The 134,130-nt window shown below is 60.4% G+C and overlaps 28 protein-coding genes across 28 annotated transcripts; 14 read left to right on the top strand and 14 right to left on the bottom strand.

Moving 5' to 3' along the window:
- Positions 1 to 747: 747 nt before the first annotated feature.
- PLICBS_005775 (serine palmitoyltransferase component) lies at positions 748 to 2,787 on the bottom strand (the record flags this gene model as incomplete). The annotated part of the gene is made up of 1 exon (XM_018319483.2): positions 748 to 2,787. The coding sequence occupies one exon, from the start codon at positions 2,785 to 2,787 to the stop codon at positions 748 to 750; it is 2,040 nt and encodes a 679-aa protein (XP_018181957.2).
- Positions 2,788 to 6,789: 4,002 nt separating this feature from the next.
- On the top strand, positions 6,790 to 9,012 carry PLICBS_005774 (uncharacterized protein; the record flags this gene model as incomplete). The annotated part of the gene is made up of 3 exons (XM_018319481.2): positions 6,790 to 7,011; positions 7,109 to 8,841; positions 8,901 to 9,012. 3 exons carry the CDS (start codon positions 6,790 to 6,792, stop codon positions 9,010 to 9,012), a joined length of 2,067 nt encoding a protein of 688 aa, XP_018181955.2.
- Positions 9,013 to 14,199: 5,187 nt separating this feature from the next.
- PLICBS_005773 (guanine nucleotide-binding protein subunit beta 1) lies at positions 14,200 to 15,620 on the top strand (the record flags this gene model as incomplete). Its single annotated transcript, XM_065600800.1, has 5 exons — positions 14,200 to 14,329; positions 14,414 to 15,132; positions 15,194 to 15,283; positions 15,356 to 15,475; positions 15,600 to 15,620. 5 exons carry the CDS (start codon positions 14,200 to 14,202, stop codon positions 15,618 to 15,620), a joined length of 1,080 nt encoding a protein of 359 aa, XP_065456872.1.
- Positions 15,621 to 18,803: 3,183 nt separating this feature from the next.
- Positions 18,804 to 19,733, top strand: PLICBS_005772 (uncharacterized protein; the record flags this gene model as incomplete). The annotated part of the gene is made up of 1 exon (XM_065600799.1): positions 18,804 to 19,733. The coding sequence occupies one exon, from the start codon at positions 18,804 to 18,806 to the stop codon at positions 19,731 to 19,733; it is 930 nt and encodes a 309-aa protein (XP_065456871.1).
- A 2,577-nt stretch (positions 19,734 to 22,310) lies between these two features.
- On the top strand, positions 22,311 to 24,185 carry PLICBS_005771 (uncharacterized protein; the record flags this gene model as incomplete). The annotated part of the gene is made up of 1 exon (XM_018319475.2): positions 22,311 to 24,185. The coding sequence occupies one exon, from the start codon at positions 22,311 to 22,313 to the stop codon at positions 24,183 to 24,185; it is 1,875 nt and encodes a 624-aa protein (XP_018181949.2).
- Positions 24,186 to 25,710: 1,525 nt separating this feature from the next.
- Positions 25,711 to 26,753, top strand: PLICBS_005770 (uncharacterized protein; the record flags this gene model as incomplete). Its single annotated transcript, XM_018319474.1, has 4 exons — positions 25,711 to 25,818; positions 25,994 to 26,414; positions 26,474 to 26,602; positions 26,662 to 26,753. The coding sequence occupies 4 exons, from the start codon at positions 25,711 to 25,713 to the stop codon at positions 26,751 to 26,753; spliced, it is 750 nt and encodes a 249-aa protein (XP_018181948.1).
- Positions 26,754 to 28,989: 2,236 nt separating this feature from the next.
- On the top strand, positions 28,990 to 30,088 carry PLICBS_005769 (uncharacterized protein; the record flags this gene model as incomplete). Its single annotated transcript, XM_018319473.1, has 5 exons — positions 28,990 to 29,096; positions 29,162 to 29,310; positions 29,419 to 29,811; positions 29,915 to 30,000; positions 30,065 to 30,088. The coding sequence occupies 5 exons, from the start codon at positions 28,990 to 28,992 to the stop codon at positions 30,086 to 30,088; spliced, it is 759 nt and encodes a 252-aa protein (XP_018181947.1).
- A 5,386-nt stretch (positions 30,089 to 35,474) lies between these two features.
- PLICBS_005768 (uncharacterized protein) lies at positions 35,475 to 38,742 on the top strand (the record flags this gene model as incomplete). The annotated part of the gene is made up of 4 exons (XM_018319472.2): positions 35,475 to 36,106; positions 36,158 to 36,466; positions 36,528 to 38,275; positions 38,336 to 38,742. 4 exons carry the CDS (start codon positions 35,475 to 35,477, stop codon positions 38,740 to 38,742), a joined length of 3,096 nt encoding a protein of 1,031 aa, XP_018181946.1.
- Positions 38,743 to 40,335: 1,593 nt separating this feature from the next.
- PLICBS_005767 (uncharacterized protein) lies at positions 40,336 to 44,483 on the bottom strand (the record flags this gene model as incomplete). Its single annotated transcript, XM_018319471.2, has 4 exons — positions 40,336 to 40,382; positions 40,439 to 44,014; positions 44,122 to 44,309; positions 44,410 to 44,483. 4 exons carry the CDS (start codon positions 44,481 to 44,483, stop codon positions 40,336 to 40,338), a joined length of 3,885 nt encoding a protein of 1,294 aa, XP_018181945.2.
- Positions 44,484 to 47,383: 2,900 nt separating this feature from the next.
- PLICBS_005766 (protein phosphatase 2C 1) lies at positions 47,384 to 49,216 on the bottom strand (the record flags this gene model as incomplete). The annotated part of the gene is made up of 2 exons (XM_018319470.2): positions 47,384 to 47,845; positions 47,897 to 49,216. The coding sequence occupies 2 exons, from the start codon at positions 49,214 to 49,216 to the stop codon at positions 47,384 to 47,386; spliced, it is 1,782 nt and encodes a 593-aa protein (XP_018181944.2).
- Positions 49,217 to 52,095: 2,879 nt separating this feature from the next.
- On the bottom strand, positions 52,096 to 52,988 carry PLICBS_005765 (ESCRT-III subunit protein did4; the record flags this gene model as incomplete). The annotated part of the gene is made up of 4 exons (XM_018319468.2): positions 52,096 to 52,236; positions 52,298 to 52,555; positions 52,639 to 52,914; positions 52,983 to 52,988. The coding sequence occupies 4 exons, from the start codon at positions 52,986 to 52,988 to the stop codon at positions 52,096 to 52,098; spliced, it is 681 nt and encodes a 226-aa protein (XP_018181942.2).
- A 683-nt stretch (positions 52,989 to 53,671) lies between these two features.
- On the top strand, positions 53,672 to 56,442 carry PLICBS_005764 (mitofusin; the record flags this gene model as incomplete). Its single annotated transcript, XM_018319467.2, has 2 exons — positions 53,672 to 56,036; positions 56,096 to 56,442. The coding sequence occupies 2 exons, from the start codon at positions 53,672 to 53,674 to the stop codon at positions 56,440 to 56,442; spliced, it is 2,712 nt and encodes a 903-aa protein (XP_018181941.2).
- A 402-nt stretch (positions 56,443 to 56,844) lies between these two features.
- On the bottom strand, positions 56,845 to 58,283 carry PLICBS_005763 (uncharacterized protein; the record flags this gene model as incomplete). The annotated part of the gene is made up of 4 exons (XM_018319466.2): positions 56,845 to 57,015; positions 57,178 to 57,892; positions 57,989 to 58,105; positions 58,210 to 58,283. The coding sequence occupies 4 exons, from the start codon at positions 58,281 to 58,283 to the stop codon at positions 56,845 to 56,847; spliced, it is 1,077 nt and encodes a 358-aa protein (XP_018181940.2).
- A 614-nt stretch (positions 58,284 to 58,897) lies between these two features.
- PLICBS_005762 (mitochondrial import receptor protein) lies at positions 58,898 to 59,446 on the bottom strand (the record flags this gene model as incomplete). The annotated part of the gene is made up of 2 exons (XM_065600798.1): positions 58,898 to 59,271; positions 59,359 to 59,446. The coding sequence occupies 2 exons, from the start codon at positions 59,444 to 59,446 to the stop codon at positions 58,898 to 58,900; spliced, it is 462 nt and encodes a 153-aa protein (XP_065456870.1).
- Positions 59,447 to 67,405: 7,959 nt separating this feature from the next.
- Positions 67,406 to 70,741, top strand: PLICBS_005761 (NAD-dependent glutamate dehydrogenase; the record flags this gene model as incomplete). The annotated part of the gene is made up of 3 exons (XM_018319464.2): positions 67,406 to 67,607; positions 67,676 to 70,592; positions 70,651 to 70,741. The coding sequence occupies 3 exons, from the start codon at positions 67,406 to 67,408 to the stop codon at positions 70,739 to 70,741; spliced, it is 3,210 nt and encodes a 1,069-aa protein (XP_018181938.1).
- A 2,795-nt stretch (positions 70,742 to 73,536) lies between these two features.
- Positions 73,537 to 77,090, top strand: PLICBS_005760 (uncharacterized protein; the record flags this gene model as incomplete). Its single annotated transcript, XM_018319462.2, has 6 exons — positions 73,537 to 73,564; positions 73,857 to 74,267; positions 74,934 to 75,086; positions 75,147 to 75,220; positions 75,274 to 76,971; positions 77,028 to 77,090. The coding sequence occupies 6 exons, from the start codon at positions 73,537 to 73,539 to the stop codon at positions 77,088 to 77,090; spliced, it is 2,427 nt and encodes an 808-aa protein (XP_018181936.1).
- Positions 77,091 to 78,380: 1,290 nt separating this feature from the next.
- Positions 78,381 to 79,362, bottom strand: PLICBS_005759 (60S ribosomal protein eL32; the record flags this gene model as incomplete). Its single annotated transcript, XM_018319460.1, has 4 exons — positions 78,381 to 78,489; positions 78,563 to 78,684; positions 78,867 to 78,991; positions 79,323 to 79,362. 4 exons carry the CDS (start codon positions 79,360 to 79,362, stop codon positions 78,381 to 78,383), a joined length of 396 nt encoding a protein of 131 aa, XP_018181934.1.
- A 498-nt stretch (positions 79,363 to 79,860) lies between these two features.
- PLICBS_005758 (40S ribosomal protein uS9) lies at positions 79,861 to 80,729 on the top strand (the record flags this gene model as incomplete). Its single annotated transcript, XM_018319459.1, has 3 exons — positions 79,861 to 79,929; positions 80,085 to 80,156; positions 80,439 to 80,729. 3 exons carry the CDS (start codon positions 79,861 to 79,863, stop codon positions 80,727 to 80,729), a joined length of 432 nt encoding a protein of 143 aa, XP_018181933.1.
- A 1,029-nt stretch (positions 80,730 to 81,758) lies between these two features.
- Positions 81,759 to 83,270, bottom strand: PLICBS_005757 (uncharacterized protein; the record flags this gene model as incomplete). Its single annotated transcript, XM_018319458.2, has 1 exon — positions 81,759 to 83,270. The coding sequence occupies one exon, from the start codon at positions 83,268 to 83,270 to the stop codon at positions 81,759 to 81,761; it is 1,512 nt and encodes a 503-aa protein (XP_018181932.2).
- A 6,342-nt stretch (positions 83,271 to 89,612) lies between these two features.
- On the bottom strand, positions 89,613 to 91,196 carry PLICBS_005756 (C2H2 finger domain transcription factor con7; the record flags this gene model as incomplete). The annotated part of the gene is made up of 5 exons (XM_065600797.1): positions 89,613 to 89,641; positions 89,707 to 90,039; positions 90,239 to 90,419; positions 90,609 to 90,838; positions 90,914 to 91,196. 5 exons carry the CDS (start codon positions 91,194 to 91,196, stop codon positions 89,613 to 89,615), a joined length of 1,056 nt encoding a protein of 351 aa, XP_065456869.1.
- Positions 91,197 to 105,876: 14,680 nt separating this feature from the next.
- PLICBS_005755 (ATP-dependent RNA helicase dbp2) lies at positions 105,877 to 108,367 on the bottom strand (the record flags this gene model as incomplete). Its single annotated transcript, XM_018319453.2, has 7 exons — positions 105,877 to 105,917; positions 105,981 to 106,124; positions 106,181 to 106,309; positions 106,771 to 106,878; positions 106,940 to 107,908; positions 107,960 to 108,096; positions 108,252 to 108,367. The coding sequence occupies 7 exons, from the start codon at positions 108,365 to 108,367 to the stop codon at positions 105,877 to 105,879; spliced, it is 1,644 nt and encodes a 547-aa protein (XP_018181927.1).
- A 989-nt stretch (positions 108,368 to 109,356) lies between these two features.
- Positions 109,357 to 111,203, bottom strand: PLICBS_005754 (NADH:ubiquinone oxidoreductase; the record flags this gene model as incomplete). The annotated part of the gene is made up of 3 exons (XM_018319452.1): positions 109,357 to 109,430; positions 109,494 to 110,798; positions 110,852 to 111,203. 3 exons carry the CDS (start codon positions 111,201 to 111,203, stop codon positions 109,357 to 109,359), a joined length of 1,731 nt encoding a protein of 576 aa, XP_018181926.1.
- Positions 111,204 to 115,189: 3,986 nt separating this feature from the next.
- PLICBS_005753 (uncharacterized protein) lies at positions 115,190 to 116,148 on the top strand (the record flags this gene model as incomplete). Its single annotated transcript, XM_018319450.1, has 2 exons — positions 115,190 to 115,268; positions 115,319 to 116,148. The coding sequence occupies 2 exons, from the start codon at positions 115,190 to 115,192 to the stop codon at positions 116,146 to 116,148; spliced, it is 909 nt and encodes a 302-aa protein (XP_018181924.1).
- A 239-nt stretch (positions 116,149 to 116,387) lies between these two features.
- On the bottom strand, positions 116,388 to 118,822 carry PLICBS_005752 (uncharacterized protein; the record flags this gene model as incomplete). The annotated part of the gene is made up of 11 exons (XM_065600796.1): positions 116,388 to 116,426; positions 116,481 to 116,560; positions 116,672 to 116,887; positions 116,995 to 117,103; positions 117,206 to 117,271; positions 117,340 to 117,490; positions 117,550 to 117,709; positions 117,779 to 118,175; positions 118,250 to 118,332; positions 118,403 to 118,584; positions 118,770 to 118,822. 11 exons carry the CDS (start codon positions 118,820 to 118,822, stop codon positions 116,388 to 116,390), a joined length of 1,536 nt encoding a protein of 511 aa, XP_065456868.1.
- A 678-nt stretch (positions 118,823 to 119,500) lies between these two features.
- On the bottom strand, positions 119,501 to 123,772 carry PLICBS_005751 (uncharacterized protein; the record flags this gene model as incomplete). Its single annotated transcript, XM_018319448.2, has 3 exons — positions 119,501 to 121,219; positions 121,278 to 122,778; positions 122,826 to 123,772. The coding sequence occupies 3 exons, from the start codon at positions 123,770 to 123,772 to the stop codon at positions 119,501 to 119,503; spliced, it is 4,167 nt and encodes a 1,388-aa protein (XP_018181922.2).
- Positions 123,773 to 126,290: 2,518 nt separating this feature from the next.
- On the top strand, positions 126,291 to 127,336 carry PLICBS_005750 (uncharacterized protein; the record flags this gene model as incomplete). The annotated part of the gene is made up of 3 exons (XM_018319447.2): positions 126,291 to 127,074; positions 127,137 to 127,239; positions 127,300 to 127,336. 3 exons carry the CDS (start codon positions 126,291 to 126,293, stop codon positions 127,334 to 127,336), a joined length of 924 nt encoding a protein of 307 aa, XP_018181921.2.
- Positions 127,337 to 127,737: 401 nt separating this feature from the next.
- PLICBS_005749 (mitochondrial 54S ribosomal protein uL13m) lies at positions 127,738 to 128,345 on the bottom strand (the record flags this gene model as incomplete). The annotated part of the gene is made up of 2 exons (XM_018319446.1): positions 127,738 to 128,256; positions 128,325 to 128,345. The coding sequence occupies 2 exons, from the start codon at positions 128,343 to 128,345 to the stop codon at positions 127,738 to 127,740; spliced, it is 540 nt and encodes a 179-aa protein (XP_018181920.1).
- A 518-nt stretch (positions 128,346 to 128,863) lies between these two features.
- On the top strand, positions 128,864 to 129,917 carry PLICBS_005748 (copper chaperone; the record flags this gene model as incomplete). The annotated part of the gene is made up of 4 exons (XM_018319445.2): positions 128,864 to 128,887; positions 129,024 to 129,153; positions 129,216 to 129,293; positions 129,397 to 129,917. 4 exons carry the CDS (start codon positions 128,864 to 128,866, stop codon positions 129,915 to 129,917), a joined length of 753 nt encoding a protein of 250 aa, XP_018181919.2.
- Positions 129,918 to 134,130: the final 4,213 nt, after the last annotated feature.

Genomic DNA, 134,130 nt, shown 5'->3' with positions numbered 1-134,130 from the left:
ACAGCTCAACGTCGGCGTTTGTCACGTCTCAGCATCGTCCGTCGTCGGCGACCTCCAGGGGAGGCAGCCAGCTTTGGCGCCGTCTCACTCCGTCCAAGGGGAGGGTCGGAACACCGAGCGTTGCTTATCTACACATCACCCCGGCCCTGCCCTCGCGCCGTCAATCGTCATGCGCAGGAACCGCCATATGCAGGCCCCGAGTTAGTCGTCGTCGACTTCACTGTGCTGGTCCAGGCAGTTTATGTCCTTAGGTCGATGAGGTGTATGTTACACTGCTTCGTGCGATGCTATGCCTATGTACCGCCGACCAGCCCACTCTCATCATCGTCACTGCCGCGCCGGGCTTCGAGGCTCGAGTTTCCAATCATTACCGCCACATGTTCCGGCACAAGCAGTCGTCTTCGCATAGAGCTTCGCATAGAGCCAAGGCCCTGGCCCGCCCCTCATCGCATGGGGCTCCCGCCCAGTATTACCCGCCAGGTACCCAAATGCAAATAAAGCCTGTATGTGGAAAAAGTGCTTCGGGCATGGCCCGATTGGCGCTGTCTGCCGGCCGCGACAAACAGTTTCAAGAATGAGACTAGAAGAAGAAGAGGAAGATGATGATGCTGATCAATGCTCGTGGCCCTTGCGACAAGGGCCAACAGTCTATTCAGATGCGCCCCAAACACCCAGCCCATTACCCGTTTCATGCGTTACCGTCGTCGAAACGATGCCCCCAACTTGACGTCACTATTGGCTAGACCATTACCGCAGCGGAAGCTTGGCGTCCTGGACGCCTCGTTGGATGATGTCCTCGAGGCGCCATCGAGGCGGCTGGATGGGCACCCCGTTCGCGGCCCTCCACTCGCGCTCGTGCTTGGCATCGACGCCGGCGGGAAGCGGCTCCAGGCCTCCGGCCACGCCCGTGGAGAACTTGAGCTGCAGCAGGTCCGCCACCTCGTCGCACGCCGCCAGCAGCCTGTCCAGGTCGTCCTTGTTGTGCGCAGCCGAGATGCAGAAGCGGGCGCGAGAGCTGATGAGGGGCGTGGCCGGGTAGCCGACGACGACGACGGAGATCTTGCGCTTCAGCATCTCGTGGCTGAAGGCCGGCATCTTTCCGGGGTTGTAGAGCATGACCGGGATGATCGGTGAGTCGTCATGGCCGTACACGATGTACCCGAGGCGCTTGAGACCGAGGCGGAGGTAGCGGGAGTTGAAGGCGATGCGCTGCAGGCGCTCCTCGCCTTGGCCCGGGCAAAGCTCGCCCGTGATCAGCTTGAGCGAGGCCAAAATCTGCATGAGCACGCTCGGAGTAGGTGATTCGCCGTACTGCGTGCTCGCGTTCGTGACCCTGAGCTTGTCGATGATGTGCTTGTCCGCGGCAATGTAGCCGCCGTTGGCGCCGAAAGACTTGGTCAGTGTTCCCATGAGAATGTCCACCTCGGCAGGGTCAATGCCAAAGTAGTCGCAGACGCCTCGGCCACGCGGGCCCAGTGCGCCGATGGAGTGGGCCTCGTCGACGAACAGGTAGAACTTGTATTTTTGCTTGAGCGCCAGGATGCCGGGCAGGTCGCACATGCTGCCCTCCATCGAGTACAGACCCTCCACGACGACCAGGATCTTCTTCCAGGGTCGGTGCGTGCGCGGCTGACCCTGGGAGATGGCCTCACGGAGCACCTTTTCGAGGTCGCACATGTCATTGTGCTTGAAGGACTGGATGACGGCATTGGAGAGACGCGCGCCGATACGGATGGAGGCGTGGTTGAGCTCGTCAGAGATGATGAGGCAGCCCTTGGAGACCAGCGCCGGGAAGGAGCTGGCGTTGGTGACGTAGCCCATGGAAAAGACCATGGCGTCCGGCTTGCCGACGAAGCTGGCAACCTCGCGCTCGACCTCGAGGGCGAGATCCGTCGTGCCGGCGTCTGTGCGCGGGCTGCAGAAGCTGACGCCGTATCGCTTGACGCACTCCTCGACGGCATCTGCGCAGGGTCCCTCAGACTGCGCGAAGCCGAGGTAGTTGTACGAGCTCATGTTGAGCGTCTCGGTGTAGGTGCCAGTGTACTGGTAGTTGCGGTTGAAGTCGTCCGACTTGCGGTCCATCAGGGTGATGAAGCGGCCAGGAACGCCGATGGTGGTGCGAGCGAAGCAGTCGTCGAGCCTCATCTTCAACCTACGGGTGTAGAAGCTGTCAAAGTCGTCGTTAAGCGGCGCGTATCCATTCTGGACCTTGAGAGGATTGTACAGCTTCTTGTCGCCGAATCGCTTGCCGAAGAAGTCGCGGATGTGGCCGAGCAGAATGAGAAGCAGGTAGCTGACGTAGGTTGTGAGGAGGAAATAATACGGGGGCTCGTCCTCGATGGGGGCCGCAAGAGGTTCGCCGTGAGACTTGCTAACATATAGGTGACTCGGATGGATGAGGGGGCCGAACTGGGCGTCGACGCGCCTGCGGTGGTCCATCTCCTCGGCCGACTGGGGCTTGAAGAGCGTCGTGGTGGGCGGCTCGACGTTGTGGTCGCCGGCGACGGCCGTGGACAGAGAGATGGTGGGCAGGGAGACGGACGGCGGGGTGATGGTGGGCGCGGCGGCACCATTGAGTCCCTGCTGCTGCAGTTGCTGCTGCTGCTGCTGTTGCTGCATGGCGAGCAGCGCCTGCTGGGCGGCCGTGTGCTCCTTGGACTTGGGGCTGGAGGAAAAGAGCTGGGCGAGGCGGTTGCCCTTGGAGGCGGAGGGGCGTCTCTCTCCCGTCTTTTCGGACTGGGGCATGGCGGAAGAGGTCGAGAAGGGGTTTGCCAGTTTGCGGGGCATGTCTCCGGGGCGGTCAATCGCAGGAGCAGCTGGCAACAGGCGCGCGGCGAGGTAACGGTCCGAATCGGGACCTGGGTGGTAACGTCGACAAACTATTCGATGCAGCGGGCGGCCTGCAGGGAGTGTGCTGCACGTTGGGAGTGGTCAGCGCTTGGGGTTCGGACGCAAAGAGATGGTGGAACGGCGCGTCTGCCAGGGCAAGCCGTCGACGCGATGGCAGTGCATGACGGCCGCGTGGCCTGACGCATAATGCGTGCGTGCTGCGGCAACGACGAGGGCGAGGCAGGCCCGTCCTGGCCGGGATGACGGTGGCGATGGTTGCGCAGAGCGACGACCGTCCATCCAGCCGGTGCAGGAGCCGGGCTCTGTGCCTCCCCAGCATCCGGTCACGTCGGACAGCGACAGAAGACCGTCAAACCCCAGAGGGCCGCCGCGGCGAGAAGGCGCGCATGCTGGCCGCAATGAGGTCCTCGCCGCCTTGCTCGGCGTGAGGCAGGAAAGCGCCCCTCGATCCAGATGCGCGCCACGCACAGAAAGCTCAATTGCAGCGGCCACTGACGAGGCGGATCTGGCGGAACAGACGGGAGAGGGAGACGCGGGGCATGAAATTAGAACTTACCAGTAGCCCACGGAGTCGACACGGCGGTACCGTCGGGAGTGAGTGCAAAGGCGACGACGGTGTGAGGGCACGTGTGGTGTGCCTGTCACCGGTTCGAGATGGACGCGGGGGTTGAGGCGATTCCCTTTCGTGCGTCGTCCTTGTCGTCGTCAACGTCGGTCGTCAGTCGAACAGTCGTCGATAAGGCTGGCTGCTCGGAAAGCTCGCGGTGCTTTCGGGTCGGGGAAGACGGCCGAGCGAGACGGTCTCTCTCCGCACGGCAGCTGCGCTGGCTGCACTGCACGGCACGGCACGGGAGCGCGGCACAGGACACGACACGACACGCACAACGCAGCGAACGCGCCGCCCGATGAAGATTTGCAGCGGCCAAAAAGCAACGGCAAAAACGTCGAGCAACGGTTGCAGGCGCGGAGACGGGACGAGCGTGCTGGTCCTCGTTACTCGTACGGGGGGGAGGGACGTCGATGCACAGGGCAGAAGGGGGGGAGAAAAAAGCAGGAGTGAGTTTGCCGGGTGAGCGGGAACTGGCGAGATGACGGGCTCCAATCCAGGGGCTGGCGTGTGTCTGCTGCCACAGGCCGGCGGCGCGATCCATCGATCACGGATTGGGTGGATTGGATGGGACGGAACGGCACACCTGGGATTGAACCTTGCAGCCAGCGGCCAGCAAGCAGCAGCCGCCGGGGGGGGGGGAGCCGTCTACAGCAGTACCGGCGGCGGCGGCAGCGGCGGACGACAAGCACCTGACAGCACCAGCGGCGGGCAGCGCCTGTGAAGATTGGAAGCCTCCACTGCGAAACGGGCGCTGGATTGGACTCGTACGGGACGCGCAGCTCCACCCGCCATTGCAGGTGGAGCGTCCGGAGCTGCCGCCCGCCGTCCGCCGTAGGGCAGTCGAGTCGGGCGACGTGACGTGACCTATGGACGAGGTAAACTCCGGCCGCCTTACCGCCTCCTGAGTCGCCGCGAACAGGCGAGGACGGGCGTCCGGCCTACAGCAGACGGGTTTCTGGCAGTCTTGCGCCGAATTGACTTTGGTGAACCCAAAGGCAAGGCATGCAACGCACTAGGTGTGGATGGATCGAAGCAAGATTTCACTTTTACAGTGGAGTGGCCGCCTATGGCAGGCGCTCCAGGCCACTGAAGCGCAGCGGCTGGCCAGGGCATGACGGTTGTGGCCTAGAGGTACGGTGCCGGGACGCTGACTGAGGCGCGAGACGGAAGGCCCAAGGCCCCCTACGGCCCCCGAAAGCACCTTCAGTTAAGGTCAGGACGGAAGCCCAGCTCTGCCCGGGCCCCACAGGCAATCTTGCAGTGGCTGCCGCGGCCTTGGCACCAGCAGTGGGGCGCCTTGCGATGGATCACGGTCCATGTCCACGGGTCATGGACGGCCTCCTGTCTTGCCTGTCTCCCATTCCCCAGCAGGGTGGGGCCTACCGACGGCAACCTTTTTTTATGAAATTTTGATTGACTGAATTTTTCTGCCCCCCGGTTTCTTGCCCGTTGCCTGAGGGCGTGTGTCTCGCCTCCAAACTCTCCGGATACTCCGGAGCGCACGCCCAACGGGGGATTCCAACGTCCCATCGGTGATTTTCGGACAGTAGCAGTGCTGTGCCGAATCGTGCTTGTCAAGTCGTCTGGTGACATCAGATGCATGCACATGGGCACGCGCGCACCCGTCCGGCTCGGCAAATGTGCTTGTACATGAACGGCGCGACGTGATCGGATGGTATGGTTCGCGCGATGCCCTCGTTCACGTCGCCTGCAGTGAGGTCGCGCGAGTGAGTGAGTGAAATGCAGCGACTGAGTAAGCGGCCCTACCTCAGGTTCTCGGCTGGGAGGGCCCGAGACAGTCGCGTGAGAAGGGGCCAGGCTGCGGCCCCCAGTGGGTTCCCAAAAACTCCCCAAGCCGCACATCCCCCTTGCAGTAGCCGCGACGAACGGACGGACAAGCGTGGACGTGGAGGTGACAGGCAACGGCGCGGGCTCATCCAGGGTTCCGACCCCCACGGGATTCGTTCCATTGCTCGCGCAGCCGGCAGCAGCCAACTGCAGTATCGAACATGCTCTTGTTCTCCATCATACAAACTACTCCTATATGCAGACTTTATTTAGGGTGTCCTTTGTTCGCGCAAGGCATGCACAGTCACTGTCCGATGCTCCGAAAACCTAAGTTAGTATATGACGGGAGCCAACGTCGTGCTGCTGCTCTCCAGCTGCGGACGCGGCCCATGCTCACGGTCGAGCAAGAGCTAAACTTGGTCGTGGCAATCCAGTGCAGCGAAGTATGGATTCTATAGCCCGTCCAACTACAAGTCCCATTGACGTGCTATACTGCACCTCACCTGGTGTCTGCCGAGGATATGTTGTGTTGCCCGTGACTGACTGTGCCATTGGAGGACAACTCGCTTGTGAAGCTACACGTGTATGCGTCACCACACCCGCAACTTGATCCCGTCCACATTACCCAAAGTCCGGACAGAGTACGTACGAAGGTAGTACAGCGTACGCCATGTTGTCCTCGTGGATCAGCTTTCGCGTCAACGCTTCCGAATCCAATGCCCCCCTTCGTCAACGCCCACCGAGCTTCCGGCCGAGCGTCTCAGCCGCACCTGCGGGGAGCTGGCGGACTTGACTGATGAGCTCCTTTGGCTGTTTGACATGACATGACAGAACGGTCCTCCGTCCCATGCTGGTCTCGGCCTTGAACAGCCGCCGTCCCAAGCCACACAAGAAGCTGTCCAAGGCCGAAAAAGGGGCCATTAGCTTGCCTGTCCCCTCGTTCAGCCCATCAGCCACACCATCGCACACACGCACACCCCGCCGGATCACCGTCCCACCGCGTCTGTTGTCCTCGGGCGGCGGAGGGACGAGAGAGGGTCCAGGTCTCGCGCGCGGCGGGCGGTGGTTGAGCCTCCGCGCTTCGCCCCGGGTTGCGCCGGGCCGCAGCGGAAGGCACGACAGGCACCACCACCCATGAGCTCCTCCAACGCACCACCGCAATCCCGAGCAGCTGCCCCAACAATTCTGCTTCGCCCGGCAGTTGGCCAGCTTTTTTCGTTGGCATATGTGCAACGACACTAGACACCCTCCTTTTCCCACCGCTCTTTTCATTGTTTTCCTTGCCTTGCTTGCAACCCTGTCCATCTGTCTCCCTCCACTGTCGTTGGCTTCCGCAATTCCTGTCACCGATTCCGCGCGCGGCCGAACCCCCGGCCAGACCCGCTCGCTCGGCCTTCCCGCGGCTCTCATCGAATTCTGCCCCTCCCCCGCCATTCCTCAGCCCGCCCACGTTGCGATATCCAACGCCAACGACGCGCGGAGAGAAATTGGAGAGTTTGCACGCGCGTGTCTAAAGCGAAGCAAGCGACAAGCCAGCAGCAATGGGCGAGCTCATCAACGGCCACGGCAGCGAGGAGCTGTGGCGGCACCCCGACCAGGCCTCGACGCCCATGTGGGACTTTATCCAGCGCGTCAACAAGAAGCACGGCCTGCAGCTCCACGGCTACCCGGGCCTGTACAAGTGGTCCGTCGACAACGTCTCTTCCTTCTGGGAGGAGGTCTGGGACTTTGTCGGCGTCGTAGCCTCCGTCAAGGCCGAAAAGGTGCGTTCGCCGCGTCTCAATGCCAACCTGGCCTTCTCTCTCCCCGACTTGACCGTCTGTCAGCGAGGCTCTCACTCTCGACTTACACGTCTGCCAGGCCCTCCCCGACGATGCGCCCATGTTCCCCCGCCCCGACTTCTTCTCCTCGGCCCGCCTCAACTTCGCCGAGAACCTGCTCTTCCCACCCACGACGCCGCCCATCGACCCGTCCTCGCCCGCCGTCATCACCACCACCGAGCTGCCCGGCGACCTACGGTCCACGTCTTGGGCTGAGCTCCGCGAGGCCGTCCGCTGCTGCGCCAATGCCCTCCGTGCCGCCGGCCTCGGTCCCAACGACGTCGTTGCCGGCTACGTCTCCAACCATGTCGAGGCTCTCGTTGCCATGCTCGGCGCGGCCTCCGTCGGCGCCATCTGGACCGGCATCAGTCCCGACAATGGCGTCTCCGCCGTCCTCGACCGCCTCAGCCAGATTGCCCCCAAGGTGCTCTTCGCCGACAACGGCACCGTGTACAATGGCAAGGGGTGGTCCAGCACCTCCAAGACTGCCGAGGTCGTGGCCGAGCTGAGCAAGTCCGGGCTGCAGACTGTCGTTGTCATCAACAACATCAAGGGCGAGCTGGGGCTCTCCGACCTCGAGGCGCATGGCGTCAAGGCTGTCGACTATGACTCGTTCCTTGGCGGTGCCCCGTCCGGCGATCTCGTGTTCGAGCAGCTCCCTCCCTCGCACCCGCTGTACATCCTCTACTCCAGCGGCACGACGGGCCTCCCAAAGGCCATCGTCCATACCGCCCTCGGCACTCTAATCCAGCATAAGAAGGAGCACCTGCTCCACTGCTCGCTGTCGTCGTCGTCCCGCATGCTCTACTACACCACCACCTCGTGGATGATGTGGCATTGGAGCATTGGCGCCTTGGCCGCCGGCGCCACTCTGATCGTCTACTCAGGGTCTCCGTTCCGGCCAAACTCCCATCTGTCGCTTCCGCGCGTCCTTTCCGACCTCAAGGTCACTCACTTCGGCACGTCGGCTGCTTACCTGACGGCCCTCGAGGCCAACAACGTTCGCCCGGTCCGCGAGGCCGACATCGACCTGTCGCATCTCCAGGCCATATACTCGACTGCTTCGCCCTTGCCTCCGTCCACCTTCCGCTTCGTCTACGAAGCCTTCCCCAAGAGCGTGAACTTGGCCTCCATCACGGGCGGCACGGATATCATCTCGCTCTTCGGCACCCCCTGCCCGCTGCTGCCGGTTCGCACCGGAGAGATCCAGTGTGCCGGCCTCGGTATGGACATTCGCGTGGTCGATTCGGTCACCGGCGAGCAGGTCCCAGCGGACGAGCCTGGTGACTTGGTCTGCGTCAAGCCGTTTCCCTGCCAACCTCTCACCTTCTTCGGCGCCAATGGCGATGCCAAGTATAGGGCGGCATACTTTGAGCGGTTCGAGGATGTCTGCGGAGTCAAGGGTCCCGTGTGGCATCACGGCGATTTTGTCAAGATCCCGGATCCGGGCACCGGTAGCCTGGTCATGTTGGGCCGATCCGATGGCGTCCTGAAGCCCGCAGGTGTGCGTTTCGGGTCTGCAGAGATATACAACATCCTCACGAGGTTCTTCGCGTCAGATGTCGAAGACGCCGTTTGCGTGGGCCGCCGCAGGGCGACCGACAACGACGAGACGGTCTGTCTCTTTGTCGTGATGGCTCCAGGCAAGACTTTCAGCGAAGAGCTCAAGGCCAGCATCAAGGCCAAGATACGGGGCGAACTGAGTCCGAGACACGTGCCGGGCGTCGTCGAAGAGTGTGGCGGGGGCATCCCCAAGACGGGCAACGGCAAAAAGTAGGTCGTGACATCTGCGAGAGTGAATGCGCCGTGGTTTGCTGACAGAATGTCTGCAGGATCGAAGTCGCCGTCAAGCAGATTCTTTCCGGAATGAACGTCAAGACCAACGCCAGCGTTGCGAATCCCGAGGCTTTGGAGTGGTTCAAGGCGTGGGCTGCTAGCCACTAATGCGATCGTCTCTGGGACTGAAATGTTGAGCAGCAAGAGAACAAGACAAGACCTGCCTCGGAGCAAGGGTGCCTGCAAGATGGGAGAGCCCGAGCTCCTCTGGGTGCATAGATGCCGAAACGCTTATGACGACATGCCTTCAGCGTGCGGGAGAATAGGACGTAAAAATAGACTTGAATAATGGCCGCCCTGCCTTGCTTGCCAACGAAAGCACGCAATGATCCAGGGGTATGTTGGCCGCTTCCTTCCTGGCTTGGTACGGACACAAATCTCATAAGCTTGTGATGAGCATTCATGGCCAAGGGTTTCTTTCCTGGTCCCGACAAACAGATGTTAGGCGGCCAACAGAAACGCCGACTCTACGCCTTGTTGGCATTGCCTGGCCAGTCTCGGGCGTGTAAGTCCTGTCCATACCCGTGGTACTCCGTAGTCCGCACGAAGTATTTCACAGAGGATAGCTGCGTCCGAAAGCAAGCCGGTGGCTTGAGGCACTGAATGGTCATACATCTCGTTTAGGCAGGACGTGTCGTACAGCGAGCGGCTAAAGGGCGACGAACTCGCATTTCTGCATGCGGTATCACAGATACTAGTTTCACCACGTCCGTACCGCAGCCGGTATATGTAGTTTGCTCACCGTATTGTTCCCGAATGCACGAAACCTGGCGCTCCGCATGAGCGGATGTATATGTACTACAACGTAGCATGTTGCGCATGGCTCCATCTGTTGGGCGACGAGGTGGCCCGGGCCGAGTCACGGTTCCCCGATTCGTCACCAAGCCGCCACGGCGCGCTACCAGGTCCGAAGGATGGATGTTTCATCTCAAATGACCCGCGGCGGCCGTTTCTTCTGCGAAAACATACCTCCGAACCATGCAAGGACTCAGCGATCCGTGAACCAGAGGGCAGCGTGGGGCCAGATATCGGGCTTGTATGAGAGGCCTGGGATGTCGGATTCTCAAGGGCTTCACCGCCACAGGTCATGGGTCAAGCGGTGATGGTTCGACGGACACCCAGGCCAGCGATTGTCCGACGCGGCTGTTGACCACCGATCATGTCATCGAATGCCACCACGGCGACGCCCCAGGCGACACCGAGCAGCGGCTCCATGACGGGGAGGTCGCATTCGACAGTGCATAAGTGCGTTCTGGCCTGGCCCTTGCCATGATCCTTGGGTCGATCCGTCCCTGATCGCAAATGAGTACCCATTTCGCACGGTAGCGAAGTGGTCTGCAGGCGACAGGGTTGCCAGCTCTCGTTGCAACGCGTCCGAAATTGGCTTGCGGGCTCGTGCATGCCCCCAAGCACAAGGACCCGAGTAAGAGCAGGCAACCAATAACACAATCTCCGAGGGTCACTGGATGTTAGCCAAGGCGCTGGCTAGTGGCCCAGAGCCGGGCATCATTTTGTGACCTGGCGCGGTTGACGTCGCCGTACAAGTTCGGCGCTGACTTGGCCTGCCCCCTCCTCATTAATCCCAGGACAGGGGTTTCGTCTCTGTTCGAGCCTTCGAGTCCGCCCAGGCACATGCAGGCTAGGGGGCGCCTGACCTGGAGCAGTCCGTGGCGCGCCGTGTGGGCCTTTGACGGCGGACAATATTCTCTCACGGAGGCGTGTGAGAGAGGCAGGAAATTCGCACTCTAGGGACGACGGAGGTTCCGCGACGAGTTCGTAAAAGAGGCTCTGTCTCGCGACCGATCTCCCTTTTCCGAAAATGACAAGTCGTACTCGGGCATTGCTGTGTGGCGCAACCGAAGCTTTGTAGGCATCCGGATGCTTGGTGCATCATCATCATCACCACCCCCAGGAGCACCACCAACGCGGTGACCAAAGGGGCCCGTTTCCCGCCCAGTGAGGGACCGGACCTTGGCCCGGACAGGCCGGGGGTGTGTTGGACAGGCACACCGACCTGGCAGGGCTGTCAAACCACGGTGCTGACCTGTCAGCGACGTCAACGTCCTGCGCATGATGCCGTCGGGGCCTAATTCGGCGCGTCCGGCACGGGCGGGGGGGCGAATGGTTATTAGCAGCTCCCTGACCGGGTGACGCCCGGCCGGGGTGCAGCGCCTACTGCGTGTATTCGTGCAAGTATTGCTAGAAGCGACCTTGCATTGTCCATTTCACCAGAGTCGTTGACGCGAGATCCGGGGAGCGAAGTCCGAGACGGGGCGCGACTTGCATCAGTGTCTCGACAGGGAGTGGTGAAGTCATCGAAGAAGTCGAGACTCGTGCAGATCGGAATTGGCCAGGGCTCTCCGACAGACGAGGGCAGGGCCTCGAAGAGCCAGACACTCACTCAGGACCTGGGCGTGGCGGCGATGGTGGATGCGGGCCAGGGGCATGACTGGGTGTGTGGGTGGGAAAGTGGAAATTTCAACGCAAGACGATTTTCTTCGACACCACTACGTCTGGCCTCACTGGACCTCACTGGCGGACGTGTCGGTCAGCGGGCAGTGAGCGAAGCTTGTCCCCCGCAGCTGCACCTGGGTCAGCCCCCTGCCAGCGGCGACAAGGTGCTTTGCACATTGCTCAGCTTCATGTTCCGGGCGCCAGGTCGTAGTATGTTTCGCTTCAAGACCTCGGGCGGGAGAGGCTTGCATTTGCGAGATGCAGGTCCGCCATTCGTGTGTCGCGTCAGCCAGCCGTGGCTCGTACTGTGCTGAGGCTATTTCGTACGGAGTACATGCAGTGGCCAAGGTCCGCGAGAAAGCCGCCTGAGAGACGACTGCCCTGAGGTAGGTACTGGCCGGGCACCTACCCAGGCAGGTTGTTAGACGCCGCAGGGCATGCTGTGCTACGGGTGTCCCTTTTTAGGTACAAGACGGGAGGTCAGCTCGAGGGCTGCCGCACGGCGCAGCAAACCGCGACGCCCGAGGCAAGGTACCTTATGCCCCCAGTGCCTTCATGCTCATGGAACGCGAACCATCGTCGTAGATGTGACCTCGTATGCGCCGCAGTCTGCCACGTCTAATAATGGGCGGTCAAGCATCGCATTGCCCGGGACTCTGAACGTGATGCCGCATGATTTAAGTTGGCTGGCCAGCTTAAGGTGCTTTCGAGCTCTGACGGCGTAAAGCCTGGCCAAGGCGTTGACGACGCCGCCGCCGGCCGCTGCTGCACACACGGACGGCTCTTGTTGCGCCTCGGCGCGGCGGCGGGATCGCTCCCAGCTGCAGCATCGCCGTTCCCACGGCTGGATTTCGTGCATCTGCGCGGCGCGCACGGGGTCGAGCGCAGCGCCACAGACTTGGAGATGGGACGGAGCCTTGCTCGCAGGCTGCCCCAGCGCGCGCTGGAGGTGTCCTGGATCGCCTCCTCAGTGGCCCCCGCGCGCTGGAGGTGGCGCCCGGACGGTCCTGTCGACCTCCGTCCGCCCTCCATCATCCTGCCCCATTTCGACAATGCCTCCGTCCGACCCGTGGAGCGTGGAGGGGACGGGAGGGTCCCTGCCCGCTTGACCCCAGCATCTCATACACCAAGTGGTGTACTTGGTACATGGATCCCAGCAGCTGGAGGGGCTGGGCAACCACCTCACCAAGCTCACTTTCCACGGCCTCCACCTCGGGCTCTGGCGGTGGAGCGGCTGGCGTTCCCAGCAGGGCCAGCTCCGGGTGCGACTGATGCAGCGTCAAATTACCAACGGAGCGCGCTGCTGGTCTTGGGACGCGGCCGGCGCCCACTTTTTAGATGCGGCAGCTCGCCGGCGACGCAAGAAAGAAATAGGTACGGATATGCTGCGCAGGCTTTGACGGGCCAGGTGGTTGTGGTACTTGTACTCGCACAGTCTGTAGCTCTGTTGAGCTGGCCTCCATGCCTCAGGTCAGCATCTTCTCGCCCACCCGCCGCCCCCAAGCTTGGCGTGGCGGCCAGCCGACCGTCTCGTAATTGTACTGTACGAGCAGGATGGCGTCGCGCCTGACAGATGAGAAAGGGGACGACAAAGAAAACACCTGTCCCGAGGCTCTGGTAACGCCCCCTCCAGGCGCGATGATAAATGATGGCGCCTCAGGTACCCCGTCGCTCGTATTTAGCTGTCGAGAGGAAAGGTACCTTACTTGGCCGCAACTGTACCTTAGTCTGCACCCCAACGCCGCGAGGCCGGCCGGGCTCCTAACCAGGCGACGGTCCATTTGCAACGTCCAGCTCCTGCAATTGCGCCCCGTTGGGCCCCCCGGCTGCTTCCAAATGTTGCTTCGTCACCCGGCCTCAAGCCCGTCCGTCGACTCCGTCCGTCCACCCAATGGGGCCGTCGCCCGATCGAGACAAACATGTATCCAGGAATAAATGCCACGCAGACGCATCTCGAGCGCCCGCGGCGAGAGATTCACCCGCGACAGCAGAGCGCTCTGCGGAGTGGCCGTGCTAAGGCATGTATGTCTTGGGCCCAGCCCGGCGTGCTCGTCGAGGTGGGCGGGTAATAAATAGCCTCGCCGGCCGTCGTCCAATCCGCGGCGAGGCACAGGAGCTAAGGTAGGTACGCACCCGAGGGGAGCTCGCTCGGCAGGTGGGCAGGTACCTGGCACCTGACTTTGATTGCCTGGGGGAGCTGACTGAGGTGAGCCAAGTAAGTACCTTACCCCGGGGGCCCCGTACCTCTCAGGGCCATTCGCAGCGCACAGCGAGGTGGGCTTGGGACCCGGGAGTGTGCAGGTGAGGTGGGTGTGGGCGCCAGAGTGGGAGCTACCAAAAAGCTGCCAAGGTACCGAGCTACCTACCTGAGGTGGCCGTCGTGCCCGCCCGCCCGTCCGCCCGCCCCTGGAAGGAGCTCGACTCGACTCTGGCCCGCCCGCATTCCCTACCAGAGGTACGAGTACCTGAGGTGCGCAGCGCGCCATCCCTCTGCCCTCCGCCGGCGGTCTCCCCCCCCCCTAAACCGGCCAACAATCAACCGCCTGCACCCGACACCACGCCAAACTGGGCCAAACCACCCTCACACACCACCGCACCACCGCAACCACTCATTTCTCCTCCTCTCCTTCTCCCGCCCTCTCTCCGTCTCTCCACCCCCAACCCGTCCGTCAATTCCCTCGCCCGACGACGAGCATCGCTCACCCTCGCGGCTCAGCTTCCTCCTTCTCTCGCCGCCGACCACTTCGACTTGTCCTCCTCGGCCCCCGCTCGTCTCGAGTCGTCCCGTGTGTCGTCGCGCCCGTTTTGCCGTCCGTCCCCTGGTGCCACGCAACGGTCACGATGAATTCCCAGGGCGCCAACGATGTGTCCCCCGAGGCCATGCAGGCGCGGATCCAGCAGGCGCGTCGCGAGGCCGAGACGCTCAAGGACCGCATCAAGCGCAAGAAGGATGAGCTGTCCGACACCACCCGTACGTGCTCAATTGATTTCGTGACTGTTTACGCCTCGCTTCGCCGCTGGCTGTGCTGACGCCGTTGTTTGCCCCCAATTGCAGTTCGCGCCGTCGCTCAACAGGCGCATGAGCCTATTCCTAAGAACCAGCTCATGAAGGCCAAGCGAACACTTAAGGGCCACCTGGCCAAGATCTACGCCATGCACTGGTCCACCGATCGAAGACACCTCGTCTCCGCCTCCCAGGACGGCAAGCTCATCATTTGGGATGCATACACCACCAACAAGGTCCACGCCATTCCCCTGCGGTCCTCATGGGTCATGACCTGCGCCTACGCGCCGAGCGGGAATTTTGTCGCCTGCGGCGGCCTGGACAACATTTGCTCCATCTACAACCTGAACCAGCAGCGCGACGGCCCCACGCGTGTAGCCAGAGAGCTGTCCGGCCACGCCGGATATCTCTCGTGCTGTCGCTTCATCAACGACCGTGCGATCCTGACCTCCTCGGGCGACATGACGTGCATGAAGTGGGACATTGAGACGGGCCAGAAGGTTACCGAGTTTGCCGACCACCTGGGCGATGTCATGTCCATCAGCCTGAACCCGACGAATCAGAACACATTTATTTCCGGAGCTTGCGACGCGTTCGCCAAGCTCTGGGACATCCGCGCTGGCAAGGCTGTTCAGACCTTTGCCGGACACGAGTCCGACATCAACGCCATCCAGTTCTTCCCGGATGGCCACTCGTTCGTCACGGGATCCGACGATGCCACCTGCCGACTCTTCGACATTCGGGCTGACCGCGAGCTGAATGTTTACGGCGTAAGTTCAATTCCGCTCAAGCCCTGTGGATGATGCCACTGACGGGAAACGCCTGCTCTAGTCCGAATCTATTCTCTGCGGCATCACGTCTGTCGCCACCTCCGTGTCTGGCCGCCTTCTCTTCGCTGGCTACGATGACTTCGAGTGCAAGGTACGAAGCGGCTCTTTCTTGACGCCCCGCGCGTTTCCTCTAGCTCGGCAGCGGTAACTGACTGAGAAACAGGTGTGGGACGTTACGAGGGGAGAAAAGGTCGGATCGCTTGTCGGCCACGAGAACCGTGTCAGCTGCTTGGGCGTTAGCAACGACGGTATTAGCTTGTGCACAGGCTCGTGGGATTCTCTGGTACGGCCCCCTAGATCCGAACCCCCTTTCTTTCTGTGGCGCAGCTCCACGGCGTGCTGTCATGACGCACCCGCCATTTCCTTGCCTTGAATGCCGTGCTCGTCGCTAACCGGCACTTGTGCAGCTTAAAATTTGGGCGTACTGAGCAAACCTCGTCCGCGATATCGAATGGAGGCATGTCTGGATAAATCGACTCCAGCAGCACCGCGACCCAATGACAAACCCGCAATCTGCAATCGAACGACGACTAGTCCAGTCGTCAATCTCCGATGACGCCGCACGCATCATGCGAGTGCCGGCGTTCGCAGGACGAAGTGACGACACGCACCTCCTCACATACATTACCCCCGTGGTTCTTTTTTTTATCTTGTTGAAAACTCCGACGACGAAGCCTCGAGCGACACAACCCAGATGCGAGGCCAGTTGCCAGCAGCGGTGAGCCTGAGGGGGAAACTGACTGACACGATACCTTTTTCCTTGCTTTGGTCTTGTTTTTTGTTTTCCTCTTTTTTTCTCCGCCTTTCCCACGAGCCGAAGGACTCTGCACTATAGTTCCTCCTTCACTGAGACGCCGCTGGTCGTTGGTAAGGGGCGGTTGTATTACTTGACGGTTCTTCATGTCCATCGATGGCCTGCCTGTGTGCGCTGGTGGCCCTTGGGCGTCTGGGGTCGACGTGTCGCGCCAGGCACGGCCATGTGGATCAGAGGGACCTTATATACGCCATGCAGGATCACGAGCAAGAAGATCGAAGTTGGCGTGGACGCGTGGATGTTATGGCGGTGGGAAGCGGAACGAGTCAAGCGTGGTCTGAGAGGATGAGAGGAGCGTCGGAGTCTATACCATGAACAGCCAGACCTTGAAATAATACACTACGATGACCCAAACATGGTGGGGGTCGGGATTCAACCACGGGCGCTCTGCGCCTGCGCCAAGGGGACCCTGATGCCTCGCAGGACGCAGTGCGTGTTCCAGGCGTGACGTTGGCGTTCATGTATGTCGCGGGTAGCGAGGGCGATCCATGGTTGGTTGGCGTCGGAGGATGACCCTGCTTTACGCCGAGTCACGTCCCGGGCCATATTGACCGAAGAAGGGGTACGGTTCAAGCACGTGAAGTCCGAGTCAAGGCGCCATCCTCGCCTGAGGCCCCTGGTCAAGGCATGACACGGGGAGATTTACCTGCCAAGGCCCATGACGTCGTCGCAAAGAGAACACCTCAGATTACCACAACCACCAATGATGCCACAACGCGGCCGATTGGACGGCAAGCTCTTGTGATATTTGTGCCCCGTGCATGTTCAATCCTTGGCCGGGGAGAATAGACGGTGGACAGCAATTTAGTCCTGACGCGGAACGCGTCCCGCTCACTCAAAAGCCATGGACGTGAACCATGCGCCGGCTCAAGGGCGTTCCCCGGCTAAGTGCGCGACGGAGTGAGTGCCAAGCGAAGCACTGACCTCGGCGGCATGCGAGCGAGGCGGCCATATATAGAAACAAGGGAGGGACAAAGCTTCCGAGCATGACGGGCTCGTCGTTTGCTCATTTCAGACAAAAGAAACACAAAACAAAAGTCCTGGGTGAAAAGGACGCCCTTTTGACCCGCCAGGTGCAGAAGAGCGAACCACAGTGTATAGTGTAGTCGGCGTGGCCGAAGGGAGGGATGGCTTCGAGTCCGCCAACCACGGCACTTCCATATTACATACGGACAGAGAAGAGAAAAGAGGGCCTGCAGCATGCACGTCGGGCTTGGCTGACAGGTGGTAGCGGTGATGATGATGGACGACTGCCGGCGCGTGGATGAAACGCGCTAAGGGATGAAACTGCCGCCGGCTGCCATCCATCCCGCGCCGTGGCAGCAGTTGGGAGAGGCTCAACTCAACAAGAGGCGGTCGCGCGAGCGTTGGCAACGGGGCCGCCGGCGTGTTGTTGGTTGTGTGTGCCTACAGCAAGTAATACCGTGCCATCGTGGCTCGTGTCCCCAAAGGGATGGACGGATGCCGGTCGGGGTGTGGACGGCCGTGACTCGGAGCCAATGTTTTCGGGAGTCACGAGGCGCGCGATCAATGCAGCCCGCCCTGGGATCCCGGGCTTATTGTGTATAACACAAGCTGAAAAGCACGTAGGGCAGGAATGCTACCTTGGTGAAATGACTTGAGCAAAGGGCTTGCTTGGTGTTGTGACGATCCAGGGAGATGCTCCTCCTGGCGCAACGACAACCGCCGCCTAAGCTATGTATGTACAAACAACGTATTGACAAGGATGAACGGCAAGGGAAGAGAAAGGGCCCCAGGCAGAGCACGCACCCGCATAGACGCGAATTAAGGTCCTTCACGAGTTCCACTTGTGCGGCCTGCCAGGCGGGACTGACCCAAAACGAAACGACGCATGTCCAGAGGGGCGATCAATGCGCAGCGCACTTCCCGTGTCAGACCCTATTTTGGCCGCCCATTGTCGTTTGCTCGTTCAGTAGGTCGGTCGGTTGGTGACGCACAGCACGGCCAGCCAGCCGGTCATGGGATGGGAGGCCGACGGCGCTGTTCCATACGGCTTTGCAGCATATGGCGATGCCCACCCGTGTTGCCTGACGAGGGAGGTGGTCGCATCGAAGAAACAGGGCTGGCTTCCAATTCCACTTCTAGGGCCAGGGGGCCGTTGGGAGGATTGGAGAAAAATGTCCTGCGAATTGCCCTGGTTAATGCTCCGCACTAGGGCGGGCGGCGCCACGAGGCGACGACGGGGAGCCCCTGGCCCGGCTGCTGCCCCTCCATCCATCCACCTATCCAAGGCTGTCCCTCCCTCTCGCACTCTGCGCCTGCTGATCTTCGCCCGTCGCGAGACCACACGCACACACACACACACACAACCACACCAAGCAAACAAATCCAGACCACCGGCACTACACTACCACCCCCTGCAGGGCCACACGAGCAACGAGGTGCCGTCTTCACGTCTCGCCGCACTCTCGAGCCCGCGCCACCACCGTCGTCGACCACTCATCCACCACTCATCTGCTGAAACGGGCTCTGTTGCGTTGCATCCATCCGCCCCCCTTTCCTTCTGCTTTCGCTCGACTCTCGCACGCGCCCGACAAAGCCACGCCTCTTTCATGCGCCCGCTCCTCGTGAACACGTCCCGGCCGCCTCCCTACTACCCCCTGCTCCACTCCTTCGAGAAGAGCCGTCCGCCGCGCGAGCCCATTGTTGCGACCGACCAACCAAGCCCGCGACACCGCCGTCCCCGACGCTGAGACCCCCCTCCTCGTCCCTCCCCGCGTGTCGCTACTTAAAGCCTGCCCCGGTCCGCCGTCGCCGGCCCCAGTCCCCCCCGGTCATGGCTTCCGCTGCTCAAGAAGAGTTCGACGATCTGGTCGCCAAGAACACTGCCCGCGAGACCCTCCATCCCGAGGACCGTGACGACCGAGACCGCGACTACGACGACGAGGACGAAGAGACGGCGTACCGCAACTCCAAGATCGACGCCGCCATGCGCGTACCAACCGCCGCCCCGGAGCTCAAGCTCCCTCCCGCTTCCTTTGATAACGGCCGCGCCACGGGTGTCAAGGGCGTCATCGCCGACGCCCGCTCCTTCCAGACGGCCCGCCGGTCAAAGTGGGTGGACCGCGCAAAGTCGGCCCGCAGGAGCATCTTTGGCCTCGCCGGCGTGACCAGCAGCAACAACAACGTCGGCAGCGGAGGCTCCTCCAGAAGCGAGAGCGAGACGGACGAGGACGCCCGGAGCGCCGACAACTCGGACGAGGAGACGTTTCTGCAGGAATGGCGCGAGACACGGAGGCGGGAGCTCGAGAGCGAGTCCGGCCGCGAGGTGCGCAACAGGAGGACGAGCCCGAGCGTGAGGCTGTATGGCCGGTTAGACGAGGTCGATGCCCTGGGATACCTGGATGCTATCGAAAAGGTCCGGCGAGAGACCAAGGTCGTCGTCTTCGTTTACGACAACGAGGTATGTGCCCGATATCAGTCGTCTCCAACCGACCATGCTGACAAGCGGCGACAGTGCGACGTATCGGCCACCATCGAGTCGGCCATGCTCCCCCTCGTCAAGGAGAACCCAGAAGTCCACTTCGTCAAGGTCCACTACGACGACATCGAGTTCGACCCGGCCGCGGTGCCGTCGCTCCTGGCGTACCGTAATCAAGGCGACTTGTTTGCCAACCTGACGGGGATCATCGAGATGATGCCCGACGACGACTCGTTCGACAGCGGCTCGCTCAAGCACATCCTCCAGGCACACGCCGTTTTGTGATTGCCGCTCCTCCTCAAACGTCTGATTATAACGATACCCCCTTATTCTGCCCACGCTTTTTTGTGGCTCGGCCGGCTCTCGTCGCGGGTACGGCTCGCCGGCGCTTTTTCCTATAGAGTTGCAACCATGACGCTTTTATTGTTCGACATTGACGATTTGGAACTGACGGAGCTGATGATGGGACCGGGCGGGGGGGGGGAGTGCGCGAGGGAAAACCGGGCACGCGGGACTGCTTTTCTAGAACATGATGCATGGATGGAGCGGCGGGACGGCTTTTCTGTTTCTTTTCTTCTTTGGTCCTTGGTGTGTGTACAATGATAATGGGCCTCCGGGACGGGGCGCCGTCGGCTTCTTGTTTCTTTTGCGCCATCTACGGCATCGGACCTGCGGGCGTAGTGTACCAACAGATTTAGGTTGTTAGCCCATGTGTACAAGATTACGCCTTTCACGTCTGACGGCTATGGGGATTTATGAGTAATTACAGGCAAAATGCAAGGTCACCTTGTCTTGGCCGCGAACGGAGGCCATCGATGATGCGGAGGGGGCCCTGACGACCAGGCGCTTAGTAGGATTTGGCGTTCGTCGGCCCAGACCCTCGGCGAGACGTGCGCTGAAGGCAAGAAATCTCCCTTTAAAGTAGAAACGAACGTTGTGCCTTGGCACTGTGTTTTGCTGCGCAGCAAGCACGGGATAGCGACTTCAAAGAAACTCAACCCTCTGCGAGCTTCAACGCGGTCATCAAGCCGAGATGGTCCGTGCGGCGGCCCCCGCCATTCAATACGGAAGTGGTCATTGATTCCCTTTTGGCGGAACGCGAGCCACGATGGGCGTTCGTGGTGGGGGGATTGTTCCCGCCCGCAGACAAGCGCACCCACCTCTGTCCACTGGCCCTACTTTTAACCGCAGCGGCAGTGGGCAGCTGTGCGGGCTGGCAGCAGCAACAGAAGTGGGGACCTTGGCTGGGCGGCGCACCCCCTCCAAGACGGGCACTGGGGGGGGCATCGTCACGCTACTGGACCCTTGGGGCCGAAGCACGTCGCCTCATGACCTCGCACCCCGGGGCGCCGGGCGGTGGTGGTGGTGGTGGTGGTGGTGGTGGCATCAAGGCCGGGCGGGCCCTTGCCCGTCCTCCGAGGCGTGCCATGCCATGCCATGCCACATGGACGAGAACACGTAGACATGTCGTGCCTGCCTGGGTACGCTTGCGGCGGGCGCCAGTTGAGTCAGGACGCTTCGCGAAGCAGCCCAAGTAGCAGGGACCAAGGAGCAGATAGAGGGAGAGGGAGCGAGGGGCTTGATAAGCCGAGGTGACGCGGACGGGCTTGTAAGCACGCAAGTGGCGCGCTGTCGTGCACTTTGGGATGTCATGCTTCGTCCATTTGCATGCTTTAGTCCACGCACGACTTGGTACTACTAATTCGTAGCGAGTATGGAACGTCCTGTTGTTACAGGCCAGTCACTCGCTCATTCACAACCCATCATTCACCCCGCCATCTACCTAAGCAGAGGCACTCGGTGTACCTGCCCGCACCGCGCCGCAGTGAAAGAACAGGCTCGGATTTCGCCTCGCCATTCACTGCCTGCCTGCCTGCCTGCCTCGTGGTGCCTGGCCGCCCTCCTTGACCTCGCACCTCGCAGAAACGGGAAAGCCAGCCAGGCAGGTATCAGGTACACACACGCTCACACACACACACTCGCAGCCGTACGTTCTACCTATCCCCCCTCCCCGTCTTCTAGAACTGGCTGCACTTGTTCGTTCCCTTCCTCCTCTTCCTGCCCGTGACTGCCTCGTCTCACCTTGCTTTCCTTTCTTCCCTTTTCTTTCCCTTCCTTTCCCTCCTCTCCAAACCCAGATTCCCGCCCGTCTGCACGCGACCCGCCCCGCGCAGCGAGCGAGCAAGCCCGCCAGCCAGCCAGCCAGCCGAGCATCATACCCAACATACGCAGTCAGTCCGTCATCTCCGAATAGCTGCCCTGCCCGCCGCCTCCCCCGCCGCTCGGGCTTCAGCACGTTTCTCGACTTATCTGCCAAAGAAACGAAGCGCGGGCCGTCACCCGATCTACCCCGCCCCCTCCCTCCTCCCTGCCTTTGCCTGCCTGGCTTGCCTGCCTCACCCGTTTGGCCCAACGAGTCAGCCTCAGGCGTGCATCTCAACCGTGACCAGGCATCGGCGAGCCGCACCATCGACCCGGGACGTGCATGATATCGGGCTGGCATTCGTTCACCACGCCTTGACGCCTTTTCTGCATGGTGGTCAGTCCCTCCGGCCCCTCTGCTTCTTCCGTCTTTCGTGTTCGTCTCGCGTCGTCGTAACCTGTTCGTTTTTGATGTTCCCTCTGCGTTCCAGCTCCCGCGTTTCACCTTCGTCCTGAACCGACACCCCGCTCACGTCGTCATCCGCGCCCCTCGACCCCGCCGTCACCTTCCTGCCCCATCTACTTCGTATCTGTGTCCGTGCATCTGCCTGCCTTATCCAGACGCCGCTGCACCCTCGCCTTCGAGCTGCTTCATGGCAGTTTGACGGGCCTCTCTTTCGTCTGAGACGCTCGCCCTTCTCAGCCCGCTAACGCCTCGTTATGGAAGAGCAGTCCTCCAATACTGCCTCAACGCCGCTGCCCGCCAACGCACAGCCAGCTAGCCAGCCAGCTTCTGGGCTCTCCGCCTCCGAGCCGACCCTCCGATTTCCCCGGCCGCAAGGGAACAGGCGTCTGGCCAAGTGGATTTCCACGAGCGACCCAGACATCATGCGCCTCACTACGACGGCCGAGGAGTCCGGCCTGGCCGAGTCTACCTACGAGCTCATCTCCGGCACTGACAACGAGTCCCAAGATGGCAACTTCACCGAGTCCATGGACGAGTCTGTCGGCTCTCTCGACTTCCATCGCCCCGACGACGTCCACAGCCTTGCCGGCACAGAGTACACGCACGACGGTGAATCGGTCCTCGACGACGGAGACGCCCAGCTGTCCCAACCATCCTCTGACCGAGACAACGAGACGCAAGGATATGTTGGACAGATGGCTGCTGGCGACGACGGGTCGATGCCCGAGACGGATGATATGCAAGAAACGGACAGCTCCGAGTCCGACGAGGAAGCTCGCTCACGCTGCTCTCTCGAATATACCCAACAGAGTCTCGGGACCCCGTCCATTCTGACCCCAGAGGCAAGTCGGCTAGTCGATCCTGCAGAGCTCCGATCTCGGCCGCGGGAGATCAATATTGAGCAGAACGATGTCGAGGAGAAACCAAACAAAGAATTCGCCGGTTTGCTGGAGATGGCGGTCCACGCCAAAGACTACGTACTGGAGACTGTGGCTACCGCCCTTCCTGGCCTCCTTTTCGCAGCAGCCTTTGCCCTTCTCATCCCGATTCTCTACACTCCGCCCGTGGAGCAACCTCAACCAGAAGTCGTTATCATGACTTCCACTATCACCGCTACTACAACATCATATGTCACAACCAAAGCGCCACTCAATGCTCAGCCGACTGCGCTGGCAAAGAACGGCATGGGACTCATGCCCCTGGGTGAAGGCCTTCCCGAAGATAGCCTCTTTGGCCCAAAGAGGCCTCTGGTTTCTTTGACGCCCCAGCCCCACAGCAACATCCTTCTGCATGTCGCGAAGGAGGTAAAGCAAACCTGGCTGTCCAAGGGCTGCCTGGTTGCTACCGCTTCGAGAGAGGAGAACGATCTCATCAACGTGGTCCTGCTCCCAGTCGACGAAGGCATTCTCGTTAAATTTCCAAAGAAGGAAGCACATGGCGTGGTCAAGCTCTCACTGAAGGCTACATGCCGGCCCAAGATGCAAAAGGTGGTTAAGGTCCACTTTGGCAAGGGGATCCTGGAAGAAGCTCTCGAGATGACCAAGAATCTCGCCCATGATCTCTCCGGGCTCGTGCCCGTTGCCGCCCAAGAGGCGGAACGGTGCATTGAGGGCGCAAAACGATCTCTGGAGGCCGTATCTGACGCCATTGGAAACAACGTCATTTTCGTCTCGGACAACGTCTTTAGTCGACTTGGCCAGGCATTTGACACGGCCAAGCAGTCATTCGGGTCGGTCAAGACGGACGTCGTAACTCGCGTCAAGGGTGCCGCCGAGGAGGTCGCCCGAAACTTGGACACTGCCTCGCAGCAGGCCAAGGAGCAACTGCACAAGGTGCAAGGTGTACAGAACCAACTCCAGCTTGGGCTTCTCGACGCCCAAATCTCTGCAAAGACGTGGTGGCTGAAGGCCACAGGGCGGAAGGAAGCGCATGAGGAGTACAAGCGCAAGGCAAAGGACTTTGTCGCAATGAAGCACGCGGCAGCAAAGCAGCCCCGCCGGGCCAGGCGAGCTGAGGCCAAGGCTGAAGCGGCTCGAAGGTCGTGGTCGAGGCCTATGCGGCAAGGCGACTGCCAACGAGGAGCTCGACGCGGCAGGAGTAGCACGCACCAGTGCAAGGTGGTGGTCTAAGCAATACAGGTGGTTGTTTGTCGTTTTCTTCTTTGGACGCATGGGGTTCGGATTGGCAGCTTGTACGGTATGGAACACGGCTTGGGCTGGAGTTTTGAGGACGTCTGGGTTATGTCCGGCCTCCTCGCAGGCCTTCTTTACTTTACGAGAGCTGGGCGTAGCCACGATATGGACAACGTAACAAGGCCACAGCGGTTTTTAGTCTACTATTTGCGCCCGTTGCCGACTTTGTGATAACCCCAGTTGCGGGCGTCCACGGTGACAGCCGTGCCGTGAGGTAGTGTGAGCCGCCATGGCATGACGTCGAGATATAAAGCCGAAGCGGTGAGACGCATGCTAGCTCGGGCCTAGGCCGACGAGAGTCTAGGGTAGAGTTGATCAAGAAGCGCCCTGAGGAAGCAAGGAGTGTGTGCAGAGCACGTCTGCCGGTAGAGTATGATGTGAGCTTTCCGCATGTTTTCAGGCTTGGCCGCGTGTATGCTTTGGATGGCGGGGTTGGGTTGAGCTTGGAGACCCCCCGTGTTCATCTGCACGATGTCGAAACCGGTGGGCATTTCACGTGCGGACAGGTGATGCTGTGGGCAGTTGAGGTGCTCAGCAGTGTATTTCAGTTCAGGTACCGACCGGTACTTTTTGCCCTGCAGCTCAGGTAAGGTAATGTCAGGCCGCCCCACCCGGGCCCCATGTACCCGCGCTGCACGACACCACGGGCGAGTGACCTCTGGGTCTGTGGTGCTTGGCCCCCGGTTTTCATCTCCAGCAGCCAGCTCCTCCCAGTCAGTTAGTAGCAGGCAAGGCAGGATTGATGCGCTCTTGCCAGCCCTGGAGGCTCCCGAGGGCGCCCAGCCAAGGTACCTGGGAGTACCTGGGTACTGGACCCCAGCGCCGTGCCCGCTCCCCGCCGGCGGCGTGGGCTGGGCTGGGCCAGGGGAGGCAGGGAGGGGCAGCACGCACACGCACAAGCCCAGCAAGCTCTTTCCGCCACGGGCGGCCGGCATCTGCCTTAGAGGGACGGGGAGGGGAGGAGGGGAGGTGAGGTGAGCGACCCCCAGACTGTGTGCGTGCCCTGAATGGCGAACCGTCTTTTGCTGCGACTCATACAACCTGGACATCAACAACCCCTCCCGCCCCAACGTCGCCCAAGCAGCAAAAAAAAAAGTATCTCCCATCTTTTCCCTTCCACACCGCCCACGGACAAAGGCGAAAAGCACATAGAGTACCGGTGAGTCCTGCTACCCAACTGCCCCGTTCAGCGGCGCGATGCCGTGCCCCCCCTTTGCGCGCGCTCCCTGCTTTCCGCCCCCTCGCTGTCTGTTTTTTCTCCTTTGCGGTGGGGCTGCCTCGCGACCTGGGCTTCGCCCCTCCCCGCCGGGACCGCCGCGCTGGAGGGGTAAAGCAGACAGCTGCTGCCTTTGTGTGGGCGGTAGAATTTTGAGGGCTGCGATGACTGACCTGACGTCTTGATTCTCTCGTACTTGCAGGTCTATCCAGAAAGCGAAAACCCCCACGCACAGAGTCCGACACCATGTCTTCCACCGAGAACACCGATCCCAAGGTCGAGGAGCCCAAGGTCGAGGACCCGAAGGTCGAAGAGCCCAAGGTTGAGGAGGCCAAGCCGGCCGAGAAGACTGAGGTATGGAAACAGTCCACTCCCCCGATGGCGCAGCGCCGAGCGCCCGCACGAGATCCCACGCCGCTGCGGTTGCGGTCGCGAGAGCGAAAGAGCGCTACGTGCCGGCGTGCGAGCGAGCGGAGCGCCGAAGGAGGAAGCCATCCGCTGACCTATACCCCTTTGCGACGCAAAATAGGCTTCCACCGATGAGTCCAAGCCCGTGACCTCGTCCGCCGTCTTCTCGATGTTCGGCGGCGGTGCCAAGAAGGAGAAGAAGGAAGAGGAGGAGCGAGGCGACGTGTCTGGCAGCGCCAAGGCGCAGCGCGAGGCGGCTGTTGCGGCCAAGGGCGAGGACGGCGAGGAGGCTCCCGAGAGCGAGGACGTGCACTTCGAGCCCGTCATCAAGCTGACCGAGAAGGTCGAGACCAAGACCAACGAGGAGCTGGAGGAGCAGGAGTTCAAGATGCGCGCCAAGCTGTTCAAGTTCGTCAAGGAGAGCAGCGAGTGGAAGGAGCGTGGAACCGGTGACGTCCGCCTCCTCAAGCACAAGGAGAACGGCAAGACGAGACTGGTCATGCGCCGCGACAAGACCCTCAAGGTCTGCGCCAACCACTACAGTAAGTTTCCGCGCGTTGATGTGCTCGCGGGAGGCGTGCCCCGCTGACGCGAGACGCAGTCGTCCCCGAGATGAAGCTGTCCCCCAACGTCGGCTCCGACCGAAGCTGGGTTTGGAACGCCGCCGCCGATGTGAGCGAGGGCGAGCCCGAGGCCGTCACCCTAGCCATCCGATTCGCCAACTCTGAGAGTAAGTCGCGGGTAACTGTTACGCTCAAGTCGAGATTCAAGCTGACAGGATGATTACAGACGCCAACCTTTTCAAGGACGCGTTCCTCAAGGCCCAGAAGGAGAACGAGGCCATCTTCAAGAAGGCGACCGAGGAGGCCGCTGCCGCTTAAGCAGCCAGTCGCGTCGACCGCCCAGCGGATTTCGTCTTGGAGTCGCCACCGCTCCCTGCCGCGGACCTGAGGCGCCCTTCCCACCCCCCATATAGTCACATCAGCGCCAGCATCGTCACCAGCGATGATTGCAATCCCCCCAGAACCACAGAGAATCCCACCACAGGCAGCACTGAAACGAACCCGGACGGATCGAGGATCAGAAGGGGAAAAGGATCAGAGAATGTGAGCAGGATAGAGCACCAAGTGGTGCGTGTCAGGCAGGAGGTTTGACGGACGGAGGACAGCATTGAGAGCATCAGGTCACAACACCCCCCGTAATCACAAGCAAAATAAAAATGCATTAGAGAAGGCGTCATGCGTCGTAGATGGTGTCTAAGCGTGCTGTAGGGGGGCGAGCAGGGCGGGATCGGGCGTGCCTGGGCGGACGTCCGTCGTCGAGTCTGCGAATGCCCGAGTGTAAAATGTATTCTGGGGAATGTGGTCGCGCGGTGCATCGACCACGTATTGCTTGCTACGTAGGCTCTGTGCGTTGTGCCCTTTGCCCAGTAGCGGCAGGGAGGCTTGGTTTGGGGGGAGCCACATTCGCAGTGTACTTCGTCATGTGTTGAGGAATTTGAGGCGACATGACATGCTGCCCTGAAGCTTGGGGGCTCCGTGGATGCCGGCGTCGATGATAGCCCTACCTTGAGGCGTCACCGAGGGAGTTTTGTCGTCGTAATTGTACTATTCAGCGCCGAGCATAGAGTTGACAGCCGAGGCTGAGGCGGGAGCGCGTCAAAGTGCGAGTGCCTGGACAACCTAAGGACCCAACTTTCCATACGCCTGGAGGTACGAGTCCTGTGGGCGGAGCCGCTGGAAGGGGCCACGGACCTGAGGCGGGAGCCGCGACTGCGAGTGGACGCTAACACGGCGGGCCTTTCAGCCTCCAAACGTCCCGTCTGCGTCTACCTGGGCAGGGCAGGGCAGTCAAGTCAGTCTTCCCTCACAACCTGAACCTGCTGTTGCTGGGACCCGACCCGACCTCCAAACCCGCCGCACCGAAACCCATCCCCGACCCTCCGCGGCCCGCGTCGCATCAACCATCCCATCGCTCCAACGACCGCCTTTCGCTCGAGACGCACCGCACAAACCCGGCGCTCGCACGCACGCAGGCACGCCACTGCCTCCCTCCCTCCGCGAACCCCAACTCGAAGCGTGCTCTCCCCGTTTTGCTTCCTCGGGACGCGGACGAAAATCGGCGCTTGCTCCTGCTCTCGCTCCTGCTCCTCCTCCTCCGCCTCCGCCGCTCCGTTTTCCCCTGCGTTATCCCTTGACTGGATCGCAGCGTGTTAGGATTTTTCCCTTCACACCGACGCCCGCCGAACAAACCGACCGTCCACGCTTCTCGCCGAGACTCGATTCCCCCGAGAAAAGAGACCTGCCTTGCTTCTCCCCCACAGGGCTGGCCGAATCTATTATTACTTCTTTTATTTTACCCTTTCTTCCCTTTACCGCCCGCCGCCGCCGCCCTTCTTTGTTTGGCCGAGTACTAGCAGCGCGGAGGCGAATTAATAGTCACGACCGGGGCTAAAAGCTGCTGCTTGTTTGAAAGACGCCAGGGCCGAGGTTTCGTCGTCGGAATTCGTCAAGAGAAGGAGGATATTATAAGAGCGAAGAAAGAGAAGAAGGAGGCTGCAATCATGTTGGTCGAGGTACGTCTGGAATTGCGCACACGCAGAGAACACAGAACATCCACGAACATACATGCACACACGCACGCACGATGGGCGACCGCGGCGCGCAGCTGTCGACCGACTGTCCCGCGCGGCGGCTGGCTGGTAGGCTGTTCGTCCGGCTGCTCGGGGAATGGCGGGAAGCAGTCGGCTGGGAAGAACAAACTGTGCTGCCGCTGCCGGCTGGCGGACAGGCGGGCGGTATCGGGGCTGGCGGCTGCGCGCGGTGCTCGTACGGCGGGCGCTGCACAGGCTGTGAACAGCTGGAGCTCTGCACGATTGATTGTCGGGCAGCCCCTCGTCACCGCGGCGTGGGACGCTGAGCTCGTCTGCGTCCGTTGCCGTGTTCATTCACAGGTCGCGCAGCTGCGCCTGGTTTCCCCTCCGCCCTCTCTCCCATTCTGCATGGTTTCTCGGCCTTGAGCTCTCGCCATTTCTCCCCTTCACCGCAACGTTTCACACCGCTGCCAGTAGCAAGCGCATCCTTCTTCATTTGCCTGTTCGCTCGTCGTCTGCCCGTCATGGCGCCCGTGACGAGGGCCAGAAGGAGGATCATTCTGCGCGTTTCCGGCGATTCTGACCTAGATGTGCAGAGGAAGGTCAAGGTCGTCACCGACCAGAGCGTCATGTAAGCATACCCTACTCTCTTCGCCCATGCACCGCAAGGGCTGCTGGCTAACGACGAATGAACAGCGACAAGCCCTCGCCCGTGGCCGAGTTTCCCATGAGAGAATGGAGCATAAAGCTGCATTTGCTGGACGAGGACGGCAACGAACGGCCGGCGGATGTCTTCACGAAGGTCGTCTACAACCTGCATCCTACGTTCGAAAACCCTACTCAGAGTCAGTCTTTCCCCCTCTTGTCCCCGACGACCCGCAGCCATCCAGTGTTTCGGTAGCCTGGGGTTAGGCGGTTGGACTCCAAACGCCGTTTGCTGACGCGATGCACAGCCTTCACCAAGCCCCCCTTCATCTGCTCCAACGAGGGCTGGGGAGAGTTTGAAATCTCCATCGACTGCTACACGACTGAGAAGACGAAGCTCGCGCCTATCATTCACGACCTCAACTTCCAGCAGGAGCACTACGAGGCGGTGCACACCGTCACCTTCAAGAACCCTTCGCAGGCGCTGCAGGAGCGGCTGCGCGAGACGGGCCCCCTGCCCAACGACGAGGACCGCCCCAAGAAGAAGGGCCTGGCCACCAAGAAGGGCGCGCAAAAATACGACTGCGAGAAGATTGCCGAGGCCCTGCAGAAGCTCGACGACGAGGAGGACCTGCTGCGCGTGATCCAGCTCATCAACGAGAACAAGAGCGCGGAGACGTACATCAAGAGCGATGTCGAGGGTGAGTCTTTTTATCGTGTCCCCCTCCCGTCTTTTGCCTGCCCCCCCTCCCCTCGACCGTGTGCCAATGTAGGTTTTTTGCGTTGATTCATGGCGGCTAATAGTGGACAATCTCGTTGAAGCCGGCGAATTCTCGATCGACCTTTACACGATGCCCGACGTCCTCTGTACGAAACTCTGGGAGCACCTTGTAAGTGAATCGAGACCTTGAGGGGTAAGACCAAGACGTACGGATGCTGACGGCCTTGGGACAGTCCAAGAAGAACCTGATTAGCTAGGCCGCTGAATCAGCCCTTCGACGTTGGGAGTCTGCCAACTGAGCTGCGTAGCCGAACTTGGGCGACCAGACGGACCGGACCTCGTGTGGATGACAGACATGGACACGCGTGAAACAGCAGCGCTGTCAAAAGGATCGATCGTTCGGCGTTGGCGCGAGCCTCGACGAGTTTGAGAATGGGGGGTTCCGCATAGTACAGTGAGGACTTGGGGCCTGGAAGGGTGAAATGGGCAAGGAAGGGGTCAAGGGGCGAAAAGAGGCGCGAAAGGTGGTGTTGCTGCTCCTTTCTACGGTCTTTGGAGCCCGGGAGAGGAATGCCTTGTTGTCTTTTTTAATCATTGAGTTTTCACCTTTTTTGTGACCTTGCTAGGTACCGGAAACGCGGAATGGATGACCATGGGAAGGTCCCTGTGCTTTGTTTGTTTACCTGCCTGCCGCTGTGGGTGAGTCTTGTCGTGCTGTGTGTTCGTTCCTGGGCGTGTGTGTGGGTTGAACTGGATGACCGCTTTGTTGCTCCTGAGTCTTCAGAGGAGTGAAGCGGCGTCTGTCTGATCGCGAAGGGGGCTCAACGTGGCATATACGCTGCGAAACGGAATGCACCCGAGGCTATAGCTACCTGGGGATTCCCCTCTTATCGTACCGAGCTCATTTGAGCAAGACAGTGAGGACCATGGCCTGGCCTCGTGGGCTCGACGTGATAGGTACCCCTTGCGATGCGGACCAGAAGTAAGGCTGTAGTTGAATGCTTGTGTTCCCATTGTGCGGAGTTTATTCGACAAAAACAATGGGCGGCGGCCCGACCTCGTCGCTCTTGGGTTCTTGTGTGCTGAGATCGTGAATCTCCGGTCGCGGTGGGGGCTCGATGTGATATGTACGTCAACGAGACAGACCACGTACGAGCAACAGTGTAGCTGTAGAAGCAGCTGGACGGCCCGGCTCCACGGAGAAGGGGTTCATTAGCACACATTCTGGACACGGCGAGGACTCGGTTGTGAGAGAAATGCACCTCATTATGCAGAGTTCGTTCCGAGGACAGGGGGAGGACGGGCGGCACGCCGGCCGTGTGGCGTCGTGCCGTCCCGGAATATGTGCATGCTAGACGTGCTAGATACGTTGGAGGAAGGTTGATGGGATGATGATGGTCGGGATATGCGGGGGATGGACCATGCAGCAGGAAGCGGGGTCTCGGAGGACCAGGCACGGGATGGACGGGAGCTCAGGGGGTAGATCGACGCGTGAAGGGGATTCTGAGGGTCCTTGATTGTGCGAGGCTGCATGGGTTGTGAGAGCTTGTACGGGCGTTTTATGTGCGCTGGCAGAGGCTGATAGTCTGGCATGAACATGCATGTCCAGAGTCTTGCGCTGCGAAGACGGCATGTTCGGTAAGGATGCTTCACCATGTGCTATGATATTGTCTGCAGTGCTACTATATTCGTCGGCGGGCTGTTGTTGTTGTTGTTGTTGGCATTGATGAGCAGTCGTGAATCCATATTGATGAGTTCATAAATACAGAATGATGACTGGCAACGGATGGACGATCTGCGGCGACTCCTGCCACTTGTGAGACCGTGTATTATTAACAGCACTCGTGTGTTATCAAAGATCGCCATGGCCGTGGTTGAGCGTGGCTTACACTGCGTGTCGTCCGGCTCGCATACGCGCCGCCTCGAGGCACCTGATGAAGTCGATATGCGCGGGTGGCTTATACAATCAATCACCTACAAAGACGAAGTAGCCCTGCGCAGAGCTGTTAGAGCAGCAAGTACCGCAGCTCGCACACAGAACGGCACAGTATCGCACTGTACGGTACTTTGGCGCAGTCTTGGAGGAGAGCACGACACCACCAGCAGCCTTGCAGGCGGGGCCTCGCAATGCCGCCGCCGGCGCTATGGGGTAATGGAAACAAGGCTTGCGCACAGAAGCCTCCGGCGAGCTTCCATGGCTGATCAGAGGGGGGGCGCTCTAGAATGAGAGGCGGGACCCCGGGACGCCCCTCCCCCTTGGATGGCGCTATGGGGTAATGGGAATGGCGAGTGGCCATCACGCGGGTCGACAGGCTTGTTTGTTGTCTTGTCTTTGCTTGTCGAAGAGCTGTGGGATGATGACCGTGTCCCTGTCGTGTTTCAACGGACTTCTTTTACCTACCATAGGATAATGCATTCAATGCAGATGTGTGCATTGGACGATACAGGTAAAGCAAGGTAGACGAGCAAGGTTGTCCGCCGCCTCAGGTAGAAAAGAGAAGGTTGTACAACGCCCGTCGCGTACGGCAATCGTTCGCCTTGGCTTCCTATCTCGACCGACTGACGTCCAGGCAAGGTTGGCGTACCCGGTAGGCTACGAGGATACGCGAGGGCCACGCATCAGCACGGGGCGATATCTGTCATAAAAAAAATGCTGGGGCACAGCACCTGGCCTGCCGCCCCCCTGCTCGCCCGGATAACGGACGCGCATCATCACCCAGTGGCATGGCGGCAAGGGGCCTGCCGACGACTCGATTGGCGGGCTGCACACCAACGCTGTCCCTTTGTGCAGCGATATGTGCGTTACTCGTCGCTCGTCTCTTTCTTCCCTTGTGTTCGATGACGATAAGCGATGCGAGGCCAATGGAAGGTTGGGAAGCAGTCCACTTCGTTTGTGCCCGCTGGTGCGAATCCATTGGTGGCAGAGAGGGGGAGAGCAGGTATGGGGGGGATGTGCATCGTGGGCATCATGATCCGCGCCGTGGCGACCAACACGCGCATCTCGAACCAAGAGAGGCCACGTCAATGGGCACACGCCTCCCGCGGCTGGTGAGTGGGAGCCCGGATAGCTGGTCAGTTTCTCGCTCACGCTTCGCGGGCAAGGAAGAGCGGGTGTAATAGGACGGAGAGGGAAATTTCGAAGCGAACACATGACACTTTTCGGGGCGGATGATGGTATCGTGGGATGCTTCGTAGCGCGAGGTTGGGACGAGTCTAGGGGAAACGAAGGCGGCAGCCATTGCCCCGTACTTCGTACTTTTTTCTACGAGTACGTGCCTGGACCCTGCCGTTTCTGCGTCGTGCTCGCTCAGCGCTCGCCGCTCACCTTGGCCTGCCGTTCTGGACATGGGCTGGCGGTGCTGGCGCGTCGAGGCGCGGCCAGGGTTCGCCGATGGGCCTAGGCTGGATGGGTAAGGTATGAAATATTTCGGGCTACGAGGGGCGGGCGGACTGGACGGTTTGTCTTCGTTTGCTGCTCGCTCAGTCGGCCTCTCGCGTTCTTTATTATGCGTGCGTGTGAGTGTGAGCGTCTGTGCGATCCTGTGTCCCTCTCCTTCTTTGCAGGCGCCACTTGCAGCACGAGGGCCTGCAGGTGCGTGCATCGCATCGCAGGCCAGCAGCAGCAGCAGCCCGTGTGGTCCGTGAGGTGTGTGTGTGTGTGTGTCCCGTCTGTGCTCGCCGCGCGTGTGTCTGCTGCGGGTGGAAGCTAAGGCAAGCCCCGGCTGTGCTGTGCCGTTTCGACGCTCCGCAACGACTGCTACACCACCAGTGAGCAGGTACGTAGTTGGGCGGTGCATCATCTCGAAGCAGAAGTTGCAGCGAGCCGCGCTGCCCTCTGGCCGATCCATTGCGGCCTTCACGGGGTCGGACGTGACGCCGTGGGAGGCCCTGGAGCTGCAGCAGAGCAGCAGGTTTCGTCGTGTCCGGTGCTGCGACGTTGGTGGTTCGCGCAGATGGCCATGTATCTCGTACAAATCCCGTGCCGGTACGAGAGCCGTTGCACAGCATTTCGTCACGGCCCCGCGTCCAACCTGGCATGGAAGTTTTTGGTGCTGGAGTGCTGCTGGTACGCCGCTGGTACCTGCAATCCTCCTCCCCCCGGCCCAGCCGCCAATTCCAGCAGGGTCGAGGTGCCAACGTGACCTGCAAGACCCAGCATGACCCCGGCCCAGGCCAAGGTCCCCAGCTTGCCAACAGCGACGATTGGTCAGAGAAGCGTTGTGATTGGCTCACGGCAAGGCCATTGCCCCCTGCCATTGGCCCGTGTGTGGGGAAGGGCGGATCCCGGCAGGCCCTGGAGGAGCCTTTTGGGCCCTCTGGCCTCTGGGCGGCCCCCCCCCCTGCTGTGGGTTCCCAAACGGCATCGTTCGCTGGCAGGAGTCGCTGGGAGGGGTGCCAATTGCTGGTGCGAGGTCCAGTGCCAGTTGCTTGTCCAGAGAGGTGCCCAGAGAGGAGTGCGCGCTGCCCCCAGCCCAGTCAGCGGCGGCCATGACATGCAGTGGACTGACTGTGCGACCCCTCCACTCCCCTCCCCTCCCCTCCGCTCCTCCTCTGGAAGGCGGCGGCGGCGGGGCACACAGGGCCACACAGGCCACCCACAGGCCACCCACAGGCGCACACTCCCCCCCAAACGGGCGCCCGCAAGCAAGGGACCGCTCGCCTGGCAGCTGCGAACTGTGGTTCGCAACGTGCGGACTTTTGCGGCGGCGTGGCGGGGACGACGACGACGGTTGCAGGCCTGAAGAAACGCGCAACGGCATGGTATGAATGTAGGTACCTTGCCGTGCCCCGAGACGAAGGGTGTGCCACGCACGCCGCCACTGTTGCTGCCCTCTGTCGCTCTCTCGCCCATCACTCACTCTCTCGTGCGTCGTACGCCACCCTGACCGTTTTTGACGACACCTCGCTGAGCCGGGCCACGCTCTCCGGCGGGCGCAAGCAAGGTACCGACCTTCGCACCCCAACCAAAGAGTCTACAGTGCAGCACGGTGCTACGGTACTTTCGTTAGCACACCTACACCTCTGACGCGCGCTGCGCCTGGAAGCGAGCAAACGCTGGCGAAAAAAAAGGCCCAAGGGTAAAAAAAATTGTTTACCTCCCGAGTACCCGGTACGCACGCAGTTCAGGTACCCCCAGCGTCGCCCGGCCGGTCGTCATCGTGGCCAAAGGTCCCCCCCCCCCCCCCAAGCCCGTCCGCGTCCAGACACGATAGGTTTCGGGTGTGCTTTCCCTATCAAACAAACAGACTTTGGAGCGGCTTCCTTCTCCTCCTCCCTCTCCTCCTCTCCTCTTCCACACTCTCACCCCCTCCACTGCGAATCCAGGGTCCTCGGGACAAGGTTCAGCTTTTGCGAGCCCCCTTCCTCTTGCAGCAGCAGCAACCGTCGTCGTAGGTCGCCGGCGTACCCTTCTTATATCCTTCTCGTCTGCGTCCGCGCCGGCCGCCGGCCGTGTTAGTCGCCCTCCCTCTGGTTGCCGCTGCGAACCGCTGCGCGACGCCCGCCTGGACCCCGCTCAACAACCCCCCCGATCGCTTCACTTCGGCTCTCGCCCTCGTCGTCCTCGCCAACCCGCCGCAAGCCGAATTGCCATTGCCATCGCCGTCGCGAACTCGACCTCGCGGCGGTCTGGCACTGCCCGCCATGGCCCAATCTCAGTACGGCACCGCGCAGTCCAGCCCGAGCATCTCGGCAGCCACGCCCGCCGCCCGCCCGCGCTCCAACGAGCAATCCCAGCCGCCGCGCTCGCAGTCGCAGCAGCGCGATGCAGACGCCGACGCCCAGCAAAACGCCCAGCACAAGCGCGTCTACCAGGCCTGCATCCCCTGCCGCCGCCGAAAGGTCCGCTGCGACCTGGGCAGCGTCGACAACCCCCACGACCCGCCCTGCGTCCGCTGCCGCCGCGAGAGCAAGGAGTGCTACTTCTCGGCCACCCGCCGCAAGCGCAAGACGGACGACGGCGAGGGCAGCGACGCCGACGAGTACGTCATCCGCAATGGCCGCAAGAGGCTGCACGCCGCCGCCTCCCCGCCGCCTCGCCTCGACCGCCGCTTCTACAGCGACGTGCCCTTGACCCCCGGCGGCTCCCATGGCCGGAGCCAACCCCTGCGGCGGCCCGACGGCTCCCGCGTGAGGGACAGGAGGAATGGCGAGTTTGATGGCGAAGGCGACGCAAACCAGCAGCTCGAGAACCTCGAAGCCCAGACGGTGATGCGTCGCGAGATGTATGGGCCCCATGACGCCCTCGACCTCCTCTACAAGGCAGCAACGGACAGGTTTGTTGTCGAATCGTCCAGCAGGCCCTCAGACAACGCTGACGTGACCAGCCCGGCCGCTAACCACAGGAGAGAGGGGAGCACCGCCTCGGGCACCACGGTGCCCGCGCCCCAGCCCACGCCGAAAGAGCCTACTGGCCGGGAAGCTCCGCGGCCGACCTCCATGTCCGTCAAGCTGGAGCATCAACAGCAGCTGCACCAGCAGCAGGCTGTCCAGCAGCCCATCGACCCCGATCTGGCCCAGCAGCCCGGCATACGGAGCAACCCTGGCTACCTCAGCGCCCTGAGGGCCTGGAGCCGCTTCCGTTTCGTCCGCGCCGGCTGGTTCACGTCGCAAGAAGCCATTGAGTATATCGACTAGTAAGTCGCGTCTCCTGTTCCTGAGTCGGTCTCGCGGCGGTTGTGCTGATCCTGCTGCCAGCTACTACAAGTATCTCTCGCCGATGACGCCCATATCACCCCCGACTTTTAGCGACCCGTCCTCGCATATAACGTTGTTGACGGAAGAGCCCATTCTCACCGTGACGCTGCTCACCATTGCCTCGCGGTATCGCCAGATGCCGGGCACCGGCGGGCACTGTCGATCGCACGCCATCCCCGATCAGCTATGGAACTACCTGAGAGGCATGATTGAGCGTTGCCTCTGGGGCCAAGAAGCCTTTGGCGGTGGCTTCTGCGGCTCTGGTGGCTCTTCAGCGCTCATCATGGAAGAGACGGACACGAGCAGCACCGCCCCTTGGCGCGGCATGCGCAAGGGGAGCCTGAGGACCCTCGGCACCATCGAATCCCTCTTGATCCTCACTGAGTGGCACCCGCGGGCGTTGCACTTCCCTCCCCAGGAGGCCACCGACGAGCTGATGCTCCCCGACTACGACGCGACACCTATGGTGGGTGTCGATCCCACGAGAAACGTCGGTGCCGGGTTCGGCGGAAAGCGAATCGAGAGCTGGCTCGAGCCTGCGTGGAGGAGCGACCGGATGTGCTGGATGCTCCTCAGCACGGCAATGGGGCTGGCGTACGAGCTTGGCGTCTTCGACGACATCGACGAAATGCTCAAGGACGATGCCATCACTCGACCCGAGTTCCAGGACGAAGGCTACCGGACGAGAGCGAACCGTATCAAGCGGTTGCTCCTCATCTACACGTCTCAGCTGGCCGGCCGTCTCGGCTGGACTAGCATGACCCCTGAGCATCTGCGCAAGGCCGATCCCGCCGTGGCGAGGAGGCGCACAATGTCGAGCGACGGTGCCACGCCCAGCTCCTCGTCCTTGGCGAACGGCTTCAACTACGTTCCAGACCTTGAGCTCGATGACCAAATCATTCACTGCTGGGCAGGCATCAGCAACGCCATGCATCTTGGAAACGAGAAGCTGTTCCGCTCGCGGCAACATACCACGGAAATCATACAGACCGGCAAGTACGTCGAGTTGCTGCGAGAGTTTGCTCCCATGCTTCGAGACTGGTACCGCGAGTTTGAACTTTTCCGTCTGCCTCAATTCATCAGGCACATTCTGACCATTGAGTACGAATACGTGCGCATCTACGTCAACTCCCTGTCGCTGCAGGCGGTCGTCGAGCGATGCACCAACAATGCCGGCAACACGGCCGCAGCTAATGGCGACGGACAGGCGACGAATCAGCAGCTGTCGCCGCAAACCATGATAAACTACGGCAAGCTCCCGCTCGGACAGCTGGGCGGCTTCACCGTGCATGATCAAGAGTACGTTCGCGAGGTGGTGGACGGATGCAGGAACTTGCTTCGGACGGTCGTCGAGGGTCTGCTCCCTGGCGGATACCTCAAGCACGCCCCGGTGCGCACATACTTCCGCATCATCAGCGGCGCCATGTTTCTTCTCAAGACGTTTGCGCTGGGTGCCCCGCGCTCCGACGTGAAGCTGAGCATCGATCTCATGGACGCAACGGTGGAGGCCCTCCGCAACTGTGTTGTGGACGACGTCCACCTTGGCATCCGCTTCGCGGACCTCCTTGAGACGCTCACGAGCAGGCTGAGGAACCGCTTCATTCAGGCCCCCACCATGCAGCAATCCTCGGGCAGGGGCCAGAGCCCCCAGCCCGAAGGCGCTGGTGCCGCAGGACCGAACGGGGATAGCACCGCCAACTGGGTTGGCGGGCATGCCCAACGGCTGCGGGAGGGCCTCAATGGGCAGTGTGAGTTCCCTGGAGGCGGTGACCTGTTGAAGCGAGCGTGTACTAACAACCTAACCCCAGACCGCGCTGGGTCTCCCACTGCCGAGGGGAACAACATCTCGGCCACACCGTTTGACCTGTCAGCGGGCAACTTCCCCTACCCGGGCACCACCTCGATTGGTCCGTCGACGCCGGCGGCTCATGTCGACAGCCATCATCCGCCAGGCGGCGGCATGGACATGCATATGTTTGAGGAATGGAACAACGCGGGCAACGAGATGTGGTACCTACCGCCGGGCCCGGCCTTCTTCCAGAACATGGAGAACAGCTCCGTCGCCATGACGGCCGAGGGAGTCAACGTCGGCGGGCTGGACCTGCTCGAGTACATGGCCATGGACCCCGTGCAGTTCTCGGGCATCGGAGAAGGCCCCGGGTCTGCGAATGGCGCCAACAGCGGCAACAACAACGGCGGCAGCAGCGCCGCCTAATGAGGAGCGCCAGGATGAAATGCCGACGGTATGGAAATCGGCAGGTAATGAGTTACGAGCCTGAAGAAGAATGCGCAAGCGACGTTTGGGCCGACCGGCAAGCGAGCCTCGCCTTTCTGCCATTGATGCGGAGATCGAGAACAGTAACCCCCAGAATCGTGTCCCGCCTCTCCCCGCCCAGTCTTTTTGGTTGGGCGGGAGTGGCCTCATCACCAGGGGGGAGGAACCACATTTTTGCATAATTGGAGTCTTAAAGCACTGGCGAATTTGGAAATCAAAAAAAGGGAGGGATTCTTTCTGGGCTTCTTTTTTCCCATTTCTTGTGTTTAATATGTTGCTGGCGTGGGTCTGAGAAGGGGGTGAAGAGAGTGGTGGACCTGAGAAGGCAGATCGGTGGCTCGAAACTCGGGCACCGGCACCGTTGCCGCAGCTTTGGGTGGCCCCCAAGCGCGCGACGTTATTATTTGTCTACGTCTTTTGTCGACGAGCAGCGTTCCAGGGCAGTGTGTATGTATGATGGCGAGCGAGGGAGCGAGTGAGAGAACTCGAGCAAGTTATCCTATAGGAGAAAGTCGACCAGCGCTGCTGGTTGGTTTCGACGTGGTAGACTACACGGTAGCTCTCAATGGCAGTAGTTGAATATTCCACCACGGGCTGCAGTCTCAAGAATGCACGTGTGACCATACAAACAGACAAGTCACCTCACCGGGTAGGGGGCAACGTCATGATCCAAAGCCACGCTCCTCGATTCATTGCCGCTATGATGCGTCTCGCTACGAAGTATTGTATGTACATGGCATATGCGACCTCGGAAGGGGGCCGTTGATCCAAGGCACTTCCTGACTGACTGGCTGGCCTGACTGACCGATTCTTGGTCGCTCGCTCACCCCACGCCTCTACCGTTCATCCTCACGCACGGCCGACCCAGCTGTCGCGCCTCCGAATCCCCCCGAAGAAGTAGAGGAACAAGAAGAACAAGAAGGGGACTAATGGACATGGGGAAAAGACAAAAAGGGGCAAGGACCTCATTTTGTGACAAAGAAAACCTCGGGGTGAGAGAGAGTGCGACCCGACGAGACTCTTTTCAGAGCAAGATTCATGGTGAAGAAAAGGTAGAAAGAGTCTGATGAAAAAAAGACAGAGTCGACAAGCACAAGGCCACGCAAAAAGAACAGAAAAAGAGGCCCGGCCAGACGACCGCATGGTATCATTCCACTTATGACTTGCCCCGTTGAGGGAGGCGATGCAGCCGTGAGCAGTGCAACGACAACATGGTGACAAAATCACATCTTGTAAAGGAAGAACAAAACAAAAAAAGCAACAAGATTTGAGCGCTAGACCTGGTAATGACAAGAGCGAAGTGTGCCGAGGCATGGCCACGGCAACATGCGAAAGGTTGAGGACATGTCGTGATAGGAAGAGGAACGGCCGATGCTCGTGGCGAGGTGGCAGAAGAAAGGGCCCAAACTGGCGAGAATTCGGCCGAACATGATTTTTTAATTTTCATGGTCGAGTAGGAGGAGGTCGCATAGGCTTGGTCGAACCCAGACCAATCCTTAGGATGTAAATGAGGAGTACGGCGCTTGCAAACGTCTACAGGCCGTATGTCCCGCTACGCGTGGCATGGGCCTCTTGGAGGACTGCAATCAAGTTAGTTAAACCCACAGCATCACATTTTGGTGAGATCCGCACGTACTGTTCAAGACATTCAGCTGCCCGGCCCTGTCCTCACACGCAAGCTGGATGCTGGCTCCCTCGATGAAGTCGAGCACCACACTGTTCGGCAGTTCCTGAACCTCAACGTCCGGTGTATACGGCGTCCGGAACTCGGAAAGGTGGTATCGCTTCGTGCCCTGTGCCTGGCGGCCGCTCTGGGCGGGCAGAGCGCTGAGGATGATGAAGCCCTGGGAGTCAAGGCACATGTTGCGGCGCTTCCACAGCAGGTTGTCGGGGAACTGCACGTTGACGTCGCCCATGTAGGACACGACTGAGGGAGACCCTGTCGTGGCTGGCCTCTGGGTCGCCGCTTCGGCAGCCCGGTCTTCTGCAACTGAGGGCGAGAGTACGGTGGGCGAGTTCTTGCCGCGGGAGCCGGAGAGGTTGGACAGACGACGCATGAAGCGTCCTGCTCTAGACATTTTCTTGTCCCCATTAGCCGACTTGGCGTCGTCACCAAAGCTCCCCTCGGTTGGTGACGTGTGGCCATCGCGGTCCCCGCCAACCGATGAGCGGCGGCTGCTTATAGACAGCCGAGGTGAGAAGGAGCTGCTCTGATTGATAGAAGGGGGCCGAGTCGGCGAGCGTGACGGGTTGGAGCTGGTTGGCGCACCGTACCCATCGCCTTGATTTGACGTCACAGACCTGCGACGCTCCTTGATGAAGTCTTTGACAATGCCCAAGGACGACTGACGAGGCTTGTCGGTCTTGATGGGTTCTTGATTCACAGATCGCTCACCCAGCGGCGCTTCTGTGCCAGGCTGCGCTGGCCCGCGCACGGCTTTGTGATGGTCAACCAGCAAGGGTGACTGCTTCAGATCCAAATGCCCGTACTCGGAGGGGTCCTTTGAGGGATCAAATCCAAAGCCGGCCTTGTCGTTTGGATCCCGGATGATCCTGGCTGTGACAGACACGTATTCTGAGCGTCCTCTGTGTATGCTCGCGGGTGAGCCCCGGCTAGGAGCGTTGGCTGTAGTAGTGGTCGGGGACTCGAACACGGACAGGCGGCTGGTGACGGAGCCGGATCGTTCTTGCCGTACGTGCATGCCTTCAGGAGACGACTCGTTTGATCTCGAAAGCGGCTCGGCGGTTGACCGCAACGAGTTCGCCCGGTCCATAACAGACGGCGACCTGGACGGCTCCCGCTTCTTGACCGCAAAGAACGTCGAAGACGGCCGCTCGCGCGAATTGACAACTGGCGGTGCATCGCCTGACGACGCAGAAAGCTTCTCCAGCGCCTTGATGCGTTGCGATATGCTGGAGCCAAGGTTGGACTTCTTCAGCAGATTACCGCCCTGCTGCGATGATTGTTGGTTGACATGTTGCAAGTAGGCCGCTCCTGTGCTTACAGATCGCGTCGAAGGCTGGTTGAAGCCCGTCGGAACAGTCAACTTGCCACGGACCGGGTTTGATGCGGTCCGGATCATGTGAGCAGTCGGCGCACCCGTCGGCGCAACCCTCTTGACGGGGCTGGGAGGGAACGTAGCCGACACGGGCGTCTTGGCTACGGACATGTGTTTCGCTTCTTGCACCGTAGCACTCTGCAGTTCGTTCATCAACTCGTCGTCGTCTGAGAGATTTGCCTCCGACGACGGCTTGCTCGGAGTATGAGGTGAATCGGTGTCGATAGGCTCGATAAAAGCCCTCCGCTTGTTGCTTCTCACAGGGATGGGGATAGTATCGGCGTCGCTCTCGTCTTGTTCGTCGACCTCTCTGACTTTCGCTTGAGCTGCTGTGATGACAGGGCTCTCCTTCAGCGATAGTCGTGGGCGCTCGGAGACGACAGTAGGCTGTTCCGCGAGTTTGTCGACACAAGGCAGGTCCTGACTCGAGGCCTTGCTCTCCAGAGTCGTCGAGTGCGCAGAGGGGGCCGTCTCATTATCACTTGTTGATGTGGCGGGCTCCGCGGTAGCGTCCCTGTGAGGAATGTTGCTTGTCTCGGTATCCACGTTGGTCGACAACGGCTCTTGTGGGGATTTTGGTGACGATGGAATGCCGGCCGAGAGCTTGGAATCTGACAGAGCAACCGACGAGAGGTTCTCGCCAACTTCAAGCTTCTGTTCAGGCGCATCCTGTTCATTTCCACCGGGCGACACGCCGCCCAAAATAGGGTCCACAGCTTCGGCGGCCCGTTCCGACGGCAAAGGTTGCGAGTTCTTCGACTCAGCAGCTTCAGATGGGGCTTCAGAGGATATCGCTTCGGTAACAACTGGTCCTCTCTCGTCAACTTCCGACGCGGTGGCGCTATTCTTGACAGCTTCCTCGGCTGACACGACCTGGTTCTCGGACTGCGCTTCTTGCCAGTCATCGTCCTCTGAGATAGCATCTTCCCCGTTCCGCTCCTCGTCCGGCGCCGCCTCTTCATCCTTGGCCCGAACTGTCTCATCGGTAGACTCAGAGATCGACGAAGCCTTGGTTGACTGCGCAGCTTCCGAGGAGGCCACTATTGGGCTGGCCGGTCTCGAGTCGGATTGTGTCAAGTCTGAAGTTTGATCAGTAAGCACCGAAGAGGAAAGCGTATCCATCGCCGACGCAGTATTGCCCGCCTTTACTTCATCCTCGACTCGTTGCTCGGTCTCTGATTGTTGACCTGCCTCAGGCACTTGGTCCACGACAGTGTCGGCCGCAGCATCTGTGCTCTCTTCGGCTGTGGCCTCACTGATGCTTTCTGCTGCGGGAGGCTGCATGCTCATCTGCTTCTTCTGTTCCCTCAGCTTCATAGCCTTCATAAGCCTTGCCTTCTCAGGCGTGATGGTTGGCTTCTTCGGCGCAGTCGGCGGCGACATCGAGACTGGTTCAGGGACAACGCCCAAGCTGGTGGATGGCCTCGCGGACGCAGGATCCTGGGCCTGCAAAATCCCCTCGGCAGCAGGTGCTTCAGATGGACGAAGGTTCAAGCTGACGGCGTCATCCGCAGGCGCAGCAATGGTGATTCCGTCTCTGCTGCCCTTGCCTCGCCGACTTCCCTTGCCAAACAGCTTGAAGCCCGCTGGGATGGCTGAAACAGGGCGAAAGTTCCCAGCGGTCTGTGGTCGGCCACCGCTTTCGAGAGAAGGGCGAGGACCAAGCTTGACCTTGGGCTTGGTGTAAGGGTATGACGAGTAAGTAGAATAGTTGTCCGGACGGATCGACTCCGCGTCGCTCGATTTACCTGGCGATGTGGGGGGCTCGTCAACTCCCACGAAAGTTGGCAATTCGGACGTTGAAGCGACAGAGAACTTCCTATGTTCGGGGGATTCAGCCAGCTGGGAGTTGAGCGTGACCGGCTCGACTGCCTGACTGTCGCCGGCTGGCAGCTGCGGACGGTCCCCATCCCTATCCTGCATGGACTGGCGCTTGACGGCACGCTGCTCCTCCTCCTCCTCTTCCGCAATCTCCACCAAACGTCTTCTGCGAAGGGAACTGGTGGATGAGGATGTCGAGCATGAGGCAGCGTGCAGGGAGCAGGCTGCGGAGAGTTTGGTATCCTTCAGCTCAGCGGCTGTTGAGATTTCAAATGCGGTATCGTACGGCGAGAAACGCTCACAGACGGCAGTGAAGTGGACGGCCACACGAGCTGCAAAGAGTAAGAAAACTGGTTAGCAACTTAAGAGCCCAGGAAGCGCAGGCAATGCGCATTCTCCGTCTCATCCAGACACGGATAGGTATATATGAATAACGCACCTTGAATGATTCGAGAGCAGTCTTCCGGCAAATATTTGATGATGACGTTCCTCCTTCGATATCTCAGGAAGCCATAAAGAGGGCTTGTCTCGTCGTATTCGTCGATGGCATTGCGCACTTCTACAATGCCTCCGTTGCCGCGTTTCAGGAGCTCGACCTCGTCACGGGAAGTATACTGGAGGAGGAACCTGTCAGGCGAAGCGCACGAGCGCGCGCCGAGTCAGCCAGGCGTTCAGTTGTAAGGGGAAGCAGATGTTTCTGCAGCGCAGTGGGGGTTGCATTCCATACCATCCTCCCGGCTCGGATGCAGCCGTCTCGTGCGCTTCCACGACCTTGGCCTCGTCCAACCCATTGAGAGACATTGTGCCGAGTATCGCCGTCCGGGAGGCACGATACGCCTGCCGTTATTGATGATGCCGCCACAGGACAGCGAAGAGGCCGTTGGTCGCGAGCCTCGTGGAGAAGCGCGCGGCGGTATTCGACGTCGAACACGGCGATCCTGGACACGTAGTCTCAGGGACACAGTTCGCCAGCTCGGCGTGGTGGGCGATGGGCGTTGGTCGGGTACATGGGCAACGGCCCGACACAAAGAGGCTGGTGGTGGTGGTCCAGACGTCCTTGACGGCGACGTCAGGGTCGAGTTCGTGGGGAGGATACGGTGCCCGCCGAGGCGGTTTGTCGCGATTGTCGCTGGCTGGGGGGGAGGGGACCAAGACACTGCCCAAAAAGCAACGACTGCAGGACCCGAAGGGGGCAAATGTGTTAGCTTTGCCCGTCTTGGCGGGTGTGTTGCAACCCACGCTGGGCTCTAGCACCGGCAAGGGGGAACGAATTGACCGGCGCGGTGGGTTGAATGGATGGGTTTTGGGTTGCACGTACCGCGTCACACAGGCAGGTGGTAACTTGGTACGACCACGAGGCTTCACCTCGAGAGCTCGGTTGCAGCCGGCGGTGTCCGATAAAGTGGTGCCGCCGAAGTTCAGGGGAGAAGGAAACGGGGAAGGGGGGCAACAGAAAAGGATCGAGGCTCACGCCAGGGGAGCCCGAGAAAACGAGTGGAAGCTGGCCGCGGGTGTGCCTGGGCTGGGCTGGGCCCTTTGATGCTGCACCGCGAATCGCAGACGGGCGCACGCAAACCAGCAAGGGCAGAAGGGCAAGGCGTGGTGCGAGCACAAAGTAATAAGGAGAAAGACGGCGACGACGAAGACGAGGACGACGATGGAGCCGAAAAAGGATGGATGAATTTGGTGCCCGCTGCGAGCGAGCGCGCCCACGCCCACGCACAACGCCAGGGGGGGCCCGGGCTCCTATCACGGTGGGCAATATAGGGGCCTGAGCACCCGCACCTGCGGCTCCCACCAGTTGCAGGCCGCACCGACATGAACGACCCCGGACCCCTGGCAAGATCCATGGATGGACGGATTGGATGCTGTCGGCGCGCCGGCCAGGGGTCCCGTCCGTCCCCCAATTGTAGGTTCCGATATTCCTGGGCCTGGCCTCCAGCAGCCGCAGTAGCAGCAGCAGCAGCAGCTGTAGCTTGCCCCTCCCCGCCCCGAGGTCGTCCAGCACCTAGGCGGGGATTGGACGCAGCGAGGAGCAAACCTGGACGAGCCCGCGAGTCCGGGCGCCCTAAACCCACAAAGGCCCCTGTGAAAGGCGCTACCCAGGGGCCGCGCCCAGGCACCTGGGAACGCCTGGCGCCACAAACGCGAACCTCCATGGAAGCGCCCGCCATCGCCCGTCCACCCCAACGGCGTCGTCGCGCCTTTGTGGCCGTCGTCTTCATTGTCTGTCTCATGGTGCCAGCGCTCGGTACACATCGCGTCACAGAACTCCATCACTCACTTACTCAAACACACCCATACGCCATCGACAATTCAGCTTCCTCTGCCCCCCTTTCAGCTTTTCGGAGGGACGGGTTCGTGAGATAATTTCCCTTGAACATTTCCTTTGCATTTACGTCGCAATGCGCGCCGCGCAACCGCCCATAAATTGCGACCGGCCGTCGCCAACCTGCGCCGAGTCGGCGAGACCGGGGCACGCTCCGCGCGGCGTCAGGCTCCCATTGTCGTCGCCTCGCCCAAAAGCGGGCCGAAACAGATCCTGGAGCTTTCGCGTCCGGGCCGAGCTTCAAGTCGCCAAGCACACACCTTTTCTTGTTCTTCTTCTCCGTAGACGCGAACGGGAACTGTCGCACATACCTACAGTACTACTTATCTACAAGTTTACGTACGTGCGTACGTACGTACGTGTCTGTACAGTACGTATGCGCCGGCGTCCACTGCCGCCTGCGCGGGGCGCCTGTCTTTTTTTTTAGGTTTGCCCCTCGACGCCCGGCTTCATCACCGGGCGGCGTTGTGTAATTATCTAGCATGTCACTGCCCGTGGTCCCCGGATGCCGTGAATGTCGCCAGCTACGCACTATGGAGTATCTTCCCATGTACATAATACACGACTGAGATCCATGGGGTATCGGCCCCCATCAAACCTTCAGACGAGGCAGCACGTGCGTCACCGTCGCACAAGGCTGGATGACAGGTCCTGGACGGCCCCAACCCCAACTCCCCCTCCACTCGGCCTCTTGAAACTCGAAACTTGACTCGGACGCCGACGTCACCCATCTCCATCAATGGGAGCTGTGGCCACCCCGCGAGGAGGTCAAAGCGGCATCCCGACTCGAGAGGGCTTCGTACTTGGTCTGCCGAGTGCCAGGTGGTTTGTATGCCCTCATGCCGGCTCATGGTTGTATGGAGTACGGCCTCGGTATCGATCACAACATCCATCACAGTGCAATGCTGCTGGCCCAGAGACACACGGACACTAGCCGCCTTTGTGGGTTTCTTAGCTGCCTCGCCCTTTCTCATGAAGAGCACAACTACATATACACATACACGTGCCTGGTCGCCGGCTCCACCGTGGCAGAAGCCACTACGGCCAACCTCATCTTTCTGCCCGACCCCATTCGCTACGATGATAGCTCGACGACTCACTATCCGATACTCACATGGCCCAGACATCCCGCGGCGTCTACTTTTAGTCGCACAGCCTGCTCGTGGCGCATGGCACCTGTCACTTCGGTCCTCGATTGCTCTAGAATGCTTCACCGGAGCCTCGTCACCAAAAAGTAGCCGAGTCCGGCCGTTTCGCAGCAAAAGCAAGCGTCCTGGGAAGAAAGAGAATCAACGTCATGTTCAGCTCTGCTGTCGTTTCAATCCGCTAATGCGCCCGCACGAGACGGGGCCGCAACATGGACCCCTATTCGCTAGGAATCCGTCGCCTGTTTGTCGACGGGCTCGTTGCCCAGGCCGGGAGTCACTTCTGGGCTATCTTCCTCGCCAATCGAAGAAGGCTCCTCCTCGAGTGTCCCGTCCAGCGCCGTCGGGATAAAGTCGGCTTCCTCGGAGCCAACCGCGTCATACCCGCGACCGCTGTTGCTGGCGGAGACTCCGAGCGGCGGGGTGCTTCCGTCGGCAATCTTTTGCTTCGTGTCCATGACAATCTTGTCTGCTTCGCTGACCTTGGACGCCGCAGCCGACTCGCCCGTTTCCTTGGAGCTCTGGCTCTGGGCCGCAGCTTCCTTATCAAAGCGAACAATCATACATGAGAGGTTGTCAGTGCTGAAGCGGCTAAGCGCGTGGTCGACCAGCAGTTTTGAGGCCGCGTTAGGATCCTGTACATTTCGGACCAGGTCGACTGCTTCCTGATCGCTACAAACGTCCCAGAGCTAGAGGCAGTCAGCGCATGGCCAGCACGGGAGCAAAGGGCCGGGACTTACGCCATCGCACGCGATGATGATGAACTCGTCGAGATCGGGTTGGATGACCGTCTCCGTGGTGTAGGGGTGGCCGGTGACGAGATCCTTCATATAGGCGTCGCCAAGGGCTCGCGTTACAGCCAGGACACCGTTGACTCGATTGTTGAGAATCAAACCGCCAGCGTTTGCAATTCTCCTGCCCTCGTTCTCGTCGCTTCCCTTGTGGTCGTAAGAGAGTCGGAGGGCACGACCGCCACGACACAGTATGATGCGGGCGTCGCCGACGTTGGCCGTGTACAGGACGCGTTGCCGGCTTGCCGAGCCCTTTAACCTTGCCTGGGCAGCATCCGCGGAAGGCTTCGTGTCGACCTCCGTGACGGTGGTGGTGACCTCCTTTTCCTTTTCCGACAGTGCCTGTTCGTTAGCCTTGGCCGCCTTGGCCGCCGCCTTAGCTGCGGCAGCGGCAGCAGCCGGAGCGATCGGGACAGAGCCGGTGACCGATCGGTCGCTTGGCACGCGGTCCTCCCAGCGCAAGACGGCGATAGCTGCCGTGCAGCCGCTATTTTTCAGGGGGAGCTTCTCAAGCTGTGCATCGACGGCTGTGAATGTCTGGTCCAAGAGTTCCGGGATCGCAACATTCGGGTTCTTGCGTATCATTTCCTCGAGGATGATGTGCAGTTTCTTCCCGCACCAGTCAGCAGCGAAGGTTCCGGCATGTCCGTCGAAGATGGCAAAATAGCCGTTGTCTGACTGCACAATTTCTCGCTCGGCTGTCTCGGTGGCGTCCTTTTCCGACTTGGCTCCCTTGTCGCCAGGCTCCGTCGAGGGGTCAGGAGTATCGAGAAAGTTGTAGAGAAAGGCATGCGTGTCCTCCATGGTGCGCCGGCATTTCTTGTTTCTGTCCTCCCAAACACCGACGCGGAACGTGGATTTCGGGCCCGGAACCGACTCGCCTGCAGAGTTATTGTGCTGACCTTGGGGAACAGCCAGAGCGGGATCCTGCTTGCCAAGCTTTTGTAGCGGCGTCTGGGCGCTGAGGTCCGAGTTACCACGGCCACCCTGACCGAAACTCAAGGAGTTCTTGGCCGAGGCGAGTAGACTGCTGGCTTTGCTTCCAACGCCACTACTCCTGCGCTTCTTGTCTGTGTTGGCGCCATTGTCGTTCCGGCCGGGCGGGCTTCCATTGCCGCTACGCTTCTCTCCGCTAGCAGCCTGGTCCGTCGTCTTGATGGGGGTTGCGGCGCTGGAGCCGGGGCTCGAGTCCGGGGAGGGCGACTTGCCCTCACCCTTGGTGTCGCTCTCGGTTTTTGATCCTGAAGAATTGGAGCCGCCGCCAAACATCCTATTCAGCAGGCTTCCTCCAGACGAGGAGAGACTGCGACGCTTGTTGCCTGCCAGCTTGTGGTTGGGAGCGTGACACCGCTGAGTCGAAGCCGAGCTGTCGGTATGGCGCTAGATCAGGTACAGGCTGACCACTATCCAGGTAGGCTGGAGACGACGGGCGATCAGGCGTTGCAGATCGTAAGGCGCAACGCGAGAGCTGGGCGCTTAGTTAGAGACAGGCAAAACGCGCTGGGGAGTATCGTGCCGGGCGTGTCGTCGTAGTTGCAGTCGATGGGGTCGGCCGGGACGAATTACACACCTATCGGAGCTACAAGACTGGACGTGCGCTCGGATCCTGCTGCTGAGAATGAAGGTCAGTCACCAGCGCTCAGATCTCAAGGGTACAGTGGTGGTAGAGCATGACAGAGGACAGGGCAAAGGATGGGCGAGCCTAGATGCCTTGGTAGAGGCAAGGGCAGATAACGAAGTAGGTACGTGGTATGAAAGCCCGGCAGAAAGGCAGGTAAATCGGGGCAGCTCAGACACTTGCTTGCTGGGCCGGCCCGCTGCGCAACGGCACAATCAACGTCGAGCTCAGGCGAGGCTGCGAGCGATGAATCACCACGGGAGACGTGGCGCGCCTTGCAGCCACCACGACTGGGGCCCAGTGCAACGCGGCCACAGCTACACGCGGACGGCGAGATGCACAATCGCGGATGAGAACCGGCAGCAGGAGGGGGTGTGATTGCAAGACACGTACCTTAGCCGAGGCGAAGCTGGCGAGTCGTTGGTCCGGTGGGGGAGCCGTTCGGTGATGGTAGGGGAACGTCGAGATGCGCTGCGCTGGGGCCGTGGCCTGGACCGCGTCGTTGAGATCAGCGCCGCTGATAGAGAGCAGCGTCCGCGATGGCTGTGGTGGGCGAATCGGCCGGCTCGACGGAGGCAGCGGGTGGTGTTGAAGGCGACGACGGGAGCTGGTCAGATGGAGGGGGCTGACCGTTGCAGAAGGCAAGTGGTATGGGATGGGCGCGGAGGCGGCTGCGTATGTCGTTGACGGAGGTCGGGTTCTAGCGCCGCTCGAATGCAGGAGAACCTTGGGGACGGATGGAGGGGGTCTTGGAGGGGGGAGGGGGGAGGCGACTCTCAATAGACGGGAACTTGGCTTCGGAGCTGTTGGGGGCCCCGGGGGGCGGCAACGCGCTCCAGCGGCAGCGGGGAGCACAGCAGAGCACAGCAGAGCACAGCACCTCACTGGGCGGGCGGACGGGCTGACCGAGCACAATCGCCCGCCCAGGCGGGCTGATGGCGGGGGAGAGCGCCACCTCTGGGTCCACGGATTGGCAGACCGACCGACTGACGTCTGCGACGGGCAAGACGGGCAAGACGGGGCCAGTGCGGCGGCTCGCGGTGGCTGGTGGGGCCACCCCTCTCCCGGTGACAACGGGGGGAGCTTCAAGGTTCCAGTGGAGGTTGGTGGTCGCTGATTACTGAGGTGAGGTGAGGTGGGCGGTGCCGCTGCCGGGCTGGCGCCTCTGACAGCACTCGATCCATTCATGTCCGCGTCCTCCACGGTTTCATTTGGTACAGTACGGAGTCCATAGCAAGCGGCAGGAACAACCCAGACAGGCTGCAATGCGATGTGACAAGGCCCGGAGAACGCATTTCTATTCACATTGCTCCGCCGCAGACCAACCCAACCAAGTCAACATGTTGTTTGCTCCTCGCATACGCGACCCTTGCACAGGAAGAGAGGGCCACCCAGGGAGGGCTCTGCCCGCCCGCCTTACGCCGAGACCCCGCTAACAAAGCCAAAGGGCGTTGCTCCCGTCCTCGATTTACATCATTCTGTCTTCAGCGCGCCTCCCATACCACAGCAAAATCAAAGCAAATCAGCCCACCAAACCTATCATGTACATTGCCGTGCATTGTTGCAAAAAGACCTCGGGTAACTCGCACACGGTCAATGTTGCACCCAAGAGCGAGCCACCTGGCAAAGGGACGAAAGGCCACGCACGCAACTCGCGGGAGTTGCGGATGCCCGTCGTCAGAGCTAGTCTCTACCCCGGGATCTCTAGTAGTACGACTAAGGCATGTCTGTCAGTGCCAGGGTGCGTGTGTGTCTGCCTGTCTGTGACAACAACCATAGCCCGATTGTTACTCCGAACTCCGGGCTTGACGAGCCTGCTTGTCCAGCGCCAGCCCATGCATTCACTCTGCCGGTCATTGTCGCCAGCGAAGTAGCCTCGCACTCACAAGCATAGGCTTACACCGTCCCTTTCCCTTTCCGTCCGATATGCCCGAGCTGTTGGAACAGTGAGGCGACGCCGTGGTGGGGAGACTGAGGTCACCTGGTCTGCAGCGGTTGAGCTAATTAAGGCGGGGACGCCGGGACCGATCCGCTTCTGGACGATCTTCGACAACGACGCGCCCCAGAGTCATTGTGATGAGAAGAAGCACGAGAACAGGGCGAGTCCCAATGAGCCTGGCATGTTGTGATTCGGGTATGTTTGTTTCTGTACAGCGACCCAACGGCTCGTCTCGTATATGCGAGGCTGTGACAAGGCGTCCGCGACCCCATGGTGTGTGCTCATTCCACATTGACGTATTATCGCAACCGCTATGAACACTGTCGAACAAAACATGAACCAGAACAGAAGACAAAAAAAACATGCCACTGCGCCAATCTCGGGGCAGGGCGTGCATGGGCGGTGGTGCCCGCGCCCTTCCCGTCTAGCCAACACCGAGACAAATCAGCACAGCCCGAGTGTGCGTCGGGGAAGATGCAGAGTCTGTAACGCCAGGGGCATCCGCAGCAGCGTGCGTGCAGGCGCGCGAGGCCCGTACGTGGCGGCACTGCTCCCGTGCAACGCAAGTACGTGGACCTTCATCCTTCGGTGTCATTTCTTCAGGCTGTCGAACCGAGCCTGGAGGTCGTCGTCGACCGGATCGCCGCCGCCGCCGCCGCCAGCCCCAACCGCTTGTGCAACCTTGCCCTCGGTGACAGCCGAATTGCCCAGTGCCGTAGGCGTCTCGCCCAGCTGTGATGCAAGAGTTAGTTCCCACGAGGTCGGCGAGACAGGTTGCCCAAAGGAAACTCACTGCTTGGTTGAAGTCGATGCCAATCTCCTCCAGGACCTGATCGACGACCTCGTCCCCTTCCTCCTCTACGCCAACGTCCATGGCGTCGTCCACTGCATCGTCCATCATCTCCTGTCTCTGCTCCATGATGTCGTTCTCCCGCTCGAATTCCATTGCAATCCGTTGCAGCTGGGGTAAATTCATTGACTTGTTCATGCTGCCGAGTGCCATGGTCGCGCCCTTCATGGCCTGCATCATCTGCTCGTTCGTCCGATATGTCTGCATTGCGACAAGCATCCTCGTTAGCCTCGATCGGCGGCGTTATTGGCCGAAACGGCCCGTCTTCTTCAGCACAGTCGTACCTGCAGTCGCAGCGAAATCTTCTGGAGCTGACTTCGCATGGCAAAGAACTTCTCAATGTACCGCCGTGTGCGTACGAGATCCTTTGCTTGGATCTTGCACGCGCCCATCTGCCCGTTCTTGGCGCTCGTCTTGATCTGTTGGATAAGCGTCTTCTCCTGCTTCTCGAGCTTAACGCGCGTTTGGTCGAGTTCCCGGATCGCCTTATCGAGCATGCGCTGGTTCTTGCGCAGACGCTCCGCGGGCGTCATGCGCTTGCCAAAAGCCCATTCTAGGATCTGTAGTCGCAGAGCGGGTAGGTTAGTCGTCGCACCGGGATCGCATCAGCCAGGACGGGGCGCCGTACGTTCATCTTGCTCTCTGCCGTGCGCGGGTGGTCTTGGGTGTGCCAGAAGGCGGCGACGTGAAGGGACTCGTTTCGACGGCGGTGTTGATGAGGCAGAAGCAGACTGCGGCGATGACGCGGAGGGGCGCGAGGATGCAATCCGTCTGCCTGGCTGATGGCAGCCAAGGATGATGTCCAGGACGGGCCCTACGTAACCGCGGGTCGCGGCTCGACCAGCCAGTTGCACGTCGGCGGGAAGCCCAACCGCAGGCGGTACATGCGCGGTGGCCCGCACCCCCCCCTTGGGCTGGCAGAACTGCGTGGTGGCCACGGGCGGACGGTGCCTCTCAGTGCAAGACTGCAGGTACCCCCACTGAAACCAAGCTGCTTCCCAGGCCGTGCAGGCGTCATTCAGTGACAGCAGGTGGAGGGGCAGGGGCGACATGCCCGCAGACGCCCGCCGCGGCGTCGGCCTCCCGAGCTTCTGCCGCCTGGTGCGGCCAATGAACGCGTTTCCGCAAGCTTCCGGGCGCTGCACCCAAGCGTTCTGCAGCGACCAAACATTTCTGCTGGCCGCCACCCCCCATCGTGCCATCATCACTCCTTCATTCATTTGTTTGTCCTGCATCGGAGAGAGGTGCCCTTTCGCCCACCTCTCATCTCCCTAGCCACGTCTTCTCGATCATGCCGCTCTGGCGACGCTGTTCGAGATGAGCCAGGACTACTTTTCCCCCAAGGGCAAATCCCCCGCTCGCCCCGACTCCGACACCGATGCGCCCAAGGATGCCGCCTCGCCACCCTCCGCGGTCCCCGGCTACATGACCGTTGGCAACGGCTCTACCTCTGAACACGCGGCGCGTCTTCAGAGCCTACTCGACGCGGATTCTGGCTACGGCGGGAGCGTGACTGGCGAGGACCATCACCACACAACCGCGCCGGCTGCGTCGGGCCACACTTGGGACATGGCGATGCATCACGACCGACCCCAGTCTGGCGCGCTGCATCAGATGTGGTACAACTCGCAGCGCGCGACACTCGGCCGCTCCATCAACAAGGTTCTGGAGCTCCTGGAACATTTGCAAGAGATGAACGCGTCCTGGCCGGCGCACTACCCCTCTGTCCAACGAGCCGACACCTCTTCGTCTTCCGAGCGGCCCTCGTCCCGCCCCGGCCTCAACCATGCGCACTCGATGATGGGCGACGGACCGGCCGCATCCGCTACGGCAGACCCCCCTCCGGTCCTGCGACGATCCATGACTTCGCTGGAGAACGCTTCAGCCGAGTCTAGTCGAGCCGCCGAGAACCGGAGCATCCCCGAGCCACGGCTTGTGTCGCCTCAGATCGCCCAAGAATTTTCCATTTTGAAGCTCGACTTGAAGTTGGGCGCACTACACCAGGCCGAACTGGTTCACTCGTTGGAGAAGGGCTCCATTGCGTCGCTTCTAGACGGCAAAATCAGCTCGAGCATCAAGCATCTGCTTTCGCTCCGGGAGCGTATCGAAGACACCTCCAGCAAGGTCCTCATCACGGGCGACCTGAATGCCGGTAAATCCACCTTCTGCAATGCGCTCCTGCGACGCAAGGTGCTTCCCGAGGACCAGCAGCCCTGCACTGCCATATTTTGCGAGGTGCTAGATGCGAGAGAAAACGCCAATATCGAGGAAGTTCATGCCGTCCACAAGGACGCCACGTACAGCAGGAACGACGAGTCTACCTACGATGTGTTTAGCCTGAACGAGTTGGAAAAGATTGTGACGGATAACGAGACGTATACCCAGTGCAAGGTATACGTCAAGGATGTGCGGACGATCGACGAGTCGTTGTTGAACAACGGCGTCGTGGACATTGCGCTCATCGATGCACCCGGCCTCAACTCGGACACGACAAAGACGACAGCCATCTTTGCGCGCCAGGAAGAGATCGACGTGGTTGTCTTTGTCGTTTCGGCGGCGAACCACTTTACCCAGTCCGCCAAGGAGTTCATTTGGGCGGCTGCTGCGGAGAAGGCGTACATCTTCATCGTCGTCAATGGCTATGACACCATCAAGGACAAGGATCGGTGTCAAAAACTGATTCTCGATCAGGTGGCCGGCCTCAGCCCGCGCACGCACAAGGAGTCATCTGAGCTTGTGCACTTCGTCTCGAGCAATGCCATCCCGGCGGGGCCGTCTCCCCCGGGTGGTCCCGGCGGAAGTGGTGGTGCAAGCGGCAGCTCCAGTGGTGGTGGTGACGACCCGGGAGACGACGGTGGCAAGGGTAAAGGCAAGGATATGGACAAGGTCCGGGACTTCGAGGCTCTGGAACAGTCCTTGCGCCGATTTGTCCTCGAGAAGCGGGCTCGGTCCAAGCTGGCGCCCGCAAGGACGTACCTGCTGAACATCCTTAACGACGTCAACACCTTGGCGACAGTCAACCAAGAAGTCGCTCAGTCAGAAATGGAGCGAGTCACACGGGAACTCAAGGAGCTTGAACCTCAACTCGAGTCCAGCCGCAAGGCCAGGTCGGAAGTGGGCGAACAGATCGACCACAACATCGAAGATACGTGCAAGGAGGTTTACGACCACACGCGCGCCGAGCTGAACCAGGCTATTGGCCAGGCTGGGAGGACCAACTACGACGTTCCCTATCCAGGCTTCCTAGGCGCATTCCAGTACGCCGAGGATCTGAAGGAAGCAATGCTTTCTCACATCGGCGACGCGGTCACGAATTGCGAGGAGCACGCGAGATCCAGAACTGTCAAGGGAGTCAACGCAATCAAGCAGCTTGGCCTTCTCCACGTTGGAGATGAGTTTCAGAACCTGCAGTTCCGCCCGGACGTCATGTTCCGCCGCAAGCGTGACGCGCTCGCCCGTCAAGTCGACATTCACACCGAGCTGTGGGACTTTGTCGACTGGTCGACTCTTTTGCAGCGCCAGGAGAAGTTTGCGGGAACAGGCATGGCTCTCACAGTTGCCGGTGCTGTTGTGCCGCGAATGATTGGGATGAATACCTGGATGGACCAGGCACTGACAGCCACGCGCGTCTTGAGCAACGACAACCTGCGGCAACTCATTCTGCCCGGGATTGTCATAGCCGGTATGTTGAATCGAACTCTCTACCCCTTGAGCTCCAACTAACATGGTTTGCCTACATAGCCGTTGCTGCGTCCGCCTACATTCTTCAGCAGATTCCCAACTCATTGCCACCCCGTTTGGCTACCAAGATCTCTACTCAGCTCGAAGAGCTCGATTACGTGCACGCCAACTCGTCACGAATCTCCTCCTCGGTGCGCAAGGTCCTGCGCTTCCCGGCTGACAACCTCCGAGTTGGGCTGGATCAGAGCGTCAAGGACCTGGGCACCCGGCGGGATGAGACGGTCAAGGTCAAGGCCGAGAGCGAGCGCGCAAGCAAATTCTTCCGAACCCTCGTCGGCGAGAGCGAGGTGCAGCGCAGCATGGTCGAGGGCGTCGACCTGGACACACCGCCCCCCGGCATGCACTGAATGACGAGTTTTTGATTCACGAACACGACGTTGACGGCGTTTTTGGAGAGAAAGAGAGAGAAAGATGGGGCAGCTTTGCGATTGCCCTTCGTATACATTCGGATGGGCCGAGACGACGGACCCCGTTCTGCACGAAACTTAGACTTGATGGAAAAGCTCTCCCCTCTGTTGTGGGCTTTGCTTTGCTCCTTCTTTTGTAATAGCATAGCTTGCTGAGCAGCAGTCTGAAGCATGCGCGCCCTTTGCGTCACCCCTACCTTGGCATACAAGAAATATACCCGTTGTCCTTGTCATGCTTGCTACGAAGGTGCCTGTCTGTCTCTATGTGATTTATTATAAGCCCGGGCCGTCTACGCCGTCAAGGTGCCAAAGGGTCCGCACAGCACCGATGGTATGCTATGCTCAAGTCCACATGATGTCCCGCAGCCTCTGCTTCTCGGCCTCGCCGCCAAAGATGGAGTCTATGGCCTGCCGCGCGAGGGCACATATCTGGCCGCGGTCGAGATCGAAGTGCTGCGCGACGAGGCGGTACTCGTTGGAAAGGGGGCTGCCGAAGACGCCCACGTCGTCGGTCTGTTCGCTTCCCGCGTCAGCACATGCCTATTCTCTTGCGACCTTGCGTATTCCGGGGGTCTCTATCGTCTTGTTTCGACGCGCCCCCGGTAGCTCGACCTCATATGGAGTTCGCTCAAGGGGGGAAGAGGGAAAAGGGGGAAAGGCTTCTGTCCAACTCACCCCGAGGGACAGCCGCGGGCCGTCGACGCCGCGCCAGTGGCCAAAGTGATGGCCCTCGAAGCCGCCGCGCACCATGCCCGCCTGCACGTTGCAGCTCAGGCACAGCTCGAGGCACAGCCCGCGCCGGGCAATCTCCCGCCGCGCCTCCTCGTCCTCCCAGATGACGTGGCCCAGCCGCCCAGGCCGCCAATCCAGCAAGACGTCCAGCTCGGCGCGCGACCCGCTGGCCTCCGCCTCGGCGAAATGCACCGTCAGGCCCAGCCCGTGGGGGGCCCGCGCCGCCGCGCCGAGAACGGGCGTGAAGACGGCGACTTGTCCGTCGGGGCGCGCGGTCGGGTCGCCGCAGAGGTCGAGGGCGACGATGCGTGCGCCGGCGTTGGATCCGTCGTCGTCGGGAGGCGCTTCGGAGCGCAGCCGCGCCGCCAGCGCGAGGATCGACTCCGCGGTCGCGAGGTCGTGCCGCCTGTCGACCGACAGGATGAGGCGCACGTGCATGGCGTCCCCGTGGAGGGCCTCCCACGCGCGCATGGCGTCGAGCAGCAGCCGGACGTACGCCTCGGCGGAGATCCGGGCCGTGGCGCGCGGCGTGGTGCGCAGCTCGAGGTAGACGACGCCGTCGGCGAGGAAGTCGTCGAGGACGGTCGTGATGGCGTGGCGGATCGACTCCTCGTCCGTCAGGAGGTTGTAGATGTAGCTGCTGAAGAGCGGGAAGAAGCTGCGCGCCGGAGGTTCCCCGTCCGAAGCGTCAGCGTCATGACATGGGGTTCCGTAGGTTGCCCGGAGATGAGGGTGCGGGGAGCGGATGGCCTACGTTTTGAGATCGTAATCGTGCTTGCCGTCTGGCATGACGATCAGCGGGTCCTCGAGGTCAGTCTCCCCGGCGGCCTTCTTCCGGAGCCATATCTCGTGCAGCGTGCGTCTTGACACGCTGCCCGTGATGTGGGCGTGAAGCTGGAGTGAGAGATGTCATGGTCAGTGTCAGGTCTAATGCGGAGTTGTCACCAGAACAAGGGCCAATGTAGCTTTGAAAACCGTTCGGGACGCGGGGTACTTGCCTCAATCTTGGGCAGGGCTATGTAGTCCATTGCATCCTCTTGAGACCCCATGGCGACTTGAGCTGAAGGAGAGGATGTCAGCTGTAAGTCGTGGTACTGAGGCACTTCTCGATCGTCGGTCAGCAACCCCACCTCTGGACTACCCTACATCGAATGCGATGATCGTCGCGCAACGTTCGTCCACGGGTATGGCTCGGTGCTGCGTCTACAACACACGTACGTAACAGGTCCTACCGTTTGTTAAAGGGCGTAGATCGGGCTTGGCCTCGAAACATTGTAACTCAGCGCGTCCTCACGATCGATGTCATTCAACACGCCACGCACGTAGCCACACCAGTCTCAGACTGAGTCTACTATGCAATCCATGAGAACCAGAGTCTAATATAGCTTGACAAATTACACGTGAACCCATCTGCAGTGGAGATGTTATTGCTGCAGTTGCACCCTGATTCTGCATGATGCCCCGGCGTTATTGTCCGTATGCTCCTCCGTGTGCATGCTCACCTGCCTTCAAACCCCCATGAATGTCGTCCACGAAGATGACGGTACGGTCTCGCCCATGCCGCCCCTCATGCTATTGTACAGTTGGAACCTAGAAAAGGTCCCATAATACCACATCATACATACTGATGTCACATGTCGTCGCCCATGTCGAGCCGCTCCGTTTACAGAGCAGGCTTGGCGGCGTTGTCACCCAGCGCAGCGCCGACCCTCTCAGCGGTGCCCTGCTCAGACCCGGCCGTCAGCAGCTCGCTGCCCTGCTGGCGCATGTTGTACTCCTGCTCCATGGCGGTGAGCTGCTGGTCCTCGGCGAAGGAGAGCGCGAAGGGGACGCCGAAGAAGAGGGCAGACGTGGTGATGACCCAGGCGCCCTTGCCGCTGAAGGACAGGACGCTCCACGCCTTGCTGGAGATGTTGCTGACGTGGCCGGACACCCAGCCTCTCGTGGTAGGGGGGATGATGTCGCGCAGGGCGTATAGCCGCTCGGCGAGCGTCTCGTTTGTGGGGTCATAGTCGGACTCGTTGGAGATTTCGGAATCTGCAGGCTGCGGTTAGATCACTATCTCATTGCGCGGACGCAGGCGCCGTTTGCACGCGATGGACATCGGTTGCAAGGGGAACGAACCAGTGTCGGTGAAGTCCTCCTCGTCGACATCAGGGCCGGCCTGGTTGGACTGGAAGTGCTCGTCCTCGACTTCGGTGAGGGTGACCATTTTGGCGGATTATGAGAGAAGAGGCGTATGAGATGATATTAGACGCGCCAAGTGAGGGTGTCTCGCTGGCGGATGGACGAGAATCAGACGGTCGTTCGGCTGTCGTCCAAGGGGTTGCGCCGCTGGAGGATGGGCAAACGGGCGGCGGACGAGGTATTTGCAAATGTCCTGCCGGTTGAGGATGGGAGGTATAGGATGGCCCGGGAGCTCAAGGTGGAACCTGCGCGAGGATGCGATGCGTGGTCGTTACCGGATGGTTGGATGCTTCGGCAAGCTGCGTCACGACAGAGCACCTTGGAAATTTTTCGGCCGGCCTGCACTCTGGGATGTCGTTCGGCTTGGGCTGGCGCCGGCCGCGGTGGCGGTTTAGCCGAAGAAAACGCGGGCCATCGCGTCACGTGCCACCTTGGCCGGCCATATCCGTCCTCCAGACTTCAGCATGGCAGCTCCAGATGCCCATACGGGGTCCGCCCAGTCGCGAGACAGGTCTTGCCTACAAATGTGAAGCGAACGGTTCGCATCATCTATTTCCGTCGCTTGTTCGCAACTCTTGGCCGGGAGGCTGAGTTCACATTTTCAAGTGAGAGATGGAAGATTGCGACTTGCGTCAAGGCCTGGTCCCGTGACATGCGCCAGTCAGAGCTTGGCCATCAAGGGAAGGGAAGGCGCTGGGCGTGGAGCTGGGATCTGGTCACGGGACCTCCCCAGAAACTCACGATAGATCCATCGAGACCGCCAAGTAGCCGGCGAGTACAGTACAGTGGTACTTTGCACGTTTTTTTGACATCGGGGAAGCATTCCGCTGAGACGACCGGGCCCCAAAGGTTGACGCACGCCCCCTGGCTGGCCCCTAGCGGGCTCTCCCTACTTTCGTCTTCGGTGAGCAGGAACGCAAAGTACTAGGCAGGTGGTTGATGAGTCGTCGTCGCAAGCGTCAGGACTGCAGGTCACGGGGCCAGTGCCTCAACCGAACTAACCGAGGAATGGGCCATAGCTCGCGGGAACGGCCACGGCGGGCGGTGCGGCCGTGCCTGACGACGGGAAGAGGCTCCGGCAAACAAACGAAACGAGCAAGTGCCTTGACTTCGTTACCCCAGCAAGGGGGGACGAAAGAGCCGTGCGGCGCAGCATCGTGACGGGGTACTATCAGGCTGGCTGCCTCTCATCATTCATCCCTGAGGCCTGACGCATGCAGCAGTCTGTGCCTGTGCCTTAGTATGCCGTCCCCCAGGTGCTCGCTCGTCTAAACAGATTCGCCCACCTCGGCGAGGGGCAAAGCACCGTGCAGCAACGGCGGTTGTCGCGAATCTGGGCCGGACACCTGGCGGCACGACGGCCGCCCACCGCATCGTGTCCGCACCTGAACTGCACAGTAACGCGTACATACTGTAGCTGCTCCATAGCGCATCGCATCATCGCATCACATCACACGACAACACGATGGTGAATCACGGACCCCTCCCCCGTTGCCGCGACAGGCGCAAGTTGTGGAAGAGCGCGTGCGCGCGCAAACACCCAACGGAATGAGGTGCTTTTGCGAATGCTGGGCCGACTGGAGCCATTGTACGTAAGAGGGCATTGGGAGGCCGGACGCGGCGGGCAGGGCAACCAAACAAAGGGAGGGAAGTGATGATGAAGCCCCTTGGAAGCATCGTGACCTGTCGGCCGGCCAAAAAGGGGCCACCGGGGGGGAGGGGTGCGGCGGCTGGGGGAGGGAGGAACAAAGTGCGGATGCGGAAACGCTACTAGTTCTCAACCCCAGGATGAGGCGGGTACTGCACTGTACATGGAAGCAAAATGCTGTTCCCATGTCAGGCTTGTCGCGGGGAGTGAGAGCCATCGAAGGCATGGAACACTCTGGCAACAAGTGCGATTTCTGCCGTCCTCGTGATGCACTGCCGGCGCCAGCTCCCCTTTTTTCTTCGGGGCCCGGGCTTCGCGGGGGGGAGCTTTGGGCGGACACGGCGGGTTCAAGGTTGGCGGGCGGCCTGCATGCCAGGGCTGGGGTGGGTTTGGCTGGCGCGCGATTAAGTAATTGGGGGTGGGGCGGCCTTGCACGATGCACGCCGCGTTGGTTTCCAGCGTGCGTCCGTCCAGCTAGCAACGCCGTATGGGCCTGGGGACAGAACTCCGGTGGGGCTGCTCGCCGGCTCGAACAATACCGGACAGGTACCTGGCAGCGCACAGCGGGCGATGTGCAGGTTGGCGCGTGTACAAGCGCTATACCTTTGATGGGGCCCGGGCCCTCCCTCATGGACCTCACACCTCCAACCCCAGACTCCTCCCAGGCGTACGTACGTGCCTTGTGCGGGAGGCAGCTCACGGCAGCTAAAGGGTAATGAGGCGAGAAGACGAGGCCACGAGAACCGTTTGCTCCTCGTCGCCTGCGCCGGGGAAAAGGGACAATGGCTGCCCGAGAGCGAGAGGGGTGCGACGCGGGCGCGGGGGACTTGCCAATCGGGCAGTCCCGTGGCCGTGCCCATCAGCACGATCCCGTCTCAGCTGCATGCTGAGCAAATCAACGAGCTGCCCAGACATACATTCATGCCATGCCGTCTCTTGCGAGGCGGTTGCCGCTCATCGATAAGGCGCGTTGTGTGCTTCTTCGCGCGCCCATCCATGCCTCAAAGTGCATCGTACAGGCCCAGTTGCTCGTCCTTGCATGGGTATCGACTGGCCGTGGCTGCGTGGTTTATCATCCCGGACACCGGCATCAAGCCTGCACATACACCCCAAGTACGTAGGTACGGCGTTGTACAAGATCCAAGGTTACTTGTACCGTGAGTTTGCTGCAGCCGCTTGCCGCAGACGCATGGACGTGTCTGCATCGTTTTGCGCGCACAGGCTGCGCCCGCAAATCCCGCCCCCCCGGGCCCGGCTCTCCTCTCTGGGCGCTCTGCGTTGCGCATGACTTGACTCTGCAGGCTCATCATCATCAGCATCATCCCACGCCCGGCGCCATCATCCTTGCACCTTTGCGGCGTCGCCTCGTAACCGGCACGTCGAAAGGGGGCTTTCCAACGAAAAAGACGAGAAAGTTGGGCACGCCATGCGCAAACGATTGGCTCCCGTCCAGTAACCCGGGGGTAATGGAAACCGCGGGCTGAGAAACCTGGGGGTAATAGAAACGCCAGTAACAGCCGGAATGGGGCCATCAGACCTGTCTGGAGGGGGTCGCCTGGGGGACACTTGCAACTCGGAGCTGCCGGCCGACGGCCGTGGTGGGGCCTGCGCGTCCGTCTCTTGACGCCTTGGGGCGCGACTCGGGCAGTGGAAGCCTCCCTGTGGTGCCCCCGACGGAGCCCGGAGGTGGAGCCCGCCCCTCCCCCGAACCCTGGGAGGTGGTGATGAGCCTTTGCCTGCGCCGTTGGGACTCACTGGATCCCCCGTTACGAAGAGGTTGGCGATCCGACCCAGAGGCTGGCGCCATGGGGTGTCGTAGGTCTTCCATTCGATGTCATTGTGGTGCGTCGCGCGGCCGGTGAGATGGCGTCAGCAGCGACAGCGGTCGCGACGACGACGACAACAACAACACAAGCATCAGCAAGAAGCCGGCGGCCGCCTCCATATCCATGCGGCATCCGGCGTCCGGTGGCTCCGACGGTGGCTTGTCGACCTTGCAAGGTGATCCAGCCCCGGCGTCCGCGCCGCCCGCCGCCGACACGCATCCACCCCCGCGCTCGTCCTGCAGCGTGGCTCGGACGGGCGAGACGCACACCGGTCACGGTCTGTGACCGAGAGAGCCAGGGAGCTGATACACGCCTTCGCCGCGTATCTCTACCATCGCGGCCTGCTCGCGGCGCGACTCGTCAAGGTATCGCGACCGCCAGGAGACGCCGTGGGCAAAGGGCGGTGGGCAAGTGACCAAGCCCATTGTGACGAGTCCCCCCGGGTCGCGCAGCGGCAAATACTCATGTTTGTTCGTGCTTTGTAGCCGGGCCCCCGTCAACGTCGTCAACATGTAGCCGGCGGGTAGCCAATGCGCGCGCGGCTTATAATCGCAAACAAGACAGCCCGATGCAGCACGCATGCAGGGAGGTTCCACGGGCCTCGTCCAAAGCATGGGCGGATGACATGCATCCCCCGGTTGCGTGTAAGTGCCCAGGAAGGGAACGTGACCCCCGGAGCTGGTCATCCACACGTCCTCCCAACAGCGCAGTGCGTGCAACGGGTTTGCCCGTTTGAGGAGCTCGAAGAGCGTTCTGGGCATCGCCGCACATTTCGTCTGGCAAGTCTGGTTGCATGCAGCGTGCTCGCCAGACGCCTGCCCCATTGGCCTGGCCTCACCACGACGGCGGTACGGCTCATTGCGACACCATCGTGACTATCAAGCAGAACAGGTGCAATGGCTGCTTCGTGTTATTTTTGGGCGCTGCGTCGGTTCCATAATACCACTGACGATCGCCGGGGAGTTAATTCGCGGCAACGCGTGCGTCGTCGAGTGCATTAAAACCGCAGTACGATTCAAATATCCCTCGGATCGTGTTGCCGAGACGGCCTGCCAGCGGTACGCCGATGCTCCCAGCAACGGTCCGAAACGCACGGCAGCAGGGCGCAGACGGCACGGCTGACGGTGCTCGGGACGCCCCACGGCGTGAGTCGTCGATTGGCCGGGCCGGCGCCTTATCTGCGTTGCCATGTCTGCAACTGTCTCTGCTGCGGCCGCGTGAGCTCTCACGAGGGTTGTGGATGACGGCGTCAGCTCCTATCAAAGGGATGGGAGACTCTGGGGATTCCGGGGGAGGGCGCGCGCCAGGATCGACCGGAAAAGCTGGGGGACGGGGGAGCAGCCGCAGACGGCTTCGCAGACGACGACGGGGCCACGGCGCAGGGCAAAAAATCTCTGATCAGTCTGCTGATGCACTCGCAGGTCCAGCACAGGCCAGCCGTCAAACCCACGATTTCCAGGGGGGGTGTGGATGAGACGGGGCCCCGATCAGGCTAGCATCGACCCCAATGCTGCGGCAGCGAGGCCCAGGTCCCAGAGGGTGGTGGATGCGGGCGCGAGAGAAGCACCAAGGAACATGCCAGGAAAACTCTGCAGAGCCTCGAATAGCCGTGCCATCGTCAACGGCGGAAACTGGCGCGCGTCGAGGTGTGTCTGCGTCGCCGCGTGTGTGTGGTGCGGGCGGCCGTCGTTCGCGGGGCACCAGCCCAGGTTCAACTTGACAACTTGCAGCCTGGTGGGGTGCGATGGGTGCCTCCCGCCTATCCACGGTGCCAGGATGGCCCTGAAGCGAGCAACGTGGGCGCAGGATCCGGCGAACTGCTCGCTGTAGAACACCTACCTACCTGTGGCCGCCCCTCCCCGCCGCTGCAGGTGCCGCGGGCAGCAGGCCGGGGCTTCTGAAAACCTCTGCCAGCCACACCCCCAACCCCCAAAATGCACCCTGGGCGACTCGTGCCTGGCCACCTGAGCGAGCCACGCGCGGGCGCCTGGGCCACACCTGCTTCCCCCTTGGGCCTAGTGCCAAGGCGGTATTTGGTAATACGCTGGGGCTTTCTGGGGCAAAGACGCAATTCGGCTGAGGTCGTGATCACGATCCGTGGATCGTTGGGGATCAGGATACTGTACAGGATACTGTACCTGGCCCCGGGTACCGCAGGTATCGAGAACCTCTGCCCGCGGCCCCCCGCTTGACGTCGTTGTCCTGGCATTGCCGTCCTGTCTCGGGGTGTACTGGGTTGCCAGCGGCAGTGCAAAAGCAACCGTTTCGAGCGGTCAAGGCGAGCAAGTCGCGGCGAGGTGTCGTTGATAAGAAGAGACGAAAAACTGTGGGTTCGGTGCAGTCCCGATTCTTCTAGGCGGCGTCCAGGCTTCTGCGAGGCAGACGGGATCCATTGATACCGGCCGTGTCGTTGGGCCAGCGTGTCGGGTACCTCGTACCTGGGCCCGTGCTGATGGGATGCCCGTGTGAGGTGTGTGGGAAGCGGAAAATATTGCTCCATTGCACCAAGCAAGACACGAACAGCACCGCACTTCGGTACGAGAATAGCGGCAGGCGCAGGCGCAGCCCAAAGCCACTTGCGGGTGGCCACTTTGCCGTTGCCCCGGGCTTGGCTGCGGCGCGCTGACAGGGAACCTGGAACTCAACCTACTGGAAGCTGCTGCTGCAGCGGGCTGCCTTGGCCCAGTCCGGTACCGTACGGTACCTCTGCCCGTCTGCAGAACCCGCGTGCAGGACGAGGTACAGTACCGGACATGTACTGTGCCACCCGAGAAGGGGTGGGCTGGGACTTTCATCCCGCTGAAAGCCCATGGCAGGATGCCCGGGCACTCGATGGGGGGCGTGCGGGTGGTCTGGCCCACCTCCACCCTCCCACTCGTCCGTCGCCTCACCTGGCCCACGCCCTCCCCACGAGGGGCGGCAGGTACGGCCAGAGTACCTGCGACGCGAGCCGGTCCAGCGCCTGGTACCTCGCCGTACAGCCCGCCTTCCTGGCGCGGCGGAGAGGGAGACGTGGAGGGATGATCTTTTTTTGGAGGGGCATGATGCGAAACGACGTGGGCAAGAACGGCGGCAGTCTTCGCCTCACCAGAGGCGGAGGTACTTAAGGGTAGCGTCGCCGTGTCATAGCTCGTCCCGTGAAGTGGCCCTCGAACTCGTTGACCTTTGACATCCATCCTCCCTCCTCCCTCCCCGAGACCCAGCCATTGCCGTCTCGTCATTGTCAATTGGTGTTTGTTCGCATCATTACATTGCATCTGCTACGCCAAGCCAGCTGTTGCTGCTGCACTCCCCTGCCCTCATCTCGCCTGTTGTTGCGCGGCTTCAAGATCCAACAAGCACTGCACGCACAGGTTGCTTTGCTTGCCCGGTCCAGGTACGTCAGCTGAGCCCCAGTCTCCCTCCCAGTCGCCGTGAGCCGCAGGGCCTTGCGTCTCGCTGTTGTGCCGTGCGTGCCCCTCGGGTGCCCCTCCAGCTGAGCCGGGCTATTTCCACCCATGGATGACGCTCCAGTGAGCTCAGCGCTGGATTCGCGCTCCCGGCGCGGCCGACGGGCGGCGGCGAGGCGTGGCAGCTGGGCGGCGCAGGCCCCTCAACAATAGACGAGCTTCATCGCTGACAGTGCCAGTGTCACAGACACCCGTCCTCGCAATCTCAGACATCAAGCCGCGTGTTTTTTTGCCGTCGCATCTCGTCGGTTGAGCCTCGCGTGCCACACCACACCTGCACGGCGTCGAGAAACCGAATTTGCCCCGCCACGACCCGTGCCCCGCCAACTCGGCTGCCACATTCCGAGTTGCATTGCAGCGATCGCCCCCCGACCTGCATCCGGATAGCCCACCCTGTACGTCAGCGCGTCTCCACGACAAGCTGGCGCAACCACTTCTGTGATTTTGACTGAAGAGCGGTTGAACGTCGCGCTACGGCACGGACGGATCATCTCAGCTGCAGCTGGATCAAAGGTACGTGGAATTGGCTTGTCACTGTGTCATGTGGCCTCGTCTTGTGTCCGTCCTGGGGTGGCACGGCCCTGAGCCCCCGCGGTAGGGGCATCGTCTCTACCGTGCCCCCGGCACCCGGCCATCCCGGGGAGCCGGACTCGAGATGACGGCTGCTTTTTCCGGCCCTGGCTGGTTGGTCACGGGATCACTTCGCTCGCATGCCCCTGTGCCCCTTGTTGGGCTGGCTGCGCCTCGATTGCCATTCGTTGGCGCGGGAAGGCCGCCTCTGCCGTCCAACTTACACGAGGTCGGCCCGGGCTGTGCGCCGTACCTGGCAGTTCGTCCCGTGCCTCTCGATTCGAATGCTATATAAGAATCTGGCAGAGCCCGGAACATTCTGTTCATATGGGTGTCATGTCTGAGAGTTCTTGCAAAATACCCTCCTCGCCCACCGGCCATCTTTTCTGGACAACATCACTGCGCCAATGAAGGCAAAGACGGCTAACATGTCGCCTCCTACCAGGTTCCCCGATTACGTTGATCCTCTCCGCAAGAAAAAACGACCCAAAATGGCGACATCTCTCCCAAAGCTCAAGGCTCTGGCCAATGTCCAGTCCGAGGAGTCTAGCCGCGGACCTTCACCGCAGCCCACCCACTTCAGCGTGCCCTTGATGTCCAATACCAACGGCAATGGCAACCGCATCCTCCGGTCAGCCACTGTCGGCTATGTCGCCCCAGAATTCACCGGAAAGCTGGAGCAGATGAAGGCTGGTAAGTGGCCCCTACCAGGTCGTGCTCCCAGTTTGTAGAGTATGCCCCCTAACGCTATGTCGCTGCAGTCAAGGACATCATCGTTCAGGCTGGATGGATCCCTGAGTCCCTCGTTGAGGAGCAGATTCGCTGGTTCTACGAGCAGCTTGGCATCGACGATGTCTACTTCCGCATCGAGACCCCCGATGTCATCGCTAGCCAGATCACCTCGCTCTACGCTGCCAAGGTGGCTGCCTATTCGAGAGAGGACAAGCGGGAAGAGATCCGCCTGGACATGGAGGCCAACGACCACGCCATCTACATCGACACCAGCGAGCCTGGAAAGGGCCACGTTGCCGGCCCCAGATATGAGTCGCGCCTCGAGGCCAAGTACCTCGACCACCAGGGCAGGACCAAGTACCGCGTGGAGACGTTCCGTTCCCCAGCCGTCATTGGCGCCAGCCCCAACTCCAAGGCTACTCTGCGCTGCTATTTCGTCTACCAGTGCCAGTTCAAGCAGAGCGTCGAGGCCACGGACCCCAAGGAGACCAACATTGAGCTCATCTCGGACAGTGGCTTCTGGCAGAAGGCCACGGACAACACCAAGCAGATCTACCAGGAGATCATCGAGCTGGCTGTCAACCGGGCTGGACCCGTCATCGAGGTCTTCGACATCGAAGGCGTCGCAGAGAAGCGTCTTGTTCTCGCTTTCCGGACACGCACCGCCCGCGGCATGTTCTCCGCCCTTAGTGACCTGTACCACTACTACGGCGTTACCAGTTCCAGGAAGTACGTGGAGCAGTTCTCTAACGGCATTACCGTCATGAGTATCTACCTCCGACCGGCCACCCACCTGGACGGATACTTCCCGCCTCTCGACGAGTCGATCCACCAGATCACCAAGGAGATTTCTCTCCTGTACTGCCTCCCCCAGAACAAGTTCCACAACCTCTTTGCCGTTGGCGACCTGAGTCTCCAGGAGGCCGTGTACGCTCACTCGGCATGGGTCTTCGTGCAGCACTTCCTCAACCGGTTGGGCCCCGAGTACGCGTCGCTGTCGGAGATTCTGAGCATCACCGACACCGCTCAGGCTGCCTTGCTCTCCAAGCTTAAGAGGCGTCTCCGGACGGAGACCTTTACTCCGGACTACATTCTGGAGATTATCCAGAGCTATCCCGGCCTCGTGAGGTCACTCTACGCCTCCTTTGCCAGCATTCATCTCAGCAACGGAACCGACGAGCAGATCCTCGCCCCTACGCCCAAGGTGGAGGTCCTGTCTGACGACAAGCTCAAGGAGACCATCTCTAAGACCGTCTCCAACGAGCACGACGAGATGGTCATGACCGCGTTCCGCGTCTTCAACAACGCCATCCTCAAGACCAACTACTTCACTCCTACCAAGGTTGCTCTCAGCTTCCGCCTGGACCCCTCCTTCCTGCCGGAAGTCGAGTACCCCAGGCGCCTTTATGGCATGTTCCTTGTCATCGGTGCCGAGTCGAGGGGCTTCCACCTGCGCTTCCGGGATGTTTCTCGCGGAGGTATTCGCATCGTCAAGTCTCGCAGCAAGGAGGCATATGGCATCAATGCCCGAAATCTCTTTGACGAGAACTACGGCCTGGCCAGCACCCAGCAGCGCAAGAACAAGGACATTCCCGAAGGTGGCTCCAAGGGTGTCATCCTGCTGGACCCCAAGCAGCAGGACAAGGCTCAGGAGGCCTTTGAGAAGTACATTGACAGTATCCTCGACCTCCTCCTGCCGGCTGCCAGCCCGGGCATCAAGAACAAGCTCGTGGACCTTTACGGCAAGGAGGAGATTATTTTCATGGGCCCTGACGAGAACACGGCCGACCTGGTCGACTGGGCTACCGAGCACGCCCGTGCCCGTGGAGCCCCGTGGTGGAAGTCGTTCTTCACCGGCAAGTCGCAGAAGCTCGGCGGCATTCCCCACGACAAGTACGGCATGACCACGCTGTCAGTCCGCGAGTACGTCAAGGGTATCTACAGGAAGCTCGACCTCGACCCTTCCAAGGTCCGCAAGATGCAGACTGGTGGCCCTGACGGTGACCTGGGCAGCAACGAGATTCTTCTCGGCAACGAAAAGTGGACTGCCATTGTCGACGGTTCCGGTGTCCTGGCCGACCCCAACGGCTTGGACAAGGAGGAGCTGCTCCGTCTGGCCAAGAAGCGCGCCATGATCAGCGAGTACGACATGAGCAAGGTGTCCAAGGACGGGTACCGCGTCCTCTGCGAGGAGAACAACGTCACTCTTCCTAACGGTGAAGTCGTGACGAACGGCACGTCGTTCCGCAACACCTACCACCTGCGGGACACTGGCATGACGGATGCCTTTGTTCCTTGTGGTGGCCGCCCCGAGTCGATTGACCTCATCTCGGTCAACAGACTCATCAAGGATGGCAAGACGACCATCCCGTACATTGTCGAAGGCGCCAACCTGTTCATCACCCAGGACGCGAAGCTTCGTCTCGAGGCTGCTGGCTGCATCCTGTACAAGGATGCCTCGGCGAACAAGGGCGGTGTCACGTCCTCGTCGCTTGAGGTCCTGGCTTCGCTGTCCTTTGATGACGCGGGCTTTGTCGAGAACATGTGCGTCGACGCCAAGACGGGCCAGCCGCCTCAGTTCTACAACGACTACGTCCGTGAGGTGCAGGCCAAGATCCGCGAGAACGCCCGTCTGGAGTTTGAGGCCATCTGGCGAGAGCACGAGGCCACGGGCACTGCGCGATCCATCCTGTCGGACAAGCTCTCCATCGCCATCACGGATCTTGACGAGGAGCTTCAGAAGTCTGACCTGTGGACCAACCCCAAGATCCGCCGCGCCGTGCTGCAAGATGCCCTCCCCTCTCTTCTGCAGCAGAAGATTGGCCTCGACACGATCATTGAGCGCGTGCCTGAGAACTACCTGCGCAGCATCTTCGGCAGCTACCTTGCCAGCCGGTTCGTCTACGAGTTTGGTAGCGAGCCGAGCCAGTTTGCCTTCTTTGACTTGTGAGTTGCCCCGCCTTGCCCCGAATTGTCTTGTCCCAGTTGACTGACCTGTCTGCAGCATGTCGAAGCGCATGGCCAAGATCACGGGCCAGCCCAACGGAGCCGAGCAGGTTCGCAGGATGTCTGTGAGCGGCGGTGTTGATCTGTAGAGGAGACGATGATTGGTGCAGATTTTGTCATGCTTTTCTCCAGCAGCAAAGCATGTGGTCTCGATTGTCGGACACGGCAACATGGCCCCGACGATTGGTTGTTTGTTTTTACTGCGTCGATTACGACTGGCACTTTGTTTCAAAAAGCATGGCAGCCGGGAGGCTGATAGCATTGTCTTTGGGTTTGGGGGATCGACTGGGTTGGATCACGGCATGGGGCGCTGGCTCACGAAGAAACCAGTCGCAGAAACAGAAAAAGCACCGCAAAGACGGACTAGACTAAGAAAGACGACTGGCATACGACTAGACACTTTCGACTACTAATAGCATCATCATAATGACCTGATCACACGATGTCGTGCCTTGATTGTGAAAGGGCCGTTGCCATGCTCTGTGCTTCGTACCCAGCCGGACAAGGCCGACATGGGACGTGCTCGATAATTTACTTGCATCAAAGTGATGAAGGGGTGAGTGGGCCCCCGATATGGCTGTCGACGGTTGTTCGGCACTTGCAAGCGGCGTCTGGAGCGGGACGCAATCACAGCGCCGTGCCTTGCAAGGGCAGCATGATGAGTGAGCAAACAAGACGAATGATGGATGGCCGCGGAGGTTGTTGGTCCGGCCCGCGACGCCGACGGGGAGCAACAGAAAAAAACCTTGAAAGGCCAGAAGCAGCAGAAGCAGTAACGTTGGAAGGGGCAGCTGGCCGGTTGGGCTGTTGGGCGCCCAGAGCGGCGGACGAGCGGGGGCCCCAAGTGGCCACGGCCCCGAAACCCAGACATGCATCCACAACATGCATGCCGTACATGTACTCATCGTGTGTGCATGTGGGATGGGAGGGACAAGAGAGTGCCGTCGGGAGAGATGGGGGCGCGCCGGCCGGGGACGACGGAGAGGCCAAACGGAACCAAACTTGGTCAAGTTGGTGGTGCGGTAGCACCACATGCGTATGCTGTATAGTAGTATGACCGTTTGGGGGACTGCTATTGTTAGAGCTTGGTTTCTTTTAATATTTACTCTCCGGGGAGCGAAGGGTTGCAGAGGTAACAGGCTGGCAGGCGCCGCCCGAGACAAGTCGCAGGCGGGTTTCTGTGCGTGCGTGCATGCGAGCCTGCATCCGCCTGTCCCATCCGCGTCGCGGGTTGCGGGCGCGGCAGGCGGACGGGAGCGCGGCGTGAAAATACCACGACAGATAAAGAGACAAGAGACAAAGCGAGCCGACTGAATGAATGTGGGGAGAGACAGCAAAGGTTAAAAAAGCAAAAGGCAGCCTGAGAAGTGCGGCTGGACAATCTCAATGGCCAGACATGGGACGACACGTCACGTCACGGCGCGGTTTGGATGAAGCGGGAGAGAGCGTGCGAGGAGAGAGACGGAGAGCGAGAAGGTGAGAGAGAGAGCGTGTGTGTGTGTGTGAGGAACGTAGGAAGGAAGGGTGATTTTTGGGGCGATGAAACGGATGTTGTTGAGAGGATGGGAGGCAACGGAAACGCCATGCAATGCAGAGGCAACGGCGACGGCGACGCCTCGCGCTGTTCCCTCCGTTGAAGAGGTGGTTAGTGGCCGTTTCGTTGCCGTGTGTCGCCCCTTGGTCGAGGCATGTCAAAAGCTGTCATGGCTTGCCTTGTGGCCACGGACCAGCAGGAGCTTTGAAAGGGGAAACATGCTGAGAGGAGCGGATCCTCCTCCATTGTCTTGCTCTGGGACGGGACAGCAGCCGCCTGGGGGGACTGCCGCAGGGGGGCTCGCTTCCATCGCTGCTGCGCACCAGCCACACAGCCACCAGCTTGCGCCCGCGCAGCCACCGCTGCATCAGCCATCAGCCATCGACCACCCGCCACGGCCTTGGGATCCCAGCAGGCATGGATCGATTCCGCCCGTGCTGCTCTCTGCCCCCAGCGGGCCGGCGCCTGTAACCCGGCCAGACGCGCGCCCCTGGCCCGCCATCAATCCCACCTGTCCATGCGTGCCCCCCTTCAAAGCGCCCTCCCCTTCAGCGTCCTGCCGCTCCCGCGTCCCCTTCCATTGCTGCTGTACGTGGGCCAAAGCCTGGCACGTCCCTCTCCTCCCCCCCCCCTCCCCCTGTCCTGCCTCCCCTTCCCCCCTGCCTCTCTCTTCCCACTGCTCAATCCCAGGCGCCAGGGACAAACCGAAATCGCCCAATCCGCACGCTCCCTCAGCCAGCGCACCGACGGGGGGTCCCTCACAACTCGCAACAGACGGATCTGCAGTGCCTGCATCCCACAGCACCTCAGCAGAGGCGGCAAGAACGCCATCTTTTTTTTCCTCTCCTTGCCCCCTTCCTTGTACCACCGCGGCCACATGGCTCCAACCTTGCTGCGTGCCTCCTCCTCCTTCGACCCGCGATCCTCGTAGCACCACCACCACCACCGACACAGCAACGACCGGCCGACCGACCGACGCAGACCGAGCTGCCTTACCCTCCCCGTCCCGTCCTGGCGGTCGCGCCCCCCTTCCCTCCCTCGTACCCCAAATTTCGCTTCATGTCCACCGTGGTTCGCCTGCCGGGGGTATCTCGAGTCAATACGGAATAGCCTCAGCCCGACCCAGCGTAGGGGAGCCCGGCCCGTCGTGGCACCCGTGGCACCCGTGCCACGAGCAGGAGGCGGCGTTTCAACTTTCCCACCCGACGACAGCTGTCTGGCGAATCCCCCGCCGCCCACGACAATCACCACCGACGGGGGTCTCCATCCTGTCTTGTCTTGGCTTCTGCCCTTTGTTCCAAGGAGACGGCAGCCCGAGCGCCCTTCTCCTTCTCTCCTGCCCTCGCCGCAATGACGAGGCCAACAATTATCCGAGCCGGTAAGCTGCGCTCCCCATCTTCCTTGATTGCTTCCAATTCGACTCCAACGCGTGCGTCGACCCCCCTGGCCTGCCGTCTTCGTCACCGGCCCCTGCCATCCGTCTGCCGCCGAGCGGACCAGTCCTCCTCCTTGCAGAGCGCCGGGCCCACGACCGGCCAGCCAGCCAGGGTTTTTGTCCTCGCATCCAACCGACGTTGTGTCGAAGCCAATTTTGCGCCCTCTTGGCCTCGTGCCACGCCGTTGAGCCTCGTCCCGACCCGCCGCTAACGTCTTTTCCCTCTCGTTGACAGACACGATCGACTTGCAAGATCATCACGCTCCTTCGGCCAAGGATCACCATCACGCCCCCGACGTCGCTTCAGGCGCCTCGTCCCCCGCGCCCCTCGCTCCTCACCAGGCCGAGACCCTTCGCGAAGTTGCGCACGAGACGGCCGAGGAGGAGGCCCGCAGCCCGAGAGTTTCGTGGTCAAACGGCAAGGGCGGCGCCAACGGCGACGCCTTGCAGCAATACGCCCCCGACAACGATCTCGGTCCCGACATGTACCATCACGACAACCAGCAACACCACGAGGATGCCCTGGCCATCGCTCAGAATGGCGGCGTGTCGTCCTCGGACGAGGGCGATCTCGATGGTGATGCCGACGGCGACCTCGACGACGACATGATGGACAAGATCTCCAGTTCTCCGTCTATTGAAGATGGTGCGTTCCGCCCTGTTGCGGCCCCCGCGGCCTGGCCGCGTCGCGTCTCGTCTCTCCCGTCCAATTTGGCATCTTCCAATGTCATGCAAGCTTCGCGTCCCCGCAGAATCATGCTTCCAAACCCTGCTGCAACTGAAGTCCCACCTCCACTTCCCAAGACAAGTGTACGCCTCCAAGACCTTGGAATTGCAGCCGCCGAGTGGCAATGCAGACGTCATCATCTTCCTCGTGGTAAGCCTACAGAATCGCGAAGACGCAACTTCGACAACGGACGGAACCGCTCCCATGAGCGCACTAACCACGGCGCAAACGAAGTCAACCATGATGCCGACACCGACGGAGAGGACTCGAGCTCGTCTAGTTTGTCCGACTACGAACGTGGTGTACAGGAATAGAATTCCATGACACACGCGGGATCCGACTTGGGACATTCGGGTCGCGAGCTTGGACCATCAGTACATGCACAAACCGATACCCCTCAATCCTCAAGCCTGCACGGGCTGATCGAGGGGGGTGACACTGGCGACTACGACTCCGACGGGACGCCGCTCACCATTCCATATGAACCGTCCTCCGAGGAAGATGATGATGGTCTTGACTTTCCTGTTCCTGGCGAGACGCGCTCAGTTCATCACAGCTGCACGGACGAATGCTTACAGAACGCAGAGGACATTGATTTCGAGTTTGTCTATGCGCTGCACACCTTTGTGGCCACCGTCGAGGGCCAGGCGAACGCGACAAAGGGCGACACCATGGTCCTGCTGGACGACAGCAACAGCTACTGGTGGCTCGTACGAGTCGTCAAGGACAGCAGCATAGGTAATTGGAACCCATTGTGACGCGGTTACCCGGGCGGCCATTGACGTTGCTCGATTTCAGGCTATCTGCCGGCAGAGCATATTGAAACGCCGACCGAGAGACTGGCACGGCTCAACAAACACAGGAACATTGATGTAAGCGGCCTCTGCGCCTCTGCGCTTCCGTTCTGACTGACCGGAAATAAAAGCTTTCTGCGACTATGCTTGGCGATCAAGCCCAGAAGCAAAAGAACTCTTTCAAGTCGATCCGGAGACGGCGGAAGACCGTGACCTTTGCCGACCCGACATACGTCGACTACTCTGATTTTGACTATTCGACCGACGAAGAAGACATTGAAGAGCTCTTCGGGCCACATCCGACAGCGTCCGCGCAGAAGAAGGAACGCCAGAAGCAGGATCAGCAGCAGAACAATGAACACCTGTCTGCCGAGGATGAAGTCGAGGAGAGTGCCAGAGTAGAGCCCCTCAAGACGCGAGCAACCAAGGATGATGTGTCCACCGACCTCGTGAAAGAGGAGTCCGGATCTCAGAACGAGGCGCGCGACAGCGATGAAATCGTCGAGAAGCTGGAAGGCCCCAGCAGGTCAAGAAATGGCACCGTTCGCAACACCGACAGCTTCTTTAAGGACGAAACTGTCGAAACCAAGAAGATCACACTCACGCCGAACCTGTTACGTGACGACAACACGCCACGAGAATCATCGGAGTCAATAACCAGGGACGGCAAGTCGAGATCTAGCCTGGACAAGCTGGACAAGGAGCTAGTCTCCGACAAGGACAGGAAGAAGGCGGCCAAGGATAAGGACAAGAAGGACAAGGATAAGAAGCCCAGCGCGATCAGGAGCTTCTTCTCACGAAAGGACAAGAAGAAGACGTCAGAGGAAGATGATGAGTCCTTCGGAAAGCGATCCATGGACATGGTTTCCGATTCCAGAGACAGCGATGAGCGCGTGGCGGAAGACCTGGTCGCGGACAAGGCTGCCGGTGCCCAACGAGCTTCAGGGAAGCTGCAGAAGACTGCCCCGTCCGCAAAGGCAGCCAGCAGCACTGCCGGCGCGAAGTCGGTGGAGCTTTCCTCGTATCTGGCTGAGGGTCGGACAAACGACGTTTCCAACGTACCCCCGACCTCGATGCGCATCGTTGACCCGGAGTCTCAGCCCGCGCCGGAAACGACGGCCGCAAGCCAGCAAGCCGGAGGAGAGGTCACTCGCGAGCGATCCTCATCCAACGCTGCCCAACAGGTCATCGCCAAGATCATGCCTACTCGAACAGCGAGTACGACCACGGATGCCAAGCCGCAGAAGACGGTCAAGGCGAAAACCCGCATGGAACTCGACGCGTCCGACAGCTCCGAGGTTGAGGATGCGCCGACGGATCACAGCCAACCCATGGCTCCGGAGCCCTCAAAGGGAGACGTGAAGGAGAGTCGGGAAAAGCCTACACGACCACAGCTCCCAGGTGCCTTTCCTGATAGCTATCAAACAATCTCGACGGTGGCGAGCGACAACACGATCACCCCGCAGCAGGCGCAGCAGAACTTTTCGGAGGACCCCTATATGTCACCTTCCAACTCATCAGCAACCGCCTCTTCCCATCCCCCGGCTCTTGTTGTCGACACTTCGTCGCCTGAGGCAGGCTCCCCCGAAGCCTCCCCGTCGCCAGACCAGACCCATCATGCGAATGGCAATCAGAAGGACAGCCCAGGAAATAGGGAGCCAACCTGGGACGACAATAAGCTGCGAGCGTTCTTCGACGAGACGGATCACATTCGCGACTTGTTGGCTGTGGTCTACGACAAGACCGATGTTGAGCCCGTGAGCAGCGATCACCCTGCCATCGGCGGTCTGTTCCGCGAGCAAAATGCCAAGCTGGCCGAAATAACAACAGTAAGAGACTCTATGTCCTCGGACCACACCTCATGACTAACTTTGCGTCCCCTTAGCAACTGGACAACATGCTAGGCGACTGGCTGGCCAGGAAGCAACGTCTCCGAGGCACCATATAGGTGCAGGGAGCCAGGTGCCTCAGCTCCCGAGCGACGGCCGCAACCGTGGCGTATTCGGTCACTACGAAGCCTTGCACAGTGTGACTATCAAGCCTGGCGAAGAGTTACTACCAATTCGGCGCTTCTCAGGCTCGACGGCCTCATCGTGCGAGGTCTTTCCTCTTTTTAGTTCCTTTGGCACGCCGATATGACTTACAATGCATGCACGAAACGATCTGGAAAGGTATTATCTGCTTCGCAGCCGAGCAAATGGGAGGTCCCATGGGACATCGACATGGATTGGACTCGCGCTCGCTTGTTTTGATTCTATCCTTCCCTGTATTTTCCTTTCTCCCTTGCATTGGTGCGAGGGCGGGACATTGTGGTCGGGCGAGACTGGCTGGGTTTCGTCTTGCCTGTCCTCTTGTGCTCACCGTTTGTTGGGTTTGTTTTTCTTTTGATGATTCATGGGATGGGACGCCGCCGGCTTGGCTAGGGCGATGGGAGGTGCGGTGCTCGGTGATACCCGATGTGGATCGTGCAGGTAGATGGGCGGGGACGCAAGAGAGGAGCGGGATGTTGTGCGGTATCTTGTCTGTGGCTTGTATAGTATTCTGCTGCATAACGCTTCAGAGAGGCGTTGGTGAATCAATCACCCGGAGTGGTGTTGAGTGAAACGCACGAGAAACGGCATCGGTGTGTTGTGCGTAGATCTGTGGAATGCGATGATCCGTGCTCAGGAGCCAAACTTGGCTCTCGCGTGTCAGTTTGATGAGCGCGCTTTTGTCAGCTGACTCGATGGCACTGCGTCGAGTTCACCAATCGTAAACTTGTTCGCCCGTTGGCTGTCCAAGATTAACAACAGGTCATGAACGCAGTGCATGTTGAGAATGCAGAGCATGTCGTTTAAAGGGGCGCCGTAGTTCACCAGTAGCTGGACGAATGCAACGAAACCGTTACTTGTACAAAGTTCAACACGTCATCAATGCGGTGCCGGCCGAGACTGTCGTTCATAGGTGCGTCATATTCTCTCTAGCAGTTGGACAAATACAATGCCAGGAGGTTCCGTGTCCGCGCCCGTCAAAAGTGCGATAAGAGCAACGTTTTACCCGTCAACGCAACGCAAAACCCCATTCCCGATGCAGCCCGTTTGTTTGTTTTTGGTGTGCCGAAGCAAAAGGAGGAGAGTCCCAGAGCCGGAAAAACTTTCTGTTGTTGATTTTCCCCAATATGAACACCCCTTTTGCCCCGGCTTGTGGTAAAACACCCACCCCTACCACCCGTGGTTCTCCAACCGCCCAAAAAGACCCTTTACACCTCGGTGGTGACCTTGGCCTTGGCGTTGGTGACCTTGACGCCTAATTGCTTGGCGCGGGCGATGATGTCAATGCGCTTCCGGGACGAGACGTTGCTGGCGATCCTGTTGACGACGGTGTTAGTTTGAAGAACTGATGATGGCCAAGACGGGCGGGCTGGGGGGAGGTAGGTCGTACTCAGCGGCGTAGGTGCGGTTGTGCATCATCAGGAGCTCGACGTCCTTGACGTTGCTGACAAGGAAAGCCTTGTGGCCGGAGGGCATCATGAAGCGGGTCTTCTTGTTGGAGCCATAGCCAATCTGTCGAAGAGTTGTCAGCATTTTCGTCTTCGTCGCATGTGTCGATGCCGATCCTTTGTCAAGTCTGCGCTGAGCTGAGGCTGCTGTATCCCCGTTCCGTACTTCATCCCCATGAATGACGAACGATCTAGCCTCGCTGCTGGCAGGCCGGGACAAAGGACGACACGTCGGGTGCAACGTACCGAGGGCATGGCCTGGGTGCCACGGAAGCGTCTCCGGACACGGTTGTCGATACCCTTGGGCTTGCGCCAGCTGGCATCGAGGCGCATGAACCGGTCACTCTGGTGACGGAAGAAGCGCGTCGTGCCTGTATAAGTCCGTCAGCATTCTGCTCCCCGCTTGCCGCGAATTGGATGCCCAAAACGCCCTGCCCGTCTTTGTTCTCATCTCTCGAGGCAAATCTTGTTCTTCATCCGCCTGCCGCTTCCGGACCCCGCAAACGCTCGCCTCGAAATCTCGTTCAATCGCTCCCACCCGAGGAGATTCTTGTGCTCTTGCACGTGGTCGTGAACCGTCGAGATATCGAGAGAGGCGCGGGAGGAAGCGGCAGGGGCAGGAACTGTGATTTTGCCCTTCGAGATGCGGAACCGAGGCGGCGGTGGTGGTGGCTTCAAACGACGACGCAGGTTGGAACGTACGCTTCTTCACGATGGGGACGTGCTTCTTGGCGGAAACCATCTTGACAGAGGGTCAGCATGACAATTGCGCTTTCGAATTTCGAATCTCAACGTCGGCTGAGCCTGGGGAACGTGTCTTACCTTGACGGCGGTTGCTCCTGGGTCGGGATGGCTGTAAAGGTTAGCTGTCCGGCGTGATGTTCGCTCGATTCGAAAATTTGGCGGAGGTGCCACAACCCGGGCCACCGCTAAGTCGAAGGGTTTAGGGCTGCGGTCACGTGTGGGCGCAATTTTCGCCCGGTGTGCTTCACTTGTTTTTTGTGGTTGGGCGTTTGAGGCGGGGCACGTCTGCGTCTGCCCATCCAGCAGGCGAAGGGGGAAAAAAAGAGGGGTGCCAAAATGGGACTAGCGCGCTTCCGGAGGGCACAAACCCTCGCTCTCGGGCGAAAAAATCCGCCCAGGCAAAGCAGAGCATCAAACAGGCCGCCCAATACTCCATCACGACCGACCGTCCCGCCCGATTGTTGCCAACTAACCGCCACAAGTCAAATCAGCAATCATGTCGACGACGCAGAGCGTGCAATGCTTCGGCAAGAAGAAGACGGCCACGGCCGTCGCCCACTGCAAGGTTCGTCGTGTGCCCTCCAGCGGCGGCAGCAGCATCATCGAAGGAAGGATGCTGTCTTTCGTCGTCGCCCCGGCGATCCGAGAGACGACGCGCTGCCGCCGCCGGCCATCGATATTCGAAACGAAAGCTGGAGGCTGACGTTTGTCGGAAAATAGGCTGGCAAGGGCCTCGTTAAGGTCAACGGCCGTCCCCTGAGCCTGGTTCAGCCCGAGGTTCTGCGCTTCAAGGTACGACTTGGTCTTTTTCGTTCACGCAACCCGCTCGACCACCGCCCGAACATCCCGCCTGCCCGTCTACGAGACACACGCGCACACAGCTTGGAGCGTCCGAGGGAGAGGGAGGCGCGCCGTTCGCAAGGAGCCTGAGACGGACAATTGCACGGCACGGCCTCCTCCCTGCATCTGGGCGCGTGTCGTCTCGTGGCAGGCGACGGGAACATTAGGCGCCATCCCGCGACACCAGAGAGTTTCGAGAAGAAGCCCCATGTGCTGAGACTTTCGTGTTTTTAGGTCTACGAGCCCCTCCTCGTTGTTGGCCTTGACAAGTTCGCCAACGTCGACATCCGCGTCCGCGTCACCGGTGGTGGCCACACCTCCCAGATCTACGCCATCCGCCAGGCCATCGCCAAGTCCCTCATCGCCTACTACCAGAAGTACGTCGACGAGCACTCCAAGAACCTGCTCAAGCAGGCCCTCGTCCAGTTCGACCGCACCCTGCTGGTCGCCGACAACCGCCGCTGCGAGCCCAAGAAGTTCGGCGGTCCCGGCGCCAGAGCCCGCTTCCAGAAGTCTTACCGATAAACGCCTCGGCCGGGGACGGACGGGCGTGGACGGACGGACGGGAGGAGGAATGGGGAGTTGCGAAAGGGGGGCGCCGGGGCAGCCGTCGGATCTTGGCTTTTTGGGCAGAGAAAAGCGGAGGTCCGAGGGAGTCTGTCCTGGTGTGCGCAGCGAAAACACACTGCTACCCCGTGCTGCTGCTGCTGCTGCTGTCGCTGCGCTCCGGGAGATCGCCCGTTGCGCGGCGGCGAGGAGGGTGTTGTCACGTCTCGGTGTGGACAAAAGGGATCGGAGTCTCATATCCCCTGGCGCGGGGATAGGTTTCCCATTGGCATTTGCATGGCCTTGCTTTGGGCGGATTGTAAAGGGTCTGACAGGCAAATGAAAACTTCAAACGTTCACGATACTGGCTTCCGCGTTTCATTGCTTTGACTGTCTTGCTTCCTTTGGCGGGGTCCTCGTCGTCGTGCTTGCATCAGAGAGCGCCACGGCTCGCTCCATCAGCCAGGAGTCCTTGCCCCCGAGCGTGACTTGCGTCCGAGCAATGAGATCGGCCCATTACCATGCACCCTCCACGAACCATGCACTGGTACCACGTGGGGCGCGAGTTCACATCAGCATGCGGGTACAAGTATAGATCGCGGTGGCGTCGCACATTCCCAATCTTGGTTGTAGTTTCGCCCATGACCAGGATGAGACCTCCAGCGGCGTGATATCTCGCTTGCAGTGGCTGACTGACTGCATCAACAGTCAGCAGCCGCTGATGTGGATTACTATTATAGTACAGAGTCCTACTACTACTACAACTATGATACACAAGCAGCCATTATGTCGTTTGTGTGAGACAATCACTGTATAGAATGTCCAAAACGCCGCTGCCACCACCACGTCCCAACGCCGCTGCCCTTCGTGTTTCCAATACCAACTCCATTGCAAAAGAATAAGTTCAACGACGTGTTTGCCGAGGACCAAAACGCCGTCCAGTATTACCACATTCCGCGTCTAGGCTTGAGTGCTTGACCCCAGGGGCTTGGAATAAACGCCGCGCATTCAGTCGCTCCACGATACCAAGCCAATCTGTCGGCCCTCTTCGTCGAGCTCGACGATTTCGGGAGCCCACTCGCCTCGTTCGTCTTCCTCCTGTAGCTCATCCATGCCGAGCTCAATCTCCTCGCCATCTTCCAAATTCAGCTTTCCAACCCGAAGGTAATGGCCGTCAATGTCCCAGCCAAGGTCTGTGGTAACAAAGGCCTGCACCCTGGCGAACGCATTCCCGACGTCGATGTGGGCGGGGGTGATGCGTTCCTTGTCCATAGCCTCCAGCAGCTCGTTCAACCGGCGTTTGTAGATGATGAGAGCAATACGCAGGTCCCGGGTGTTGGGCTCGTTCATATCCAGAATGGACGTCTCCAGCCAGCTGCTGCTGTGAGCGAGCTGCGCGCTCAGGGTGCGAAAGACGCCAGCAACGAGCTTGGGTCGTCGGATGGCAAGGCGGTACGCCCGGAGGAAGAGCGCCAAAGTCGTATGCCACCACTGCTGGATACAGGCGTCGTTTCCCAGATACATGCCTACGATGTAGGCGAACTGATACTCTCCGACAACGTCCTCTTCGGTCAGGTTGTGGCGCGAGCCATCGATGGCCGCGAGGACGTAGGAGGTGGTGTCTGTGGCATTGACGGTCCGGTCACGGCCCAATGTGGAGACGTCATAGGTTCGATCCTGCTGCCGAAAGCAAAATTTGATCTCGTGGGACTGGAAGACGGGGTGCTTGAGTCTCCTGTCCAGGTCCAGCTCGGAGGGATGTCTGACGGCACCGTAGACCCGGTCGCCAGTGTGGACGTTCCAAGCGCCGTCCTGTTCGGCCGTGAGGCGGTCAAGAACAGACTGAGTGATGCTGGAGGATAGCTGCTCCCACATGTGCTGGTTCGCCTCAATCTTGGACCACGCCAGCTGCCCGCGCAAAGCCGACGTGGCAGTCGGGTCACGATAGAGGGGGAGGTCGGGGAAGATCTGGTCGACATTCTCGGCCTGGATGCGCGTCTCGGTGCGGGTCGGCTGCACGAATACCTCGTTGTACTTGTGCCACTGAATGACGTGAACTCGGTCGACGCCTGAGCTCATGACCCAGAAGCCAGAGCGAGACGACGTGTTTTCTGAATTCGCCGCCCAGAAGAAGTGAGCGCCTGGCGGCAATCCCCTGACTCCGGCGAAGTCGGTGGCAGTGAAGGCCAGAGCGTCGTAGCCGACTATGTAGTCCTTGGGCATTTGAAGAACGACGACGACGTCGCCGCCGCCGAGCGAGTGCGCCATGACATTCTTGGGCGACCGAGAGTGAGACTGCCTCTTTGGCTTGGGAGCTGATACTGGGGGGTCCAGCGGCGGAGGACCGCCGTCTCCGTCGTCACCGGACGACATGCGGGGAGGATCGTCGTGGCAGACGACGCGTAGGCTGCCGAGGGCGAATGCTCCGAGGACTTTGATGGAGTCGTACGACTTGGTCGAGCGCCCTGAGGCGGACGCAGTCGAGTTGGATTTGGAGATGCCGATGAGAGGAGACGACATGCTCACGTCAGGTCTCTCAGGCGCCGGGGCGAGTCGTTTGGCGAGTGAGCTAGGTAGCAGGCTGCCCGCTAGAATAAAATTCTGACCAATACCGTAATTGGATCCTCTGGTGGGTGCCAGTAAGAGCAACTCCCAGCAGCAACGCAGCACCTCGAATAGGCCGGAATCCAGAAGAATGTTGGAAGAAACTACCGTGAGAGCAATGCGATACGTATTGCAGAAGCTGAGCAAAGGACTTGGTGATCGAGAAGGCTTGGTGCGTGTTACGCAGACGGACGGCGGCGTGAGGGCCTTGCGGCGAGGATGCAAGCGCAAGCTGTGTAAAACGGGTGGACAAGCTGAGGTTGCCGGGACAGTCGCGACTGGGCGCGAGACGGGCCCGGCGAGGCGGGTTTATACCGTCGCCAGGTGCCAGAGTTGAGTTTCCCGGCGCGGTAGGCTTGGTTGCCATGACCATGGAGGACGCAGAAGGTTTTCGACGTGAGGGCCGCGCCTGCCTCGACTGTCCACCTGCCGCGCCTCGCAGGTGAGTTTGCGGTTGCTGCAGACGCGGGCGACGGGCACTACGGCAGGTGCTCAGGTGCCGCCTGCCCCGCCACCGCCGCCTGCCTGCTGATGTGCTCGTACAAAGTGAGAGACTGTCTTGCGTGCTTCTTGCCGATACTGCACATCTACTTGCCAGTAATACCTACCGGTGTAGGATTCGCAGCCACTTGCCCTCTGTCTGCCGCATTGCGCTCCATGTGTCGCGTGACGCTCGAGGAGTCTGTCCACAAAGGTCGACATGTCCGACAGCAAGTACCGATCATCTTGGCGATGCGGGTGGCTGCGAGATGCGCCCCGCGATGCCTGCTGCCATTGGAGGGGAGTGCCGGCGCGTAGGCATCTCCGAAGCATAAAGTAAAAAGTGACGAACGCGATCCTCCTTGAGCAGATCGATCCATCTGCCATCTACTTCCACGGCGTAGGGCCCTGTGGCGGTGGGGTCGGTACGGTGGACGCATCCATGCTCTTGTGTTGTCGTCGGTCTCCCGGTCGTACAAAGCACGCAGGGGGCGGCGACGATGGCCTCGTTTCTGCTGCCACCGTCCCGCGACGGTCGCGTGTCGAGGAGCAACTAGCTGAGGTGAGCATCACAATTGTAGACGAGATTGGTGCCCAAGGCTACATGGCAGTAAACAACGGGAGCGGGAAGAGACGCCATCGTCATGCCGGCGCGATGTCAATGTGCGCCTCGGCGGACCCTCGCACGGCGTCTCGAATGTGAGCAAGTCAACGCCGTGCGTGCGGCGGCGGGGATACGATCAAGTCGAAGTCCCTCGGCCGTCAGCGCCGTCCGCCATGCGCTCCCTTGCCGCTTCCGTCCCGTCGGCCAGCCTCTTCAACGGACATTCCGCATGTACCTGTCCCGCGGAGTTGAGACCTCTCCAGGCGACACCAATGTCAGCTCGTCGCAACTCAACTCTATTCGGGCGGTAAGGGACGGGCGCAGAGCTGCATTCGAGGCGGCAGGCTGCGGGATCGTGAGCTGCAGGCGCAAGTAATTGGGAGCGCATTGACTTGATGTTACGAAAGAAGAGGTGTCTCTCCCTTGCTTCTAGCTGTATCTCAAAACCACCGCCCTTAAGTGTGGCGTACCTACAGTTCTCGCTCTCGACGATCAGTCAGGTCTGGCGGACTCGCTATACCTGCCTGAGGGGCGCTGAGGACAAAGGTACCACCTATATCCCCGGCCTTCTGCGCTTAGGTAGTACGTATACGTTCGTTGGCACACACCCCGTCGGTCGCACAAGCAGAGCCCGGCCCCCAACCTGGTGGTGGTTCAGGTTGTTGGTGCTGCCCTGGTCATTCATTCACGGCCGGGTCCGGGTCCCTTGCCGACGAGCCCCAGCGCTGGCCGAGGAGGGGCGTGAGAGCCACCCCGGACCACTGGACCGGGACGCCAGCCGGCGGCAGGATGACAGATTCGACGGGCGTGTCCAAGTTGGGGGAATCGGTTGGTCGCGATCGGGGCACGGGTCGCATCCGCGTGGGCGGCATCAGCATCAGCGCCAGCGGCAAGCAAGGACAGGTTGGGGGCCAGGGGTGGCGGTGGTGGCAGGTGGTGGCAGGTGGTGGTGGCGGCGGTGGTGGTGGTTGACGTCGCTATGGATGCAGTATACCGTAACTACCTTATGTAGGGGCTAAGGCAAGGTACGTGTGCTGACAGCAAGCCCGCAGACAGATGCTGCAGACAGACGGGACAGACCTACAGTACGAGGACGGGCGGCTGAGATACGGTGCCGCACAGGGCGCAGACTGCCCACCCGCCGCCGCCTTAGCCTCGAGCGACTAAGGCACAAACAATGCTGGAGCCATGCCGGGCTCGCGTGCTGTGCCTCAGCCCGGTCGGTCCTTCGCGGGCTGAGTAGATGGTCTGCCCACCCACACCCGGCCGGTCCCCCGTCACATCACCTCGCATCGCGTCACATCACCTCACGCGCGACCACATGGCGGGACGGGATCTAACGTAGTGCGCGCTTTCCCTCCCGGCCTAGCTCGACCGCAGCACAGCACAAAACCGCAGATCGGGTTCCAGCGAGCCGGTCCAGGCGCTAGCGACCGTCTGGCGCGCGTGCTGCATCCCTACCGTCATCACCCTAAAACCCGACACTTTGCACGCTGCACCCCCCGCGGGTAGGCTGCCTTAGCGGCGCTGGTCGGGCCCGGCGTCGTTGTCGATTCGGTGCCGCCCGCCGCCCGCCGTTCGCACCTGTTAGTGCTGGGGCCAAGGTGCGTGGGTAAAAACACTTTTCGCTTCCAATTGACGGCCGGCTGCCGGTGCTGCGCTGCGGTTCCGTTTCTGCCCTGCAAAGTGCGGCCATAAAATGTGAACGAGTTCCGTGGCGAGGTTCCATTTCTTCAGCGCCTGCCACGGTGGGTACTAGGTACTATGGAAGGTGGTAAGATAGCTCAGGGACGGAGTACTTGCCTACCTAGCGCCCAGTAGAAGTAGAGGTTGAGAGGTTAGTGAGGGCAAGTACGTTACCCGCCCCTGCCGGCCGGCATCAGGGCAGTGCCTGACGATCCCATCGCCACCGGACAGTGCACTGCCGGCTGTTGAGCCTTTGAAACGACCCGCAGCCAAACCGTCTCGTCGCATCCGCCCCGCCCACGACGGCGCACCTCGGCTGTCCGTCGCGGCTCACGGCGTCGCCTGTACCCTCGTCTTCCTTGGCGTTTGCCCGCGACGCCCCCTCGCGCATTGCCCGAGCGTCATGTGGCTTGGTCCCCAACCGACCACGGCCAGCGGGCTGCCTGAGCGCCGGGATCCAGCCTCATCCAACCATCGGCGCCACTCGATGGAGAAGTCTGACCTGGTTTGCTTCCACGAAGGCCGGTACCTGCAGAAGCTGAGGTACAGTACAGTATCTCACCTGGCAAATAATTAGTATGGCACGTAGCACGGTCTTCGCGGGGCATTCGGGACCACCTCGACACGGCCCCTTGCAGTCCCGAGCGGACGCCGAGGCTTCCGCTCATCAGCATACACCCTCGTCAAAGACGTCACGGGGAGCCGTCACCGGGGGCGTCACCGGGAGCCGTCACCGGGAGCCGGCCGCCAGCAAACAATGACACGGCGGGCGGGACTGCTCTGCCAAACATCCAACACGGGCCTTTCCGAGACACGGCCCCAAAATCACCCACCTGGCCAACGCGCTCTACCAAAGTACGCACCCCACGTGTGACGCGACGCCCTTCTCCAGCCCGTGCTGAGATCCCTCGACGGGTGGCGGCGCGCCCTCGATCGGAGACATGTTGGCCGCCGCAGGCTGCGCTGGGCACCACGACCAGAAAATGCGCTTGCGGCACGGCCATGTGTCATGGTTGACCTGACTCTTGCGGGGGCCTCTGCCAAGTAACTCACATACGAGTCTGCGTCAATTGCCCGAATAGGAAATGTATTCAAACCCGCGTCTCCCCCCGCCGTCAGCACCGCCCGCCTGTTGCCGGCAGAGTCCAGTCTTTGCTAACACGACACTCGCTACGTTTCGCTTGGCCCGCACATGGCAAGGGGCAACGTGGCTGGTTGGCCATCGAGACACGCCTCGCCTTGCTGGCTGCCTAATGAGTCGTTGGTGCTGGTTGGTGCCGAGCACCAAGGCTGGTACAGTGCGTTGCGCTTGGTTGTCGACGAATAAGTGACGGCCCAACTAACGTTAGTCGGTCTTTTGCAGCGAACTAAGATAGTCGCGGACCAGAGAATTGTCCCAAAGCCACTTGCGACCACGCCCGCCCGCACACACACCATCCCAACGGCTTGGAGATGGCTCCCGATCTTAGTGCCGTGGCTCGACGGTTGACTAGTTTTAGCCAGATGCCGAGTCCTGACGCACGCGGCCCAGAAATGATGCTCGGGTCCGTCGCGCGCCACGGCCCGTCGTTTAGCAACCACATGGCTTGGCCGCCGACTTTACCCAGAAGCATGCTAGCTGGCCCAGCGCAACGCCATCTTCACTTGCAAGCCCAACCGCCGCGCCCGTGGCTCGATGCGGAAACCGCCCGGCATTGCCCGTATGTTGCTCGACACTGCGAGACAGAGCCACATCTGTCTTCCACTCGAACCCCCTAAGCCACCCCTGCGCCCAGCCCGGAGACGCGGCCACCCATGTCGCTGGCTTCCTTCGCTCGCTCTCACGTTGCACAACATGAAGCTAGTTACCGTACGACCAGCCCCCGGACGGCAGCCAACCCCCGTGCCAGATCCTCCCGTCGACATGCCCATCCCGTGCCGCCTCCCTCATGCCATCAGTCAGCGACCACCAGCCACCACACCAGGCTCGTCCCGTCCTCCCGGATGCGCTAAGCACGGGCGGATGCACGCCTCGCCTTGTCCAGGAACCCCTTCTCCCTCCCTCTCCCTTTCCGGCCCCCACCGCACGCCTCCTCCTGTCCTATCCCGAGGCTGTCCTCGCTGCCGGGGCCCTCCCGCGCCTCCCTCGTGGCCGCTTGTCCCCGTCGTCACGAGGCCGACGTCACACAGGCGCCCGCTCTCGCGAAGCCGTCAGGTCGTACGAGCCAGAGCCACATCGGCGGCGGCCCCCTCCCCATGGGCCACCTGCGCACGCAGGAGGGGGGCCGAGAAAAAAAATAAGGGTCAAGGGTCCTTTTTCTTTCCCCAAACATGCCACCCCCATGCAGGTCATCTCTTTAGAGCCCCTGTCCGACGCTTTTAGCTCCCGCTTCTTGTGCCACACTGTATCTGGCCCAACAGTGTTTGTACCACCTTCGGCAGTGCGGGCCGAATGACGCAACACGCCCTGGATACGCAGGCATGTCATGGCACTTGCCGACGACCTCGTCGCAACTTGGACACGCTGCCACGCATGCGACTGCGCTTCTGCCCGCTTCTGCCGCAAATGGCAAAGGACAGCGCTGCTCCGTGAGAGCAGCTGCGCTTGCAATAAAGACATTTGGCACTGCTCCTGTGCATACATGCCACAGGCTACACATCACAGCCCATTAAACGCCCTTTCTGCTCCGTACTGTTCTTGCAACGTATATATTGTACTTCGTTTTTGCTTGAATCTGTAGACCGCTAGCCGTGGCAGGCCCTCAAAGGCCCGCCGACACCGACACCGGCGCTGACACGCCTTCGCCCCCGTCCCTTGTCGTATCCTATGCCAGGGTCATGACTTCAGCTCGTTCCAAATCATGCTTCCATGCATGCCAATCGCCTCGCGGCATGGCAGTGCCATTGAAAAGCTGTCAAAGAGTCTTGCACCCTCCCTTCCCCGCCCTGTCCAAAACTCCACGGCAGCCCCTGATAGGGCTCTTGCACTGGCTTCAAAATGAGCAAACCGATGCGCCTGTAAAGTAAAAAACCAGCCAAGCCGCCCCCGCCAGTGATGACCATCAAACGTTTCTCCTGAATGGACCGGTCACAATGCAAAACCCCGTCACGCCCTAGCGTATGCGATGGGCAACACAAGACAAAGGAGACTTTAAAATCAAAGACAAAAGGGAAGACGAGGAAACAATCATAGCATAGAAGTCGAACAAAGATTTAAGACGAAACATCGACTTTCGACTCGACCAAGCTCAATCGTGTGCGTCTTGGTCATCGACTTGCTGCCTCGCTCGAGCGGACTCGCTGCCGGGCCCCGAAGAGCCGAGGCCTGGGCACTTGGCTCCGCGTCGGGCAAAGGTCTCTGGGGTGGTGATTATCCAGTGAATACAGCCATGATACGATCCCTTGAGCCCTGGGTATATCCGTTCATCAAGTTTCGCGCGATCCACTTCCGCACGACCGGGGTTTCTCAAGATGGCGTTGGTGCCACGGGTACCGCCCGTCGCTTACGCCTAGTGACTAGGAGGCTGCCCACCGTTTGCTTTGAAAAAGTCAGCCCCACGTTGCGCAACGGCCAAACCTGCGATACTTTAGACGAAAACTTACACTGACTGTAGATGTTCTGGTTCGGCTGGCCGTACGGCGAATGAGGCTGGTAGCTGGGGTACATGTGGCTCGTGCCGTAATCAGGCAACTGTTGTTGAGGGACGCCACCAGATGAAGGGGCAGGATACGGCGCCGGCTGGTAACCGATGGGTGGAAGCTGTACAGGTCGAGACCCGTAGGTAGACGTCGGTGTGCCGTCCGGACCCTGCGGCTCGCCACCGCCGTTCTGGGCTGCTGCGGCCGCCTGTTGTCGCTGGCGTTCCTCTTCCGCCTTGCGCTGGGCCTCTTCCTCCTTCTTGCGTTGCTTCCACTCCTTGCGGATCTCCTTAAATTCTGCAACACAAGAGGTTAGCAAAATAGTCATTTGCAGTGCTAGGAACTGAGCGTCATGTGGTAGGCGCATAAAACATTCACTCGGCAGGCCGCCTGCTGGCCGAACGCCACTCTCAAAATCAAAGATTGAGTTTGATGTGCACGGCGCCTTCCAAATGAAAGCCGGATCATGGCTCACAGCGAAGATGTGGTGATTTACCTTCAGGGGTCCGCTTGGGGCCATGCGACTGCATCGTGACATGAGCGTTCAAGTGGTTAAGAGTGCCGTAGGCCTTTTCGCAGCCGTTCCAGCCACACTTGTACATGCGCTCGATCTCTTCATATCGTCTGCGGGGTCGCTTGTGTTGCTGGGCGCCTGGAATGGGGACGAAAGAGTACACCTGTGTCATGAGTTAGCTCAGTCAGCTCACGTCAACCGCCTGGGCTTGGGGTTCTCGCAGCAAGCGCGCGACGCCCCGTGTGCGGACAAGGCCGGGGCGCGTAACGCCCTAGCTCGGCAACGGGGCTGCCATCACGATTGGGCGCGTCCCTCTCAGTTCCCCATGCGTATCGTTTCACGGGTCGCATACCTGGTTCGGCCTCTGCTGAGGCGGTGCCGACGCGGGCTGCTGAGCGTACACTGGGTGGCCTGGCGTCAGGGGCGGTCCTCCATGCTGCCCATACCCCGTCCAGTCCGGGCGCGGTTGGGCGTACATGCCGCTGCTGGGATGAGAGTAGCTGTGCGTCATGTCAGGGTTGGGCGCATATGGCGAATGCTGCCCGTAGGGGTATGTTGGACTAGGCGCCGCGATGGACGGATCTATAGGTACATCGCTGTCAGAATTGACCGGATGGGCTTGATGGTTTCGCCCATCCTGCTGGGGCATTGACGGACTGTTCTGTTGCTGAGCCATACCGCCGCCGTTGGTGGTAGTGCTCGCTGGGTGGTAAGACCGCTGAATGTGCTCCGGGAAGGATCCTGAACGCGCCGACGGGGGATAGACGCCGTACTCAGACGTGGGAGTGGCCGAGGTCGGATAGTTGACTTCTGGCTTGCCGGGATAGTGGGCAGCAGACGCGTGATCTGCCGACGAACCTTCAGAATTGGCGTCGCCGAAGTTGCTGGGATAGGGCGAGGGCAAACCTGACTGCGAATATTCGGGTGCACCGCGGTCCATGAAGCTGAAGCAGTCGGGGATGCGCGTCGACGGGTCGCCTTGGATTCTGGGGGGAGGAATTCGAGAGTGCGGAGGCGAGGTGATGTCGCGCAGCCGGCCGAGTGATGATGGTGAAGGGAGGTAGTTCCGCGACGGCGCCAGGAACGCGGGAGAGTCTCCACAGAGCGAGCTTGCTTTTAAGACGGACGCAGGACCAGGGGACCTTTTAGGTTTTCCGAGCCACTAACTGTGTGGTCGGACTAGCAGAGAACCAGAGGGTTGGCGTCCGATGGGCTTCTTGGTTCTTCCGGGGCGAGCAAAAATGAATGCGAGGCAGTCGGAGCAGGCCTCGAGGGTGGGACTGGGGTGAAGATGTTGTATGTATAATGAAAGTCGGGCTCCCGTCCTCGTTCTCGGAGGAAGCAAAGTGGCGCCGGCCGCTTTTTTTTTTGTGTGCGATGGCGGATTATGTTTTCAATGAGGGCGAAGGACACCAGGAACTAGACCGAAAGGCCTGGCGCGGATCTCTTCTGGGGGGGAGGCCAAGGATGCTTGCGCTCGTCCGTCCGTACCCGCGATCAGTGGGAAGGAGGTCGAGAGAGGCTAAAATGGCCCTCGTACAGATTGGGGAGTACCGCACTAATATAGTGTGGTAAAGAATGGGGTCTGCCGAGGACCCAGGTTGAACTGAGTCTAGCGCCTGACTCGGAGATGGAAGCCAAAGGGGGGGGGGTGTGTCTGGAGAAATGGGCGAGAGGCTGATGAAGCGCGCGGGCAGGCGAGCGTGGAGACAGGGACGAGCAGCGTGTCTCTGTCGGCGCAAACACTATGCTATGGCAGCGGCGGCCGCGATGGACCGTTGCGTCCCGAGCGACACACGGACGCGGGTGCGTTGGTGCCAAAGTCTACCCAAGCGTGAGCGGCCTCGAGCTAGTGGGCGTTGTTGACCTAGCCAGGACGCCAGGTGCCGAGGATGAGGGTAATGGCGAGGGAGGCCGATGGCGATGGACGACGGACGACGGCGATGGCAATGGCAATGGCGACGGCCGTGACGGGGGGGAGGGTCAGGGTTGTGAACAGCAGCAGGACGGGGTTGCCGCGGCAGAAAATGCGACAGAGCGGTACCCAAGTCCTCGTACCTTGGCCGAAAATTCTTGCCCTACGGTGCCGGTGACTTGCCGCAGGTTGAACGGATGATGGGGTAATGGACGGGACGAGCGAGGGCCAGTTCGACAGGTGACGGCGACGACGGCGACGGCGGCGACGACTCAGTGCGCACAGGCGTAATGGACAGGCGCAGGTGCAGCGCAGGCAGAGGGCGTAGGCGTGGGCGTGGACGTAGCCGCAGGCGAAGGCCAAGGCGAAGGCAGAGGCAGAGGCAGAGGCGGCGCAGGCGCGCAGGCGCAGGTAGAGGCAGGCACGGGTTGTAGGGCAAGGAAGCCGAACAGCCGCTCCAAGGCGAGAACGCAGGCAGAGCACCAAAAGTTGCGTTCGTGGGCGAGTTGCGCGAGTGCGTGAGTGAGTGCTGCGCGAGCGCGAAGAGTGGGACTCGAGCCGTGATCAGACAGGGAGGGCTGGCCTGGGACCACGGTTCCGTGCTCGCAGCGACGTCGAGACGTGGGGGGATGGGATGGTGGATGGATGGATGGACGGAGTGGATGGAGTGGATGGAGGGATGGATGGATGGATGAAATAGCGCCCACGCCAGCCCGGACTGGTGGGATTTTGCGCTTATCGACGCTCGCTGTGTGGCGGCGCCGGCGGTACGTACCTTACTTGTGTACCTACTAGACGTACCTCACTGGGCACCTTCTGGAGGAAGGTACCTACAGCCCCGGGGCAGGCAGGCAAGGGCCATCAATCACCTTTTGGGAAGGCTTGCCCAGGCCAGGCCAGCCAGGCAGGGCCATTCGACTCAGGATGGATGGTTCGCCGGGCGGCTCGACTGTTGCTGCTGCTACGTACTATAAACTGCCACGAACGGTTGCTGCTGTTGCTGCTGCTGCTGCCGGTGCCGGTGCCGCTGCCGCTGCCGGTGCCGCTGCCGGTGCCGCTGCCGGTGCCGCTGCTCGTCGCCTCCGCGAGGTGGGCAGGGCATGTAACTTGGCTGCACTTGCACTCAGTTTGCCTGGGCCCGGGTGCGGATCCGACAAAGTACTTGCTGTGGTACTTTCGTACGCTGCGGAGGGGGTCAAAGGCCAAGGTCAAGCCGTGGCCGGTGGCAGGTGCCGCTGCTTTCTCAGTGTGCACGGTCGTGCTCCAACGTGAATGGGCAGAGCGACTTCCACCTAGACATACAGGCGAGCAAGCCTGGAGGCCGGCATCGAGGTAGGGAGGGGGAGGGCGGCCGCACGGCGCTCTCTGTGGGAGAGAAGGGGGGGGGGGGGGGTGGGCGTGAAATCGGGTTATTTCCGTCGTAGCGCGAACGCTGGGCACCTTGGAGAGCGGTTCTTTGCCCTCACGTTGCGCTGCGCGTGCTAATTCCCCGAAGACGGTCCAAAACGGTGCTCCGTACTTTACCCTGCGATGCCCCGTGGGCGTCCTGCCAGGAAGCATCAAAGCCGCCAAGTGGACTCTCGCGTCTCCTTCGCTTCTGTGGCCGCTTGTTGGTGTTATTGTTGTCGCCTTTGCTGCACGGTCTGGCCACGCGCGAAGACTGCTGTCGACTGCTCCGAGCTGACTCGCGGCGAGCGCAACAATGACGGACAGTCGGGGTAGGTGGGCGCAAATCCGAGAATGCGTTGGGCGGGAGCCAGCATCGGCAGCGAGGCGAGGCCCTTCAGCGGTCCAGCGATCCAGCAGTGTTGGGCGGGGGGAGACGTCCGGGCTGGCGGGCCCATGAGTCGGGAGGTGCAAGCCGTCTACGGCGTCACCGACGACGTGGGTGAGATGGCAGCAAGCTTTCAGGAGGCTGCTGCAACCTGCCTTTACTCGCAGGGAGTGGGAATGCGGCGCGGTGCGGTGCGGGTGGGAGTGGGAGTGGGTGGGACGGCGAGTGGGAGTGCGCGATGGAGTGGGAGTGCGCAGTGGGAAGCTGGGCTGGGGCTGGGCTGGAGACTATGGAGGGATGACGGGTGGATGGAGGTGAGTTGCCAGGAAGCCAGGCCAGGCCAGGCCAGGCCAGAGCAGAGCAGCGCATGGAACGCAGCGCAACGCAGCACACAGCGAAGCTCAGGCGCTGCCAGCCATGGATGGCATGCCAGGCCAGGGGGTGGGGACGACAGGAAAAGAGGAGTCACAGCGAAGCTCGTCTTGCTGGAAGCTGATTCTCGGGTGAAATTTGGATGGCCAGAGCCTGGCCTGCCCGCAACCCTGCCTGCCCTGCCCGCCTTCGCCTTGCCTGCCTGCGTCGCCAACATGCAAGTGCAGGGCGCCGCACTTCGCTGCACCACATTGCACCACTACTGCAGTCCACGCCCGTGATCCGCCCACAGCACCACCGCTGGAGATCCCGCCCGCCGGCTCACGTCCATCGTCAACGCCGACTGGCACCCGGCCTGCCGCCGCGCTGCAGTACGCACTCGCTGTGCTGGCGGTGGGCAACATAAGGTAGGTGGCAAGGTACCTTGCGCAGGCATCAAGGCCCAGCCGGTTTCAGCAGGTCCCGACACAACTGTGGCGGAAACGAGGCTTTTCCCCTTTTCCTTTTCCTTGCGGAGCGGATGACCGGGAATGGGTGGCGATTGCGCACACCAAAGGACCCATCGATTCCCCATATCCATGACCCATCCCCATCCCCATCCCCTCCTGTCCAGTCCTATCCCATGCCATCCCTGTCCGGAGGCCACCGAACGCTTTGGCGACAAACGACCTGCCATGCTGCCACACACCACCACCCGGAGTCGACAACACTCCGAGTGCGAGCACGGCCGGCTCTCCTGTAGGTATTCTCGACAATCGGCCCATCTGGCCATGTCAGGCCCCCCTCCGACGCTGCAGTCCTCCCCAATTGAGCCATATCACGAATCAGTAGCCGCCTTGTTTTCTCTTCAGGAGCACGAAAGTCATCATAGGAGTCAGCACGGCGGCGACGAACGCGGGATCCACGCCGATGGCACAGGCGGGCAAAGCGGGTATCTTGGCCGGACCCGACTGCCCCGCGAGCGGCCAGGGGTAGCTTGCCGTTCTCGCACCGACGGCCAAGAAGCCGGCCGGTCGACAGGCAGGGCGGATGCTTGCGATGGGCGCGTTGCGTTGCGTTGCGCCTCAATGCGATGCCTGCCCCGTCTTCCCGCCATCCCAGGGCTTTGGAATGCACACAGCGAGAGGCTTCCTCCCATGCACAGTGCGCAGCGACCGGCACCCCCTGCCACCACCCTCCAGTCGCCATGAGATCTGCGGCCTTTTTCTGATTTCGATTTTTTTTCTTCTGTTCGCTGGACCCGTCGCTCCCAATCAGCGCCCGCATGGCTGGGTTCCACCATCGGTTACACACCTCCAGGGCCCCATGGCAGACGAATGCACCCATCTCACTGGCTCTCGGGCCCCGGGGCCTGGTTCGTGGGTAACGGAGGGGTTGGGGCGTGTCGATGTGCGCCTTCCGGATGCTTGGAAATGGAAGTGTCACAACGGAGCAGATGCCCTTCCGAGCGCTTGCGACTGGCCCGTCGGTCGGCCGTGGGATGGAGCGACATGCTGCATGTGTTTGTATGTACTCCGTTCTGCCAGGGCAGCGGGTCGAGGCACGCGGCCGGCATCGCGCCTTCGCTCGTCGTCGAGCCCTTGCCCGTCGAGCAAGACCTGACAGCGACCAGAGCACCGCCCGGGCGGGCAGAGAGGGGCGGCCGTGCAGCGCGCACGCGGGCAGGCAAACACGCGATGGTGCGATGCAATGCGATTGATCGCTGCCGTTTAGTCAGTGCGACACACCTGAGCAGCAAGGAACCCAGCCAGCTGGTTCCCAGCGCCGCACTAGTCTCAGGGGCCAATGCTGGCCGCTTGGGCGCTCTAAGCCAACCGCCTGTAGGCAGTCGAGATATTCTCCGCGTTCCGTAGCACAAGCGTTGGAGCCGGGCCGCTAGCAGCCCTAGCTGTGATTTGGCCCGGTTTGCCGTTTGTGAGTTGCCGCGATGTTGGTGATGGCTTCATGGGCGACAGTCCGTACGAGTACGTACGGAGCAGACAGCAGGCAGCAGACAGCGTCCGAGCTGGGGATGGCATCAGCCGACACAGACCCTCGAGCTCTGCCTGGCGCAACAGTTGTCGACAAAACTTTCGTCGATCTGTGGCGGGTCGACTGCCCGCACGTCCCCTTTTCAACCCGCGAAGCATCGATCGGCCAACTGACCCGCGCTGAGCTGTGCGCGTGTGCAGCATCCAACCAGGCGGTAATTCAGCCCATCAATTGGCGGTCGTCTCTGTGACTTATTAGGCTCGGAGTCATTTTGTCACGACGCTGGTTAGGATGGTAGTGCGTAACTTGCGTGTGCTTGCATGTCTCTCTCTGGTCGCTTCCTCGTTCTTCATGGATGCTCTCATCACAGCCAGGGCGCAGGCGCTTGCAGGTTGGAGACAACCACAACCCCACAGCCTAAAACCTGGCCTTGCCCAGTCAGGCCAGCCTCGGAGCCCTCGTCTCGATCGCACCACCACCACCTTGTCGACAGCAACACAAGGCTCGACGTGCTGGGCTGGACTCAAACCAGGGTTGGGTAGCGCGGCCTCCGGTCCCGCTGCTAGCGTAGGAACCAGCCGTCAGCCGTAGTAATTGTGTGCCATCAGCCCAGCTTGAAGGTCCGGGGGACACCAGCACCAGCGCCAGCTTCAGGGAATCGGGCCTGTCCCTGTCTGCCCAAGCCCCATGGGTACCAATGTCCGTTTGAGACGTGCTGAATTAACTTTGCTCGAACTCCCGGGAATCCGGGCCTCAAGCAGGAGTCTGTGTCGTACTTCGTATCTCCACCACTCAGTCCCCGGCAGAGCGTTCTGCTTCGGGTAAAGGGTGCGAGCTTCGCGTGTTTGCGGGCTATCGTGTCTGCTGAATTGTTGAACGGCACCCGCACCAGCTGCAGCGACCCACAGGCGTCTCAGAAGGTCAGCAATGTTTCATGCCGCCTCGCACGCCATTGGAGGCATGGAAGCTTGAAATGTCGTGGCCGGTGCGCAAACCTCTCCTTCGATAGGCCAACCAGTGGATGTTGTTACTGACGAGGAACCAAATTATCAGAGAGATGCCTTTCGGGCCTTGGAAAACCCAAGCAGATAATTGCGTAGAACGTGCCGGGCCAAGAGCAGAGGCGCGGCAACGAAGGGGGCCAACCGTCAACGCTGGTAGAAGGATGCTGGGAGGGGGCTCTCATTCCACCTCCCCCATCGTTCGGAGCACAGCACCAGTACGGTCCACGGTATGGAGTACGAGTACTTCGTACCAACCACACGGGCAGGAAGGAGCACCTGTCGCGGGTTGCGGCAACTGCCACCCTCCCGATGCATCAGGGCACGGCACGCGGGAACACAAGCGAGCAGGCACGAGTTGCAGCCACACAGTTCTGCAGCAAAAAATGGCTTCCGCCTTGATGCGAAATCCCCAAGCTTCCTTGTCGTCCGCTGCCGACCCTTGTGCCACACCACATCTTTGCCAGCCATGGCCCATTGCCCACTGCAGAGTACCTCGTCTGGCGCGCTCCAGCAAGGAGTCCAGTCCGCACTGGGCCCGTCGAGACGCCTGCCCATCGTGAATCGTTCTCGATTGACGGGCGCGTTGAGGACGTCGCGCAGCCAGTCTGATTGCAAAGCGCCAGCTGACCACCTTGGGGATGGCATCCGTGAAAAAGGAAGTGTTGGGCGTCGGAGCGTGGGCATTGGCTACTCGCCATTGCTGCACGATGTCCGGGACCGCATGTTCGTGCCGTTTGGCCGGCCAAGCTGCTCACCGCATTGTCATCGCCAGCGGAGCGACGGTCACGTCACACGCCGTGCCACCAGGCGTGAGCCATGGGTGCGTTGCCCGCTCTTCCTCGTAACACCAGAAGCATCGCCAACGCCTCCGCGATTGCACCCACGCGCAGCAGCAAAGGATCCACGTGTTGGCAAAGGGCTTTCGTGCAACGTGGAATCTTGGAACGACCAGGAGCCGGGGCCGCCGCACAACGGCCTCACGTGGTGAGTACACTCCTGCGCTGTGCCATGCCCACGCTAAATGGCGTGCGGTGGGCAGGGACGCCGTTGTACAACGTCGGTTTAGTCGGGTCCGTGTCTCGAAGCCGCCGCCGATCCGACCAGTGCACAACGCGGCCCGGCACACGGTTGACCTGGTCTGCACAGAGCTGGGAGACACATCTCGTCCGTAGCACGTTCAACCTGTCCCAACGGTTATTGCTGATTTGTGTCAATTAACAATTCTTTCCAGCAAATAGCCCCGACTCCTGCCACTTCCAAGCACACTCTCGGCCGCCTTCGACGCGTTCAGAGTCCACAAGAGGCCCTGCTGCGCGCCGAACCAATTCAACCCGACGTCCCTAGGGCTGGCCCGGCGTCCCGAGCAGAGACCTACGTTGCGCCACGCACGTTACGCAGGTGCCAACGATATGACGGCAGTCCCCGCCTGATCGGTCGATATCGCCCCCCGGATCGACTCAGGCCACTGGACGGGTGCCCGTTGGATTCTCAAAGCCAAAGTTATCGATGCAAAAATTGTCACGACTTGGGCTTGGGATGGATCTGGACACTTTAGCTGCACCCTCAAGCTCCACGGGTCCGCAATGTGACGCCCTGCAGTGTTTTGATTACGGGGCACAATTACAATCAGGGCGTCATCCGCCAAACGAGACTCTGTCAGCACAGAATCGCATTGAAATGACGTTGAACGCAAGCAATTCGCATCGACAAGAGCCTCATGCCGCACTTCAGGAATGGCTGTGAACCGACGGGATCTAGCGATCGGAATGGGGCGTGTGGTTGTGGACACTTGACACAGAGCCAGGGGTGGTTTTAGCATGACCAAAAATCGCGGGCATGCAGCAATGGCAACCCCCACACGACCTCGGGAGCCGCAGGACGCGAACAGGCAGCTGCTAGTCTCATCCCACCATGACGGTCGCATCCTCGGTCAACTCCACCTCAAACGGCACGGACAACGAACGATACACGTGCCTGCACAAAGGATTATTACCGCTGCTTACTCTTGGTGTTCGACAGAGACGTCGGCCTGCGGATCGCGCATGGAGCTCCCAGCTTCGTTATACGAGCGCCGATTATGTACCAGATATTTTGGAAGAGTCGTCGGCCCCCTTTGCCCACCGCGCTCCCTGCAGATACACTGGTGCGCGTCCTGGTTTAGGTAAGTCGGAGAAAATGGCATTGACCGGCCGTGATAGTGGATCAGGAATAACGGGCCACCGGTCGATATCCACGGCGGACCTTAAAAACCACGATGTTTGCAACGAGGTGGTGAGGATCCACATCAACAGCCCGGGCTGCTGTCACACGTCTCCTGTTGTCAAGCGATTGAGTTTCGGATTCGATTCTGCTTCATCGGGTAAGTAAGCTTCTTCCCACAACGGGGCGGGTGGATAGTGAGTGCCAGCCGGGCAGCCCGTACAGCAAGAGTTCTCCCGGCCAAGCGCGCGGAGGCTGCATGGAAAGACCTGGGGTGGTTGATGGATGAGGCTTCCGAATTTCAAAGCATACCCAAGGACCCTCAGTCACGGAGCACCGCCCACGATCTGGTGGCTCCGACGCATCAACTGGGCATCCTGCCACAAATCCACTCCAAAGCAGATGCATATTCTCGGAATGAGGGCCCAGCATCATCAAAGGCGCCTCTTGGTGACCTCCTCCCCCACTTGGCAGATCTTGGTGCGCCATGCACCTAAATACGTGCACACACTACTTGTATCTGCGTTAGTGGATCAGCGGACGGCGTCCGTGATGACCGGAGGTCCAGGCTTGCCTAGCTCAACGACGCCAGCCCTGCGCCATGGCCACTGCCTGTCGGCGCGTTTCCAAGCTCGCCCTCGTTGCAGTGGCGGCTCTCGCAGCCTTGCACTGGAGATGGACTCGCGAGATCCGCACGCTTCGCCCTGCTGAGTCGCCCCATCGGGCCTGCAGTATTAGCGCACTACCAGGTATCGCGTGCCCCAGTGTCATCTCTCGAATTCTCCGCCAATGTCAGGGTTCGGCGTGGGAATGGGTCCAGAATAATGCAGTCATATGGCGACACGGAGCCCCGAAGAGCTGTCAGGGGTCATCACGATCGGTGTGTGCGAGATGGACGGTGCGGCGGTCGAGGCAGAACACAGCACGCTGGGTACATCAGCTCGAGGGTATCCCGTGACAGCAAATGGATTCCCGTCACGGTCGACTGCTGACTGCAAAATGCCCCTGGTCAGATACGGAGCGTGATTCCTAACCGCTATGCACCTCTCCGGCCATGGCGTGCAGGATGCAACCGCGCACCCCCTATATCAGGGGCAGGGGACAGCTTCGGCACCACCACACGTTTGTGCCTTTGGACCTGGACGAAGCAGCTCACGGCTGCCATCCCCCAGAAGTCGCCTCGGCTGCGAGATTGTTGGTACAGAGATGGATAGCGCCGTCTTGTCGGAGACTTGGTTTTGGGTAGTGCCGCTCACTAAGATCTTGCATGAAGAGTCTGGCGCCAACGCTGATCGAAGACGAGCCGCATCAAGGCTTCCTCAAGATGTCACTCAAGATCCTGCTAACGATGAAAACCCAACCGGAGTTCGGTACCCTCGTTATTCATCAATTCATTGAATGGCAAGTCGGTCAAGCCGGCCCTGGTTCCCTGGAGCCATTCGCCACCTTGCTCGACCCCTCACGCAGGCAGCATCAGCAGGTATGTCCCTGTCGGGGACCGTCGCTCGAGGCCCCTGCAGTGACAACACAGCTGCAGCTGTTCCGTTCGGCCAGGCCCAGTTTACTGACGAGAGCAGAAGCGACATGTTGTCAACAGGGTAGACAGACTTCCTGGTCGGCATGGTTCATGTGCCCGTACGATATTGTGTCATATCATTCGAGTCTCGACCCGCCGAGCAGATATTGCTGAGAGTCGACATTGGCGTGCACCAACGACGGCGGAGCATGTACTCGCTCGCTCTTCGCGATTTAGCGGCGGAAGCAGCGATCTGGCGTTGAACAGCCATCTTGCAGGCTGGGCGATGACCAAGCTCCAGTGGAGCGGCGTCGGAAACGTGGGTGGCGTCCAGGATCCAGCGACGGCGCAGCGGTCGGCGCGCCTGTTCCCGAACGACGGCGCCCGTGGCTCCGGCTGGCTAGCGACGTGGATGGGCTTCTTGTGGCCAGTAGCTGCGGCCATGGCATCAGGGACGGCCCTAGACGCGGCAGCCTGGTGGCCTACGGTAGCTCCCTTCTCTATTCATGGAGAGCAGACGACGCTGACGGCGGGGCGCGACAGAGACGGTGAGTTCAACATCAACCTCGTGCTTGGACATGGCCTCGGAGAGGTCAATCGCCAGGGGCATGTGTCGGCCGGCTGGCTCAGGCATCTCCCTCTCCTGAGGCAGCCAGCTCATTTGCCGCGGCCGTCGCATAGGATCCGGCAAGAGGAAAAGGGCCATTTCACTGAGTGAGTGCTGTGGACAGCCATGGCGGGACGCACACGCCCCTGAGGTGGCCACGCCCCTTGGCCGTCTCGTTCGCCTCGAGAGCGGCAGCGACACGGCACGCGCAGCGCGAGTCGTAAGCCCTGTTGACTTGTATGATGCCGGGGCGCATCTTGGCGCAAGCGACGTCACGCCAGGCCGGCACAATCGACTTTTCGAAATCAGACGTGAGTTTACGCTTCGTTGACACGAGGCCAAGCAGGACGTTGCAAAGCCCCGTAGGCGCTGCAGTGCAGTATCCATATCCATGGCGATGCGGAACATTTTGCTAACCGATGGTTTTCGGGGGTGGGTACGGCGCCCGGGGAGTGCCCTGTTCACTAATCTCGGGAGGACCGACTCGCGAGCCCCCGGTGACCTGGCACTGAGCGTACTGTGTGGGTGTCTTGGGCCAGACTGTCTGGCTCTGATAGGCGCGATCGCGTGTGGCCGGGCATGGAGGGGGGTGTCGCGATGGATGGTGGGATGGATGGTGACCCAGCCACCCAAGCACCCAAGCCGCCACGCCACCCCTCCTCCCCCGCTGAGTTTGCGGCAGAAGCCAAACACCTTGCTTGGGCTCCCTGTCTGTGCCCAGAGGAGCTGAGCAGCGCAGACGGACGCCGCGTGCAGGGCCAGCAGGGGCGGGCAGGGCCATCAAGATCCGTCATCGAAGGGCATGGTCGCCACTCGCAGGCGGCGAACGCGGAGTTAAGCTCGTCATTGTGCGTTCTCGCGACCCTCCCCGACGACCTCGTCACCCGGGCGCGGCGGCGGAGGGTTGCACGGGCACGATTGACTGCTCGTCCACATACCAGAAATCAGGCGAGGCCGCAGAAGTTGGGGGCGTCGGTGAAGGAAGCCAGGCGAGAAGCGACGTCAGTGACGATTCTCGAGAGAGAGAGACGCCGCTCAACGTCCGCTAGTACGAATTCATCGGGCGCTTCGTCGCCCTTTCTCTTCATGGCCGTGGCCCTTTGGAGAACGCACAGGACAGGCAGCTATGTTCCGTTTGGCTGGATTCGGCGGTCCAGTTCCCCTCGACCCCCGGCACCTGCAAGCGCGCAAGTCATGGCTGGCGATCCGCGCTCTTCGGGGTCGTCAACCGGGAGTCGCCGACTTGATGGGCAACGGGCCTCTCTGCGGCGGCGTCTGAGTGCTTGAGCACGCACGCGCGATACCCACTCTCGACCATGTTTGGATGCGCCCCCCTGACGCTCCAGAGGGAACGGTGATGGAGGGGAGCTGAGAGGCGCCCAAGATGCCAAGGTGCCGTCATCGACAGCGATGGATGGGGAGAAGGTCCCCGGTCGAAAGAATACCCAAGACGAGTTTGGACTTGCGTGTTGGCTCGTGCGTCGTTCAGAGCCTCGACAGCCACAGCCACCTGTCCGTCGTCTTCGCTGCCGCGCCCAGCGCATGCATACAAGGACACACATACGCACATGCAGAGCTGGCCATGTGAGATTGCGACACGTGCCGGGCCCCTGGCCCTTTGTGGCTGGCCGGACGGGCGTGTCGCGCCCGAGTCTGCCACAGTATGCAGCTCTCGCCTCTCTCTCTCTCCCGCTCGCTCGCCACACATGGCCGCAGCCGCCCTCTCGCCCTCTGCCAGCCGAACCTCCCTGTCTCGCTGGCGCTGAAGAAGAGGTGAGCTGGGGCTGGAGAGAGCGAGCTGGGGGGTGAGGGGAGGTGAGACGTTGCGTGCGCGCGGGGGTTATTGTTCAGCCCAAGGGGCCCCCGGACGCATGCCTGTCCACATGCCTGCTCGCCCTCTGCCTCTGCTTGGGCGTGGTGCGTTGCGGAACCCCCCCACCTCTCTTTCTGCTGACCCCGGCAGGCGGAGCAGGGGACGAGGATTCGACGTCGAGGTTCCTCTCGCACTCAGCCAGCAGCAGCCAGCAGCAGCAGCAGCAGCTCGCACACTCCGCATTTCCCGGGCAATTGCACGGGCGAACTTTTTGACGCGCTCGTCTTGGGTGGGGTGACGAGAGAAAGCGGGCAATCCCGAGGAGAAGCCATTCGACGGCAGCAGAACAGAGAGAGGAAGAGAGAGCGAGGCACAGCAATATTCGATGGTCCTATCGAGCAGATGCCGATGGGTCGTGGTTCTCGTTGCCAGCCAGCCTGCCAGGCGCCAAGGCCGCCATCACACGCATTTTGCATACCCCCGGATTGCTTGGGGCGTTCCATGTTCTGTAACACGTCAGGTCGCAACAAGCCTCTGTCGCGGGGCCATACATGCCATGCCATATCATGCCAGGCCATGCTTATTACTTACCTGGAGGCTGTCGTCGGTCCGTCTGGCTGGGCTGTGACAACGACGAGTGACCCCATGCCCTCCCTGCCTACCTTGCAACCTTCCTTGCTCAGGCTGCCGTCCCGTCCTGCCCTCTCCGTCAGTTCGTCCTCGTCCTCATCCTGGCGCTCGTCCGCCCGCTCGGCCAGCCCACCCCACGCGGGCAGACGCGCCGCTCTCCGCCGCCGCCGTCGCGGCGCGTCTTCGTCGTCGAGCCCCTCCCCCCCATCCGCTCTCCCCTCCTCTCCCCTGTTGTCCCCTCTGCCCCTTACCCTATCTTTCCGAAGGGGGGCATTGTTTTACGGTGACAGCACTACTAGTAGTAGTAGTACTATGCACATACTCGGCTCCATGTAAGTGCAGTTCGCACGCGTCGGGCGGCGGCGGCGGCGGCGGCGGCAGCAGCATGCTGGGGTACCGGGGTTCTATGCGCTATGCGCTACACGCTGTACGGGGGGCGCGTGCTCGTTCTTGCATCTCATCTCCCCTGCCTTTCTTTCCTCTTCGTGTGAGAGGGACAACGGGGGTGAGGGGCACCGAAGGCTGACAGGTAGGATGTCTAATACGTCGCCGGGCTCGAGACTCGGCACCCTAACCATCCATCCAACCCATCCAGCCACCCACCCATCCACGCGGTGAGGGCATCGATATCAACATCAATATCAAAGAAATAAAAGTACTCTTTATATGCATGCGTGTCAGGTGCTCGCCCAGTCGCTTATCCCTCAACCCATGTCCATCCCCCTCGTCCAATCCCCCATCCAATTCGCCGGGCCCCCTCCCCCCCATGGAATCAGTTTTCTTCCCTCCCCCCCCGGTCAGTCAGTCGGTGTCTGCTGTCTGTCTGTCGGCCCTGTTGCGGCTGGCCTTGTTGCGCACGCCCAAGTCCACCGCCGCCTTGCACCGCCCACACACTCGAACACTGCAACTGCATTTACCCGTACTCCGTACTGAACTCCGTACGCCTTGGCAAGGACCCTCCCCCCCCCCCCGGGCCCCTTGCCAACAGGTGATATGTCGACCGTGGACCCTATATTCCCCCGATGTCGAGCCAGTCTCACCCTTGATCCCGGACATTATGCTCCCGTTGCGGACGCCGACGCCGTTCACACGGCCGAGAGCCCGAGAACCCGGCACCCTCTCGCATCGTCGTGCTCCGCCGTGCTCTACTACGTGAAATGGTTACGCCCACTCTCTTCACTCCGTAACGACACAAGAAGCACGTCGGCAGAAAACACGTATTTCAAATCAAACAATTTCATGTGCTTTTCCTTGTTAAACTACAAGTGCTTCTATGAGCCAGACAGTCGTCCTCGGCCCAGGGCCTGCGGCGTCATGACTGCATGCAGCCTGCTCCAGACTGGCAAGGGGCCAGGCAACGGAGCCGAAGAGACGTCTTCAACGCCTATCCATGTCGGCAGACAGTCATGTCGCGGCTCGACGAGTCCTCTCCGTCCGTCATCAATCTCGTCTATCAACATGCAACGCAACCACAACCTTGTTGTGGCACCTCAAGCAGGTGTGTGTGTCCCTCGACTCAAGAAAATATTACCCTCCGAGAGGTAAAGCAAAACAAGCAAGGAAAAGATGGCGAGGTCCGGTCCTGGATGCGTCGGAACAACAACAGCCTGGGCAAATGGCCGGAACCGCGGGTTGCAAAATGGAACACAATGAACATGGGGTCGCGGATTCCGTGCGTCCCCCGTCTAGTTGAAAACAACCATCCCAGTCCTCTATCGAACGCCGTTAAAGTGCCGTGTGTGTCGCCTTACGGCTCGCTCGGGCGCGCCCAACTCGGGCTCAGTGCCGAAGTCAACGCGTCAAAAGTTTGGATTACTCTTTACCATCGACGGTTGCCAAGGGGCTGGCTGTTGGCGTTGGCTGGAAACAGCTGTTAGCTCCGGCTGAGCGCGCCCGAGACTATAAACTAATAATTACGCTTACCTCTACCGCCGCCACGTCCACGTCCGTAACCCCAACCGCGGCCACCGCCGCCACCACCGAAGCGAGCCATCTCGGCAAGGCGAGGATCAATCTGCTGCTTGGCCTCCTGGAGGACATTGACAAGATCACGCGCCTGCTTCTGGTCTGAAACGATTACGTTAGCCTTCGAGTGCTTCAAGTATTGAAAACGGGTTACTCACTGTCAGTGGTGAAGAAGGTAATGGCAGTGCCCTTCGCGCCAGCACGACCCGTGCGGCCAATTCGGTGGATATAATCCTCCGAGTTGTTGGGGTAGTCGTAGTTCAACACATGAGTGATGTTGCGAACATCTTGAAACACGTCAGGTTAGCAGGCGAAATTGGGGTTGCAAAGCAACGTCCATCGTGGTCACGGAATAGGCGAAGACGGCCACGTATATGGGTCAACGGCTAGCTTCACTCCTGAGCAGATTGGGGCAATCCAAGTGCGACAAATGCCATCCATCCTGGGAAGAGGCGGTCACCGGGTCCTCGGGTCAGGGAGCCTTGGGAGACAAGCTTGATCAGGTCAAGAGATGCCAACCTCCACGGTTGTACCACGGGAGTACGGTACGACTTGTGGAAATGCGAGTAGCAAGAGAGCCAGCTACACAGCGGATCAAGACTCCTGGGTCGGAGAACCAAGTGGACACGGGCACGTCAGGCAGATTCGCACAAGTAAGAGAGCCCCTAGTAGACACGAGAGTAAAGCGCAGCAAGAGTTTTGCTGGGTGATGCCACGAGGGAGGGAGGGGGAAGCAAGGGTCACTCACCGATACCACGCGACGCGACGTCGGTGGCAACCATGATGGGGCTCTTTCCAGTCTTGAACTGGTCCAAGACCCAGTCACGCTCGTTCTGCTGCTTGTCGCCGTGGATAGCTGCTCGAGAGTCAGTAAAGCGGTTCACAGAGGCGTTCTGTTACACTGCGGGTTGACTTACAAAGCGCAGGCCAACCGTCCTGGCGCAGGAAGCGGGTGATCTCATCGGCAACGCGCTTCGTGCCGACGAAGATAAGGATCTTGTTGTCCTTGTTGTCCATGACCTTCTCCATGTGCTTGATCATGCGGTCTCGCTTCTCCATGTCGCTGACAACCTCGACAATCTGAGTAATGCGGTGGTTTGCTGACAGGTCCATGGAGCCGATGTTGACCTGAATGAAGTCGTTGAGGAAGTCAGAGGCCATGGCACGGACCTCCTTGGGCCAAGTGGCAGACCACATGAGAGTCTGTCGGTCAGGTCGGATCTGCTCAATGATCTTGCGGATCTGGGGCTCGAAACCCATGTCCAGCATGCGATCAGCCTCGTCGAGGACAAGATAGGTCACACGGCGCAGGTTGGTCTTGCCGGCCTCGAGCATGTCGATCAGGCGTCCAGGAGTGGCGATGCAAACTTCGACGCCACGGGAGAGGTCGCGGATCTGGGGTCCCTTGGGGACGCCACCGTACACGCAAGTGTTGCGGATACGAGAGGACCGACCGAACTTGGTGATCTCCTGCTGAATCTGAACAGCAAGCTCACGGGTGGGGGCGAGGACCAGGACAATGGGGCCGTCGCCAGGCGCGAGAAGGGGCTGGGCGTTGATGTGGACAATGGCCGGGAGACAGTACGTCAGGGTCTTTCCGGAACCGGTCTCCGCAATACCGACGACGTCGCGACCAGACAGGGCCATGGGCCAGCCCTGGGACTGAATAGCAGTGGGCGCGGGGAAACCCTGAGCCTTGACTTCGTCCATGACATATCGGGGGAAGCCGGCTTCGTCGAACGTCTCAACAGGCTTGGGCACCTCTCGGCCGGCGATGGTCATCTGATGCTTGCGGCGGAAGGCATCAACCTCCGCCGACGAGCGAGCGGTCACCTCAGGGCTCTCCTTGTAGAAGGACTTCTCGAACTTGGGCATGGTAGAGAGGTCTAGAAGATTGTTAGTGGAATCATCGGTCTGGTTGCTCGGAAAATGCTTACCCCAAGTCTGCTTCTGCAGTCCAGCGCCGAGAGCGCTCATCCGGTCACCACCGCCGCCGCCGCCGTAGCCGCCTCCGTAGCCGCCACCACCGTAGCCACCACCGTTGCTGTAGCCATTTCCGTTGCTATATCCACCGCTGTGCGTTGGCAAGTCTCGTCAGCAAAGCTGTCACAAGCTGAAATGGCAGGAGGCGAGAGATAGATCGTCCACCCGCGTTCGCCTGGTAGTGGGTGGGTGCGCGCGACGCCGCACGAGGCATCACCAGACTCCTGAATATGTTCAAAGACTTACCCTGCGCCGTAGCCGCCGCCGCCGTATCCGTTGCGGTCTCCGCCGCGATCGCTTCGATCACGGCCGTAGCCTCCGCCACCGTAGCCACCACCGCCTCGACCACCGTAGCTGGACATGTTTGACAAGTCGTCTGGGGTCGTTCCCTGATGAGGAGGAAAAAATGAGTGTCGGGGAGGTGTTATCGGGTTCTGCTTTGATGATTTGTCCTCGAAACGACGATGAAAGGAGTGCGGGTCGGGGTGGTCGTTTGATGTTGCGAGGAAGATGATGTTTGGGGGGAACCACAGGTGGCCGCGCTGCTCCAAACTTTTTTCCCTTTGGGCTGCCTGGCTGCGCCTTGCCTTTCCAAAGTCCCTTCCCGAAATTTTCTGGCGCTAGGAAAAACTCGTTTTGCCGCCACCGAGCCTGCCCGATTGGTCTAGCCGTTGCTTACATAATCGCTCGCCTGGCTCCTGTGCGCCACAGCTACCCTACACGCGGTCGTTCCTTTGTTGGCGATGTCTCCCCTTGCCTGTGAGCATCCGCTGGCACGTAACCGTGCGCGTGTTTCCATAGACTTATTTCCTGCTGGAGGGTGCGAACTGTGGCCCTGTGCTTGTGCATGATACACTTGGTGCCTTGCCGTGTTTGGCTTTGGCAGTCCTTGCCGATGGCTTCTATCACTCCTCGGGCACGGGTGGCCCAAGCGTTCCCAAGCCCGCCATGCCATTAGCTCATATACAGCGTAGAGACTGAGATGCTGCCGGACACCGTTCATCACGGCCCACAGTACAATTCAGCCAGTATTTGCATATGCGGGGAGAAAGTCTGCTACAGGTTTGTTTGGCAGAGTGACGATGGGTCCCTGGCGGGACATGCAGTCGGCATCCAGTCAGCCATGAAGGAATAGATAGGCGCAACGAGGCTGTAAGACAGTAGCACAACAAAGATCAGACCATGAATCAAGGGGCGGCCCGTGCCACCGAACGTCTATTATCCGAACCCAACCAGGCCGCACCGGCATTCTATTCTTGGCAATACAAGTTTTTGCTCCAGCACTCCAAAACAGATACATCAAATGTGGCGTCCCAAGCACATTTGCGCCGCCGGAGCGGCCAATCACCCTCTACTCTCGAGAAACGTCGCGGCCAAAGGCCTTGGACTTGAGCCAGTCCACGATGACCAGAACACGGTTTCGAGCTGCAGATTGAAAGCATTAGTAAACCAAAATCGAACACAGTGTGAAAAGAGCTGGAGACTCACTGCTGAAGCACATGGACAAGTAGGCGCTCCGCCAGAATAAGTACGTCATCCTACCGCCGGTGGCCAGGTTACCGTTCCACCAGCTCACATCGGCCACTGCCTTCTCGCTGCCAATGTACGCCAGGCTGCCCTGGTGGCTGTAGCGGAAGGGCTTGATGTCCTTGACCCTGCGAAGCTGCTTCTCAAGCTTCTCGATCTCCTCGGCGGACTCGGCGGCGTTTCCGGCCTGCAGGTTCATCTTGCTGCTGAGCTCCTGGATGCGAGACTCCTGAGCCTCCGTCTTGGCCATGTTGTTGAACAGGCGGGCGAGGAAGCCACCCTCCTGAGACGCAACCTGGGCCGTGGGCGCATAGCCGGCGACAGCACAGTCGCCGATGGCCCAGATGTCGCGGGTGCCTTGCACCACCAGGTATTCGTTGACAGCGAGGCCGCGGCGGGAATCCTTCTGCGCGGGGATACGAGCCATGAGGTCCTTCACGATGGGCCTGACGGCGTTACCGGTAGCCCAGACGAGGAGACCGTAGGGGATGACCATTCGTTCCTTGGATCCATCGGGGCGGGAGATCTCGGCCTCGACGGTGTTGTTGGTGACCTTCTTGACCATGGTCTTGGTCTTGATGTCGATCTTCTCCTCGCGCAGAGTGTTCTCGGTATAGTCAATCAGCTGCTTGGAGAAGGATGGCAGAACGTTGGGCAGGGCTTCGATGAGAGTGACCTTGAAGCGCGGGCTGATCTCGGGAACCAACTTCTTGATGTCCTCCTCGAAGAAGTCCTGAAGCTCGCCGGCAAACTCCACACCAGTGGGGCCGCCGCCGACGACAACCATGTGCATCAAGCGATCGATCTCGTCGCTGCTCTGGTCCTTGAAGGCAGCCGTCTCGACGCAGTCCATGATCTTCTTGCGAATGCGCTGGGCATCGCCAATCTCCTTGAGGAAGCAGCTGTGCTCCCTGACACCGGGGATACCGAAGGTTGCATTCTCGGCGCCAACGCCAATGACGAGCATGTCGTAAGGAATCTCCGTCTCCGAAATCGCGCCCTTGATTTCCGAGTTGTCCACAATCTTGACAACCTTGCGGTCCGGGTCGATGGTGGAGGCCTCGGCTTCGTAGTACTTTACGGCAGCCTTCTTGTGGCGGAGAATGGCGCGAACGGGCTCCATGATAGAGCGGTGCTCGATAGTGCCAGTGGTGCACGAGGGCAGCAGGGGAGTGAAGAGGAAGTAGTTTCGCGGCGACACGACGACGACATTGTAGTTCTCGGTGTCGAGCTTCTTGAGCAAGGCGACAGAGCCCCAGCCGGTTCCTAGATGGACGTCAGTAAGGGTCTTTTCGGGGGTTCCGATGTCGCTGACGCACCGAGGATGACGAGCGTCTTCTTTGTAGGATCAGCCTCGTACTGCGGCTCGGGGTGGCGGTCGTCGTAGATGATGTAGACGGTGTAGCCAGCCAGTCCAAGCACGGAGAGGTAGGTCAACCTCCACATCCACCGGAAAGTCTTGCGCAGCTTGCCGGGCTTAGGCTTGGGGGCCTCATCGGCGTAGGCTCTCCGGAAGGCCAGGCGGCCGGTGGTCTGCAGGCGCATGGCCACGGTCGGGCGCGCGGCAGAGCGCAGAGACGGCGTTGTCCTAGAGGCCGTCGAGAAGGCTCTGGGGGCGGCGACAGTCTGCCGAGGCGCCAATTGAGCTGCCCTGGCGAGGGCGGCGCCCATGGCTCGCGACGAGGAGGGCATCGCGCCGGAGCGTCCGGGGGGCGAGCTGGACAAATGCGCAGTCGCAGACGCAGTGACGGAGCAACGGCCAACTGTGCGGCGCAATGCGGGTGGCCTGGCGGCGGAATGAGCCAGCCAAAGTCGATGTGCTGGGAGAGCTGCTTGGGGGAGGAGGAGAGGTCGGACAGAGCGAGGCCGCAGAAAGAATTGGGAAATCTCGACGCTCGCACTAAGATAATAAGCTGCTGCGAACACTATCGCTGGGTACCTCATGCGCGGCGGTGGCTCTACAGGGCGGGCGGGTGACGCCTGCGCTTGGCTCGCTAGCCGTTCTGCCGGGGGCGGACGCCCTGCGCCGGGTCCCTCTGGGGGCCCTGGGGCTTTTTTTTTGGGCTCTGCAAAATGACGCAGGAAAAATTTCTTTAACAGATCCAGTGGTCGCCGAAATAGCTCCGCAAAGCATCGCCCGCAATGGGTCAGTGAGCCCTCGCTGGCGGGTTACTGTTCTTTATTATCCACCTCTTGACGACCTGTGTGCTTGATCTCGAGTCGCGGTTGGGCTGGCCGTGTGTCAATGCGATGCTGCGGAGCCGATGCGCGCGCCTGCAGCGGACCGCCATCGGACTACCGGTAGGCAAAGGATGACGCTATGCATTTTCGTGGTCTGCTCGTACGTGACTCCTTTGCCCTCCGATATCTGCCGGTCGCCCTGGTGCGCGGGTTCCGGGGACTCGGATGCTCCCGCAGATCGGTGAAGACACAGGAAGTGCAACGCTACACTGCCTTGATGCAGCAAGGCAGTACCGTGCCTGATCTACGAAGCGATAACAGTGGACTGCACCCCATCTGGTTGTAATATTGGCTGTGACTGGGTACCGAGGCTCCATTAGGTTGGACCGCTGCCTTTCCTACGAGTCACCTGGGCTGTCCCGGAACCAGGCTGGAGCCAGAGGTCGGCTGGAAGGAGGCAGAACCCGGCGGCATCTTCCTCGCCCACGTGTGAATCGACGCCGATTTGGTTTGGCCGTCTGCCATTGGCGCGCGGAGAGACGCGCTTTCACATGGGAGAGTAGCTACGTGACGCCTCTCGCGCGCCCATCGTCTTGGAGAGCGAGAGCTGGCCCGCGCTTGGTGCCCTGAGCACCAGGGCGGCCCTGTCTCCTTGGAGTGCTTGCCAGTATTGGCCGTCCGCCACATCCCTCTCATCCGTCCCGGGCAGAAGGGTCTCTCCTCGCAACAGCTCAGTGTCAAGCTCAATGGAAAGCTCAATGACTCCCGTGCGCCCGAGACTACTAGATCCTTGTGTCCGCCTACTCTTTGGGCCCAAGCCGTCGGACAGCTCGCAACAAAAGCTGCCCTTTGCTTCGTGATTGATCTTGCCTTTCTGGCTGGCCGGGGCGAGACACAACCGTTGCGGTGCGGACCGCGTCATGAGACGTCGAGGTCCGGGCGCGATCCCACTGTTCATCAGCCCCAGCCGTCTCGTTGACACAGTAAAAAAGGAAGGGCTCAAATAATTGAACAGTCATGTGGCTTGTGTGAATTGGAATCTGCGGCATGGTTTTGGGTGAACCTCGACGTTGCCCAGAGCGGCGCGAGGTCTCGAGCCGCAACAGCAACTCGGGCGCGCCCACTCATAACAGGCGCTGTTGCACATGCAGATTGGTAACGAGGTCGATGCTGCAATTGTGACAACCCAAGGCACGCTTCGATAAAACTGCGATGTTGTACGATGCCAAACTTTCTCAAGATACCGCGTCGGATTGACAGCCTGTGCCAACCTTGGCAGGAGAAGAACGTGTGCGGGCGGCGGCAGCTCCTCTCGGTTGCTCCTTCTGCGTATTGTGCTTGCTGGCGGGCTACGTACCTACTGACGATAAGACACTGAACACTGGCTCGCTCGCTCGCTCGGTCGACCTCAACCACCCCCTCCCTCCCGCCTCATCTCCATCTCCATGTGCACTCATCCATCCGTACCCAATGCCACCCAAAACCTCGCCCGCCCGGCGTCGTCTCATCCAGTGGCCGAATCTTTGGCCGCCTGTCAACAGACTGGAGCACGGCACCCTCGCCGCTCGCCTTGCTCTCCGCCCACCCTCGATCCCGGACCCTGGTCGCCTCGCGATGCCCGGCAAGCCCTGAAACCAGCGCTGCGACACTCTAGCCCCCCTCCGCAGCGGCTCCTTTGTCGCACTTTGATCCATCTCGCCACTCGACCAGGCCGTCCCTCCAGCCACAGGCGCCATAGTTCGACACCGGACGCGGGGGACTGCCGTAGCGTCCCGTGTCCAAGCCGTGTCCGACCCGTCTCCAACGGGGGCAAGGGGCGCCGCGTCACAACTTCGTCGTGAGGCACCAGCGTTCCATGCTACGTACTTGCTCTCACGGGCCTCGCGCGAGACCGGCTTGTTGACCCTTCAGGCGATCCGTCGTTTTACATGCCAAGATTTGGTGGCTAACGTTCGGCCCCGCGCCAGATTCTCATCGTGACCACGGCTTAGTCTTCGCCTCGTCTTCCCCAGCTGGTTCATGTTTGACACGCTCAAGCCCCTGAGGAACCATGAACTGTTGCCGCTGCCGCCCTCGCTCGAGTCCCATCTCTCGTCCCAGTCCCGCTCGTCGCGTGCAAAAGACCCCTTGCGGCTGTGATGACATCCGTTTGCAGGCTGCCTCCCCTGTCCTTGGACACCTTTCTAGCCTCGGGAATCCCTACTTGCTCGTGTCTTCCAGATGCTCCTGCTCTCGCCTTCATTCTTTCTGCCAATATTTCTACTCGACCTATACTACGTGCTCCTTGTCTTTGCGTTCGCTTCGCTTTTGTTCCGATTTGAAGGGCCGGCCCCTTCTTTCATGACTCTTCGGGAAGGCTCATGCTTGTCGTGAATCAGCCAGCCTGGTTTGCTTCTCTCTTCTCACGTCGAAGGCATTGTCAAATTACACAACGACGCGCCAAGTAGACCGTTTCCTGTCATGTGTTGAAGCACCTGTACTTACGGCCACTCCCACCAACGTCACTCGTTACAAGATACCCATCCTCGGCCATTGCTCGACAAGGAGACATGGTTCCGCTGGTAGAACGAGCCGCTGGCCATCTGGCCCGTGGCGAGCCTCCCCAGAACCCCAAGTTCGCCGGGTTTCCCTCGTGGACGAGAGACGACGAAAGCGAGGATGAGCCAGAGCCCGCAGGCCTCCGAACGAGACGCAGGAACACCAAGCGTCGTGTCAGAGAGAGAGGAAGTCGATTACCACCCGATGCGGCCGACGCTGCTATACGACTAGGCTCTTCACCACCCCACCAGCGCTCATCGTCCAAGAGAAGCCTCTTGAGAGATGTTGTCAAGCCGATAGTGGGGAAGCTGGTTGGAAAGGAGCCCGGGAATGAGACCAGTGACAACGACAACAGCAGTCCGGAAAGCGAGCCGCCAACTCCAACTGCCAGCGCGGCTCCTGCTGCCAACCCACCGCCTCCGCCGCCTCCGACTAGCCTTTCCTCGCCTTCCACTCCTCCTGCCTCCACGTTTCTTACGCCGCAAGTGACGAGTACCTCGTCCAGTACCCCGGAGCCGGCGCGTCCAAGTAATGTGAGTTCTCCTTGTGTCCTTGCGCGGTGACGGGGGCGTTCCCAGGACAATGTCTGGTATTGACCGGATATCGTGTAGCCCCCACCAGTCAATAACGCAGGTGACAAGTCGTCGCAATTCGTGACGTCGATTGCAGCTACCAAGACGTCGTACACCTCGTCCTCTACGTCTGTGCTAGAGAGCGCCACAAGCATCAGCATCTCCAGTTCAGCGCCAACGACGAGTAGGTTTTTCATTTCACTTACCCCGGTCGTCACAGCTCCGATTCCATTCCTGTCCTCGGACGTAAGGAAAGGCGTACAGAGCCCGGCGACACAGACTTCGGTCGCCTCTCTGCCAACTACGGTTCTCTCCACGGCGACAACAAGCTCTTCATACTCATACGAGACTGCAGAGTCAGACAAGATGGAGGACTACCCTTCTCATGCCCATGACAACCTCCACGCCAATACCGAGAAGGCCCTCATTGCCGTTGGCTCCGTTGGTAAGCCGACCTGATCTTGGCCGCGAATGCATAGCTGACGGCTGTCACAGGCGCTACAATCATCGTGTTCTTCGTTGCTTGGCTCAGCTGGAAATGCTTCAAGATGCGACGGGGCAAAGAATACTCTGGCAATTGGATGCCGGCATCCTTCTCGTTTGAGAGACCCAAACAGATTGTCATCAGTTTGGCGTCTCGAGTTCCCGTCCTGAAGGACAAGCTGGCCAAGCGGACCTGGTCCAACCTGGAGAAGCCGTACGACGACGCCTACTGGGAGAAGCAATTGCCTTACACAGGGGCCGCAAGCGAGAAGCCAAACGGCATCACAGTTCACACGGCAATTGTAAGGGAGAGCGTGGTTGGCGACAACCAGGGCTTTGCCGGTCTCACCCGTCACGGTCCGAGCCAGTCCATATCGTCGACCCAGCCGCAATTCAACAACACGCTGCGATCAAACTACCAAGTCCGCAATGGCCGCATGAGCGAGATTTCGTCGCTCTCGTCCGGGTTTGGTGACGGAGACATAATCATGCCTCCGCCCAACGCCAAGACGACCATCACAGCGGCCCGCCTGACCGTGCCGGCACCCGCGGCGACGCGCTCCAGCGTCAGCGAGATTTCGCAACGGCGCGAGACCATGTACACGGAGGCGTCCGAGGATCCGATCCCGCGGTTTCGCAGCATCAACTCGTGGGTGAGGCAGCAGACTGGACGGGTGAAGCGCGCCAAACAGCGCGAAGTTGCGGCCAGCGATGCGCCCCCGGTGCCGAACATGCCTCCGGAGCAGGAGTTCAGGCTCATGATGCCGGACGGCGAAGAGCCGCGGAGGGCGCAAGTAGAAGGGTCGCAGCGCGATGAACGGGGAGGGGTGAGCGAATCGTAGCGCCGAGGAGACGGTGTTCTCCGGCCATTGACAATACACATGTGAAATAAATGTCCAATGGTAGCAGTTATGCCTGTATAGAATAGTCTGGATACTAGTATAATGCTGCGGTGTGTTTTAAGCCGGCACGCTGCGGCGGCCAATCTGGTCTATCCTTGAAGCCGCGAGGGCGGTCGGTTCGGCCCTGGGTCCGAACTGCACGTACGGAACGAGACTTTGTCGCCCCGAACGTCAAGCTTCTATTTGTAAGGAAACATTTCCCAAAACCCAATCTCCATCTGGGAATAAGTTAGAAACCAGGAAGGTCCGTTGAAATCACCTTCGTTACTCACCTTGAGGGCATGAATGAATATCTTGACGAGTTCCTCCACACGAGAGGGCGCCTGCCGTCTCATGTTGTCTTCTATCAGTTCTGCGGGGGGAAAACACGGAGTCGTTTCAGCATCTCATCTTCTGCCTGAAGTACAAAGGGGCGCAATCGCAGAAGAGGGGGGCTTCGTAAGGGGGAGGGAAGTGGACGCACCGGAACCAAGCTTCACGGCGGCGACATAGTCGTCGGCAATGTAGTTCTCTATCCAGGGCCAGAAGGTGTTGCCGTCACGGCGGGTATCGGGGTGAGCGTGGAGCATCTTGGCGACGGCGCCGTAGCCGAGGAGGCAGGGTGCGATGGCCATCTGCAGGGCGAGCCAGTCTTCGCTCTGGCCGATGTCGAGCACGTAGCGCGTGTATGCGGTGCAGGCTGTTTGAGGGCGAGTGGGTTTCCGGGGTCAGTTCTTGCGCGTGTACGACCGGGACGACACAGGGGAAGAGGGAATAATTCGGGGATACGGGAAGAGCGGATGGTACCTTGCTTCTCTTCCGTGGCGCGCATCTCGGCGACGGATATACCGAAGGACTCGCAGTAGCTTATGTGTAGTTTCAGCTCGTGCATGATGTGCCCGACGGATTCGCTAGACTGTGGCGGGGGAGGCAGTTGGCGTTAGTTAATCCTGGCATTCTACGCGAGCGCACACGACCTGTGATGCGAGTGTTTATGGGCGGCACGGGACAGACTCACCCTCGCAATGTCGGTGATATATGTCGTCTTGTACCCGGCAAGAGCATTGGCGCGGGCAAAGTGAATCTGCAATTAGAGTCGGGCACGCCCGAAGGTCAGCGGCATTCTGGCTTTGGACTCCTGAGGTCTCTTACAAGGTAAAGATAGTCCTGGATGATGTAGCCCTTGAAGGATTCGTGGGGCAGTGTGCCGTCCCCGAGAGCCATGACGAACGGGTGGTAGACGAACTCTTTCCAGACGTCCCTGACGTCGGGCCGGTCCAGGAGGTACTCGATAAAGTAACCCCTATTCCGTCGCAACTCTCTGTTAGATCATGCCACCACAATCATATCGCAAGGACTCACGGTGAGAATGGCAGGTTAAAGGTCGAATGAAAGTGGTTCAAGGGCCCGTGACCGCTGCCGAGCTGAGGTGCCTCGCGGATGCCGGCTTCGACGTATCGGCACGCGGCCCGGACGGCGGCGGGGACGTCCTTGCCCGCAGCCAGGCCGGATGAGATGGCGGCTTGCTTTCGTCAGTGCACGACACTAGAATGGGGCGGGTAGGGATTGGGGTGACTGAAGGAGCACTCACCTGCGAGCGAGCAGCCGGTGCCGTGGGTGCTCGTGCTCTCCTGCCAGGGGCTCTCGACTCGCATCACAAACCCGTCGGGCCCGACGAGCGTGTCCACAACGACCTTTTCCCGTGCGTCGGGCTGAGCGACAGTCATGTCGGCGGTAGCGAAGGGTAGGTGCCCGCCCTTGACAAGCACCCACTCGGGGCCGAGAGCCTGGATGCGCCGGCCCACGGCCTCGACGTCGGCAACAGAGCGAATGTGCTCTTCCTTGTCGCCGGCGCCGTTCTCGGCGAGGATGAGCTTCGCCTCAGGGATGTTGGGCGTGAGCACCGTGGTGAGCGGCAGAAGGCGTTGCGAAAGGACATGGATGGCGTCGTGGGGGAGCAGTTGCGCACCCGATGTTGAGACCATGACCTGGACGAAAGGGGGGGGCATTGACGTTAACGACCTCCATTGCTGCTACACAGCGCTGATAGAAGATTCCTTACCGGGTCGACGACGAGAGCGCGAGCCTTGTGCTTCTGCACCTGTCTCGAGACCGTCTCGACGGTCTCTGCAGCCGCCAGCATGCCTGTGATGTTCTCCATTCAGTCACGCGTCGAGGAGCTGGAGTTGACAGGAGAGGGATCTTTGACTCTCACCCGTCGTGATGACATCGGCGCCCACGTCCTCGAGGCACGCCTCGATCTGGCGCTCCACAAAGTCAGCGGGCACGACGTGGATGCCTTTGACGCCCGTCGTGTTCTGCACCGTCAGGGCCGTCGTCGCCGTCATGGCGTAGCAGCCGTGCGCGGCGAGAACCTTTTGGCCCGCCTCGAGCCCGCTGTGTCGGCGGGGGCGCGGGAGCGCATCGTGTTAGCTTTCTTCTCTTCTCTTCTTGCTTGCATGCGTTGTCTGCCCGTCGCCTCGGGAGGAGCACGGAAAAGAGAGTGTGTTTCGCGCACGGCGATGGGCGGGGGTGTGCATGAAGGGATGCGGCATGAGTGAGTGAGGGAAAGAGCGACTCACGCGCCGCCGGAGCTGTCGGAGCCCGCGATGAGCAGCACCCTGGGCGGAGCCATGATTGCTGCTGCGATACTGCTGCGCTTTGCGGGTGCCTTGGAATTCACGTTGCCTGCTGCAGAGGCTCGTGGCGGTGCTGTGCTCAAGGTGAAAGAGGGTTGAACGTGTCGATGCTCGCTCGACTCACCCTCAATCCGTCATGATGTCAAATGCCACTGTCAGATGGTGGGGCTCTAAACATGAACCGGCAGCTGCTGTCGACTACATCGGCCCACCACCACCTCCAACCTTTCGACGACCCGGACATCATCGTTCCGAATAGAACAGCGGCAATGAGCAAGGCCTGCTCTTTTCGGTCCGGTTTGGCTCGAGTGTAATACTCCAAAATAGGCATTTCCTACATGGCCACGCCCTGTCTTACACCCCTAGCGTAACAGAAAATGACAGACTTGCTCGCTGCCTCTGCCCCAGCCCGTACCCCAGGCGGCAAGCAAGAATCCACGCAGATAATGGCAGGGGAAAACAGGCCCAGAAACAAAGGCCAAAAGCGTCCAAAAAAGAAGTCCAAAGATCCGCGCTTAAACGCCCCCCAGACCTGGGTCAAAGATCGCCATTTGATGCCTCCCTGCTGCCGCTGTATCAAGTACATACTTGCAGCCGCCCATAGAAATCCAGGCCTCAAGTCGTCAAACACCTTTTCCCTCAGAGCCTTTACCGGTACGCCGTGCGCTCAATATTCATCCCCATCGAGTGTGCTCGCGTCGCACCTGCAGCGGCGCGGGCATGAGATCCGACGGCAACTCTGCCGGCTCGCTCACGCTCCTCTGTCTCTCGGTGCGATCGTCCCCCGAGCTTCCCTCGGCGCTCTCATCCCCAGCTGGCTCTGCCTCTCCGCCGCTGTCGCTCTCTTCTTCGCCAAACACGATCTGCCTCATGACGTTCTTTTCGAACAAGTCAATCACCAGTCGTCGCACCCCTAGTCGGTAATGATTCCACTCCATCAGTCCCATCACCTTCTTGAAGAATTCGGTGCTTCGAAACGCATTCGGCTTCCTCGACTTCAACTTTTGCAGTTCCGTGAGCGCCTTCTTGTAGAGCACCATATTGCCCAGATCGACGATGAGGCCCATGATGCGTTCATTGACGTCTGCGTCGCTGAGAAGTGGGGGCACCTCGGACGGCTCCAAGGGTGGGCGCGCCTGTCGCGCAGGGGGCTGTTCCTGGATGGTGCGCTGCGAATCGAGAAGCTTCATCGACGCCACATTGACGTGTTGCCACGGCTTCAGGGTGAACAGCTTGGAGAGGTCGTTCGGGATGCAAAGGCCAAGAGAAGCACCCATTGACGTCGTGTTGGCGTCCCATCCGTTCTCCGACAGGATCTCGAGACCATGCGTGGAACGTGAGATAAGCCCGAGCACGAAGAAGGCCGTGCCTCGCATGCTCATGACCCCGTGCGATACCGCAATTTCGATGATGCGCTCCACAACGTCGCTTGCTTCGAGGAACGGCGCGCCCAGCTCCATGGAACCAACATTGCCTACTGCCCAGAGGCAGCCCTTTACTTTTGTGAGTAACTCGCCCTCCACCGTCTGCATGCCGTGATCACGGATTGTCGCGACAAACTCTTCAAAGTGACCCTTGTCGCTGAGTAACTTGCAACCCTCTCGCGTACGGGTAAGCTCTCTGTAAAAGTGTGGGGGCACGTGCGTGTCGTGAAAGTCGGTCTCCGCCACTGTCTCGTCAAAGATGCTCATCCGGTGCGTGTTGTCGTCCGGGTCAGACAGGAACGCCCTGGCCAAGCTCGCCTCAATGACGCCAACATACGAGTCGTTGCGACCGAGGAACCAGTCATCCATCTCGTTGCTGATGTAGTCCAAACCGTCCAGGTAATGATATCCAATCGACGTCGACAGGAAGCGCAGGAGCAACGGGGCGCCAATCTCTCCGAGATGATCGAGAGCCGGTCGACACTCAACAATGTACTCCAGGAAAGTCTTCCTGTTACACGCATTCTCGAGAATCTTGATTGCTGTTGAGCAAACTTCGATCTCTGGATCATACAGCTGCGTAACGAGGAGCTGGATCGCCCATTTGGAGTCGCTCGCGCTGTCCTGAGTCTTCAGAGACGGTGTCGGTCTCATCGTGCATTTGCGGAGGGTGTTGGTGGCATGGATCCGGATATCCTTGGTGCCGCCCGTCAGGGCCTTGGACAGTAGAACGCGAGGGTGGCCCTGAAGGCTGTAGTCGAAGTTGGTCAACAACAGCTTGATCAGATCCGGACGCTGCTTCAGATCGACAATGTGGTACATCATGTTGAACATTCTCCAACGCTCCAACAGAAGAAGCCCCTTGGGGTCGGTACTGAGAACGCCCAGCATGGGAAAGTAGCCACAGCAGAGCGTGTCTGTCAGTCGGTCTTTGGCAAACATTGGGAACTGTGCCGTCAGCCCGCTCGTCTGTGAACCAAGTCAGTAGGTGTTATTGATCGACCGAGTTACACTGTCGCCCACTTACCGGATCGCATTGCGCCAGGCACTCAGCAACTTGCCTCAACAACTTGCTGTCGGCCAGAAACTTGATGCCCTCTGGGGACTGAAGCAACGAATGCATCAGCGCGCAACCCGCCTTGACGTACTTTTGCGTGTTTCTGGTGTTCTTGATCTCGGCAAATTTGTACTTGAAGGGCCGGTAGAAGCTCATGATGCGCTTCATGAATTTTGACGCCTTGATGGCCTCCTCCAGCCGCTTCCCCACCTGCAGGGGCCCATCGATCACCTTCATGATGACCTCCCAATTCCACTTCATATAGTTGGAGCTATTGAGGACTCCCGTATCAATCAGGAGCTGTCGAAATGTGGCGTCGTCAAATACAATAGACGTATTGGTCTTTGGGTGTTCGTCGAGCAGCCCCATGCTCTGCATGCTGTCGCTGGAAGGGAGAGCGCCTGCCATGGTTTCGGAGGGCGCGCTTCTGTACAGCGTCCTGCTAACGCTGCTGATCTGATAGACAATGCCCGAGGCTATAAAGTGGTCCTCATTTGTGAACTGTGTCGCAGCCGAGAATAGCTCTGGGAGGAGCTGAAGCTCGGAACTCCATGAAGGTGGAAGCAACCTGCTGGCCAACTTCAGCACTTCCCCGATCAACAAGGTTGTCTTGCGCTTCAGCATGGGGTCCTCCTCTGACTGGGCAATGTGCAACAAGCTCTGCAAGAGGCCGACTTTGATAAAGATGGCCAGAAGAAGGGCCGTGTAATGGTCCACAAAGTTTTGTTCGCTGTTGTCCTCTTCCAGATATAATGTAGCGCTTCTGTCTCTCGTGTTGGATGACTTCATGTTGGCAACTCGGCCGTAAGTCGTGAGCCTGCGCCCGGCCAGGAACGATGTCGCCCAGGCAGGCGGCTTGATTCGTAGCAAGGAGAACAGCAAGTCCAGCACTGTCTCCCGAATGGCCGCGTTGGGGAATAAGATGCTGGCGATGAGCGAGCGAATCGGTCGAAAGTCATACATGGAGAGGACCATCAGACCAGACCATGACCTCATCGCAACGGATATGGCTCTCGAGCTTTGCTTCAGTATACTCTCGGCACCGGCCAGCTGGTCTGTGAAGGCAGTGAAGACGACATCCAAACCGTAGCCAGGCAGGATGTATTTTCGTCGTTGAGGTGTGTCGAGCAGGAATAGAAAGGCGGACATTAGGCTTTCGGGCGCCTTGTATGTCCCCTCGGCCAGCGCCTCAGACAATGGCCCGAGGCCGCCAGATGCCACCAGAAGACGCGGGTCCCGCACCATTATCTCCGCAAGAGTCTCGATGCAAATGGGCCGTAGCCTGTCGATGTTCTGATCTGCCGGTTGAATGCCGGGGCGGCGCTCCTCTCCTTGCTCGGCAACAGCCACGATCGTCCGAACAACAGCCCGTGAGATTTCCTTGACACCGTCTTTAACGTCCAGGAAGGCTCGCACGAACTTGAGGGCCTGCTCTCGTTCAACATCGGCTTTGCGATAATTATTCAACGATCTGGAAGTCTCAGCAACGAATCTGGAAACGGGCTCATGGGGGCTTACCGTATCACCAAGAAGTCGGTGTTTAAGCTGCGAATTTTCTTGAGTGATGCTACGTCTGAAATGGCGTATCTCGTGGCTCGGTAGCCAGCCGCGACAACCTCCCGACTCTCACTCAGGAGCATCATTTGCATTCGCAAACCAAAGATGGACCAGACTAGATCATACTTGATGGCTGGGTGTCGCCTGAATAGATCCGCGAGCTGGTTCGCGCGGCTGACGTAGTACTCCGGCGTCATACCCTCCACCTCAAGCGCTTGAAGGAGCTCGGCCAGGAGGAAACTCGGGCTCTCCAGCAGCTCGTCTACGTCGGAGCCGGCAACGGACCTCGAGATGCTCGGCGGTGAGCGCAGCGTGCCAGTGGGGTGGAAGACGCTCTCCTGTGTGCGGTTCCTAGTCGGCGTGGTGGGCATCGGCGGTAGAGCCTTGGACCGCTGTGCATCGGATATCTTTTGTCGTAGCTCCTTGATGCGCAAATTGCTCGCGCTCAGCTCGGCCTCGACTCTCAGGCGTTGCTCCTTGGTCTGCTTGGCCTTCTTAATGTTGAGCGCCTCGAGCATGTTTTCGCTACCCTCCTTGATCTTCATCTCGCGATTCAAACGATCCTTGAGGGATGCCAGGGCCTGCTCGGCTGCCGAATTGGTCGCGTCTTCGTCGACCTTGTCCATGACGCTGCCCGGATATACGGACCCAGCAACGTCGACGCGACTCCCCGCGCGGGTCGACATCATCTGACTCCGCAGCTCGGAGCTGAAGCTACCAGGGCCGGCGTTGGGGTTCAAGCTGCTGCCGCGGGGCGCAAATGACACCGAGGAAGCGGAGAAGTTGCGAGCGGGGCCGCCATTGGGAAGCTGCAAGCCCGAGCCATCGCGGTCGAGGCTCGGCCGGCCAGACTGCGCGGCGTGGCCATGATGCTGCTGCGGCGCCTCCCGGGAAGGTTGGGGCGGCATGGCTACGCCCTTGTGGCCCGAGGCCGGCGAGGGAGCAGCCCGCGAGCAAAGGGAGATGTGCCCGCCGGCTGGGACTGCGCCCCCGGTTGGACTCGGAGCATCCGTCGAGTAGCTCCTGAGGTATGCTTTATCGACTCGACCGGTGTGTTATGGATTCCATTCGCCGGCAGGAGGTTGCGTAGGCTTCGTCGAGCTGTTGGGCGGTCGTGGCAGTCGGTGCTGACGCCGCTCTGGAGGGAGGGGATCGAGGGGATAGGCAGGGCGGTCGGAATGGGCGTCACGTCACGGGAGAGGAATCTCGCGGTCGATGGTGCACGGGCGTGCGCAGCAGTCAGGCAACTCGGTATCGACTGTAGCGACGGGCAAGACCCATGTTGGCTCGATTGGGCAGTCGTGATGGGCGACGTGGATGAGCAGTGGTGTTTTGGATGGACTGACGTTGGCCTCCAACAAGCAGTCGTGGTCGCGGAACGGTTGGCTGTTCGCAGGGCCCGCGCGCCGCTGGTGCTGGTGCTGGCGTTGCGCTACCGCGGTGGACCTGGACCTTGCAAGTGACGGAGAGGCGAGGGAGATGCCTGCCTCGAGTAGGTGGCCCAGGCATTTGGAAACCAGGGGAGCCCAGCTGAATGGAGTGCAATGGAAGGGTAGCCGGGCAGGTGGGGTCGCCCGCCGGGAGGGCTGGCGGCGTGTGTGGCGGCGTGCTGGTGCACGAGCCGCATCTGGGGCGGCAGGCGCTGGGGCTGTTTTAGGTGCTACCTAGGGAAGGTTGTCTGGGGACTCTGGGCAGTGGCGTCGGCGTGCCTCAGAACACCCGCGCCGGATAGCAGAGCAGCGCAGCGCAGCACAGCAGAGCACGGCAAAGCGCAGCGACACGCACGGCGGCGTGATGGTGGTGGGTGAGGACCCTCCGGTGGCGGCTGGGCCGTCCACCAACCTACAATAAGGTAGGTTAAGGTATGGATCACCTTTTGTCCAACAACCTTAACCCTCCGCATCCATTTGACAGGCGCCGGTGCCTGTTCGTATTGTGCGGAGTGGTGTCAGCCTCTGCGGCGGCAGGTCTCGACCACGAACCACGAACGGCTGCTCACAAACAAGACATGGTGCAGTACTGTACCCGTGGACCTAGTGTCGGGCGGCAGTGCTTTATCAAGTGCCTTATCTTGCCACCCTTGCCAAGTGTGTGAAGCCAGGTGGTGGTGGCATGGCAATCTTTGGTCCCGAGCGAGCGGGAGCTGGCGCAGATCCGATGGACGGGCCAGCCCTTCCGTTCCCCGACTCGACGCAGCTTCACGTCGGCCATTGCAAACTTTGATATCAAGTACATGTCGCCGGTGTAAGCACGTGCCAATGGATACATGCTCCAAGATCTCAGGGATGTCGGTGACACGGCCGGATTCGCCCCAGGTCAGGGCTCGGGCAGATACCAGGCCTGTCAGCATCAAGGCCACCGAAAAGGAAAGGAGCAAAACGAAGTGAAAATATAGCAAGATGGAAACAACAGGACATAGTAAACGACATGATTAAAATCAGCGCGTCCGCGCACGCGTAGACAATGAACCGCGCAGGTGGCCGGCCGCGAGGGCGGGATCACGGCGGTCGCCCCAGGCGGTTGCGGGGCGCGCGCGGGGCTCTGCGGCGCCTGCGACCATGGCTTATCATCGCGGGCCTCCGCCGTGTCGACTACTCGCGACCGCGAGATGAGATGATCGTTATTCACCGGGCTTGCGGAGAAAATGAGCTGACCTGGCGCGGATTTGCTGGTGCGCATCGTACGACCTGCCGCGCGCCCGTCCCTGAAACCCCTGCAGAATCGAATCGGTGTTGGGGAACGGGATCCGGTGCGGCGCACGCACGCACAAGACGAGACAATGAGCACGGGGCAAGCAGGCTGCTCCACGATTCCCCCGGCGCGGCGCTGTTGGCTCGTGCTGGGGGTGCCTGCTGCTATTGCTGGCTGGCTGCATGCAGACTTCGGATGCTCCAACCCGCCCACATGGCATCCCGTCTTGGAAACCTGGAATCCATCCATCCTCCCTTGGCCTCCCCCGGTGTCCCGCGTCGCTGCCCTGGCCCCTGGGGTTCGGCGGGCTCCGGGCCAGCCTCCCCCCCAGGCCGCTGCCCGCCCCGCCGCCCGGCTGCCCTGCCCCAGTGCGGCGAGCCCTCTGGCTGGCTGCGTAGCGCGATGCGAGCTCTCCCTGGGCGCATCTGGCCGATGAGGGTCCCCGGCTCGCTCGTCGCGGGCCGCCTCGGCGTCGCGGAGGCGGCCCCCAGGCCGGACTCTGCGCTGGCGCGTATATTATATACGCCCGGCCGCCGCCCGTGACGCCATTCACTGAATCCCGTTGGAACGCGCCAAACAAGTCATCCAGTCCCAGTCCCGTGGTGTGGTGGTAGAGTCGTCTTCCTCAGGCCCATTCTCACAGTCTTGCATTGCCAGCTTACACTTATCACTAAACCTTCGCCTCACCTTCCTTCAAACTTCACTCAACCACCCGCCGCCGCCGCCACCGCCATCATGCCTTACGTCTCCTCCGCGCGCTACGGCAAGGACAATGTCCGCGTCCTCAAGGTCTCGCGCGACGCCAGCACCGGCATCCAGTACGTCACCGAGATGACCGTCTGCTGCCTGCTCGAGGGCGACATCGACTCCTCCTACACGCGCGCCGACAACAGCGTCGTCGTCGCCACCGACTCCATCAAGAACACCACCTTCATCATGGCCAAGCAGCACCCCGTCACCCCGCCAGAGCTGTTCGCCTCCATCCTCGGCAACCACTTCATCCAAAAGTACAACCACATCCACGCCGCCAACGTCCGCGTCATCACCAAGCGCTGGAACCGCATGGACGTCGACGGCAAGCCGCACCCCCACAGCTTCATCAAGGACGCCGGCGAGACCCGCAACGTCGAGGTCCGCGCCAGCCGCCGCGACGGCATCGCCGTCACCAGCTCTATTGCCGGCCTGTCCGTCCTCAAGAGCACCGGCTCTGCCTTCCACGGCTTCGTCCGCGACGAGTACACCACCCTGCCTGAGACCTGGGACCGCATCCTCGCCACCGACGTCGATGCTCGGTGGAACTGGAAGGTTTTCCCCGACCTGCGCGCCGTTGAGCGCAGCATCCCCAAGTTCGACCGCGCCTTCGAGGCTGCTCGCAACATCACCCTGAAGCTCTTTGCCGAGGACAACAGCGCCAGCGTCCAGAACACCATGTACAAGATGTGCGAGCAGATCCTCGAGGCCGTCCCGGAGATCGACAACGTCGCCTATGCTCTGCCCAACAACCACAACTTTGAGCTTGGTAAGCCACACCCGTCAATATAACATCGCGATTTCACAGAGCAGGTGCTGACATTGTGACAGACCTGACCTGGCACAAGGGCCTGAAGAACACTGGCGAGGATGCTGAGGTCTACGTTCCCCAGTCCAACCCCAACGGCCTCATCAAGTGCGAGGTCTCCCGAGAGTACGTTTCCCCGATTTGCAGAATCCAGGTCCCGAACAACCAACTGACAGTATTGCACAGTGGACGGAATCCCAACATTGTTAGAGCCAAGATTTAGAGGAATACATGTGTCATATCTCACTTCCCGCGGGTACATATTTTACAGTCCTAGACTGCGTGTCTGTAGTATAGCCTATACGAGGTTTATCGCAATACCACTGAGATTTTTGACATGTTCCCTGGCTCTGCTGGAGCCACGTGCCGACTCTCTGCGCAACATCTCTGTACACGGGATGTGGGCAGTGCGCTGTGATCGAGTTGATTGCTGCACCCAACATGGCCACTTGCATCGCTCAGCGCATCCCTAATACTTGCGCAGCAAGACCATAAATCAGCCAGTTCGGCCATTCGCTCTCTACCAAATCCTAGGTATGCCCGTATAGTACAGATAGTACAAGTGTTGTCCCTATGTTCTAGCGACCCTTCGCCTTTGAATCAAGCGCCCCAAAAATGACTCAATCATAATCTCTCCGTGTCCTTTTGCCGCAGGACCTGGACGGCCTTGTCCCAGCCCTCACTGCCCACAACAACGCCGCCGAACCGTATCAAGTTTTGCTTGTACGGGTGCGCGTCGCCTTCAAACGCCTTCAGGCGTGCCAGCCTCTTGTCGCGCAACCTGTTCTTGGGCAGCATGCCCCGGACCGCCTTCCGCAGAATTTCGCTGCCTCCTTGCTTCTCCATCAGGGCGTCCATGGTGAGAGCCTTGAGGCTACCCGGCCGCGTCGTGTGTCTGTAGTACATTTTCCTCCACTTCTTGTGCCCGGTTGTGTGCAGCGCCGCGCAGTTCGTTACAACGACGTAGTCGCCGCAGTCGGTAGACGGGTCGAATATGGGTTTGTTCTTGCCCATCAGGAGAACGGCGATTCGCGACGCCAGGCGGCCCAGGGACGGCGGCGTCACGCCCGGCTTGGTGGTGAGGGTCTGGTGAGGCGCGGACGCGGAGACAGAGTGCCATACTCGGGAGTAGGCCAGCCGTGTCTGTTCAAGTTTGTCAGGGAGTTGGCTCTCAAGCGAGAACTGAGAAGTTCAGATTTGCCATTGCTTACCAGGCCGACATGTTGAGACATATTGTGTGCCCCTGAGGATCAATGCCTCGACGATCTGTCAGCTCTCGGGCGTAGAGCTGGCACCAATGGGCCGCAGTGTCGTAGGTACTGGTTGAATGGCTTGCTGAAGCAGGTCTGGCAGCGTGCGAACGAGGCCGTCACGAAAGTTTGACCGCTGACTCAGCTTCCTCAATTGCCTGGGTCACATGATGTCGCGATTGCGCTGAAGCTCCGAGCTTGCCCCACTGCGCGGCACGGATTCTACCGCGCATGGGCCTCGCTTTCCGGCGTTGGATTTCAAAGCACTACAGCGCTGAAGCACCACTTAAAAATGTCGCTTCTTAGAGGCGCGTTTCCAAGAGTTGCTTTAGCATCATCCCTTGGACTGCTGGCCGGGTATTCTCTATATCGCTACAAGACAGCGCCGCACCGTCTGTACGAGCAAGGGAAAACAATAGGTAAGTCGCCCTTGGGAGTGGTGCCGCCGAGCTAGCCGGCTTAATTGTGATAGGTACTTACACAAGGACACCTCAGGCGATATGACCGTCAAGCACTCCTTCCAGGTGCGAGCCCCTTTTCAGTGCCGATGTACCATTCCCATCTGCTAGAGGACAAGGGCAACGGGAGATTTTCTTTTCTTCTTTTCCTTTCAGCCGTGACTGTGCAAATCTTGTAGCTGATGAAACACGTTGCGACTAGACTCAGTTTGCTGTGCCGCTGTCGTGTGAGGGTTGTGTCACGGCTGTTTCAGACCAACTCTACAAGCTCGGAGGCATCACCAAGGTCGAAGGCAACCTTCAGAACCAGCTAATCTCTGTCGAGGGATCGGGTACGCCACCTCACCGAGATGCTACTTGCCCACTGGTTGACTGACGCACTGCCACGGTCCAGCTGCGCCATCGGCGATAGTCGAGGCCATACAAGCAACGGGCAGGGATGCCATCCTCCGTGGATCGGGTGCATCAGACAGTATGTGTGGAAACTATACTTCCGAACCCAGATCCTTCCGTGACTCGCCGTCTCGCCACAGCGTCTGATCTTCGCTGCCGTCGCTGACGCCTCCCGCTCACAGGTGCCGCCGTGAGCATCCTTGAAACCTTTGCGGACAGGGTCGAGAGACACGACAATGATGATCAGGACCGCGATGTAAGGGGACTGGCTCGCATGGTGCAGGTCAGTCCAGAGAGGACGCTGGTTGACTTGACTGTCCGAGGCGTGGCGCCGGGGACGTACCGGGCTACTATCCGCGCGTACGGCGACCTCAAAGATGGCGCCACGTCAACGGGGCCCGTATGGTCTGGAGATAATGGGCAAGACAAAGGAACGCTGGGAGTGGTTCGGGTGGGAGAGGACGGTCGAGGTGCTGCGTTCGTCGACCACCCGTTCCAGATCTGGGAAGTGATCGGTCATGCCATGGTCCTCACGAGGCAGGATGAGGAAGCCTCCAAGCCGCTACACAACGACGAGAATACTGTCGTCGGCGTGATCGCAAGGAGCGCCGGCATGTGGGAGAACGACAAGACTGTCTGCTCGTGCACGGGCAAGACTCTCTGGGAGGAAAGGAAGGACGAGCTGAAGAAGGGGATGCTATGAGCGGCAAAGCCGATGATGCTCTCGACGACGTAAGTCGAAGACATTTGACGAATTCAACGATGTTGATGCTCCACTATTGTCCGGCATTGTGTCTCGTCGGGAAGCAGCGGGCAAAAGTCGGGCTCGGAAGACCATTGGAGTAGTGATCACTCTATCATCAAACATACGTGTCGCGAGTCGCGCTCAAACCCTGGAAACAACGGCAGATGAGATGCGACACGACATGAAGGTCTCTATCTTTCAGAACGAACCCGTCTATGGCCACGACTGGCTAACTGGCTCCCAGTTGCCAACCGAGCGGCGGCACGAGGTCAATATTCGCAGAGTATGCATGGTCGGAGCAGTGTGGCAGGTGGACGGACCGAGCTCAAAGTCTGTCAGCCCGCCGAGGGTGTATAAAATGGCACCACGAATCGAACCACGGTGGCATCAGGTCCAAGTGTACATTGCGAGGATGCGATGCCTTGGCGCAAGATGTGGCGAGGGAATCCTTGAACTGGGAGGTGCACATGCGGGCGGCGCAAGACCCATATCCTGCCTCATGATTATTCGTAGTGGACATCTGGGGGTGGCCAAGTTCCTTGATCTTGGGGAGCGAAGCGAGGTTCATCTCAAAGCCCAGACGTCTACCCGTGGTTGTCTGTGGGTACGTTGGAAAGCGAGGAGCGAGGGGCGGCTTCCGACATTGGGATACTAGGACAAGCACATGGGCAGACCCATTCCTGGCACAAGGGTCTGGCGTCACCGCCTGTGCAGTCAGCGAAGGCGTGCTGATCTGATGATCCAATCAGATAACATGGGACGGGATGCAGTCTTTTTGGATATCACAGCGAGGAGAAGCAGGGGAATGTGATGGTCAAGGGACGGGAGCTTGCGAGAGGGGCACGCACCATGATGGCGTCGCAAGCGGTCTTTCCCGCCCAGTTGGGGGCCTTTCACGGGACGGCCCACGGTCACCACGAATTTGTTGGCCGCGATGGGAAGAGCCGTGGTCGGTCAACTTTTCCGGTCCCCTGATGGACAGGGTGACGGGTTACGTCTTCCTGTCACCGTCGTTCTGCAGCCGCCGGGCTTGGGTGGAGGCGTTGACTAGCGCACTCCCGGGGCTCGTGGCCGTCGCATGGGCGGCCCAACGACGAGTGGCCGGTGCCCAATGACACGGCAGATGCGCCTTGGGATGACTTGCTCCCGCTGCAGCGCCATTGCTTTTTCATCTCGGGGTTTAGCTGCAAGTGATGGATTGGGGAGGTTAGTGATGTGTGTGTTGTGTCTATTTCTGGGCGTCTACGCCGCAAGAGGGGTAATGGGCGATATGCTTTTCCGTGCCTGATGGAATCTTTGGGACGCGTAGGTCTACTATGCTACCTTTCCGGGGCCGAATCTTGATCAGGTGCACGCAGATGAGGTACCTACAAAGTTCTGCCTGCATGCAAGTGCAGGCCTTCTCGCACAATGTGCTGTGCTCTGCTGTTTGCTGTAGGCATGAACAAGCCGGCATCTGCAAGGAACGTCGGCTGGAACCCTGTGCCTGGACGACGTTGCATCGAGCCGGCGCTTACACGGGGTGCGAGCAAGGTTCGCAGCGAGGTCGAGCGGGCACCACGAGGCCTGCACGGAACCAACACGGGGCGGCGCACGCGGACGTCATGGCTCCCCGTCTGCTGGGACATAAGGTAAGGTACCGTCGGTTCGCTCTTTCTGCAGTCCACCACCACCGCCGCCGGTGGACCGGGACGACTAGTACCAGGTGGTTGACCACCAAGGCGGATGACGGATGCCCCGGGCTGACGACGACGGCATGTCTGGTGAGGTGGACAGCAGTGAATTACGGAGTACCGGTGCAGTCGTGAGAAGGTTCAGGTTCAGGGCAGACAGCGTCTGGCCGAGGCCCCTTGGCGCCGCCGCCGACGCAGCGCAGGCCAATCACGAGCCCGCTGGGCCCGGCCATGGGGACACAGGGGGCCGGCTTCTGCAACGCTCTCCGCCCCAAGAGGCCCCGCCGCACCGCCCCTGGTGGGACGGGAGCCCCCTGGGAGCCCGTGGGCGGGACCCATCGTATAGGTCCAGCTGGCTTGCACCGCAACCGCCCAAGGTACGCACTCATCAGTGAGCGGGCTGCTGCCACGTTGGTGATGGAAAAGTCGGGTCGGGTCCGGCAAGATCGCGCGCGAGCCAGGTGAAAAAGTTGGGACGAAGAATGTCCGGTTCACGGAAATGTCGTCGACGGAATTCCGGTACAGCGGGGACACAAGCTGCTGGGATGCTGGGTTGATGTGGCTGGTCTACATCATCGTGCCTCAGAGAGGGTGTTGCTTCATCATACTGCTGTGGATGATGGACGTTGGCTGTTCGTTGCAATGGTCGTTCTTGCCAAACAGAGTCACGAAACAAATGCAATGGCTTGCAAACTCTAAAGTGCAAAATGCGTCAACTTTTGTTGTACGAGTCCTTGCGGCTGCCCGCCATGTAGTTCACGATAAGCCTGACGGCATCGCAGGCCCCGAGCTGTGGCACCAAGGGTACGTACGACGAATGCACGCAGTAAAGATTCCCCAGCTACGAGCAGAACAGGAGACGAGCCTGGTTTCGACGCGGGCGGATCCCACGTATCCCAGCCGGCGTCCCGAAACTCGGCAGAAAATCTTCGAGGCTTCCAGGCTGGACCACCCACACGGACCACAGCGATCACACACCAGTGCCGCCAGCGGCTGCCTCAGCCCCCCCCTCCCTTTCTTCCCCCCCTCCCCTCGCCCACCACATCCACCATGTCACCCAAGTCACCCGTCGTCGCGCGACCGTGAGAGAGGAGTCGGCTTCGGGAATCGCCAAACCCCCCTGGCCCCTGTATCCCGCCTGGCCTGTGCCTTCTTGACACAGACTCTGGGCAAGTCTGGGTCGGCGCATCCCTTGGGCCATGAGCGGCTAATGCACGATGTGGACGATGGCTCCGGCGGCTGGCCCGGGGGGGTCGCACCACCACCGCAGCGAGCGTCTCGATGGGGACGCGGTTGTCCGCATCTCGTCTTCCCGACCTGGCAGGCTGGTCCGGTCCCCTCTGATTTCTCCATTGTCGGCCACCGCCTTCATCACACTTGGCCTGCTCTGCGCCTCTCGACCACCGACGCTCACCGCACGGCCCAGCGCAACCTGTAGCTTTTCACCTTGCCTTCACCCCTGCACTGCCCTTTCTTGAAGCCTGGCAGGTACCTAATAGCTCCCCCGTCGGCTCGAGTCGTGAAGCAGGCCCTGGACACTGCGGCCCGCTTCTGCCCAAGCCAAGTTGCCCTCTGCTCTCTTCGACCGGTTTTCTTCTGTCTTCCCACCCAAGACGCCCCTTCATACCAAGTAATTCCCACTTGGCAGGTGCGGCCCGAGAGTGTCCCAAACTCCTGGCCAAAAAGAAATCTTCCCCGTCGGCCGAGGCATCTGCTCTGCCTCTTCATCTGGAGCACTGCAGCCGCCAGCCATCTTCCCCTCAACACCATCACCACCCGCCGCATCCCCCACCAACAGCTCACGAACCTGCATGGTGCTCAAGTCATCACAACCTTGGCTTGCATCCGGTCCAACGGGGAACACCGCGCCTGCACGAGCTAGTGCCGTCCAGTCTTTTCCGCCTGCGCACTCTGCTACAGTACTGTGCTGGACCGTATTGCCCTACAGTCGTCTGCGCCGCCTTTCGACGACGGATCTCGCTCGTTCTCGCACTCCCGAAAGAGCGCAACACGGCCCCCGACAGGAATAGCAGCACAGCTTTAATTACAACTTCCCGGAGGGTCCTCGCCTCCCGATCGCCCTGTCCCACCGATCCGTCATCGGGCACTCAGCGCACGACCAACAGGCCGCGTCGTCAACCACGTCAACTGCCGTCCTCTCCTTGACTTGATCTGCCCAATAGCCCATTTCACGCGCCATAGGCGGCCCGAAAGACCGCAATTTAATCCAACGACGCTGGCGTCCTCAGAGTTGTGTCGTCGACACTCATCACCACCACACCCCGTCACGGGATCATCTGTTCCAGTCCGCGCCACGGCCCGCCGCCAAGCTTACACACAGGCCCGAGTTGACGTCGAGCCTGAACCAATTGCCACGCCTGGCACCGCTAGACTGGGGTGTGCCAATTCGCTCCGTTGGCTAACCTGCAGGCGAGATCTTACCAGGGCGCGGGCCTCTTCCACTCGAGCGTGCTAGTTAAGCGCCCAGCTACCTCGCC

The sequence above is a fragment of the Purpureocillium lilacinum genome (genome assembly GCF_023168085.1).
Source record: "Purpureocillium lilacinum CBS 284.36 DNA, scaffold_4, whole genome shotgun sequence".
NCBI lineage: Eukaryota > Fungi > Ascomycota > Sordariomycetes > Hypocreales > Ophiocordycipitaceae > Purpureocillium > Purpureocillium lilacinum.
Note: the sequence above shows the minus strand (reverse complement) of the source record. Positions and strands in the feature narration are given on the sequence as shown.